Here is a 144,179-nt window from a genome sequence, read left to right on the forward strand (position 1 = left end):
CAGAGGGAGAAGCAGGCTCCCTGCCGAGCAAGGAGCCCGATGTGGGACTCGATCCCAGGACGCTGGGATCATGACCCGAGCCGAAGGCAGCTGCTTAACCAACTGAGCCACCCAGGCGTCCCTGTGTCTTAATTTTAATTAGTGCCATTCATCATGTATTTTTAGCTCTCTTTCTAGCACAATCATTACATTAAACCACACAACTTCTTTAGCCAATGAATTGTGAGAAGGATGTCATTTCCAAGTGGTAACTTTTAAGAGACTCTATCATGCTTTCCCTTTCTGTCTGCCACAGCAAACAGATTGTGAGGCACCAGATAGTGGGGTCCAAGAGTGATGGCAAGGCAGAGCTATAGTCTCCTCCCTCCTCCACAGGCATTAGTAAGAATTAAAATTTCATTGTTTAGGGACGCCTGGGTGGCTTGGTTGGTTTAACATCTGCCTTTGGCTCAGGCCATAATCCCAGAGTCTTGGGATCAAGTCCTGCACAGGGCTCCTTGCTCAGGGGGGAGCCTGCTTCTCCCTCTGCTTGCCTTTCCCCTTGCTTGTGCATACACTCTCTCTCTCTGACAAATTAATGAAAAAAATCTTAAAAAAAAAAAAAGCAGCAAAAAACCAAAATAAATAAAAATTTCATTGTTTAAAGCTACTGATATCTTTCAGGGTTACTTGTTACCATGGCAAAATCTAACCTGATTGATACTGATACTGGTTTAACATAATAGCATATGCTAATGTGAAAATGAAAAGGAAATCCCATTTAGAATGGAGTCAGGAGATTCCCAGTGGGAGCTCTCATACCCTAACACTGTTGTCAATTACAGATCCAACAGGAAGAGATGGACCTTGCACTTAGGCACTATTTTGCTGTCCCAGTTGGAAGAAAAGCTTTCCTCCTTTCCCAGACAACAGCTCAGCCAATGAAAAGTCACTATACTTCAAACTGCCACTTAAACACAATGGAATTTTTGTTTATATCAGACTTCCTAATGTCCCCCTTTCCTCTTTAAGTGTTCCTCTGCTTTTGTTTTGTGGATTTGCCTACAGTCTGCTGTAACTTGCTTGTTCCAGATTGCAATTCTCTGGTATTCCCAAATAAACCCAGCTTTTGCTAGTAAAACAACTGGTAGTTTTATTTTTTAAGGTTAACTCTGGTTTCCTCTGGAATTTCCAATAATTGAGAACAAATAAATCAGAGATCATAAACAAAGATTAACAAATTCATAAGAAGTGTAAAGTGTAAACATTGCAAGCCTGAGACTGATACCCTTAAAAAGATTTGCTTGGAAGTTTGCCTTTGGCCAGAGTCTAGGAACTCAAATTTGTGGAGGGTTCTCAGCATTTCCTAAATGGAGTGTTTTCCAGTGCCTGAACTGTGAGGTACAAACAACGTAGTTTTAGATAAAAACCACTTCCCTTTTGGGAGCCTAAAATTTGAGTACATGTTAGAGTGAGTACATGACCAGCCCTCCAAAACACCTAGAGTGGCAAGTCTTTAATAAGCTTCTGTGGTAGACAACATTTTGTAAGTATTGTTACAACTTCTGGCTAGGAAATTTAGTGCATCCTTTGTGAGTCACTGGAAAAGGATGCTTGGAATCTCGTGGCTTGTTTCCTATAGACTTTGCTTCATGCATCTTTATCTCTTTGCTGATTTTGCTTTACATCCTTTCACTAGTAATAAATCATCACCATGAGTATAACTGAATCCTCTGAATTTCCCAAGAAATCATCAAACTTGGCGGGTGGTCTTAGAGACCTCCAACACGGTAAGAAATCAATGGCAGAGTCAGAAAACAAAAACGAAGTACTAGAATTGCAAATATGAAATATAAAATTGTTCCATGTAAAATGACCAAAGAAATAAATGATAGAATCACACATTTGAAGAGGAAGAAAATACCCCCCCCCCAAGGAAGAATAGGCAGGTTTGAAAAACAACCAAATGAAATTACTATATAATGATAATAATAATCTGTGGGATTATAATAGGATAAAACTAAAATACGCCATAGGTGTCAGACAAGTTGTGGTAATATAGTTAAAATACATTAAAATCTTTCCAGTTTGGTTGAGTTACTTATTTAACTTGATTCTTTGTCAAGCTAAATAACTTGGTAAAATTTAAGACTAATTACTAAAAACAAACCCAAAAACCTCCAAGACTCTATTTCTACCTATTACCTATTTCTAAATTAAAGAAAATCCCTATGAAATGGTAAATGGTAAACTTGATACTTAACCATGAAGATAAAAAAAAATTCTAAGTTTGCACCCACCTAGTGAAACAACCTTAAAATACATAAGGCAAAAATAAACATAATTTAGCAAGCAAAAAGTGATATTTTAAACATATTTATATATTGTCATATTAACTTGATAGCTTGCCCCTTACCTAAGAGTGTTTTTATTGTTTTAGGAAACATGAAATACATTGTAATTTTTCCATTTAACATAACAGAAAATAGGTTTCTGGTTAGGAGTTATTTTTGCACAAAATATTGGATTTTTAAAAACAGACTAAATACAAGACACCAACATTTTGTTCAAAAACACATATACAGGGCGCCTGGGTGGCTCAGTGGGTTGAGCCTCTGCCTTCGGCTCGGGTCGTGATCTGAGTCCTGGGATCGAGTCCCGCATCGGGCTCTCTGCTCAGTGGAGAGCCTGCTTCCCTCTCTCTCTGCCTGCCTCTCCATCTACTTGTGATTTCTCTCTGTCAAATAAATAAATAAAATCTTTAAAAAAAAAACAAACCAAACAAAAAAAACACATATACACACATGATAAAATTATTTTTATCATATGAACAAAGGAAAGATAACTTAGATCAACCCTCCCAAGGATAAACTTTAAAAAAATAGGAAAAAAATCATCATAAAAAGAGCTAACATTTAGTGGTAGGGAGCCTCAAAGAGAACCCGTTATGATTTCTGCCTTCTGGTAGTCATACCCTTAAGAGAAATTAAAAAGTACTTTGAATAAATAAAAAGGAAAACACAACTTAATTAAATTTGTGGGATGCAGCAAAAGCAGTACATGGAGAAAAATGTACTAAATGCATATATTAGCAAAGAAGTTCTGTAACCAATTATTATCAATTATCTAAGTTTTGTACTTTAGGAACTAAAAAAAGAAGAGCAAACTAAATCCAAAGTAAGAAGAAAGAAATAACAAAATTAGAGAAGTCAAGCAGAGAGGGACAATTATCACACGGTTTCACTTACTTGTGGAGCATAAGGAATAACACGGAGGACATTGGGAGAAGGAGAGGAGAAGTGAGTTGGGGGAAATCGAATGGAGGAGACAAGCCATGATAGACTGTGGACTCTGAGAAACAAATAGGGTTTTGGAGGGGAGGTGTGTAGAGGGGTTGGGTGAGCCTAGTGGTGGGTATTAAAGGGGGTATGTATCCCATGGAGCACTGGGTGTGGTGCATAAACAATGAATTCTGGATCACTGAAAAAAAATTTTTTTAAGTAAGTAGTAAACATGGGGAAAAAAAAGAATTAGAGCAGAAATAGAAGAAATTGAAAACAGTTAATCAATAGAGAAAAATCATGGAACCCAAAACTGACTCTTTGAAAAGATAAAATCAATAAGCCTCTAGTCAGACTAAGGGAAAAAAGAGAGGACACAAATTACTATAGTAGAAAAAAAAAGAAAGGACTAACTATAGATTCTATAGACATTAAAAGGATACTAAAGAACTACTGTGAACTACTGTGAACATGTCTATGCTCATGAATTTGATAAACTAGGTGAAATGGGCCAATTTCTTAAAAAACACAATTTGCCAAAACTCACACAAGAATAAACAGGGTGCCTGGGTGGGTCAGCCGGTTAAGCATCTGCCTTCAGCTCAGATCACGATCCTAGGGTCCTGGGCTGGAGCCCCAGCTTGGGCTCCCTGCTCAGTGGGGAGTTTGCTTCTCCCTCTGCCCTCCCCAGCTGTCAAGCTTTCTCTCTCTCTCTCTCCCTCTCTCAAAGTAAAACCTTAAAAATAAATAAATAAATAAACAACCTGAATAGGTTTTTGTCTATTAAAGAAATTGAATCAATAATTCATTACCTTCCAAATGGGTTCCCAGGCCCACAGGGGTTCACTGGTGAATTCTATCAAATATTTACGGAAGAAATTATATAAATTCTCTACAAGCTCTTTCAGAGGAGAGAAGCAGAGGGAATACTTCCTAACTCATGCTATGAGGCCAGCATTACCTAATATCAAAACCAAAGATATTTCAGGAAAACAAATATCTCTCATGAATATAGATGTGAAAATCTTCAGTAAAATAATAGCAAATCAAATTCAACAATGTATTAAAGGAATTGTACACCACCACTAAGTGAGCTTTATCATAAGTAGTCAAGGCTGGTGTAACATTAATCACATCAACAATGTAACCAATCACATCAACAGGCTACAAAAGAAAATTCACATGACCATTATTAATAGATCCAGAGAAAGCAACTGACAAAATCTAACATCTATTCATGATAAAAACTTCAGGAAACTAAGAATAAAGGGGAACTTCCTCAACTTAGAGTATCTATAAAAAACATACAGCAAGTCACGTGGGTGGCAGAGTAGGTTGAGATGAAAAACTTCTGCACTATGAAAGACAGTATCAAGAAAATGAGAAGACAAGACACAGACTGAGAAAAAAATATTTGCAAAAGACATCTGATAAAGGACTGCTATCCAAAATATATGAAGAATTCTTAAAACTAACAACTTTAAGAAAACAAACAACCCAATTTAAAAACTAAGCCAAAGACATCTCATCAAAGATGGTATCAGCTCACAAATAAGCATATGAAAAGATATTACACATCATGTTTCGTCACGGAAATGTAAACAAAAAGAACAATTACATACTACTCCATACCTATTAGAATGGCCAAAATCTCGAACACTGACAACTCCAAACTCTGGTAAGGAAGCGGAACAACAGAACTTTTGTTTACTGCTGAAAGGAATGCAAAATGGTATAACCACTTTGGAAGACAGTTTGGCAGTTTCTTACAAAGCTCAATATACTCTTAAACCATCAATACATCAAACTTGCTCCTTGGGGAGTTGAAAACCTCTACACAGATTAGAGCAGCTTTATTCGTAATTGCCAAAATCTGGAAGCAATCAAGATGACCTACAGTAGGTAATGGATAAACTGTGGTACTTCCATACAATAGAATATTACTAGGCACTGAAAAGAACTGGAGGAATTTTTCTAAGTGAAAGAAACTAATCTGAAAAGCCTAACTATTTTATAACTCCAACTATATAATGTTCTGGAACAAGCAAAACTATTGAGACTATTAGAAGATCAGCAAGACCCAGTGATTATAGGGTAGGGGACAGGTGAATAGGAGGAGTACACAAGATTTTTAGGGCAATGAAAATACTGATAGTATTATGATGGATACTTGTCATCATACATTTGTCCAAACGTATAGAATGTATACTACCAAGACTGAACTGTATGTAAACTACAGACTTTGGGTGATTATTATGGTCTGTCATTGTAGGTTCATTATTTTTAACAAATGTACCAGTCTAGTGGGGGATGCTGATAATGAGGGAGACTGTACATGTATGGGGGCGAGAGCTATATAGGAAATTTCTACACATTCCCCTCAATTTTGCTGTGAACCTAAACCAGATCTAAAAGGCTTAATTTTTAAATAGGCCAATTGAAATCTAAAAAAAGAAAAGAAAAGGGGTTGGGAGCAAAGTCTACTAGACTCAGTCCTGAAGACTCTAAGACTACATCTGTAATTACCAAGCAAGTCACATAGTGAGGGCATGTCCTATATAACTTATACCACAGAAGCCAGCACGAGAGGGCTGCCTGGGTGGCTCACTTGTAAAGCGTCTGCCTTTGGCTCAGGTCATGATCCCAGGGTCCTGGGGTCAAGCCCCACATCAGGCTCCTTTCTCTTTGGGAAGCCTCTCTTTCCCTCTCCCACTCCCCCTGCTTGCGTTCCCTCCCTCACTGTGTCTCTGTGAAATAAGTAAATAAAATCTTTAAAAATAAATAAATAAAATTAAAGAAATAAAAAGCCAGTATGATACTCTAAACACTAAGCAATAGATATCATGAAGAATCAGAGAGAATTAAAAGAATCATCAAAGTACAGCCCTAAAACTCTGGACTATATCAGTACCATAAAGCAATTAGGAAATCTATTTTAGAATTCAAACCCTTTGGAATTTTCTTCTTGAAGTTCATTTACTAAATTCTACTCTTGTGTCTTCCCTTAATTCAATTTTTTATTAAGAATTATGCTGCCACACCACCAGTACATTTGCTTAAAGAAAATAATTATACAATTTTTACATTTTAGTGTCATTTTATGCTACAAAGCTTTATTTACATAGTTCTTCAGAATATATTTCAGTTGTTCACCCACTATTCTAAATGTGAAATGGTATCAAATAGAGTAGATTTACAGGAAAGAATAAGAGAAAACAACTTAATATATACAGTATCATTAGTGGTTATTATTTTTACAGTTTTCTTTTGAAGTTAATGCACTGAATTTTTCTGCCATTGACATCTTAGGGTGAAGTCGTCTTTAAAAGCAGATTTCCACAGAGAATCAAGAGTACAATAGTCCGTATATTTTATAGGTGATATCTGACAACTTATGAGTAGCTGCCAATCATTTTTTCTCCCATTTTTTTTCAAAAGTCTTGGATGAAGAGGAATCATGACTTTCAGCACTACTATAGCGGTCATATAAAGTCTGAAATGAAAAACACACACCTGTTTTGTAACTTCTAAAATTCAATGTATTATCAGATGAGTAAAGATAACTACATATATTCTAATATGTAGTGAATTTCTCTTATTCTTAAAATTAGAAAATTATTTTATAAATGATTGAAGATAATTAAGAACAGTAAACACCTAGCTTGACCTAAGAATCCACTATCATGAGATACAGCTCCATCGTTCTATGAAAGAAATGTAACATAGTCATTGATAAGCATATATATACATCTTAAAGGCCTTACTCTCCCATATTTTTTCTTAAATAAATCCAGTCTTAGATAAATTGCTACACTTTAAAATACACTCATCAGATGTGTATCAGATATTTCAACTAATAAACAGTTGACCTTAAAAATATAGATATAAATAAACAGAATTAGTTAATTTAAAATCTACATATTTTAAAAGATTTAAGACTAAGCCAACCTTTATAAAGATAACACGCATCTCTACCCTTAAGGAACACATAACATAACCTTAGTAGTAAAGATAATTCATTTCAATTTTATTTATAAAAGGCCCTAAATAATACACTGGTAAGAAATTTAAAACATGGAGATATGAAATAGAGTAAAATTATAAAACAAATTTTGTCCAACTTGAATTGGTAAAGACACTGATTTAACCACAAGCACATAAGAAAATTTTAAGAAAAAATTTATCTTAATGCCATGAATGCAAATATAATAGTGAATGCATAATAAATTCCTCCAGAATGTATCAAAGTTTTTGATACTAAGAGGGTTTTTAATGTACCATAATTTTATAGTAACACTATAATGGAAATAAATAATTAGTAATTGCTTGGTAACTAAACCAGTTGGTCAATAAGCATATATAGGGTTCTAGGGGTGTGATGGCAATGAGATTAAAAAATGGTGGTATACGCCACGGTCTTTGCATGGCCGTCGGGAGGGGGCTGCCCAGTGGCCCCGTCGGGCCGTGTGTGTGCGTGTGCCCCGTGTCCCTCAGTGGGTGTGGGGGGAGTAGGTGGGAACCCCCTGGGTGCCTGTGGGGTTGTATAAAAATTTTTAAAAAAAGAAAAAAAATGGTGGTATAGATAGAAATAAACACTGGGAGGCTGAATGGAAGGTTTGAGACATTTGCTTTGAGAAATGTTCGTACTGCTGTATACAGCTTTAAGCCATTACATATAACAAACACAGAGATTCTCAAGATGCCTTCTAGAAAAAAAAAAAAAGACTAGAAGAAATTAATTCAAAAGCTGTGTTAAGAATGTTGTTGATTTAAATGACAAATTCCTTATGAAATTTATTCCAGTTGAGATCTGACAGCAATTTTAGGAATGTACCTAATACGACAAAATACTTTCAATTATGCTGTCTGCAGAATAAGAATGTGAATCAACCAGGTCTACATTTGTCAAAAAGCACACATTAAGTATTTAAATGTAGAAATATGCTTCATAGTTGATGTAATGATTAGACCAACTTTTCTTTGGATTACCTAAGTGTCTTACTCACTAAACTATACAGAACATTTAAAAGTAATGTAGAAAGAGAATAGACATTCTTACTTTAGCAGCTTTCAAAATGGAGTTAGGAGAATTCAGACCAACGAGTTGGCCCAGAACATATTTCATTTCTTCAGTGGTGCCCTTAGCCATCTGGTTACCTGCCAAAACATAAAATCAGTAACATGCCCATACCAATATAAAATATAAAATCATAAATGTCAGATACAAATACATTCTGATTAACAGCACAATTAACTGACTTCTAATCATAGCACTTACTTAGGATAAGTAAATATGAATGCCAGCAAGTAAAAAAAAAGGAATTTCATTTATTTTAGTATTTTAGCATAAAAGGAACTTCCTTATGGAAGGAGGCAGGCTCGGATGAGAAGCCATTTCATATTCTGTTTTTTTGTTATAGCTAGACATCTCTTTGTATTAGTAGTTACTAATAAACTGATTTTCAAAGAAGTACCTGGGTGAGTTTGAATTTGAACATATGGATGTGTCAGAAGCTCAGGAATGGATATCCTCTGCTTAGGGTCCCTTATTAGACAACACTATAAAAATAAGAATTAAAACACAATCAAGTTTTCTTATGTAATACTGATATAAAGTGTTATTCAAGATTGTATCATACTACAGAAGTTGCTTTCTAGATAGCCTTCTCAGAAGTAACAAGATTATTTCACAAGTCATTTTTGCAAAATCCCCAAGTATTCGCAAGTTTTAAAACACCTTCAAAGTGAGCTTATCATGACTTAAAAAGTAATTCATTCAGGAATTCCTTTCAATAGACCAGATGTATTTATCAAAGCCAGTTACATAATTCCAGTGAGTTCAACTATTTCTTCTAGGCAAATAATTTGAGTATATGTAATATTGTTCTTCTATATTCATATACTATTAATGTTACCTTTAACACATCTTGAAGATCTTTCTCTGGAATATCAGGAAATTCGATTTCATGATTAGGGTCGATTATGGCATGTAATTTAGAAATCTGATTAATTATATGCTGAAATGGTGTCTTCCCATAAGTCATATAGTACAAAATGCAACCTAAGGACCAAACATCACTTTTGGGGCTTATCTAGTTAGGAGGAAAAAAAAAAAAAAGAATACTAAGTTGCTATAATCTTAACATAAAATTATATGTAAGAATATTTTATACACACATGTACACATAAAATCCCTAACATTTAAAATCATAACTAAACCTCAATGAATGGACAAGTACTAGATTAGATTTACATGAAAAAATATCTTTTTCTAGTTTTATATAGTTGTTATATTTGGTTAGTATATATATCTAGTTGTTATATTTGGTTATTTTATTAAGAGATGAGCTTTCCTTTACATCTCTTAACAAACTCATAATTAAAATATTTCAAATGAAACATATTATGTTCTTGTCAGCTTGTGAAAATATTAAAAACTAAAGAACTGCAAGTCTTAAATTTACTTGTTTTCTCCAAAATTACTGGATTACAATAAATAATTTTTAATATTTTATTTATTAGAGAGAGATCAAAAAGGTGAGAGCAGGGGAAGGAGCAGAGGCAGAGAGAGAGAGAGAGAGACAATCCCAAGGAGACTCTGTGCTAAGCACAAGGCAGGGCTTGATCTCACCACTGAGGGAGATCATGACTTGAATCAAAATCAAAAGTCAGACGCTTACCTGATTAAGCCACCCACATGACCCAGGATTAGGATAAATTTTTATATAAATGCATAACATATAAGTATGCATAGATTTTTTTGTTTTGTTTTGTTTTTTGATTTTTTTTTTTTTTTAAAAGGTTAAGTTGAGCTATCCTAAACCCAAGAATACATGTAGAGCCAGGCTGGGCTAGATTTGATTCCTGGCCTTATTACTGGCTAGTAATTCTATGTAGATCCATTTCCTCAGCTCTAAAATAGAAATAATAAAAGTATATTGTCATAGGTATTAAATGAATGATATAACCATGAGATACATATAACCATAGAGAGTAATTTCTGAGTATAGTAGGTAATCAAGGAATGTTATTTCCTATTAAGTGTTCTTTGCATTAAATACTCTCATTAGAAATAATGCAATATTAAAAAAATCATCATTTTGACTTTAAAAAGAACAAGAATAAGATAAAACATAGAAGTGGGCATGATAAGTGAGAAGGGTTTAAATTCCTTTTAAAAGGTAGATACTCAAACATACATTAAAACAAAACAAATATGCTGTCAAAAAAAATTCATCTAAACCAAATGAGGAAAAAAGAAAAAAATATGGACACATAACCAAATGCAAAAAGGGGGGGGGGCAGAATAGGAATATTAATATTAGAAAAAGAGAATAGGAACATAGCAGTATACTTCTAAAAGCAGAAAAGCCATTTTAAAATGCCAAATTTAAAATTTAAAATGACCAACGAAGAGGAGAGGATAGTCACAAACATCTATCTATGCATTGAAACTACATTTAATAGAACTATATTAAGTAAAAACTGTATTAAATTCTCTTGGGGGGAATGGTAGAGAAATTTTCACATGCCTTTCAGAAAATGGCAGATAAAACAGATTCCACTATCTGAACACAAAGAAAACTAAAAATGAATTAATAATAATTAAAAACCCTCTTCCAACTTAACCATCTGGAAATTAAATCTATTTCTAAATAAATCATGGACTTAAAAAAGGATTTCAAATTATGGAAAAATGGCAGTGGCTGTGGCAATAGTTGTTCTTATTTATTTCTTTAATTGATGTATGGTTGACAGACGTTACATTAGTTTCAGGTGTACAACATAGTGGTTTGACAACTCAACATACTATGCTCACCTTAAGTGTGGCTGCCACCTGTCAACACACAACTGTTAAAATACCACTGACTCTATTCTCTGTGTTGTGCCTTTCATCCCCTGACTTACTCATTCTGTAAATGGAGTCCAGTACCTCCCACTCCTTTTCACCCATTTTGCACAATCTCTTAGCCTCCTCCCCTCTGGCAACCATCACTGTTCTCTATATATGAGTCTGTTCTTTTAGTTTATTTGTTTTACTTTTTAGATCACAGCATCACTTTTCAATCTGTCCAAATCCCAAAATAGAGAAGTCTGTTAGCAAAACCATATACATACAGAAAATATTTACAACAAAACGAAGTGAAAAACTACTCATGAACCCCAGAATATGAATGGAAACAAACTACCAACAGCCACAAAAACTGAATAGTAGAGGTAGCTGAAACAGAAAGCAGAGGGAAATAGTGAATGTGCCTGATAGATCTCAGAACAGAAACTCCAAGCAGCCAACAGATATTCAGTAGAAAGTAATTTGAGAACAGCTGAGCTCTTTACCAGGAGGGATTACCTCATATGTTGAGATAAAAAAATTTGTCTTCTATTCAGAATCACTAAGGCCATTGGATAGCAGGTGTTTCAAATCACCGGAGATTTATTATATTATTTATTATTTATTATATTATTTATTATTTATATAATATTAAAGCACTGAGTTGACAACTGAAAAATCTGAACTCTACATGCAATTCAAAATAAATTTTACTTAAAAAAAAATCTTATTCCATAGTATTTTAAAACTAAAATCGCACATTTTAGAAGTTAATGAAAATAACAAATACTACAAAAGATGTCTAGGTAGAATTTAAAGTAAAACTCCAAGTAAAAATTAGTTTTAATTAAAAAGATTACAAAAATTAAATTAGCAATTATTTAAGTCCAGAAACTAGAGGGGCACCTGGTGGCCCAGTAGGTTAAGAGTCTACCTTTGGCTCAGGTCATGATCCCAGTGTTCTGGGATCTAGCCCCACAATGGCTCTTTGCTCAGTAGTGAGCCTGCTTCTCTTCTCCCTCTTTCTCTGACTGCCACTCCCCTGCTTATTGCGCACACTCGCGCTTGCTCTCTTGTGCTCTCTCGTGCTCTCTCTCTGTCAAATAAATAAATTCTTTAAAAAAAAATCCCAGAAACTAGAAAAAAAAGAAAGAAACCTGAAGGAAATAAAAATAATAAAAATAAAAGCAGAAACTAATTAGAGAACAAGTGAAAACAGAATAAAGACTTTGTTTTTTAAGATTAACAAAACCTTAGTAAGTCTAACCAAGAAGAAAAAAGACAACAAATCTAAGTATTAAAAGGGTAAGCTAAAAAGATATTAAAAAAAATTTTATGAGAGACTCTGACATAATATTATATCAGTTATTTGAGAAAATATTTATTTATTTAAAGATTTTATTTTTTTTTTCACAGAGACACAGCGAGAGAGGGAACACAAGCAGGAGTGGGAGAGGGAGAAGCAGGCCTCCCACTGAGCAGGGAACCCCATGCGGGGCTTGATCCCAGAACCCTGGGGTCATGACCTAAGCCTAAGGTAGATGCTAATGACTGAGCCACCCAGGCGCCCCTGAGAAGATATTTAGAAGCCACAACTTTCTAGGACAGAAAATACAATTAGTAATTACATTCATTAAGCAATTATTTTGAACTAGATAATGTATTGATTTATATTCTTTCTTATTTAATCTTCAATTACTGTTTATTTTTATTTATTTTTTAAAAGATTTATTTATTCTGAGAGAAAGAGAAAGCACGCATACACGTGTGCGAGCAGAAGGGGCAGAGGGAGAGGGAAAGAGAGATGCAAATGCAGAGCCTGACCGGGGTATGGAGGGGGTGCGCGCTCAATCTCAGGACCCTGCTGATACCCTGACCTGAGCCAAAATCAAGAGTCTGACGCTTAACCGACTGAGCCACCTAGGTGCCCCTCAATTAGTTTTTAATGGTATTGTTTGTAAACTTAATTTATAGATGAAGAAAGTAGGCAAGTTAAGTCACAAAGATATTTGTTAATGAAGAGGTTGATCTATTGCTTGAATGCAGGTCCCTGCCTTAAAAGTGTGCTTGCACATACAGTGTGACATTGCTCCAGAGGAAGAAGGATTAGTTTGGAAGCCAGAGGCATCCTGGCAGACAAAAGAAGTCCAACAAGGGACACTAATGAGACTAACACAAAGCTCACTGAGGTGATGAAATAAGGTAAGTAGGAAAGTAGCCTGTGGCAAGCTGGGAAAAAAATTACAGATGAGATTTATACTTGGTAATGCAGAATTCACAAATAAATAAATAGTAAGAGATAAAAATGTAAGAACCAAAGAAGAAACCAAAGACTTCAAACATCAATTCAATACCTTTTAAGGTGTCCAAATCAGAGCTAATTTAATCTTAATTTCTACTTTTAATTTTAAAACCTCTAAATATCCTGGTAACATTTCTTATTGGAGCACACTGTTGAGACATCATAGAAGCACAATAGTAAAAGAACAGTCTCAAATCAATAAATGACAGTGAAATTAAATCCCATGAGAATTTGCTTAAGAAAGCAAGGTCTCCATATGGCCTAAAAAGTTTTAGAATTTAAGCAACTTTGAGTTAGCTGTTAAGTTTAATCAGAGTATAGCCCATTCCCTATTGATGTCCAATAAATGGGATGTAAACAACCTTCATGGTACCTTTGACTTGGATTTCCCATTCTCTCTTGAGGAAGACATATCTTTGATTGCTTCTGGTGGCATATAATTAACTGTACCAACCTGTATGCCAAATCATAGAAAACACAAATCAATGAAAATACTTTATTTTGCCTTTGATTTTTTAAAACACAGATGTTAGACTCTTGGAAACGTGAATGATTACAAATATTGCAGTAAGTTTCTAAAAACTCAAGTAACTGACAAGAATATTAGGACATAAATTTCTTCACAACTCCAGCAAATTAGATTCATAATCAGAAAAGTTATTCCTTTCAGAATGCTGAGCTTTTTCTGTGATGATGAAGAGTAACTACCATAAAAACTATTGATGCTAAAATTATATTAAAAGTCATAAACTTTGAAGGAATTAATATCACTCATTTCTGTGCTGGAATAGACCCAAAATGCTTTTCTTAAAAAAAAAAAAAAAAAATCAACCAACCAACTTATCAAAATTCTAGATATGTCTCCAAGTATTCCCCAGACCCATGTCTAGAGTGAGATGGGGCAGGTATATAAATCATGCAAGAGCTTCCACAGTCAGATTATGCCAACCTTATGAGGCATTTATTTTATTCTAAAACAAATGATTCTGTTTTCAAACAAAGAATACCTGTATTTAGAACCTTGCCATAGAGGATATCTTCAAGCTGATTTACAACTAAATGTTCAGCCGTACATTTTTTAAAGATTTACTTATGTTAGAGAGCGAGAGCATGCTTGCATGCATGTGAGGACATGAGCAGGGGGAGGGGCAGGAGACCAAGAGCAGCAGATTCCCCATTGAGCAGGGAGCCTGACCTAGGGCTCCATCCCATGACCCTGAGATTACAATGTGAGCTGAAATCAAGAGTCGGACACTTAGCTAACTAAGCCACCCAGGAGCTCTAATGTTCAGCCACATTGACAATATAAAGAGAAGTCACTGTCAAATAGAATTTTTTCAAGGGCATACTGTCCATCTATTCCTCCTAAAAAAAGGTCTAGTTTTACTTCTAGGATTATGGCAGATCCACATCAAAAACCTGCATATGCGGAACACATCATATTGGCTCTAAGCAGGATTATATTTAGTTATTTTTTAGTGTCATCACCTTAGTTTTTATGGGGACAAATGTATTAAGTTTATGACTGCATATCCTATTAGAAAAATGCAGTTGGGTACAGTACTCATTATGGTGTTTCCACTATGAAGGCCCACTTGAGAAATTTTTTTCAGGGGAGCGTGAGTGGCTCAGTCAGTTAAGTGGCCATCTCTAGATTTCTGCTCGTGTCATGATCTCAGGGCCCTGGGATCGAGCTTCCCACTCATCAGGGAATTTGCTTAAGGATTTTTTCTCTCTTTCTCCTGCTGCCTCTCCCCTCACTTGCACTTGCTGCTTGCTCGCTCTCTCTCTGAAATAAAAAAAATAAATCTTAAAAAAGTTACTAAAAGAAAAAAAAGGATTTTTTCAAATGCAAGTGATAGGAAAAGCTTTACTTCTCCAGAAGAATGAAATAATCTTACCTCAGAGACAAAGAAAAATATGTAACTGAAATTTCCTCTTTGGTTGTTACCAGGTATTTCTGAGACGGTTTTAGGTGAACTCAAGATCATGACCAAGATGATTTCCAAGATAGGTATTACTGCTTCTCTACCTCAACTATAGGAAAATCATTCAAAATTGCTCAATTTACTTCTACCTAATATTGGCTTCCTATACTGAAGTGTATTAAATATGGTTTTGATTCTTCTTTTTTTAAAGATTTTATTTATTTATTTGTCAGAGAGAGATTGGGAGAGAGAGTGAGCACAGGCAGACAGAATGGCAGGCAGAGGCAGAGGGAGAAACAGGCTCCCCACCGAGCAAGAAGCCCGATGTGGGACTCGATCCCAGGATGCTGGGATCATGACCTGAGCCGAAGGCAGCTGCTTAACCAACTGAGTCATCCAGGCATCCCTGGTTTTGATTCTTAAAGTATTTATTCTTATACAAAGGTTTTAAGTCCTTTAAAGAATGAGGAGGGAAAAAATAAAATCCCTGTTAGCAAAATGCTTTACGGGTAAAAAGGATTTGAACTGTAGTGTGTGGTAACCAACCATTCACTTACCTGAGAGTCTTTAACAATACTTGTTGTATCTGGTTGCATTTGGTTTGCAATCCCAAAGTCAATTAACTTTAGCATTCCATCAACTATCAGAAAGTTAGCAGGTTTCAGATCACTGTGAACGATGCCTTTAGAATAAAAATCCATTGTAATATTAAACAATGTAAAACACTGTAAGTACCAAAAATTTTCACAATCTACTGGCCAAGTTGATTCCTTTAGTCAATCAAATTAAATGTTCATTTTTAATATTTTCTAAAAAGAAACAGCACCTGCTATGTGCCAGATACTCCTCTAAGTTTGCTGCTTAGATTGAATCACTTAATTTTCATACCAGCGCTGGGTAATTACTGTACTATTATTATCACCACTTTTTAAGAGAGGAAGCTAAGACAAAGAGCTTGAGTAATTTGTTCAAGATCATATAGCCTTAAGTGACAGGGCCAGACTTGACTCAGGCAGTCTGGCTTCAGAGTTAATAATCTTAAAACCACTGTGATTCACCAACTACTATATAACATTGTAAATTATACTGCCAGGTGTTAAGACCCTAATCCCTACAACCCTGACCTTAATCACTGATGAATTATCTTTTAATTTACAGGAGACATGAGGGGAAAAAAAATTACAATTATCTAAGTTAAATGTTATTTTTTAAAAAAGGATACAGTAAAGGCAGAGAAGTCCTAAAAAGAACCTAGTCCAAGTAAAGTAAAAAAAAAAAACCAAAAACAAAAACAAAAAAAAAAACTTAGGGCTAACAATTGAAAAAGAATGAAACTAACTCCCATACAGGGTACACAATACAAAATGACCAAGAGAACGAGAGAAATAAACATCTCAGATTTTTGAGATGCCCAAACCCCAAAGTCTCAAATCTGCTATCACGAACTACTTGGAGACGCAGTTAATGGACTATGTTAATACTAATAAAGATATGGGGGGTGGGGCCTGGGTGGCTCAGTGGGTTAAGGGGAGGGGATATATTGGGCAGAGGCTTCTGCCTTTGGCTCAGGTCATGATTTCAGGGTCCTGGCATCGAGCCCGGCATCAGACTCTCTGCTCAGCGGGGAGCCTGCTTCCCCTTCTCTCTGCCTGCCTCTCTGCCTACTTGTGATCTCTCTCTGCGTCAAAAAAATAAACAAAATCTTAAAAAAAAAAAAAAAAAAGATATGGGTATATTTTGCATTATGGATACATTATGGCTATGGGGACTTGAGTTCATGCACTATATCCTTTGGTAAAAAATGCTTTAAAGAAATGGTTTTTTGGGGCACCTGGGTGGCTCAACGGGTTAAAGCCTCTGCCTTCAGCTCAGGTCATGATCTCAAGGTCCTGGGATCGAGCCCCACATCAGGCTCTCTGCTTGGCGGGGAGCCTGCTTCCTCCACTCTCTCTGCCTGCCTGTCTGCCTACTTGTGATCTCTGTCAAATAAATAAAATCTTAAAAAAAAAAAAAAAAGAAAAAAAGAAATGGTGTTTTGTCCCTTCATCTTTAAATGAGCTTCCAAATATTTATCTTGTCTAAAGGTGCCAATAACAAATACCTAAAAATTAATAGCGTATTTCTCTAAGATGACAATATTAATGATTATTATAACTCTGCGTAAGAAGAGATTTTAAAATACCATGTTGATGAATTGTGTAAACTGCCTCCAACATATTTTTCCAGTAACTTTTGCGTTCCCATGGATTGATGGATTTTTTCTTTTTAAGCCAACTATTTAGGTCTATATTTCCACACTCCATTACCATGTAAATGTACTGGTCCGTGATTTCACTGCCATTAAAAACAAATTAAAAATCCAAAACAATACATGGTTAGGTTATACTATTAAGATTCACTAATTCTAAAGAATTATACCAAAAATAATTTTCTTTTCAAATTAAAAAAATTCTTACTAATCATAAAGTCGGATGATCTTATCACTGTGTTGTTGTAGTTTATTTAAGTAAGCAATTTCATTCCGGTAACTCTCAATTGTTTGATTATCTGCTTCTTCTAAGTTCACATATTTTATGGCATGTATCTGTTTCTTTTCATTCAATACCTGGAATACCTATATAGTAGAACAGAAGAAAAAGTTTAGAATGCACTACATTTACATTATTGTAATACTTCTCTATTTATTAGAATTTTAGGTTAAGGAATACTGATATGAATAATCAAACATATCTGGGCTTATTTTGAGTATTGAAGGGAAAAAAATCTTAGAAGAGTTAAAAGACCATTCTCAGCTACCTATGACAAAGGGCATTCTAAGATTTTATTTATTTATTTGATAGACAGAGATCACAAGTAGGCAGAGAGGCAGGCAGAGAGACAGGAGGAAGCAGGCTCCCCGCTAAGCAGAGATCTGGATGCAGGGATCGATCCCAGGACCCTGGGATCATGACCTGAGCCGAAGGCAGAGACTTTAACCCACTGATCCACCCAGGCACCCCAACAATGGGCATTCTATAATGCAAAGGTGTAAACCTAAAAAGTTTTTATATTAACATATAAAAAAGATAATTGCAATTTCATATACATTTGTAACTCTATCAGATGCCTTAACCAGGAAAATAACCTAAAGAAGAAGACATTCAAAAATGTTAAGAACATCTAAGGGCTGTCATAAAGAGTCAATTCATTTCACAGATGGTGTTTTTTCCATTGTGCCTGGAACTGACATTTCATTCATGTGGTAGAGAGTATTTTAAAATCTGTAGTAATTGTAATCTATCTGTATATTCAGTTGTGAAAAGTGGATTAGGTCCAATTTTCAAAGTCAAGTTGATAGGAACAAGATGTTCCTATAAGCCCACTGTCAGGATCTCTGAGGTCCAGATCGAACTGCTCTGGCTATAATGATATTAACTTTTAACCAATGTTGTTGGGGCAGGTAATACATTTTGAAAAATAGAAAACCCTGTTAATGTGTCTAACTTTCAACAAATATGCAATAGGGTTGAGGCTTCTGAAATGCATGAATATAAATACAAATGCCAGAGCCAGCAAGAAAAATTACATTCATTTATCCCTTTGGACACAATGAAATAAAATATCATTTACTCAAAAGCCATTTAACCTTGACTACTCAGCAGGTTGGGGAAAGGAATATGAAAGGAAGTGTTATGAGAATCATGCATTGTAACTGCACTAACAAGCCTAGTCACTTTAAAATTTTAAATACAAAACTCTAACAAAGTATTACCAGTTTTACTTGCACACATAGCAAATTAGACAGGGACAGGCATTAAAACAGTGATAGGGAAAGAGACAGCAGAAAATAACAAGGGAAGAGATAAAAAGAATTTTAAAATATATAAAGGCACTTTGTAAAAGGTAAACAGCCTTACTAACCTCAGAGAATTGAAAGTATTTACTACTCTAATACAATTAAAATGTTATTACTAGTATCTACCACACAGATTTGGAAGGATGACCGAGATGATATATTTGGAGTGCAGCAATGTTACCTACTATCTTTAGGGCCTATTAGGACAGAATAAAGTGTACATTTTAGAACCTATTAAAGTTGTTGGGTTTAACAGAAAGAGGATTTGCAGGATATTAAAACAACATAATAAGATCTCCAAGTTTTAGAGGAAATGAAAACTTTTAAATCAACTTTTTCATGTATGTGCTTTCAGCCCCCTATTGCCCCTGCTCTGGCAAAACTCTTACAATAACTAATGATTAGGTAGACCTTATTTCCATTTCATAGAGATAGTACCAGTTATCATTTTCAGTTTCATGGAAAGTTAAAGAAATAGAAATAGTTAAAGAAATGGCCAGTGTCATGACCATCCCTAATTGCCCCCATGACCTTTCTAAATGCTCTTCATACAGTATATGTTGGTCACTGTCTAAACTCTAGAATAGAACATACACTGTTTCATAAAGCGTGTTGCTCTCTTTCTCTGAGGCATGGTGATTTTTTCAGCTCCACTATAACAATTAAAGGTAATCATATTAAAAAAAAATATGGGCCAGTCAAGCCTTCATCACCTGGCTCTTAATTTAAGCTAGCATTGTCATTATGCTCCAAGGAAAAAAATGTTTAAAACATCAGCAAGATCATTTTATATCCTCTGAAAACATGCCACTAATATCACACCTTGACACTCTTCAAATATAACTAAAGAATAATAAATATTAACCAAAGAATTCCTATTAAAACAACTAAATCAGATAATTCTAACATTGATAAAAGTCAACTGTATTGTCCCTTTGTTCTCATGCCTGAAATTTGAGGCAATGGAAAGAAGAAAATGTGTACAAAAAAGAAACTAATATTATTGAACAATTGTTACACATCGTAATATACCTACCTTATTTATAATAAGGTAACACGGCAGTCTTAAAACAGATCTAGTTATTGTTGGCTGGCTTAGAAAATACATAAAACTTAAACCCAATGGGTTATGCTTCATAGATCATCCTTAACAATTTAAAACAGCAAGAGTTGAGTAAGGACATTCATCCACAAATTACTTTAATCTGTTACATTCTAGGCACTATTTCAGGTTACAGAGCAACCACTGTTGAGGAAATCAGATAAACAACCCTACCTTGATGCAACTCACATTGAAATGCAGGAAGACACAAACAACAAACCAAATAAGGAAATTACAGAGCACACTAGAAGATGAGCTACAGAGCAAAATAAAGAAGGAAATGGAGCTCACCAGCAATTGGATGGTGGGAGGTGTGGTCAAGGAAGGCCTAATTGAGAAGACATTTGAGCAAAGAGATGAGGATGTCCAGAGGAAAACTGACTCTTATGAGAAAATACACCAGGAGAATCAGGCTCAGACTCATGAAGAGAAAACCATTCTGGGCTCCGTTTTCTGAATTAACAAGTTGCAGAAAATCGTCTATAAAAGGTCTAAGATATAAAAATCAATCTTAAAAGAAAAAAAAGAAAATATACCAGGAGAGCAAGGATTGAATCAATGAGACTAAGAAAGCTATTATAACAAACCAGGTGAAAATATGGCAGCTGATTTGACCAAAATGTTAACAGTAGAGATGGTGAGAAATGGTCACATGCTGGATATCCTCTGAGGTAAAACCAACAAGATTTGCTGATTGGCTGGATGTATGTGAGAGAGAAAGTGAAGTCAATGATTCCAGAGTTTTTGGCCTAACTAGTGGAAGAACAAAGCCACCATTTACTGAACTGGGAAAGACTGGAGCCAGAGTAATGTTCAGGACATATTAAGTTTTAAATACCTGGTAGATACCCAAGAAGAGATAGAGAGCAGTCATACTGGATATACAAGTCTGGAATTCAAGGGAGAGGTCTGAGTTAGAAATATGTTTGGGAATTATCAGCATATGCAGGATACTTAAATTCAGGAGACTGGACAACACCAAAGGAGTGAAGTGAGTTTAGGAAGAGAAGAGATCAAGGGCTGAGGCCTGGGGGCATTGTGTCATTAAGATAAGAGACAGGAAGAAGACTGGAAAGGAAAGGCCCCTTGAAGAAGAGGAAAACTGAGAGAGGCCAAATGGGGCAAAAAAAGTTTCAACAAGGCAAGAACAATCAACTGCCCCAAATGCTGAGTAACCCACAATTAAAGCTAAGAATTAGATTTGGCAAAAAATATGGAGATCATTGGTGATCCTGATAACTGTTTTGGTGAGGGATGAAGATAAAAATCAGACTTAAGTAGATTTGAGAACAGAGTAAGAACTAAAGATGGTACAAGTATAGATAACTCTTTTGAGGTGCTTTCCACCCAAAGAATTAGAACTGTATTAATTTAGAACTCAGATAAATTTAGCAAATGATCTATTCCAATTCCAGAAATTTCACATTATTAAACTGTTTTTGAAAAGAAAAACGCAAAAAACTCAAAAAATTAATCAAATATCTTGCCGAATTAGCCCAAAATGTTATTCAAAATATTATTCACACAAGACAGTTTGTGATATAGCTTCATTTGCCATCCTGAAGTCAATACTAATGTCATTTAGAGAAGAAATTTGGAAGCACAAGACATCAGAGGGAAGAACAGAGAACTGAAATTAAGAGATAGGCCTAAAGAGATATGTCACTTGGAGAGGAAATGGGAGCAGGGGATGAGAAGGGTTTTTTGGCTCAAAAGCAATACAGGCCCCTAGGTGCTATGAAAAAAGAGCCCTAAAAGGTAAAAAGACAAAGAAAGGAAGTTTAAAACATTTTTCTCTCTTAAACATTTAAGATACTTACCTTACTTGAGCCTCCACTTCCTATTTGCTTCAATATAGAATACATTCTTCCTTTAACTGAAATGCATTCATTTGTTGAAGAGGATGCTGAGATCTAAATAATTAAAAAATGTAAAGATTCAAATGTGCAAAGACTATGCCTGAGAAATTAGCTTGCATTTAGTACATTGAAATGCTTCCAATTTTGAAATTATCTTAAATATTAAGTAATTAGGTATCAGTCACAATTTTTTTTTTTAAAGATTTTATTTATTTATTTGACAGACAGAGATCACAAGTAGGCAGAGAGGCAGGCAGAGAGAGAGGAAGGGAAGCAGGCTTCCTGAGCAGAGAGCCCGATGCGGGGCCTGATCCCAGGACCCTGGGATCATGACCTGAGCCGAAGGCAGAGGCTTATTAACCCACTGAGCCACCCCGGTGCCCCCAGTCACAATATTTTAAGGAGGAAATTTACTTTATTTTAGTCAAAGAAATAAATTTATTAATGTGTAAACTTCCTAGCTGTCCCCCTCTAACTTGCTTTTGCTTTTTAATTAATTTATTTATTTTAAAAGATTTTATTTATTTACTTGATAGAGAGAGTGCCTGCAGAGGCAGGGGGAGCTGCAGAGGGAGAGGAAGAAACGGGCTTCCCACTGAGTAGGGAGACTGACTCAGGACTTGATCCCAGGACGGGATGTTCAACTGCCACCCAGATGCCCCACTTCTTTTTTTAAAAAATTGTTTTAAATTTAAGTGCAGTTGGCATACAATGTTATATTAGTTCACCTGTACGTTTTAGAAACGTAAAAAGATTTAAGATCTCTTCCAATATACAAACTCACAAGCTATTACTTTTCACCTTATTCTTTTTTCTTTTTTTTTAAATTTATTTGACAGCCAGATCACAAGTAGGCAGAGAGGCAGGCAGAGAGAAAGGAGGAAGCAGGCTCCCCGGCGAGCAAAGAGCCTGATTCGGGGCTTGATCCCAGGACCCTGGGATCATGACCTGAGCTGAAGGCAGAGGCTTTAACTCACTCTGCCACCCAGGCACCCATTTTCCTTTTTCTTATAAAAACCTCTTTACTTACATAAAAAAACAATTATATCTATATTCTTTCTCTTCATTTAGCATTACAGTGTAAAGAAAGCATTATACTAAGGTGCTTAAAGCTCCAGAGTCAATCAGACAAATGCAAATTTCAGCAATGCCCTTTTTCTGCTGGGTGACCTTCAACATGTAAGTTAATCCGAACTTCAGCATCCACTTCAGCAAACTTCTTGCTCCTGCCCTAGTGCAACATTCCCCTTCTTTCCTTCCTGTACACTAGAGCTCTCTGCAGACCTATAAATGCTTTGCACCAATGGAATACAATGGAAGGATTCCTTCCAAGCTGACAAGGAAGCTGAAGACACAAGAGCACATTACTAGCTGATTAAGTTGAAACAAGTTCTGAAAAAAACCTCAATTTAACCAAGTCCTGCTTTAGATCCCCAAATGTTAGAATTCCCCTGTAATCTTCTACATAATATAAAAGATAAGGATATTAATTTCTTTAACCTCTAGGGTTAAAAAACATTGTTGAGTCATGAAGTATGTTTTCTTTTCCCTTTTTCTCTTTTTTTAAAAAAAAGATTTATTTACTTGTCAGAGAGAAAGAGAAAGAGCACAAGCAAGGGCAGTAGCTGGCAGAAGGAGAAGCAGGAGCAAGGAGCCTGATGTGGAACTCGATTCCAGGACCTTGGGATCATGACCTGGGTGAAGGTACATGTTTAGCTGACTGAGCCACCCAGGCATCCCTGAAATATGTTTTCTATAAGAAGGTGTTAGGCTTTGAAATATGTACCTGTTATTTTCCATTAAGTTACAATTTTACCAAGGTTTTTCACTACTTTCTCCTGCCCCTCATCCTTTTTGGAAAATCCTCTCATATCTAAACTAAGAATTTCTGAGAGGGAAAAAGGCAGTTCAGTGTTTCTTCCCCCTAACTGCTGAAACTGCTGACAGTTTTTAAAGTAAAGTAATTCTGTCTTATTTGATTCAATACATGTGGAGCTCAGTTTCCTACATAGGTCATTCCACATCTCCCTTAGTCCATCCTCCTCACTGTGGCCAGAGTAATTTTTTCAAAATGCAGATAAAATCACTTCACTTACCTGCTACTTACTATTGCACAGCTTCATATCCCTCTCAGAGTAAAATTTAAAGAGCCCAGCAGAGGAGTATCTGGGTGGCTCAGTCGATTAAGCATCAGACTCTTGATCTCAGGGTTGAAAGTTTGAGCCCCAGGTTGGGCTCCACACTGGGCGAAGAGCTTGCGTACTTACATACTACACACATAAATAAATAAAAATAAAGGTCCCAGCAGAACCCTAAGGATCACCTCAGGTGCTCAGCCTGAGCTCTAGCCACACTCTAGCCCCTTTTCAGTTTCCTCCTGACACTGGCCTTTTCTAAAAGGCTCTTGGCAACTTCACTTGACCATAATTTGACTTGTAGGTATCAACTCAAACAGGATCTGACATGAGTAATAGCTCAATATATGTATTTTGAATCAATGTATATAGGCAAACCTGATCATCTTTCTTTCTTTGTAATTTATATTTTTCTTCAATCCCCAGAAAACTATTCCTCTTGGGGCACCTGGGTGGCTCAGTCAGTTAAGTCAATTTAACCGACTGAGCCACCCAAGTGCCCCTCCCTTAAAAAAAAAAAGATTTATTTAATTATTTATTTGATAGAGAGATAGAGAGAGAGACGGTAAGAGAAGGAACAGGAGCAGGGAGAGTGGGAGAGCGAAAAGCAGGTTTCCTGCTGAGCACAGAGCCAGGATCTTGGGTTCATAACCTGAGCTGAAGGCCAGATGCATTTAACAACTGAGCCATGGAAGTGCCCCCCATTTTTGTTCTGTTTAAATTGTAAAATATACGTAACAAAGAATTTGTATCTTAACCATTTCTAACATACAACTCAGTATCATTAAGATTAAGTATATGCACAGTGTTGTGCAAACATTACCATCATCCATCATCTCATACTGGAACTTTATACCCATTAAACAGTAACTCCCCATTCCTGCCTCTTTCTAGACACTGGTAACCACTGTTCTTCTTTCTGTCAGCTAAATTTTTTATCTCTTAATTTGAAATAGCTAATTACCTGTGTGGTTTTTTGGTTGTTGTTCTTTTTGGCTGTTTATTTAAATAACAATTGCTACTAACTTTTATTATTCACTAAGTAGCAGATGCTTTTGTAAGTTACATATATATTAATTAATTCAATCTTCAAAATTATCCTATAGGGGGGGCACCTGGGTGGCTCAGTGGGTTAAAGCCTCTGCCTTCGGCTCAGGTCATGATCTCAGGGTCCTGGGATCGAGCCCCACATCGGGTTCTCTGCTCAGCAGGGAGCCTGCTTCCTCCTCTCTCTCTGCCTGCCTCTCTGCCTACTTGTGATCTCTCTCTGCCAAATAAATAAATAAAATCTTTAAAAAAAAAAATTATCCTATAGGGTAGGCGGTTTTGTAATTCCCACTTTATATATGATGAAATGGCCACAGAAAATTTAAGTAACTTACAAAAGTTTACACAGCTGGTAAGTAGTGAGACCAAGATTCAAGGTCAGAAAGTCTCCCTTCAGAGTTCAAGCTTTCTACCAGTATTAAGCCACCTCTCAGTTATTAGAAATTAATTTTAGTATTGATATAAGGAGTGTTTTTTCTTTAGATGGCAGTACAACTGCTTCAGTAACAAAAAATTTCCTTTTTTTTGAATAATTACTTTATATTTTAGTAGCATCTTATATTGCTATTTTGATATTCTTGAAAACTTACCTATACATGAATCAGCCAATGATAAGGCTGTTCAGTAATAGCAGACTGAAATAGTGAAATGGAATAAAAAGCAACCTCAAATACAAGAGAAATTTTATCTAGCTCTTCACCTGGATTTTTGGCCTAGTTAATGAAAAAAACTTCATTTGTTTCTTTAATAACTAACCATTAAGTCACAAGGCATCCTTAGGAGGATATTAGAAAAGAGTTCTACCTCATAGAACTAAGAATGGAAAAGTTCTTAAAGCTATTCCTAACAACTAGTTACTGGGAAAATACAATCTTTGGAATTGATCATACATTAATCATATACCATCATAAATAAAGCTTATCAAACCTGTAAAGTTTGAAGTGGAGTAACAGGTATTTGTTGCTGTTGCTGCTGGAAATAGGCAAGTTGGCTATAAGGTGTTGACAACTGACAAGCAGGTGGAAAATCATTCTTTACAACTGGAGTTCTAAAACTAGGAAAGATACAGTTTTAGTTTAAAACATTCAAATTGTAAAAACAAGATTCTGATTCAGTTTTTGCATGATTTCAAAGATACACATGAACAAGTGTATTAATCAAACAGAATCCAGGTCAGTTTTCATAATATAGTTAAATTAATTATTCTAGGTACACCATCACTAGAAATTTTATTTGGGGGCAATTCTTTCTGAAAGTAATTTTTTACCCCTAGACAAGAAATTCTTACTAGTAAAATTAGTCAGATGATATTTAAAATATGGAGTTGGGGTTACTTAATAAGAATTTAGCCAAGGCATACATTAGCCTATGAATAGTCATAGTTTATGAGTACATTTTAATAATCATGTTCTATTAACAGCTTCCTAGAAATATCTAAAAAGCCAATAACAACAGAGGAGTTTGGTTTTTGAGCTTAAAGCTGTTGAGTCCACATTTGTGCTCACTACTCACTGCCACATCCTCAACACCTAGAATGGTGCTTGGCATGATGGAATTCTACAAAAATTTGTAGACAATAAATAACCTAACTTCACAAAAAATAACTACATCAAGATTCTAGTTAGCAACTATTTATAAAATATTCCAAACTATAATAAAACAAGGTAATAAATAGCAAAACTGTATTAAATCCGTAAGACACCAAGCTATAAAACCTCATTTATAAGGCAAGTTCTAATTAAGATCAAAGAGTACATTGTGAAAATGAAAAGCAAAAGGCATCATGGACTTAAGTTATTCTCTAAGACATTAAAAATATATTAAAAATATGCCCACAAGCTGAGTGATATGATGTGCCACATTCCATTATTTCCTTTCTTTGAAATATCATTAACTTGCTTTTGTGATATCCTTATTTCCTGTCAATCACCACTGACCATCCAATTTCTTCACACATTCCTCATTCCCATCTGCCCACGTCTTTTACTTTAGAACACCCTCAGTACTCAGTGAACTACATAACCAACCTCTTTCAGAAACTATCACATACCAATGAACATCTCCTTTGCTATAAAATGTACCTATCCTTTATCCAGTCTAAGAATGCTAATCTTCAAAATATCTCTCTCAGTAATAGACAGCTATCCATGTAGCAATGCAAATTATCAAGAAGTTTTAAATATTTAGAGTATTTATAGACTGTAGGAACAGATTATAACAGACTTTCAGAACAATCCTTAAAAATGTATTGTAGTCATCTTCCCCTCCCCTTTTACAGATGAAAAAACTGATGCTCAGAAAAATAACAGAAGTTTGGAAACTCTTTAACAGAGCAGGATTCAATTATAGATTTGGCCCTGAAGCCCATGTTACTTCTATTGTGCCAAACCAAGCATCAAAGGCATTACCAGCTCATGTAATCATCCAACGCACTGCTACTGGGTGTTTTACAAACAGATTTTGGATCAATCCATTTAGGTGCTGATATTGGTGGTGACTGCTTTGAAACTGAAAATGCAGGTTGCTCAAAAGTTGTTTGTTTCTGCTAAACCAAAATAAAAGAACATCACAACTTAGAGTTTTTAGTCACCTGTTGAATTGTTTTACAAACAATATAACTTCTAAAGGAAAAATAAAAATACGAAATATACAAGGTTGCTAAAATAAGTAAAACAAATGTATTCCAGAATTCCAGTAACTTTTCAGTATAGCTCTCTTACTCTAAATTCCAAAGCCTATTATATTTTCCGCAAAGGGATTACAAGTAGAGGAATGGCACACAGTATTGTTTAACAAAACAGGATCTAATATCCTTTGCCATCAGGGCTACTGTAACCGTTACTGAACTTTTATCATCTAAATAAGTACTCTGTACTTCTGAAAACTGGTCTTTCTGTAACTAATAAAACCACAGTGTATGGGAATGGGTAGCTGAGGTGAAATTAAAGAAATGGTCATGAGAGAGGACAGAGTTATGAATTTGAAGTAAAGGAAGTGATCCAGAGGCTAATATCTTCAAGGAATGATGGGGAGTCACTAGGATGTTCAGAGATGATAGCAATGAGCAAGGAACAGATTGGTATATCCAAAAAGCAGAAACAGTCTGGACATAGCTACAGGGAGTTTCTAGCTATAAGGTCAGGTGTGAGACAAAAACACTCTACTTGAGAGGGCTTCTGGAGAAGCAGGGACCTCAGGAAACCACCTAGTTTCTTTTGCTTCTTTTCCTAAGCTTGCTTTTCATTGGTTTTCAATATGTATACAAGAGTATACAATCATTAGCACTATTTAATTACAGAACATTTTCATCCTTCTAAGAAATTCTGTATCCATTAGTGGTCACCCTCCATTCCTCACTCTTCCCAGTCTCTGGCAAATACTAATCTACTTTCTGCCTCTAAGGATTTGCCTATTCTGGACATTTCTTATAAATGGGATCACTGAATAGGTGGTCTTTTGTGATAGGGTTTCTTTCACTTAGTGTGCTTTTGAAGTTCATCCATGCTATAGCATTTATTAGTACTTCATTATCTTTCATTGTTGAATAATAAATTGAAGTAATTAACTTAGAGTACCACATTTTATTTATTCACTCACCAGTTGATGGATATTCAGAGTTATTTTCAACTTGGGTAATTATGAATAATGCTGCTATGAATACTCATGTACAAGTTTTTGTGTGGATCTAGATTTTTCAGTTTTCTTGAGTATATACTTAGAAGTAGAATTGCGAGATCATATGGCAACTCTATGTTTAAACTTTTGAGAAACTTCCATACCATTTTCCAAGTTATTGCACTAGTTTACATTCTCACCAGCAATGTATGAAGGTTCTAATTTATCTACTTCCTCAGCAACATTTGTTATTGTCTCTTTTTAATTATAGCCATCTTTGTGGGTATGAAGTGGTACCTCACTGTGGTTTTGATTTGCATTTCCCTAACGACAAATAAATGGTTTTGAGTCTTTTTACCATGCTATTGACTTTCAAATTTCAAAAAGAAAGGTGTTATTTCAGATGATCCGTGATTTAAACTGTCACAATTTTTCCCATTTAATATCATCTATTTCAGTACTTAGATCTTTAATAAAGTAAGATAAAGATGGTGTTGGGAAAACTGGACAGCAACAAGCAAAAGAATTAAACAACCACTTTTTTGCACCATATAAAAAAAATTTAACTCAAAATGGATTGAACACTTGAATGTAAGACCTGAAACCATAATACTTCCATAAGAAAACACAGGCAGTAAGCTCCTTGATGCCAGTCATGGCAAGGATTTTTTTGGATCTAACACCAAAAGCAAAGGCAAAAAACCCAAAAATAAGTAAGTGGGACTATATCAAACTAAAAAGCTTCTGCATAGTGAAGGGAATCATTAACAAAATGAAAGGCAAATCATCAGAATGGGATAAAATATATGTAAATCACATATCTGATAAGGGGTTAATATCTAAGATATATAACGAACCCCTATAATTCAAAAGCAAAAAAAGAAAACAGTCCAATTAAAAATGGGCAAAAGATGTAAACAGATATATAGACATATTTTTCCAAAGCCATATAGATAGCCAATAAGTAAGTAAAAAGATGATTAACACCACTAACCATCAGGGAAATACAAATCAAACTACCTCACACCTGTTAGAATGACAATTATCAAAAAGACAAGAAATAACGAGTATTTGCAAAGATGTGGAGAAAAGAGAATTCTTGTGCACTATTTGTAGGAATGTAAATCAGTGTAGTCACTATGGAAAACAGTAGAGAGGTTCCTCAAAAAATTAAAAATAGAACTATCTTACACCCAGTAATTCCACTTCTGGGTATTTATCCAAAGAAAATGAGACACTAACTTGAAAAGATACATGCCTCCCTATGTTCACTGTAGCATTATTACTAGCCATGATATGGGAACAACCTAAGTAGTCCTCAATGGGTGAATGGATAAAGAAAATGTCTCTCTGTCTCACACACACACACAGAGGAGTATTATTAGCCACTCAAGAGTGAAATTTTGCCATTTGTGACAACACGGATGGCTACTGATGGAATTATGTTAAGTGAAATAAGCCAGACAGAGATAGACAAATACTGTATAGTAACACTTATACATGAAATCTAAAACAAATAAACAAACAAAGAAACAAAAACCAACCTCATAGATAGAGAGCAAATTAATGGTTGCCAGAAGTGGGAGTGGGTGGCAGATGAAATAGGTGAATGGGGTCAAAAGATACAAAGGTATCTCCAGTTACAAAATAAATGTTATTAAAATATTAGGTATAGCATGTTGACTATGGTTATTAGTACTATATGCATCCTTGAAAATTGCTAAGAAAGTAAATCTTGTAAGTTTTCACAAGAAAAAAACTGTATAGCTGTATGGCTACAGATATTAACTAAACTTATGGGGATCACTTCATAATACATATCATTAGGTTGTATACCTGAAACAAATGTTATATATGTCAATTATATCTCAATGAAAGAAAATATAAAAATACTTATTTTTCATAAAAGTATATCTATAGTCACATGTGATGGATTTATTATTATTTTTAATAAGTTAATAAATATTTTAAAAATGTCTGTTTTATTTTCTAATACAGTAAAAACAGATAAATATAACCTACACAAACAAAAGTTCTTTAAGGGCCTTGTATAAAGAGGACCCCAAGACCAAAACATGTTTGAGAAACACCGAGTTGGAATATAACTGAAAATAAAGAGAAGTATAGCCATGGACTATATATAGGTATGGCTCTCTAGTAACCTACCAGATCATTCTTTCTGAAATGACCTCTGGCCTTTGGGAATGATCATTCAACCTGTTATAAATTCACATACATATATTTTCCTATTTTATCCCTGGGGATCACAATAGGAAATTGTCAAATACTTTGGCACAGCATTGCAAGAGTTCAGGGATCAGCATACTGTGTTCTTTAAAGCACAAGAAAGTAAACATTTGAGGCTTTCTGAGACAGATGGCTTCTGATACAATGACTCAACTCAGTTTTTATGGTTTAAAAGCAGCCATAGATAGTAATAAATGGCATGGCTGTGTTCCAATAAAAGTTTTTTTATAGACAGGCAGGAACCAGATTTGACCCATAGGCTGTAGTTTGCTGACCCTTTGCACCAGTTTACCAGAAATCTAGAAACACCACTGAAAATAAGACTTTAGCTTGCTATACACTTTTACTGCATCTGTGACTGTGAATCATCATTGTTTTGTGAATAATAATAAGAAAATCCTCTAAATTATTTCACTAACTATGGTACATAAGGATTTAATAAAATAAGAAAACATTTCACATGATCATCCACATTATAAATAACAGCAATGCTATACTTGAGAGGAAAAGAATTACCTCTGTATCAACTTTTCGGGCTATCTCCTGAATCTGCCACTGATTTGAAGATGCAGCAGCATTGTGGTTTACACATTCTGGCTTTCTCATAGACTGCCACTGTTTTTGGTTACTCTCTGGAACCTTTGGTTCATGATGTTCCTTAGTTTCTGAAATTGCATTTGCGGTTATTATCAATAAAAGGAAAGGGTTTCTGATAATAACAAGATTAAATCTGAGCTACAAAAGAACATGTTACAAACTGTATTAGCACTTTGTTCTTAATAACAAGGAGAGAAACTAAAAACTTAAAACTAGCTGCTGACAATTTGCCTTTAATAAATCAATTTTATTAAGTGCCACACAACCATCTTCCTAAGCTGCTATCTAGAGCTTTAACAGAAACGATTCTGAATTTAAATACTTCTGGTCTTCACCAGAAAACACCAAATAAATAAGTAAAAATTTAAAAACACATATACATCATAAGGTCTCACTAATAAAGAGAAGCCAACCCACTACTTTAAAGACCTCCAGTTGTTTTTTTTGTTTTTGTTTTTTTTAATTTTAGGGGCGCCTGGGTGGCTCAGTCGTTAAGAGTTTGCCTTTGGCTCAGGTCATGATCCCAGGGTCCTGGGATCGAGCCCCACATAGGGCTCCCTGCTCAGCGGGAAGCCTGCTTCTCCCTCTCCCATTCCCTGTGCTTGTGTTCCCTCTCTCGCGGTCTCTATCTCTGTCAAAAAAAAAAAAAAAAAAAAAAACCTTAATTAAAAATTTTACCTTAAACTAGCCTGTTATCTTATTTTCTTAATGGTCTCCAAACAATAGAGCCTCAACAATATATTTAGTATTCTATGATTATCAATATTCATTCCTACCATGATAATAAATGCAAAAATTCTAAATAAATATTTGCAACAGATATACAATAGGGATAATGAATTATGACCAAGTTATGTTTATTCCTAAATGTAAAGTTTGCATAACACTTTAAATCAATTTAATTTGCCATAATAACAGGACTAAGAAGAAAAATACATGATCAAATCAAATGCAGAAAAAGTATTCGATAAAATTCAACACTCAGTCACAAAAAACTAATGATAATCTAAATAAAAAGCAAAATTCACTGTTTTGATATTTGATAAAGTACAAAAATCTACAGCAATTATCATGAAAGTAAAATATTGAAAGCTGCCCTCTAAAATAAGAAATGAGTTAAGATAGCCACTAACATCCTTCCTATTCATTGTTATGGTGTTAAGTGCAATACAGCACACACACACACACAAAATATGTTAAAAGAATTAGAAGGAAAAAATGTTATATTATTTTCAAACAGCATGAAAGGATCCATAGAAAAATATTGGAATTATTCTGTAAATTTAGCAAACATTGTATCTAAAATCAATAACTAAAACCAGTTACATTTTTATATAACAGCAACAATGAAGTAGAGGATAAAAAATTTTTAAAAAGATCTTATCCATCAACACAGCATCAAAAAAATGTCAGCTATCTAGCAATAACTCTAACATAAGATAAGAAAAATCTCCACGCAGAAAATGATTCTCGATATTTTAAACACTACTTGAATGAATGAAGGAATATGTCATGTTAATAGATGAGAAAACTTATCTGTTAAGATGTCAACCTGTCCTATTAGGGTCTTCGTCAAAATCCCCTTTTTTACAAAATGGCATCTGTTAGATTCTAACATTATTATACGGAAATCTAAAAGGCCTAAATAGTTGATACAGCCTCAAAGATGAACGAAGTTGGAAGAATTTACAACTGACAGATATACTTATTGCAGTAATTAAGAGAACACTGGCACAAAAATAGATAAAAAGAACTATGAAACAAAGAAGACTCCAAAGCCAAATATCACACACAGGATCACCTAATTTATAATTCTCTGAGGGAAAAGAGGGTCTTTTCAATAAATGATGCTGGACCGACAGGATATTCACATGGGAAAAAATACAACAGAATCCTGATACTTCCTCTTACACATACACAAATATTAAGTTCAGGTAGAACATAAAATTTCTATATAAATAGAAATATGTGAAAAGAAAAATGATAAACAGATGATATTTAAATGATAAATATATGAATTTAAATGATGAAAAATGATAATTCGTAAAATATATGGAAATATTACTACGATTTTAGAGTAGAAACAAATTTGTTTAAAGACAGGAAACACCACATAGGAAAAGATTGATAAATTAAAATGCATGATATTTAAGAATTCCTTTTCTTAAAAAGTCTTCACTACATAATGGGAGAAGTTACTTGTAACACATCCATCCAACAAAGGATATGTGTCTAGATGATATAAATATCTCTTAGAAATCAATGAGAAAAAGAAAGAAAACCCCAAAAGAAAGATTGGCAAGAGATTCAAACAAGAACTTCACAAGAGGATATCCAAATGGCCAATAAACATAGAAAAACATGTTCAACATCGTAAGTCATCAGAGAAGTACAAATTAAAACCACAATAAGCTACCACCCAGCGGCATACAAATGCCTAAAATTAAAAACGAATAATAAAACAATATGGAGTTAGAGTAAAATAGCTGCTGGTCAAAGGCACAACCATTCTTGAATATGGTTTGGCACTATCTGCCACAGGTGGAACGTATGCACATCCTGTGATCCTACAACCCCACTCTTTGAATACACTCATAAGAAATATATAGGAATGAAATGCTATTTCACCGGGGCACAATTTTGTGACTATAAGTTTTACTATATAATAAAGTACTACTGGCACTGTGTAGGTAGGTACTCAACAAGCTTTTTTTTTTTTTTTTTTTTAAAGATTTTATTTATTTATTTGACAGAGAGAGATGACAAGCAGGCAGAGAGAGGGGCGAAGCAGGCTCCCAGCTGAGCAGAGAGCCCGATGCGGAGCTCGATCCCAGGACCCTGAGATCATGACCTGAGCCGAAGGCAGCAGCTTAACCCACTGAGCCACTCAGGTGCCCCTACTCCACAAGCTTTTATTGAAAAACATTAAATTAGGTGTCTGATTGGTACTATTAAGCATATTTGGGAAAAATGATTTTTCAGTGATACTAGTTTATAATAGATGTCATGAAAATTTCTTCCAAATATTAGAAATAGGAATCCCTTCTGAGTCAAAATAACGGCAAAAGAGACTATTCTAGGGTGATTAATAGTCCCGGTTTGTTAGGGACTGAGGGTTAATCTGATTTATGAAATTTCCAGGGCTTAACACCAGGAAAGTCTCAGTCTGGAAACCAAAGAGTCTCAGCAAGCCTAATTTGTCCCAGTTTTCCTCCTCAGTCCAATTAAAAACATTCAAGTCAGGGGCGCCTGGGTGGCTCAGTGGGTTAAGCCGCTGCCTTTGGCTCAGGTCATGGTCTCAGGGTCCTGGGATCGAGTCCCGCGTCGGGCTCTCTGCTCAGCAGGGAGCCTGCTTCCTTCTCTCTCTCTGCCTGCCTCTCAGTGTACTTGTAATTTCTCTCTGTCAAATAAATAAATAAAATCTTAAAAAAAAAAACAAAAAACATTCAAGTCAATCTGTCAGCTTTTGTTTGGACAAGAACCATCCAATTTGTGATCTTGTTCAAAAATCTTTGTCAGTACTCTGATATCTAAAAAAAAAAAAAAATTAAAAACAAAAACAAAAACAACACTTTAAGCCTGGTGTTCACTCTTATCTTATCTTATCTTATCTCCCACTTCTATATGACCTGTTACAGTTTTTCACACAACTAGACTGTTTTTGATTCTTAAAATATTTTATTCTTTTGCTTTTGCTATTCCTTCCATCTGAAATATTCTATCACTGCTATTTCTTCCTATTTAAGCCCAAAGACTTCTTCATGTTTCTTTTCCCCCACAAAACATTTTCTTATTTATCCTAAACCAATTGGTCCTCCAGGTTTTTCCCTCTTCTGAATTCTCATAATATTTATTTATGTGGTTCTCATGACACTCTCTAAACTCTACACAGCATATTTATCAGTCTCTCTTCCATGCTGGATGGCAATCTCCTTGGGACCCTGTCTAATTCATTTATATACCCTTAGAACATTTATCATAGTACTCACATAGCGGAAAATCAAATGTTTGATAAAAAAGAGAGAACTGTCCTATAGATAATACAGCTTCTCTGTTTTTTCCAGAAAGTATTTGTCAAGCCAGCTGAGAAAACTAACTCAGCCCAATTGTACTTTCCCTCCATTCTTCTTTCTATCCACCTTTTAGGCAAATAAACTTATGTTGCTACAGAATTTAATACTTTTTCATACATTTATATAACTCAACTGGCATCAAGATAAAGGGATTTAGATATAGTCTTACAATGCAATTCTTAGATGGCTGGTCAACTTTCCCAAGCAACAAAGTGGTGCTCTTCTTTTATTTTTTTTTCCCCCTTTTTAAAGATGTTATTTATTTGTCAGAGAGAGAGAGAGAGGGAGAGTATACAAGACGGAAGAAGGGGAAGCAGGCTCCTTGAAGACCAGGAAGCTCGATGCAGGACTCAATCCCAGGACCCTGGGATCATGACCTAAGCTGAAGACAGACACTTAACTGAGTGAGCCAGCCAGGTGCCCCTAAAGTGGTTTTCTCAAGGAAGCTTAGTTTGTTTCTCTTACCTCCTAATTTTGTTAGAAGACTTGATTCAGTTTTATTCTTCAGGGTTACTGAATCAGTAATAAGTTCAGAACTCTTCTCATCTGACATCACAGTTTCCTTGGAATGGATATTTTGAATAGACTACATGAAAAGAATAAGATATCAAAAAAATAAAGTCATAAACAACAATACCACTAATTTGCCTTAGTTTCAAAATACTGAAGTCTCATCTATGTGAAAAGGTTGCTAACTAAATTATCTACTATCATCAGATGTAGACTCACTCACCGAGAAAAGATTAATTTCTTTCATTATTGACTAGAGCATCAGGAATGGCCATAACCATAAATCTGGGTAATGTGTTTTCAATGGACATAATCAATTGTTAAAATACTCTCACTTAAAAAAGAGAGATTGAAATTTTGAATCTAACATAAAACATGCCTTATTATTTTGTTACTATGATTGTAATTTATCCCAAAAATGTTAATGAAAATTAAAATTTGTATAAGTCCAAGACTCTAAATCCAAAAAGTAAACTTAGGTAAAATAAGCATAGATCATGAAATAGAGGAATCACAAAAAATACAAATTGAAAAGACCTACACTGAGGTCAAGTAAAGTAAGAATAGTATAACCCCTAAAAATCAGTGCACCAGAGACTCAAGTTGTATCTTTGAATATACAAAGATACACCACATTTATTCTCATTGCTGTATGAGATGCCTTGTCAGATTATATGATTAAAGACACCAAGAAACAAAAGTTGGGGGGAATGACTCCCCCAGCTCTTCCCAAACCAGGCCAACTAACCTGCTTAAACATACACATAATAACTGTTACTTCAAAGTTACCCCAAGAGATCACTGATCATTTTGCTACCACCTCAGTTTTGGAAGAACAGTTTAGGACTTCTGTATCATTTCCCATTAGTAGTCCTATATCTCTTGGGCCTGCAGGAACACTGTTGGACCCTTTCCCCAGAAAAACTCCATGGATCCTGGATCAGTAACCCTTGCTCCATGTGAAGATCTTAAAATTAAAATACCTTTAAGTTTCTCAATTCACTGGAATCATTTCCACTTGATTTAGATCCAGGCACAATCATATCTCGGCGTTCTGATCCAGAGGTCTGTCTACTACACACAACAAAACAGTTTTAATACTTAACACGAAATTAATCTTTCCAGTGTTGTTTTATTTTTCAATTTTGAAGTTGACTTTTTAACAATATGTACACTTCCTAAATGGAAAGATCTCTTGAAAAAAAAAATTTTTTTTAAATAGTATGATTATAATACAAATATAATGAAATTAGGTGCTGGGTAACGACACAAGGGATAAAAGTAAGTAGTACATCATTATGTGTTAAGTAACAGTTATAGCTAAGTATGCCTGTGGTAAAGGAGAATGGGATAGCAGTATGTGGGTCAAACTACACTCACATTGCAAATAGCCGAAGGACTCGAGTATAAGCCTTCCCACAGGCTTCCACAGTGCCTAGCCTTTAGTCTAACATAACAAACATGAAGAAAATGACTGGTTTGTTTTTGTTCTTATTTTTCTATAGTGAGAGAAATTCTCCTTTATTCTTTAGCTAGCTGTTTGAAACGGAGATGACAAAAATCATCACCTAAGATTTTAGACAACCAAAATGCTCTCTTAATATCAATCCTTAGTCAAGCCCTAAGCATGACAGGATTTTAATTAAAGAGGATGCCAACTAAAAATAAGAGTTGTTCTTCTGAAGTTTATTTGCAAAATGGTTCTTTGGAATCCAAGGAGACTTTTCTAGCAGAAATAAGAAATCAAGAATGATTAGTCAAGAACAGACCAGAAAAGTTTCCTTAGCTAAGGTGGGTTACTAGATTCCCACTTCTTTTTAGGAGATAAACACTCAATTTGAAGGAAGGAGAACACATGGAATGGAATGAACAATATTTCATCATTACCCGCCCTTCTTCACCTCTTGATACCCTGGGCTCCGAAACAAATGAGTGAATCTGTCATCTTTCCCACTGATAGCAGCCTTTCTCCTTGAACTAGCTAGCAAAGAAATTGTTCTCGCCCTTGCTAAGACTTTCATACACATGAAGAAGAGATTCTTACCAGAGAGGCTATCCATAAGCAAATGTCCAATCATCAGGAATTTTTACCCAAGGGACATCTGCATAAACTTTTAAGCTTAATATTGACTTAATATTTTTTCTTCTGTGTTTCCTAATTTGTTAATCATTTCTTTAATTTTTTTTTCTTAGATTTCATTTTAAAGTAATCTCTATACTCAACATGGGGCTCATACGACCCTAAGATCAAGAGTCACATGCTCCACCGACTGAGTCAGCCAGGCACTCCCATTCTTTTAATTTTTAATGAGTGAAAAAGCAAAATAAAGTCATTCCTTTGTCCCTAGTAGCATTTAGAGACTTGGTAACCTTTAATACTAAATAAAAATTAAATCATAATTACTATTAGGCCATAAAAGACTTTGCATCTATTCGGTCATCAATCTTTTAAGTATTGAAAACAAACTACAATATTAAAATTCAAACATACCTTTTTGTAAAACTTGGTACAACTGAGCCATCGGTCTTCCCATAATCTGGGCTATTTAGAAGGTTAACTGGGACTCTTCCAAATGGGCATGACTAAAAATGTTTTGAAAGATTAAGTAACCAAGTAGGAAATAAACATATACCTTACTACTTAAGGCAAATTAAAAATTAACTTACCCTTTTAACTTTGTTTGTTTGTTTCAAGGGATTTCGATGACCTATCTCTGCATCTTGAGGGGGCAGGTTCTCTCTATAAAGAAAATACCCCAATTTTTATTTTTTATTTTTTTTAATTTTATTTATTTATTTGACAGAGAGAAATCACAAGTAGATGGAGAGGCAGGCAGAGAGAGAGAGAGGGAAGCAGGCTCCCTGCTGAGCAGAGAGCCCGATGCGGGACTCGATCCCAGGACCCTGAGATCATGACCTGAGCCGAAGGCAGCGGCTTATCCCACTGAGCCACCCAGGCGCCCGAAAATACCCCAATTTTTAAAAGAATAATATTAACATAGGTATTTCTATTAATTGCTAATGTTACCACTGTAACATTAAAATATATATGCAGGTATATAAATAACGTAAATATATGGTGAGTATTTAAAAAACAGATTCAGTTTCCTTACCCATACAAAAACCTGGCTTTTGTAGGCTGTGCTCTGGAATCACAACTGACGTTCCTATTCTGTAAATGTCCAAGTGAACTGGGGAATGATTCTTGAGCAGTCAATACTGTAGATGCTGTAAAAAATATTAAATTATAATTAAATTCATAAAGATATAAGGAATACACAAAAAAGTAATCTCACAAATAAGAATATTTAAAAGGACAATTCATGGTAAACATCTGTCCTCAAGTAAGATATGCACACATGAAGATGTTATGAAGATAATTCTCTATATTTTGCAACTGATTTTTTTTTTTTTTTTAAAAGATTTTATTTATTTATATGACAGAGAGAGACACAGTGAAAGAGGGAACACAAGCATCGGGAGAGGGAGAGAGAGTAGCAGAACCGCCCTCCCCAACCCCAGGAGGAAGCCCGAGGCAGGGCCCAATCCCAGGACCCCGGGATCATGACCCAAAGTCAAAGGCAGACATTCAACCATCTGAGCCACCCAGGCACTCCACTTTGCAACTGATTCTTAATGACATACCTGTTTCCCAGAATAAAGGCACATTCCCTATTTCTAAAAATAGTCATTCTCTTGCTTAGATTGAATTGTTTTTAATGTATTACTAATGAGTTTGATTAGGGGGAAAAAAATTCCAAAAGGGTTAATATTTTGTTACTTCTAAAAGTCCTACCTCCTTTACATCTAAAATTTAATCTTAGATTTTGATCATTCAAAAATACCAAATACAGGGGTGCCTGGGTGGCTCAGTGGTTTAAAAATACCAAATACAAAGATGGCATTTTTAAAAACATATTATCCTGGGGACACTTGGGTGGCTCAGTCGGTGAAGCATCTGCCCTCAGCTCAGGTCATGATCCTGGGGTTCTGGGGCGGAGCCCTGCATTAGGCTCCCTGCTCCCTCGGGAGTCTGTTTCTCCCTCTCCCTCTGCTCCCCCTCTTCCCCACCCCACTTGTATGTGCACTTTTTCTCAAGTAAATAAAAAAAATCTTTAAAAATAAAGATTTTAAAAATAAAAAAAGATTTTAAAAATAAAACACTATCCTGTATTCTTTTTGCAGACAATCTACCACAGAAAAGTAATAGCACACATTAACACATTTACCTGATAAACTCTTCTTTTCCTCCTCTGAAAGCAGCTGCTTCTTTTGAAGGTTTAAATTTCGAATGGCAATTTCCAGCATTTCCAGTGGTACTGCTCCACATTCTACAGCTTTATGAAGAAGTTGTTTACTTTTTTTGAAATTACCTAACAAAGTAAAAAATAATTGTCATTTTAATGCAGCAATCTTTATTCCCCAAGTACTTATTCATCAGGACCTATCGAAAAATTTAAAAGGCCTAAGCAAAAATATTTATTCCAAGATTCATGTACCTTATTTCATAAGCAAATAATAGCAATTTCTCTTTTGATAATAATTCCTGTCAAATAGTTTACTTATAGAATATGTAATTAACATAATTATGCATTAGCTTTACCATCATTTTCCACTTTCAAAAGTAAAGAAATATAACAAAGCAGTATAAAGTGGGGGCAGCAAAAACCAAATAAAACAGAAACTTAAGGAACTTACTAAAAGGGAAAACTTTTAAAAGTTTTTAAAGTCTAAGTCATAGATATTACTATAGTCCCAAGAACACCAATCTATTCCAGTAGAGTATAATAATTATGATTCATCACAACCTTTAGTTATTAAGGTCGACATCTTTTGCTAAAGGGAATCCTCTATCAAAAGGATTCACATTTTAAAAATAGCAAAGATTAGTCTTTAAGCTACCAGACTTAGCTATACCAACCCCAAAATGCAAAATAATTGAGACTACTATAATCATCTGACTACAAACAAATCAACAAATTTCCTTTCAATTGCAAACTTACTCAATATATTTTGTCTAGAATTTGATTTATAAATATCAAATGTATACATCATGGATCATATGGAATGTGTTATCAGAACTTATGAGAGCCACTCAGCTATGCTACACACCTGGCACTTTGGATATAAAAATGATTAAGAGATGGCCTATAGTTTCTTAGAGTTTACAAATTTTAAGACTATAAATATATCTGATAGTGGCTAAGTATACATTTATTCAGAGTTGTGGTATTTCAGGATTTGAACATTTTAGGGCAGCAAAAGAAGAAAGGCAGGCTAGGTAAGAACTAGTAATTAGGGAGCTTAATAAGGTCATAGACCCCTTTGAGAGTTTGGTGGAATGTCCTCCAACACTACAAAAATATACATACACACCAAACTACACATAGGTTTTCAGAGATGTGCTTATTTCCTGAAAGCCTATTCATAACCTTGTTCAAAATAATCACAATTTTGACCATGAGGCCACTACTACATTGCAATGATAAAGTTTCCTTTTTACAGATAAATTGAGATTTTCAATATTTATGTATCTAAAGATATAAAATTTATAGTTGCTGTTGATAGGCCATAATACTTCAACAAATGTTTTAAGTAAAATGAAGAAAAGAAAGACAGTATTAAAGGTCTGGCCAAACTACTCTAATAAGCAAGAATTAATCAATTTTCCTAGGCAAAAAGGGAATGATTGTTTTTTAAAAGTCACCTGACAATACACAGGATGGATTAGAGATAATTCAGACAACTAGGACTCAGAAATACTGTAAATAAGTAAAAGTTCCGGGTTTCAAACGATTTCCTGAGGTTTTTTTTGGTTTTGTTTTATTTCCTGAGTTTTTATAAGGCTTTTCTCTAATCTCAATCCTAGGAAATACACTCCAGTGACTGAGCCCTGCTTTGAGCACCATGATGGGGATTCTGGCTGAGTCAGAAACACATTAACTAATAGTGATGTGTGTATTACAGGTAGTAAATGGGATCAGGATTGGAGCAGAGGGAAAATTAGGAATATGTGGCTAGAGGGCTGGCTGAGCCTGGATCCAAATGCCCCAGAAAATGAGAAAAAGAAAAAAGAATAGGTAGGCTAAAAATGTCTGAAGAAGAAATTGCCATGGTTCTATCCATAAGTCCAAGACTATGCAAGAATCAAATGAACAAGAAACAAAAGCTTCTACAGCAGTTTGCTTTTCTTTTTAATTAAAAAGGGAAAGTACCAATTAATGCTACAGTTTTATTTTGCTATATATTTTGGTAGTATGAAACCATAGCATAAGCAAAGTTTATCTAAGTGCTAACTTAAATATCTGATATCCTTTTATCACACAAGTATTCAGTGAAAAAGTCACTTTCTTTTGGACATTTCCTGAATCTAATTAATTGCACAAATACGATGTTCATACTTATTTCCCTGGATTATGCCTTACAAGTAGAAAAGCTAGTATAACAAATATTCTCTGCATTTACACTTTGGTGGCATTCTTCCCCCAGATCTCATCTGACCAACTTCAATGCCTTTTGTCTCAAATTTCCCACTTTATATGTATGATTTAACATTACAATGTGAGTTACAGCAGGAAGTTATCTATTACTTAAAATTTGGACTTGGTGTTTTCAAATTACCTTGTGATAGTTCAAATTGTGCAAAAGATACATGCACAAAAGCAAATTTCTTGCAGTTTGCTTTGGCCATCTGAAAGTAGTCACGGGCATCATCCGGCTCCTGAACACTATAATAAAGATTTTAGAGTCAAATATTAAGAAAAAGGATAGAGCTACTTAAGTTTGATATTCCTCATTCAATTTTCCAAGGACATGGGATATTGTTTTTTTCTGTGTGTAAAATTAAATACTAATAAGTTAGTTTTTATAATCTTTTTAGGCAGAGACCAGAATATTTAACTTTTGTGGGAATATGTACATAGTAAATAGTTTACAATACTCACTTGTTAATTACAAACAAAAGCATTTGGTTAAAAAATACTAATTTTCTTACAATTGATACTGACATATTTCTTTTATAATGTAGTTACGTGCTATGTAATTTAGTTAGTTAAATGTAGTTTAAAAAGTGAATACTTACGCTTTTAATTCAGCAAATCTTACTTGAATTTGAGCAAAACTCTCATTTTGGCCATATTTATCTGGAGGAAGTGCTTCAATTGCCTGACTGTAACGACCAATCAATTTATTTAAAAGAGCATCATTTAGGGGGACACTGTTTTTCTCTAGTTTCAGCAACAAATTCAACCAGTCCTCTGGGTTGTTGGCCATCATCATAATTTGGTTAACAGTTCCTGAGTTATCTGAGTAAAAGGAACAAAATATACCACAACAAATTGCACTTTCCTTTCTTTCTTTCTTTCTTTTTTTTTTTTTTAAAGATTTTATTTATTTATTTGACAGACAGAGATCACAAGTAGGCCGAGAGGCAGGCAGAGAGAGTAGGGGGAAGCAGGCTCCCTGCACTTTCCTTTCAAATGAGTTAACAATTTACATTCTCAGTATTAATGTACATAAGCTCCTTAAAACACTTTAAAACTTTAACAATTCATATAAATATAAGCAACTTATTTACTGAATGTATGTCGTTATAAGAGTTTATTTTACTACTAAAGTTACATGTTTTGAAGGAAAGAGAAACTTTGGAAATAAGCTTTTTTATAAGTATATTTTAAAAGACTGTATGTAGTCCAAGAAATTTTTATGGTCTAGCAGCATAATTCTATTTCAGCCCCCTAACTATCCAAAGAAAACCTAAGCCTCTCCTACTACCACCTGTAACAACTTTGTTAGAAAATTCTTCATCAGTGACTTCATTAAAAATTTTAAAAACTTATTGCCCCATTCCTAACATAATCTTCCTTACAATCTCATCCATCCAACATTATCTCCATATACCTCAAACTTACCTTTAACCCAAATAAACCCAATTAAAATTTTAAAATTAAAACCAATTTATAAAAGTTAAGTAACTGGTATGGTTATTTTCTTCTCCAAGTTACCCATCTTTCTCCATTATTTTCGTTGTAATTATTATTTTTTTTTCCTTTCTTTACTGTCAATTTTTTTTAAAGACTTTTATTTATTTGACAGAGAGCACAAGTAGGCAGAGAGGCAGGCAGAGAGAGAGAAAAGCAGGCTCCCTGCTAAGCAGAGAGCCCGATGTGGGGCTCAATCCCAGAACCCCAGGATCATGACCTGAGCTGAAGGCAGAGGCTTAACCCACTGAGCCACCCAGGTGCCCCATGTCAATTGTTTTAAAAAGACAAACTGAATTAATGTCAATCTCTTGTTCAGGATATTTTAATCATTACTAAACATTATTAAATTCAGATTTCCCAAAGAAACAATCCTTCTTTCTATAAGTTTCAGTTGCCTTCCATAAGGGCAAAATCTTTGCTTTTACAAACAAAATTAGTGTTTCTGCTTTTTACTAAAACATAACATACTCATTACTTTGCTTTATTTTCAATTTAATCTGGCCTGATATTAATTTCCTTTTCCTTTTTTTTTTTTAACCTCACTTCCATTGAGCTCCTAACAAATTTGCCTGCAAGAGGTCTAAAAAAACCACTCTGTGTTGGAACCAGAAAAAAGACTGAATAGCCAAAGGAATGTTAAAAAAGAAAACCAAAGCTGGTGACATCACAATTCTGGACGTCAAGCTCTTTCACAAAGTTGTAATCATCAAGACAGTATGGTACTGGCACAAAAACAGACACAGAGATCAATGGAAAATAGAGAACCCAGAAATGGAACCCTCAATTCTATGGTTAACTAATCCTACTCAACAAAGTAGGAACGAATATACAAGAAAAAATTCTCTTCAACAAATAGTGTTGGGAAAATTGAACATGCAAAAAGTGAATGGTTTCTTACACCATACATAAAAATAGACTCAAAAAAAAAAAAAAAAAAAAAAAAAAGACCCAAAAGTGGATGAGAGACCTAAATGTGAGAAAGAAATCCCATCAAAATCCTAGAGAACACAGGCACCAACCTCTGTGCCCTCGGCCATGGCAACTTCTTGCTAGACTGGTCTCCAAAGCCAAGGGACAAAGGCAAAAAGGAACTACAGGAACTTCATGAAGATAAAAAGCTTTTGCATAGCAAAGGATGAGGTCAACAAAACCAAAAGACAAAGGGCAGACTGGAAGAAGGTATTTGCAAATGTCTTACCAGATAAAGGGCTAGTCTCCAAAATTTATAAATAATTTATCAAACTCAAAACCCAAAGATCAAATAATCCAATCAAGAAATGCACAGATGACACAAACAGACATGTCTTCAAAGAAGACATACAAATGGCCAACAGACCCAAGAAAAAATGCCCACATCCCTCGGCATCAGGGAAATACAAATCAAAACCATGATAAGACACCACCCCACACCTGTCAGAATGGCTAAAATGCACAAGTCAGGAAACAACATATGTTGGCGCGGATGCAGAGAAAGGGAAACTCTCTTACACAGTTGGTGGGAACGCAAGCTGGCGCAGCCACTCTGGAAAACAGTGTGGAGGTTTCTCAAACAGTTGAAAATAGAGCTAACCTATGACCCAGCAATTGCCCTACTGGGTATTTACCCCAAAGATAAAAATGTGATCCAAAGGGGCACCTGCACCCCAATGTTTATAGCAGCAATGTCCACAATAGCCAAACTATGGAAAGAAGCTAGATGTCCATCAACACACGAATGGATAAAGAAGATATGGTATAGATATACAATAGAATATTACTCAACCATCAAAAAATGGAAATCTTGCCATTTGCAACAATGTGGATGAAACTAGAGGGTATTAATGCTAAGCAAAATAAGTCAATCAGACAAAGACAATCTCACCCATATGTGGAATTTTAAGAAAGAATACAGGATCATAGGGGAAGAGAGGAAAAAATAAAACAAAAAGAATCAGAAGAGACAAACTATAAGAGACGCTTAATCATAGGAAGGGAAGCAGGCTCCCTGCCGAGCAGGGAGCCCGATGCAGGGCTCCATCCCAGGACACTGGGATCATGACCTGAGCTGAGGGCAGAGGCTTTAACCCACTGAGCCACCCAGTGCCCCTGTGTTAGTATTTATTTGATGCCAAACATATTTTACAGTGAAGTGTAGTGATTATATGAATTCTTGTCACCTAGAAACCATCTTTGGATTTCCCTCAATACTTACAATAATGTTTTATATCCCAGTTATCAATATATGATAAGTATTTACAGTCTTGAGTGAGCAAAGAAATTTATTTATTTATTTTTTAAGATTTTTATTTACTTACTTGAAAGAGAAAGCATAAGAGAAAACACAAGCAGGGGAGCAACAGAGGAGGGAGAAGCAGGCTCCCTGCTTGGGGTTTGATCCCAGGACCCTGGGATCATGACCTGAGCCCAAGGCAGACGTTTAACCAACTGAGGCACCCAGGTGTCCTGAGCTAAGAATTTTAAATAAGGACCCATCTTGGTGCGTAAGATTTAATAGTATTTAAGTACACATAATAAAATATGGTAATATTCTACTAAGATTTTGCTTAACACCAAAATGATCATTTTCTAGGTTGTTTCAGTTGAATATGATCTACCATCATGACTAGATTTCAGGTTCTTCCACTTATTGTCAATCCCTCATTCATTTATCATTCACTTAATAGTACAGATACAACAAATTTATCCAAAGGTCACTTCTCAAACAACCTCAGTAATTTGAAATATAGAGAGAATTACACTCGGAGCTAACTGCTCATAAAGCTAGGATATCAAACTTTGGGCAGTTTTGCTCATTCATCATCCAATAAAAATTTAAGTATCCATGACATCCCAGGCACCATTCCAAGCCCTGTAGATATAACAAAACATTAAAAATCATGGCTTCATGAAGCTCACATTCTAGTGGAGGAGACAGACAACAAATTCATGAGTAAATTAGATGCAAGGTGATTAATGCAATGGAGAAAAATAATACAGGGAAAGGATACACATGCTCACATCAGCGGGTTGCTATTTTAAATAAGTGAGTTAGGAAAAGCCTCACTAAGAGGACCTGTGAACAGACCTGGAAAAACTAAGAGTAGGTAGAGATCTCAGGAGTGGTGTTCAAAGCAGAGAGCAAAAACCAAGGAATTGGGATAGAAGCTGGTCTAGCGTATAGTACGAGAGATAGCAGGGAAGCTACTGTCGCTGGAACAGAGTAATAAGCAAAGAAGAACACAATTAAAAGGGAAGTAATAAGAAGATTCTCCACTATCAAAAATCGAGTGTTTGACTTTAAGTTTATACCATAATTTCATTAAGACTCATAACATTTGCTCAGTTTGCAGCAAAAAAAGAATGGAAAAAAACGGCATATCTACTGATGGTGGGGTATCAACAGAAATAACAGCTAACAAACGAAGAGTTAAGAGCACACTATAAGTTTCCGTTTTTAAGAAAGCAGAAAATTGTGGCAACATTTCCACATGAAGGGGTAAAATATAAAGTATTTGTAGTCTAATCAGCAAGCAACAATTACTGAGAAAAATTACATTTATGAAATACAAGTGGTTACCACTTCATTCCTTTACCTTAGCAGGCACTCAAAGAAAAGGAACTCACCTGTAGTATCAGCAGAGACTTTATTCAAGCTTAGCTCATCAGTAAGGTCTTCATTCTTAAATTTATTTTTAATATCTCTCACTTTGTTCATTATTGAATCAATTGTCAATTCTCTGCCACTTAAATCCTCAGCCTCCATTTCTAAGGCCAAAAAAACCACAAACAAACAAACAAAAAAACTGAACTGGTCATCATTCCTTTCTACTAGCATTAAAGAAAAAAAAAAAAAGTGTTTCAAGTAGCCTTTTAGAACCCAGAACACGAAATCTTCAGTTATGCAAACTCATCTAAAAGCAGATATTATGAGTAGCATTTGTGAAACTGTTCGTGACAACAACAGCACATCCTTGTAATTTGTCCAGCAAGGTTTCCAATAGATCCGATACACCTTTTCTTCCCAACGGAATTTCAATGAAGCCATTGCACAGCACAGAAATTGCTGTCTCTCCTTGCTTTCAAACTTTCCATTTTTCCCCCACGCTTTCCTTTCACTTTTTTCCAGATTTATTTCCTCTGGGCCATCTGCAAATTCAAATTCAGTCTTTTTTTTTTTTTTTTTTAATGTGAGGGAATGCTTGCTTGGATTCTGGTAGTGGCACAGCGCCATAAAGAATATTTTTGATAATGAAAACCATTCCTTTATTCACCTACTGTATGTAAGCCTCCGCATTGCAAGTGCTTTCAAAGCGGAAAATATACACATTATTGCCTTTTATTGATACATGGAATACCAGAAGGCTTGTTCTTATGCCTATCTGGCAGAATTTCGATTTGCTATCTTAATCATTTTAAAACCAAAAACCTACTGTATTCTTACAGCACCGAGCACTTGCTCATCTGCACGGTGGTGATGTTGCTAAGGGTCTGCAGTCATTCTTCCTGTCAATCTCAGGTTTGTGACTCGCAGACATTAACCCATTAGCCCAGGGTAACTGATATCAAAGCCGCCCCTGACCTCGAGTTTGACAATGAAAAGGGGCGATGAAGTGGGCACCTAGATACCGCTACTTGAAGTCAGGTTCAAAATGTAACCGTCAGAACGGCGTCACTGTCTCCTCTCCGAGGGCGTGTCTTTTGCGAGACTTCATGTCCCCCAGTTTCTCCCCAGGTGCCCGCTAGGCCCTCTCTTCAGCGAGGTACACACCCACCTCTTGTTTCCTGGGTCCTCAACAAAATCCCCCTCACCGCCCTCTGGACTGGCGGAAGCAGCGAGACCTCCCCTCTCCCTTCAGTTCGTTTAGCCGCGCCCTACGTCTTCTACCAGGCTCGGACTCCTCTCCGCCTCGCCCTAACCACTCACCGACCCTCGCGGCTAAAGAGCCCACACACGGGCTGCCGCCGTTCCTCGGTGTCCCCGCGAGGGAGAACTCACCGCCAGAAAGCGGAGTTGGGAAGAAAAGATGGAATCCAGACTCCTCGCCCCAAACACGTTTGAATCTCCCCGCCGCTATCGTCGCGCCTGCCTATTGGTCAGTTCTAGTCACGTGGAAGCGTCTGCCGTAATAGGCTCGTGCGCGTCGGCCCCGCCCCGCCCCCTGCGGTCCGCCAGCTACGCCGTAGAGGTTCCTGCGCTAGGATTCCACCCGGGCGGGGCGGGCGGTACCTGGGTGCCTGTATTTGGTGGGCGTTCCTGGGCGTGTCCCGGGGCGTTCCCAGGCCGGTTTTCCGGCACATTTCCGTTTAACCAGACGAAACTTTTGCCGGGGAGGGAGCCAGCCCTAGACGGAGCTACCTCGTGAGAGGAAAGTAGTGATGGGCACCGTTGCTCCCTGCATCAGGACCTAAAAGATGCCGTGTGAGTCGGCCCCTCCCGCCGCACCACCACCGGATTCCGTCCTTCGCCCTCCCCACTGCCCGCTTTAGAGAAGATATGGCAAGAAAGGTTCGTTCGCAGAGCCACCTTCAACTCTGCGACCTGCGCAAGAATCTCAGACCATTTTGTCCTTGAGCTGCCACTTGCGCCTTTCCGCTATCCTGAAATAAATAACTCCGCGCTTCGTCTCCCAAGCCACGGCCCTCCCCTTTGTCAGAATTTTGTGCAGACTTCACAAGCCAGTCTGGATTGCAGCGGGCCTGATCAGCCCCCTCCCTCGGAATTCGTCCTATTCTGGAGCTCACGGAAAGGGTACCTCCCTAGTAATCCACCCTTGCTGGGCCTCTGCTGTTAGAGTGGCTTTGTGGTTCAAGGCAACACTTTTTCTTCTCTGCCAATCGAAGTCTTTGTTGTACCAGCATTAGGTCATATGCTGTATGGTCCAACAGGCTGGTTGGTTTTGTGTTTGTGTAGGAAAGGAGCTACAGCTGTCACTCGTTTACTCCAAAGCTGTCCCTAGAGTCCTCGCACTTCCAGCTCAGGCTGGCCACTTAGCCAGCAAGAAAGCCTTTCCCCGCTTACTGCATCTTTCTATATCCACTGGCTATGAATTTTTATCTCAGCCGAACAGAATCGTCTTGTAGCATAGTTGGGTGATCGCCACCTTTACACGGTTTTGTCTAACACTGCTTTTACTTTGGAAGGAATTGACTATTCCCCCAATTCTGTCTTGGAGCCTGATTTCAAAACTTGCATTTTCCTAAAAAGACATTCACTGAATAACCTCACCCTAACATTTCTTTCTATATACTCATTCCTTTGGTGATCTCCAGTCTTAATTTTTAAATATCAACTATATGCTAATGACCCAAATTTATATGTCCAGCTGAGCTCTCTCCCCCGAACTCCAGAATCATATATTCATTGCCTACTTAACATCTCCACTTCCTGTCTCAGGCACCTAAAAACTGAAAGTGTCCAAAACTGAGTTTTCTCCCTTAACCCCCAAACGTGTTTCTTACAAAATCTTCTCTGTAAGTGACAGTTTCATTTTAGGCGAAAAGCTTTGGTGTCATTGATGACACCACATCCAATCTATAAGCAGATTGTGTTAGGTCCATCAAGGTATTCGTGGAATCCTACTTCTCCGCACCTTCACTGCTACCAACCTAGTTCTTCGTCACTTAGATTATTAGTACCGTAGCCTCCTGGCTGGTCTCCTTGCTGCCACCTTTGCCTCACTTCAATTTATTTTCCAGCACAGCAGAGTATTCTTCAATCACATCACCTCACTCCTTTGCCCAAAACCATTCAGAGCTCCCTGTCTCACCCAGAATAAAAGCCAAAAGTCCTTACAATGGTCTAGAGCTTCTGTTCAATACAGTAACTACTAACTACATAGGCTATTGAGCATTTAAAATGTGGCTAGTGCAACAGAGGAACTGGATTTTTAAATTAATGAGGTTCACTAAAACCTGATATTTTAGGCAATTATTAGAAAAGTTTTAAGTATGTTTAGAACCTGAATATGTGAAGCTACTTTTCCAAGTGTAAATCTTGTGAAATCTAAATGCAGATTAAGCACTTTCTGTGCAAGTGCTTATATGTTGTGTATAAATACACACTGGATTTTGAAGACCTAATATGAAAAGATAATGTAAAATATATTATGGATAGTGTAAATATTGATCACAGTTTGAAATATTTTTATATATTGTATTAAATAAGATATATTATTAAAATTAATATCCTCTGTCAAATAACCATGTAAGCTTCCTGTAAGTGCTTGAAGAACCATTGTGTCCTGCACAATTCTCAGCACTATTTATTGACAGATTATCATTACAAGCTATTCAGAAACAAAAGTAGGTACAATTTCTGGCTAAATGCTTTATTGATTGTTTTCATGGGAGATATGTAACAATGTGCCTTATTGGGATGAATAGTTCCATTGCAGTGTGTAGACATCTACATAGGAGGGTGTCCACGGCTCTTCTGCTTTACCCAGAATCAACGCTTCTGGCTTACCTATCCAAATTGATTTTTATCCTTAACTGTTGTTCAATCAGAAATTTAGCTTCACCACATTTAGAAACTGTTGGCAGTTTCTAAAAGATCATGATAAACAAGAGCAATGATGGAAAATCAGAAATGGAAAAATGGCAGGGAGCCTGCTTCTCCCTCCCCAACTCCCCCTGCTTGTGTTCCTTCTCTCGCTGTGTCTCACTCTGTCAAATAAATAAATAAATAAATCCATCCATCTTAAAAAAAAAAAAAAAGAAAAAAAGAAAAAGCCATATAGAATAAACCAAACTCCCATTGTGACAGTTTCTAAATTTAGGGAAGGCAATAAACATAGAATAACTTCATTTTTGCAAAGAAAGTGATGAAGAGGGGCACCTGGGTGGCTCAGTGGGTTAAAGCCTCTGCCTTCTGCTCAGGTCGTGATCGTGGGGTCCTGGGATCAAGTCCCGCATGGGGCTCCCAGCTTCACGGGGAGTCTGCTTCTCCCTCTGACCTCCTCCTCGCTCATGCTCTCTCTCACCTCCTCTCTCTCAAATAAATAAATAAAATCTTTAAAAAAAAAAATCTTAAAAAAAAAAAAAAAAAAGGAAAGTGATGAAGACTCCCTTACTGTTTTTGTGGATAGGAGATGTGTATGTAAGCTCCATGCAAATTAATGTGAGATGATCCTGCAACTCTATGGGCCATTATTCTCAAAGAACCCTGCCTAATGGTTTGAGGAGAACTTCAGTCTGGTCCCTAGTAGAAGGCCTCAGACCTCTATCACTGGTCTTACTCTAAACTACATATTTTACCCATGTGGCAAACATATAGAAATAATGTTTATTCATTTTTCACATACTAATTAAAACAAAAAATGCAAAATATCAGAAGATAATTAAAAAGGATAAAATTAAAATATGAAATTTATAGGGATAGATGTAATTAAGGTTTATAAAAATGAAGTTCTTAAATACATAGAGCCCAGCCAAGATGGAGAAACACAGTCCAGATTTATTCTCTGGAAACAACAAAAGCTGCACAAAGTAAATGAAACAAGCATTTTCAAGCATTAGATACCAGACAGCATAGGACAGTGATCCCTGAGGTTGTGCAAGGAAACAAACAAATGGGCCCTGAGATTGTCTGTACATTAGTACCTGGAGAGAGTTTCCAAGACGCAGTATAGGGAGGGGGGAAAGCCAGGCATTGCCTGGCATTTCCCAAAAGTTTAAGGAGAAGGAGTTTGGGATGGTCAAGGCAGCTGAAGTTCACAGGGCAGAGTACCAGAAAAAAAAGTGAGCCAGGACAGAGAGAATTCTGGAAATCTACAGAAAGGCCTCTTGAGGCTCTGGCTGACTACCAATGAGTGCATGTATCTTATTTTCCCCCAAGGCCAGGGGAAAATAATAGCTGAAAGGATCAGAGGGAATAATCTCTAGAGTCATAAAAAACATGTTCACAGAACATCAAACAAAGGACTTAAATATTGCCTCAGTACTGGAGCAAACTAGCCCTAAACTAAAGACTGCACTGATCCAGGCTGACAAAACTTAGGAGCAAGCCTTAAAAGGATGAAGTTGTTTCCACATGATTTAACTGTATCCCAAAACAAAGCTTAAGGATGTGTGTAGAAATACAAGAAAATCCATTCAGATCAAATTTACAATGTCTGGCATATAACTGAAAACATTACCCATTATTCAAAGAAGCAGGAAAATGAGTGGATTAAACAATAGAAATTTATTTCCCCACAGTTCTGGAGGCTGGAAGTCCAAGATCAAGGTTCTAGCAGGGTCGGTGTCCATTGAATCCTTCTTTCTCAGCTTGGAGATAGCCACCTTCTCAGCATGTCTCTCAAATGGCCTTCCTCTGTGTACAGACTGAGAGAGAGAGAGGAGAGCCTCTTCTAAGAACACATTCCATTGGGGGTGTCCTAATGTTATGACCATATTCATTTTGGATTTTAATATATGAATTTTAGGGGGACACACATTTAGCCCATATATAATATATATATCAGCATATATAGTGACTAATATAGTTAAAACTATATACATAAATGTAATTATACAATCATAGGTATGTGTGTATATATGTATATATACATACAACATACACACACAAACACATACATTTCTTTAATGATGGGTGAATGGATGAAAGAAAATAAATGAAAAAAATCCCATCAGGAAGCCCAAATATTTTCAAAATGTTTAGAAAATATTTTGAAGATGGAGCTGTGTTCCATATTTTAGCCCATTGGTGATTCCATTTTTCCTACCTGCTATCAGCTTTCTGTTTCTTTGAACAATCCACATTCCTCCACTACTTCTGAGACTCTCTTGGGTTTTGTACATTTGTTTATATACAAGAGCCAGGGTGCCTTGGTGGCTCAGTCAGTTAAGTGTCTGCCTTTGACTCAGGTCATGGTCTGGGGTCCTGGGATTGAACCCCATGTCAGGCTCCCTCCTCAGTGGGGAGTCTGCTTCTCCCTCTCCATTTCTATCTGCCCCACCTCCCCCTGCTCATGGTCGGTCTCTCTCTCTCTCTCTCTCTCAAATAAATAAATAAATAAAATCTTAAAAGCAAAAACAAAAAACAGGGAGCCACTACATAGTATTTGAATTGTCTTCGTTTGTCTTCACTCTTCTCAGGGTCCTAGCAGGTCTGCAGGACATCTCTGCCATCTTCCCTGTGATGTTACTATTATTAAGACTTTTAGGTCACAAATTTTATGTGTATGTTGCCAAATTCCTCAACATAGGTCTGTTATTTTGTGGGTTTTGTTCTGTTTTTTGTTTTGTTTTGTTTTGTTTTGTCTTAATTTTTAGTGGACTCCATGCTGAGGCTCAAACTCACAACCATGAGATCAAGACTTGAGCTGATATCAAGAGTTGAATACTTAACTGAAAGAGCCACCCAGGCAACCCCCAACACAGGGCTGTTCTAAAGTGAAAGGTTGGCCTATAAAAGTTTTACTGCCATGAACCTCCTGGGAGGAGCAGTTGCTAGATAGTCTTGGTGTGGAAATCCTCCAGTGAAGAGGAGAAAACCGAAGCCACCCTGATGCTCCATTTTATATCCCCCAAGGGATTAAGCAGAAGTTCAGATATTTGAATCAGTGTAGAGACACCATACATTAGTGTGAAAAATGAGCTTGGTGGTAAGTCCCTGAATAGTGCCAGCTGACATTTTCTCAGGACGCACATAAGAATGTAATTTTCTTGAGAATTGAGGGAGAGTACTGTTAGAAAATGGAAATGAAAAATCTCAGCACCTGTTACTCTAATTTCTAAGATTATGACTGTCCCTTGCTTATAATATCCATAGCCTTCTTAGTAACCAAAGCAAGAAGCCAGTCTCCTGACCAAAGTCTAAGGCCCCATATTATTTGGCCCTTTCTGATTCTCTAAGCTCATCTCATCACACTTTCTCCTCTCTCACTAAGTTCTAGCTCATTGGCTTCCTCTCAGTTCCTTGAACACACTGAATTTTCTCTCACCTAAGGGGCTGCCTCTTACTGTTGTTTTTACTTAGAACACTCATCTGCAGATCTCTGGTGTCTGGCTCTTTTTCCATATTTTAAAGATTTTTATTTATTTATTTGACAGAGAGAGCGATCACAAGTAGGCAGAGAGGCAGGCAGAGGGGGAAGCAGGCTCCCCACTGAGCAGAGAGCCCGATGCAGAACTCGATCCCAGGACCCTGAGATCATGACCTGAGCCAAAGGCAGAGAATTTAACCCACTGAGCCACCTAGGCACCTCTCTTTTCCTTCTTTTAGATTCCTGTTCAAATGCTACCTCTTCAGCAAGGCCTTTCAGTTGTTTGTCTTTATATCACTATGCTTATTTCCTCCCCTCTACTTAGCCCTATCTGTAGTTACTTCTCTTTTATTGATCTTTGTATTGTTATAACTTATTATCCTCGCGTTTATTATCTTCTCCTACTAAGTATTTTGAAACTAAAATCCTTCCTAGCTTACTTGTTCATTATTATGCCCAAACATTGAATGATACCTAGCATATTGTAGGTAGTCAATAAAAATTGTTCAATGAATAAATAAATGAATCTGTGTTGCCCACCAGGCTACGAGGTCTGTAAATATGTTTTGCACACTATGTACTCTATCCCCCTGCACAAAGGATATACTTAATATGTGTTGAATAAAAATGAAAGAAAAATAATAAGTCAAGGGGAACTGTGAAATATCTAAAAAGCCAAGACACTTTGACTATATAGTAGTTATATATACTAGTTATATATACTATATATAACATATATAGTGTATATATATACATATACTAGTTATATATACTATATAGTAGCTGCATCTTCCATCTGTGGTTATTGCAAGCTTGCATCTAGCTTTGAAGGGACCTCGCCAGCCTGTAGGTGCATTTAGGCTTAAGTTTGATTTTCAACCCCTAAGATGCTCCCTTTAGCATTTCTGAGAGTCATAGGGGATGCTTTACTTGTGATCAGAAAGACAGATATCTTACTAGATACCACATTTCTCCTCCAGTGGTCACCACGCCTTCCCCAGATCCTAGTCGCCTAAGCATCTCATTCTTCACCCTGCTGTTACTCTACTGAGTGCAAAGGATGTCACCACACGCTGCCGTTCTTAAACGTTCGCAGAACCAAAACTTGGTGATCTGTGGCAAATTGGGGTTATCTGTCTCTGGCCAATCTGAGGGGTCCAAAACAATGCAATGTATCTGTGTGTATGCCTTCATGTTTTATGAAGTGTTCAGTGAATGTTCTTCTAATTTTTACTTACCGTCCTCATTTGACCTAGGACCCAGACAAGAATGTATGGGACGGGGCTAAGAACAGATGTGATGGGTCTCAAAGTTATATTCAGAATCTCTTTTCTTCTCTGATGACTAAGGGTTTGATACTGGGTAGTTCATTAGGTCTCCCTTCTTCTACCCTTAGGATGAATTCTTTTCCAGGAGACTCTGTAAAGCCCCCTCTCAATTTGATTTCTGTCAGAATACCTCATAATTTTCCCCAAATGCCTTGTAGTCAAGCAGGAGACAAAACTCAAGCGTTTTCCATAGGCTGGCCCTTCCCAGGAAAATAGGCTGTTCACAAATTTCCCAGACATGTTCGGACAGGTATGAGCCTACAGGAGCTGCACCTCGGGGTTGTTATCCTGATGGACAAGAAAATCTTCAACTAAACTCAGCTGTGACAAGCTTTCAAATCACATAAAGCCATCCCACACCCTGGGTAAGAAAGCAGCCAGCAACAACGGAAGCCATGAGGTGGCAGCAAGAGCAATTTAAAGGCCACCAAAAGGAACACACAAGTCAATCACACCAAGGATATTCTATTAAGGTCTGGAAGGAATTTGGGCTTTCAATAATTCTGCTGGAAATCCTCCATGGTACTCCTCAGATTGGAGACATGGGTTACTTGTCAATATATATTGACTGGAAGGATATATGCAGATAAAATAGTTGCTTTATTTGGATGATGGAATCGTGGTGCTTTTTCAACATAATTTTAGTTTTTATACTTTGTTATGCTGTTTTCAAATTGAAGGGCCAAGGAGTAAGTGAAGATGTCTGTTATATACCTGTGAGCCTAAATACTATTCTACAATCATCAGCTCAACAATAACATCTCGTTCAAACAAAGAATTATTAATTAATTAAAATCAATTACTAATTCATTAATAATTAGTTCTCTCTAATCCATTGTCCAGTTTGTGAATGTGTATGTTAAAAGCCATAATGTAATTTAAATTCACAAATTCAAAAGTGCAAGAACTACCATATTTGTTTATAACCTATAAATCACTTGAAATGAAAGCTAACTCCATGCCCCATTCTTATTGGCTGGTGGGAAATTCAGTGAAAACTGGGGCTCCACCCACCCAGGGCTCTACCTGTTCCTGTGTTTGATTAAAACTTTGGGGGTGTCCAGTCATCAATCTGTGTTACACAACTTTGTAACACTCAGCTGTGAGGATAAACATAATAAACAGTGTTTGAAATTCTAAAATAATTTTTGCAAATTAAATATAAGACACAGAGTGGGTAAAGTCTTTTCTTATTTATTTATTTATTTAGAATTATTTTCTAATTGTGTTGCCTGGGAGGGGTTTGAATTAACTTATTATCTTAATATATAAAGTAACTCAGTGCCTTTCCTCAGTTAGGAAAAGAATTTAATACATTATTTTATCCTAATACTTAGGCACCTGAAGTTTTCTTCTTGCATAATTAAATGTGCAACTTTTAGTGATGGGAGCAATGTCTTAATGTTTTCACATTGTTCTCTTTTATTTCAAATCCTAAGAAAGGATTTCACTGACTCAGCACACAGATGTGGCAAGGCATTTACCTGGGGCGAGGAAAAAGTCACCCACCCATAGTCTCTTGCTCAACCACGTGTGTACACAGTCTGATTATGTGCCACTTGCGCCATGGACATCCCGGATAGTGACAGCAGCACCTGTCAGAGGCTCACTCCCTGATTTATCTGATAAGGCAAGGTTGCACAGGGAGTGTCCATTAGCCCAACTAGTCCTGTCGAGTGGAACCCACAGATGGCTTTGGGGATGAAGAAAGGAGCAACAAGGGTCCCTTTCTGTAAAAACTATCAAGATGAGAAAATTAAGAGACACCTTCTCTATAAACTGTAGATGAGTGCAGGAAGGAGAGACAGAAGAAAAGCAGACATTGGCAGATGATAATTTTTTGACAGTATAAGTATCTTATAGAAGATAAGTCATCTGATTTTTTTAAATGAAAGGAGAGGGAAAGAGACATAGAAATTCAGGGGGGAAATATAATACTCTTAGTGAGTGAAACTGAGGTCTAAAAAAAGTAAGTTTCTCTGGAATAGTACTTTAATAAAGTTTGGATATTTAATAACTGGTGATTTAGAGTTCTGAATTGGGAAAGAAATACATTTGGGAAAGAAATACATCTCACAATATAATCACATCAAACAAACCCATATTAATTTGTTGTGGTAATAGCAATTATAGGAAATTGGTTATAAGTTTCTGAAGGAAATATCAAGAGTGCAACAAAAAATTGTAATGTTTTCTATTTGTAAGTAACCTATTTATTTTTTAGATTTTTTTTTTAAGATTTTATTTATTTGACAGATAGCGATCACAAGTAGGCAGAGAGGCAGGCAGAGAGAGGAGGAAGCAGGCTCCCTGCTGAGCAGAGAGCCTGATGTGGGGTTTGATCCCAGGACCCTAGGATCATGACCTGAGCCGAAGGCAGAGGCTTTAACCCACTGAGCCGCCCAGGAGCTTCAGTAACCTTCTAATTTTCAGAAGTGCTTTACTTTGATCCTCATATCAATTTATGAAATAGGCTTGACATTTTTTTTTAAATCATTTTGCAGGTAGGAGATTGAAGGCTACACCAGTTTACTGACTTGCCCCGGGTTATATGTCTGGAAAATAGCAAAACTAGGATGAGAACTCTGGGCTTCTGCTTCCAATCCATTTTTATTTCTGACATAATGATCATTCATAATTCTATAGTTCTAGTCTGTGAAAAGAGCCATTAATTTTCAGAGTGGAGTAAACAGTCTCATTAACGGTTTAAGCAATATGTGAATCAACTTAATAAACCACTCTGCTCACAACTTTCCCTTGGGTTCTTCAAGAGCCTTCCTCCTCTATCAGCTTAGTTGACAGATGGCTGAGTATACCATTCGAAGAGCATCACTTCCTACCTACTCCACCCTTTGACCCAGTTTCTACTAAAAGCTGGCACCACAGCTGTGATATTGCATATAGTTCAGAAATTTTGAATTGGCTTTAAACCTGTCTCTGCAATTGCCAGCGGGGCTATTTAACTTAGTCTGGAAAGGGCAAAAGTCGGAAAACACATATGCAGTGAGATTGTTAGGTTCATTCTCTTGCTCACCAATTTCTTAGATCCACTCCTTTTCATCCATAGTGTGGTGTAAATGTGCAGATGAGTTAGGGTGGACCCTTGAGTTGGGTCACAAAGAACTTGAGAGGGCCATACAAATGTTGTCAGCTCTGAGAGCTCCCCAGAAACCATGGAAGCTCCATATGATGTGGTTCCATGGAGGATAGCCCATTTCACTTAGAAAGTTTGGGTCACCCTGGTTGCCTTTATGATCAGAAAAGGTCCGTTCCTAACATTTGTTTTTTTTTTTTTTTTTTTTAAATAATAATTTTTTTAAGATTTATTTATTTATTTATTTGACAGAGAGAGAGATCACAAGTAGGCAGAGAGGCAGGCAGAGAGAGAGAGGGAAGCAGGCTCCCTGCTGAGCAGAGAGCCCGATGCGGGACTCGATCCCAGGACCCCGAGATCATGACCTGAGCCGAAGGCAGCGGCTTAACCCACTGAGCCACCCAGGTGCCCCCGTTCCTAACATTTGTGAGCTCCACAGCAAGAGTACAAATAGGGGTCCATATACCATATATCTAAACATTTAAATGTTACAGTTCAGGCTAACAAGCTGTAAAATGAAGTATGTTCTCTCCTTTTACTAAAACAATAGTACATTCATAATAACAAAAGTAAAATATGTGTTTAAAGCTATGGCTGGTTTTTACTGTTAGTTGGCAAAACATAAAAGACGTTTGAATTTAATTATTACTCTACATTTTAGGGATCTTTTTGTTGATGGGCCAGAGATGTTTATATTAATAATAACATAAAACTCTATAACTTATAAATAATTTCTAATTTGACTCATTCCACAAATTTATTTTTCTTACTTTCATTAGAAAAAGATCACTCATTGTATTATTCCAGTAAAGATTTTTACATTATTTGTATTCTATTGATAGTAAAAAGCCAAAAGATTAAAAATTAATTGCAACTATGTTAAGAGTACAAAATTTGAATGTATTTTTGCAAAATTAAACATATTTTACATATATTTTTCTGAAGTCATTTTCTTCTAAAATATTCAAATTATATGTACATTAAGATTAAGTCAAAATACAAATTCTAATCAATGCATATAAAACAAAATTTTAAAAGATTTTATTTAATTATTTGTTTGACAGAGAGAGAGAGTACAAGCAGGGGGAGCAGCAGGCAGAGGGGGAAGCAGGCTCTCCGCTAAGCAGGGAGGCCAGTGTGGGACTCAATCCCAGGACCCTGGGATCATGATGTGAGCTGAAGGCAGCTGCTTTACCAACTGAGCCACCCAGGTGCCCGCATATGAAAAATTTTAATCAAAGTTATTAAATAAAGTTGATTTTCTAAATCATTTTTAAATATTTAATTAAATCTTAGTAGACCTTTTTATAAAAATAAAAATATTCACCCATGGACCTTGAGGGCATCATGATAAATGAAAAAGATCAGACAAAAATAAATACTGTATGATCTCACTTATATGTGAAATGTTAAAATAAAGCAAAACAAAAACCCCAAACTCACAGATGCAGAGAACAGACTCCTGGTTGCCAGAGACGGGGGGTGAGGGCTGAAAAAAAATAGGAAAAGGTGGTCAAAAGGTAAAAATTTTCAATTAAAAAATAGATAAGCTCCAGGGATGCAATGTACCACATAGTGACTCCAGTTAATTATACTGTATTATATACTTAAAAGTTGCTAAGAGAGTAGATCTTAAAAGTTCTCATCATAAGGAAAAAAGTGTGTAATTATGTGTGGTGACAGATGTTAACTAGACTTATTCTGGTGATCATTTCATAATACATACAAATATTAAATCATTATGTTGTCCACCTGAAAGTAATATATGTCAGTTTTATCTCAATTAAAAAAAACTCTTCACAATTCTAGCATTGCATGTCCATGTAATTGTTAATAATCAGTATCATACTTTATAAAAATTATGTCTAGATCAGCACTGTCCAATAGAAATGTAGTGCAAGCCATATGCATGACTTTTAATTTTTTTACATTAAATGTTTTCCTGTTAGAACTAAAAAGTAAACATTTAAAATAATTGAAATTAATTTTAATAATATATTTTATTTAATGCAAAGTATTAAAATGTTGTTCCAATATGTAATCTATATAACAATAATTAATGAGGTCTTTCACATTCTTTTTTCACACTGCGTGTGAAAAATTCGATGTCTCAGTTACACTTGTAGCACTTCTCTGCCAGACTACCTACATTTCAGGTGCCTCAACAACCACATGCGGTTAAGGCTACCATACTAGACAGCCATGTAAACTGTTACAAACACCATTAACTGGTAAAGGCCTTCAGACCCATATATTGAAACACAAAGAGAAGCAAGGAAATGGATGTTCCACACTACTGGGAATGATGTTAAGAGGGACAATTTGACAAGTTAATTAGTCTTTTTCTTACCTAAGCACTTCTACCACTAATGGCTCTGAAGCAGTGTCCATCTCCACTGTTGGGAGTGCTACAACCAAAAAACCTTCATGGGGGCAGGTGCCTCTTGTTTCAAAAGTCCTAGGACAAAAGGTTTGGAGAAGCATTTCCTTGGAGCTTGAATGGGGTTAGGACAAGGGTGGGTGTTTAGGATTACAAATCACACTGTGTAATGATGAGCAATGGATGAATAACAAAGAATGAACATGTTTGTTAATAAAAGTATTTGTTGGTATATATGTGAAACTTGGGGCTCAGGTGAGGGGCTCTTGCCCTGGTATGAGGGAGGTACTGGATCAGGCATACCTAGAGCTAGCTGGGCTTTATGGGGGTACAGCAGACTAGGAGGGAGGGAGACAGGCCAGGCTTCTGAGGACTGGGCTACACAGGGACTGTGAATCCACAGTCACATGAGTTTCTCAGTGTTGAGTTATTGAAATGTTCAGTATAAGGATGTTCACTGTATATATTTTTCTCTCTGCTGTGTTTTTTGATGCATTGGCCCCAATATCAAGGTTAAATTTGAAAAAAGCAAGGACAGAAGAGAGAGATACCTTTTGTGAGATACATAATAATGACTGATCCAACCTCCCACACCAATCTCCCATCTCTCAAACACACAGATACATCCCTTACCATTTACACACACAAATATGCACAACTCCAGAAATAAAGTATTGTAGTGTATTACTCTTATGACTTTTTTTAAAAGATGTGTGTGATAAAATACATGAGAGGACACAGAATCTCCCAGAAATACTTGCTGCCAATACATTTTGCTGAAACTGACTTCCAAAACTTTCACCTGTATTTCATTTTACAACTGAACCTGACAGTTTCCCTGAAAGTCTTGTAAAGAGGAGCTTCACAGGAGCTTTCTGCCTGCCCTTTTAGAGAAATGATATAATGTAGTATTACATACTTGGTAGCCTTTGCAGGGCTTCACCTCAGAAGCCGATTTTCCATTGTAAAACTTTCTTCTCCCCTTTGTAATTAATGGGATCTGTGTGAAGTGATGTTTCAGATTATGTGACTATCCTGTTCCTTAACAATCCTTCCACCAATAATTTTAACATCTATTAATGGTTCTAGCCATAATCAACTATTACTATAGCTGTTGGAAAATCATGGCTTTTCTACTTTTTATCTGTCCTTCTGTATTTATTGGAGAGTATATGTGTGAAAAGACACAAAGACATCACTCATTTTTGTCACTTTTAGGGAAGTTGTGGGAATTTCACTTTGCTACCTCTAATATAAGCTACTTCCTTTCATATCTTATTTATTAATATTTTAATCAAAAGCCTATGGAACAGGAAGTGCTATGCTGGAAATACCAAAATAGTAACTAAGGTAGCTTTAGCTTCTTTTTTACTACTTAACAGCAGTGTTATAAGATACACTCATTTTTGCTGCATGATATCAAAGGGAACAGATGCTGTAAAATCATATTCAGTCTGGGCATAAAAAGGATATTTTAGAATGTGTACCTTACAAGAAATCATTGCTTAGTTCCAGCTGTTTTATTGTCACAATGTTTGGGGGTTTTTGCCTTCTTACTCTTTTTGACTTTCTTTTTATTAAACTTTACTCTTTTGCCCCACATTCCTACTCAGAAGAAATCTCTGCTTGTTTACATCTACAATGCTCCAAAATTCTGAATAAAATGCTTGAATATCAATTATAGTGACTAGAGGTTTTTACAACTATTCATCACACACTATAATTGACTATTTCCTAGCTAGCAAATCAGTAAAGCTTAGTGCATTATAATAACAATTTTCATTGTACTTTGGTCTTATTTATTTTTGCCAAATGGTAATTAGAGTAGAGACTGGCTCCAGTAATTAAACAAAGAGATAGAATGCCTGGTGTGTGCATGTGTGTACATGGTTGTTATTCCCACCCCTACCTTCAATCCCGCCTCGTCAACAAGACTGAAAGAGATTGTGATACAATCCTTTAGTCTATATTTTCTAGATAAGTCTATTATATCTACTTATCTATCCATTATCTATTCATCCATCCACTCAACATTCAATGGCATCTATATTGAACATCTTCTCACTGTCAGGCACTGTTCACAGCATTATAGACATAGAGATGAATAGGATACAGTCCCTACTCTTAAATAACTTCTGTTACTGTACAGGAATCAATCCATCTCTAAGACCTTCTCTCTTTTCTCGGTTATTTTTTGCAAAATGTGAGTACCTGCTGTTTCCCTCCTCAATGCTCCTGCAGGTCAAGGATACTTCTGAGGACTGTTACCCACATCTGCTTCTTCTAGGAAGCTAAAAATCACTGTGCAGCACCTCTTGGGCTGTTGGACTACTTGTTAGAGGAACTGTGTATTTCTCTCACCTCCGATGAAATGACTGAAAAGAAAACATGATATAGGGAGAAGGGATATAAGTATTGGTCATGAGGGGACAGAGAAAAATTTTAAGGAATTCTTAAGTTCTCCTTTTTCAATATATCCATCAATAACTTTATGAGAGAGAAAATAATATCTAATCAAAGACTAGAGAATATAGCTCATGTTATTCTTTTTCAGAACAATCAAAACAATTAACAATTCCAAGTTAGGGCGCTTGGATGTTTCAGTTGGTTAAGCATCTGCATTCGACTCAGGTCATGATCCCAGAGTCCTGGGATTGAGCCCCATGTCGGACTCCCTGCTCAATGGGAAGCCTGCTTCTCCCCCTCCCACTCCCCCTGCTTGTTTTCTCTCTCTCTCTCTCTCTATTTCTGTCAAATAATAAATTAAAAAAAAAATAACCAGAACTGAGATCTCCCTGATTCTTGGTCCAGGATGCTTTCCATTATAACATACTATCTTCCTAGTTCTCTTAATATCTATTATCTGTTGCAGACAAAGTAGGAAAATAAGGAGCCTACTAGTTAGCCTCTAATAAAATGTGCTCAAAATGTGTTGCCTTTCTTCAGTCTTATCTTTCTTTACCCTACATCAGAAAAGAATGAATGCATGCTACCAGAAATTTACCAAGAGACTTGTTATTTTGCAATTGTGTTAAGTTTGCACTAATTCACAGGTCATCCTTTACTTGGATATTTTTTGTATTATTCTAGACCAAAATCTGACTAGTAATATAAGAAATGTTGCTCAACCTAATTTGTCTATGGCAATTATAATTTAAGATTTTGCTGATCAGTTAGTTAGCTCTACCAGATAAGCCTTAGTACTTACAGACTTGATTTAGTTTCCTGGTTTAATAACTCATAGTATTCTTTTATTTTCCACTTTGACTTTAGAAATGGGGAGAAGTTTATGATTATTTAGGTCCTACTCACTGACAAACCCATGCAATTTAATTCTATATATATCCTGACCAGGATAACACTTTCTAATTCTCAAGAGAATTTTTTCCCAAAGAATGCCTATTGGCCCCAGATATGATAATGGTTGATTTCAACTATTTTAAAGAAAAAAGTACAAGTTACAGAAGGCAGTAATGTTGTGGGGAAGTCACTTTTGATTTCTCAAAACAATGGAATAGTGCCTGATAATACATAGTAATACCTCAGTGAATGTTTGTTGAATGAACACATGAATTAGCTAACACTTATTTACATGACTCTACTTAGCTATTTATAGTTTCTAGAAAGCCACTGACATCTCTAGTCTAAGTTAGAGATCTTCCTGTTTCCACTGCACTCCATCATACTTCTGTCTTAGATTTGCCATTAATGTTGTTGAGGTTAATGCCATTATTACTACTATATTTACTGGGTTCCAGAAACCGAGGCAGTAGATAAGCTCATTTATTTATCTTTCTATTGCATTATCAGTTCTTTTGAGGATTGTGCCTGAGTCAAATCAGCTTTGAATAATAACAAAAATAGTAGCAAAGAATATTTATTGAGTGCCCATACTACTGTATATGGCTGACCTCATTTAAGTTTCACAACATGCTTATGCTCTGGGTACTACTGTAAAACCTACTTTACTACAGGATACATAGTAGTTATTTCTTTAAAGATATATTCCTAGAACTGGGGGCACCTGGGTGGCTCTGTGGGTTAAGGCCTCTGCCTTCGGCTCTGGTCCTGATCCCGGGATCCTGGGATGGAGGCCCGCATCGGGCTCTCTGCTCAACGGGGAGCCTGCTTCCTCCTCTCTCTCTCTGCCTACTTGTGTTCTCCATCTGTTAAATAAATATATAAAATCTAAAAAAAAAAAGATAATATTCCTACAACTGAAATTACTGCAAAAGGTTATAACTATTTTTTCTATGCTTTATTTATGTTTATTTTTGCTTTATTTATATTTTATTTATGATTTTAAAAAGTATTTTTAGACAACTTAGGTTTAAATAAAAACTGAAAAAGAGTCCCATATACCCTACAGTCAGTTTCCCTTATTAATAAAATCTTACATTAGTGTGTACATGTGTCTCAGTTACTGAACCAATGCTGAGTTAGTATTTTACTCAGATTTCCTTAGTTTTTGCTTAATGTTGTTTTTCTATGCCAGGATCCCATCCAGGATAATACATTACTTTTACTTTTCATGTCCCCTTAGGCTCCTCTTGGCTAGACTGTTTCTCAAACTTTCTTTGTCTTTGATGACCTTGACAATTTTTAAAGAGTATTAGTTATTTTATATAATGTCCCTCAATTGGAACTCATTTGACGTTCTCCACATGATTCTACTTGGGTTATGTGTTTGGGGTATAAAGACCACACAGGTAAAGCACCATTTTCATTACATCAGAGCAAGGGTTATACATAGATATCATTGTTGATGTTGAACCTGATCACCTGGCTGAGGTAGTGTTTATTAGATTTATCCATTGTAAAGTTCCTCTTTTCCTTCCCTTTCCATATTGTACTCTTTGGAAAGAAGTCACTATGTGTAGCCCTTACTTAAGAAATGGGGTGTTATACTCCACCTCCTTTTTTTGAGATTTTATTTATTTATTTGACAGAGAGAGAGAGTGAGAGGAAGCACAAGCAGGGGGAGCTGCAGGCAGAGGGAGAAGCAGGCTGCCCACTGAGCAAGGAGCCTGATGCAGGACTCCCTCCCAGGACTCTGAGATCATAACCTGAGCAGAAGGCGGACACTTAACCAACTGAACCACCCAGGCATCCTTATGCTCCATCTCCTTGAATGTGGAGTATCTACATTATTATTTGGAGTTCTTGTGCAAGATATATTTCTCTTTTCTTCCCCATCCATCCAATCATTTGTTTATACCAGCATGTATGCATAAGTATTAATTTTACACTTTGGGTTACAATACAATACTACTTTATTTTGTTGCTCAAACTGTTCCAACTTTGGGCATTGGGAGCTCTTCCAGTTGTCTCTTGTGTTCTATTGCCATAGCTACACCAATTGCTTTTCCCCTTTTAATTTCTTTTAATTTCTAGTACTAAAAGATTTTCTGAAATTTTCATATACTTTTCCTGCCCTAGTGTTAGAATCAGTATTTTTCTAAGGATCCCTGGTTATTTCAACTGGAGAATAGTATTACAGACCAAAATCTGGGTACTAAGTGTGCTTATTACTAATCGGGTATCAAAACGTTGAAGCCCCTCTCAGCTGATAAAGCATATACTAACCTGTGTATGTATACAACCATATCAATAAATACATCTATATGTAACCATCTGCATCTATATCAAGCTAAACATGAGTTTACAGTGGTGTCTCCCAACTCTAATCTATTACTACATGGATCATTTTAGCTTCCTCTCGTAGCTTACCTACCAACTTCCACTCCAACAATGAGAAACCCAACTCAAATAATTTACCATGCATTTGCTTAATTGTTCAACTCTAGTATACACATATAACATTATCAGAATTGTTGACCTGTTATCCTGTGGGAATCCATTTTATCAACTAGAGTACATTGACTATCAGCAGTTCCTTTTGCCCTTAGTCTTACAGACTCTACTCATTTCCAAATTTACTTACAACTGTAAATTTTACCCTGATCCCTTTTCAGTGAGGTCATACTATACATTTTGTAATATAATTAGATTCTTTTGTCACAGTCTGTATTCCATCTTGGGATTCCCCAACCTCCTAAATGATTAAGAAAAATTCTGAAAAATTCTATGGATTATGAGAAATGCATAGTGTTATTTATCTACCCTTACAGTATCATATAGAATAGTTTCATTGTTCTACAAAATGTCCTGTACTAGACATATTCAACCTCCTTCTATCTCCCTGAGCCCATGGAAACCACAGGTCTTTTTATTGTTTTTATAGTTTTTTTTTTCAGAAATGTCAAACAATTGGAATCATATAATATATAGCCTTTTCAGATTAGTTTCTTTCAACTAGCAATATACATTGAAGTTTCTTCTATGTCTCCCATGGCTTGATAGCTTATTTACTTTCATTGATGAATAATATTTCACCGTATGAATGTACCACAACATGTGTATCCATTCATCTGTTAAAGTGCAGCTTGGTTGCTTTCAGTGATTGTGAATAAAGCTATTATACACATCAATGTGCGACTTTTTTTGGATATAAGTTTTCAAATTATTTGGGCAAATACCCAGGAGCACAATTTCTGGATTATATGGTAAAACTATATTTAGAACCTGCCAAACTGTCTTTCAAAATGGCTGTACTATTTTTTTTTTCTTTTGCATTCATGCTATCAGTGAATGAGAGAGTTCCTGTTGCTCTGTAACCTTACCAGCAACTGGTATTTGTTAGGCTTCTTTGAAACTTAGCCATTCTAATAGGCATATAGTACACCACTGCTGTTTCAATTTGCAGTTCTCTAATAGCAAATTGAACATCTCGTGTGTTTATCTGCCATCTGTATATTTTCTTTGGTGAGGTATCCAGATCTCTTGCTTTTTTTTTTTTTTTTAAATTGAGTTGTTTGTTTTATTACTGTTGAGTTTTAAGAATACTTTGTATATTTTGGATACAAGTCCTTTGTCAGAGAAGTGTTCTGTGAATATTTTCTCCAAATCTGTGGCTTTTTTCATTCTCTAAACCATCTTTCACAGAGCAGAAGTTTCTATTTTAATGACATTATTTTTTTCTTTCATGGATTATGCTTTTATGCTGTATCTAAAAACTCAATTCCAAAACCAGTCACCTAGATTTTTATCCCACCTTTCCCAAAATCCAGAAGTTCCATTATTTTACATTTTACATTTAGGTCTATGCCAATTTTAGATAATCTTGATAAAAGATGGCCTCTAATTTTTTGTTGTGTTTTCTTTTGCTTTGCATATGGATATAAAATTTTTCCAGCACCATTTGTTGAAAAGATTATCCTTTTTCCATTGAATTGGCTTTGTTCCTTTGTCAAAGATGAGTCAATTATATGTGTGTGGGTCTATTTCTGGACTTCATATTTTTTTCATTATTCTCTGCATCCATTTTTTCAATACCACACTACCTTGATTACTGTGGCTTGATAGCAAGTCTTCACATTAAGTAGTGTAAACTCTCTGATTATGTCCTTCAGTTATTGTGTTTGCTAATCTTTTGCATTTCTTAAAAACTTTACAATCAGTCTGTTAATAGTTACAAAATAGTTTTCTGGAGTTTTGATTGGTATTGCATTGAATGTGTAGATCAGATTGGGAAAAATTGACATCTGAACAACATTCAGCCTTCTAATCATTTCTCTCCAATTGTATAATTTCTCTCCATTTACTTACCTATTTTTAAAATTTATTTCATTAGGGTTTTGCATTTTCTGTATATAGAGCTTGTATATAATTTACATTATATACCTAAATTAGATTTATACCAAAATATTTAATTTTCATAGATACCACTATAAATGATACTATTTTTAAATTTCAAATTCTTGTTCATTATTGGTAAAGCGATTGACTGCTGTATATTATCCCTGTATCCTATGAACTTCCTATATTTACTTATTAGTGCCCCAAATTTTTTTGTTGTTGATTCTTTAGGATTTTCCACATAGATAATCAATGTTATATCTTGTTTTCCAATCTGTATACACTTACTTCCTTTTCTTTTTTATTGCACTGGCTATGACTTCCAGTACAATGTTGAACAGGAGTAGTGAGAGAAGATATCCTTGTCTTATTCACTATTTTAAATATTTTATTTATTTTCTTATTTGTCAGAGAGAGAGAGAGAGTACAAGTAGGGGAGCGGTAGGCAGAGGGAGAAGCAGGCTCCTCACTGAGCAAGGAGCTCACTGTGGGACTTGATGTGGGAGTTGATCCCAGGACTCTGGGATAATGACCTGAGCCAAAGGCAGACACTTAGCCAATTGAGCCACATAGGCAATCCATCCTGTTCATTATTTTAAAGAGAAAGTATTCATTTTCTCATTTTAAATAGGATGTTAGCTATAGATTGTAGAGATTCTTTACCAAGTTGAGGAAATTCCTTGTATTTCCAGTTTGCTGAGAGTTTTAATTGTGAATAGATGTTGGATTTTGTCAAATACTTTTTCTGTATTAGTTGATAAGACCAATAAGAATTTCTCCTTTGGCTTGTTGATATGAAAGATTACATTGATTTTTGAACATTGAACCAGCCTTGCATAACTAGAATAAGTTCCACGTGATCTTGGTGTCTAATTATTTTTATACACTGTTAGATTTAATTTGGTAATATTTTCTTGAGGATTTTTCATCTGTGTTTATGAGAGATCTTGGTCTCTATTTTTTTCCTTTATTGTAATGTCTTTATCTGGTTTTTTGGTATGGGGGTAATTTTGGCCTCATAGAATGAGTTAGAAAGTATTCTCTCTGGCTCTATTTTCTGGAAGAGATTGTAGAGAATTTGGTATCATTTTCTCCTTAAATGTTTGGTGGAATTTATCAGGGAAACCATTTGGGCCTGCATACTTTTTTGGAAGGTTATGAATTATTAATTACATTTTAAAAATAGATATAATTCTATTTACATTTTCTATTTCTCCTTTTATAAATTTTGGCAGTATCCTTTAAGAAATTGGTCTGTTTCATCTAAGTTAACAAATTTGTAGACATAGATTTGCTCAGTCTTCGTTTATTATCCTTTTAGTCTTCATGAAACCAGTAGCCATGACCACTTTTTCATTTCTGTTAATAATTGTGTCTTCTTTCCTTTTTTCTTAAAGTTGGTTTGGTTAGAGGCTTATCAATTTTAAACCTTTATCTGGCTTCCTTAGGCCTTTATCAATTTATTTTGTTTTCAAAGATGTAGTATTTAGTTTTGTTGATTTTTCTATGTTGTTTTTGTTTTCAATTTCATTAATTTCTCTTCTAATTTTTCTTTTCTTCTGCTTGCTTTAAATTTACATTGCTCTTCTCTTTCTAGCTTCCTAAGGTAAAAGTTTAATGATTTAAGATCTTTTTCTAATATATTCATTTAATGCTGTAAAAAATTTCTAAGTACTGCTTTTGCAGCATCATACAAGTTTTAATGTTATATTTTCATTTTTTTTCAAAGATTTTATTTATTTGACAGAGAGAGATCATAAGTAGAGAGAGAGAGAGGAAGGAGCAGGCTCCCTGCCTAGCAGAGAGCCTGATGCGGGACTCGATCCCAGGACCCTGAGATCATGACCAGAGCTGAAGGCACAGGCTTACCCCACTGAGCCACCCAGGAAGCCCTATCTTTTCATTTTAATTCAGAATGTCTTAAAATTTTTCTTGAAACTTCTTTGACTCATGTGTTATTTAGAAATATGTTGTTTAATTTACAAATATTTGAGGTTTTTCAAGTTATTTTTGTTACTGATTTCTAGTTTGAATGTATGATGGTCTGAAGACGTACTTTGTATGACTTCCACTTTTTTCAATTTGTTACATGTGTTTATGGCCTAGAATATAATCTACCTTGGTGAATGTTCCATATTAGCTTGAGAAGAAAGCATATGGGGATGCCTGGGTGACTCAGTGGGTTAAAGCCCCTGCCTTCAGCTCAGATCATGATCTCAGGGTTCTGGGATGGAGCCCCGCATCAGGCTCTCTGCTCAGCAGGGAGCCTGCTTCCCCCTCCCTCTCTGCCTGCCTCTGCCTACTTGTGATCTCTGTCAAATAAATAAATAAAATCTTAAAAAAAAAAAAAGAAGAAGAAGAAGGCATATGCTACTGTTGTTAAGAGTACTTTGCATCAGATCAGGTTGATTGATAGTATTGTTTAGGTCAATTGTATACTTACTAATATTTTGTTTGCTTCACCCAACAACTACTCAAAAAGGGGTGTTGAGGTCTCCAGTTATAATAATGGAGCTTTCAACTTCTCTTGGAATTCTATTAGTGTTTGCCTCATGTATTTTACCATGCTGTTATTTGGTGCATACCCATTAGGGTGTATGGTCCTCTTTATATTTTGTTGAATACGCTTTGATAAATTTTTTTTTTAATGTTTGAGTTCTCTTTATTTTTTTTTGAAAGATTTTATTTATTTATTTGACAGACAGAGATCACAAGTAGGCAGAGAGGCAGGCAGAGAGAGAGAGAGAGTGTAGACGGGAAGCAGGTTCCCTGTTGAGCAGAGAGCCCAATGTGGGGCTCAATCCCAGTGCGGAGCTCAATCCCAGGACCCTAAGATCCTGACCTGAGCTGGGCAGAGGCTTTAACCCACTGAGCCACCCAGGCACCCCTGTTTTGATAAATTTCAAAAGGATTTTTACATCTATGTTCATGAGGATGTTAGACTGTACTTTACATTTCTTGACAAGTCCTTGTTCGATTTTGAAAAAAGAGCTATGTTGACATCATAAAATAAGTTAGGAAGAGTTACCTTCTCCTCCATATTCTAAAAAAAAAAAAAAAATGTGTAAGATTGGCATTATTTCTTCCTTAAATGTTTCATAGAATTTGGCAATGATGCTACCTAGGCCTGGAATTTTTAAATTACAAACTTAATTTCTCTCATAGTTTACAGCTATTCAGATTTCACATTTCTTCTTGCTTTGGTTTTGTAAGTTACACTTTCTGAGGAGCTAGTCCATTTTATCCAATTTATCAAATCTTGAAGCATAAAGTTGTTCATAATATTATCTTATTATCCTTTTTTTTTTAAAAAAGATTTTATTTGTTTACCTGACAGAGAGAGACAGAGAGATCACAAGTAGGCAGAGGCAGGCAGAGAGAGAGGGAGAAGCAGGCTCCCCGCCAAGGAGAGAGCCCGATGTGGGGCTCGATCCCAGGACCCCGGGACCATGACCTGGGCCAAAGGCAGAGGCCCAACCCACTGAGCCACCCAGGCACCCCCTTATTATCCTTTTTATGCCTGCAGTTTCTGTGATAATATCTTTCTTTCATTCTCTTTTTTATCTTAGCTCAGAGTTTATCAATTTTCTTAACATTTTCAAAGGTTGACTCACATACTGTTGTTGGCCATGCTGATTTTTTCAGATGGCTATTTTCTATTTTCTTCTCTTTATTCTTTTATTTCTTTTACTTATTTTGATTTTACTTTTCTCCCCAGCTATTTAAGTTAGAAGCTTAGAGCATTGATTGTAAATCTTTCCTCTTGTCTAATAAAAGTGTTTTAAGTTATTTCTTTTCTTCTCACAGCTGCTTTAGGTACATACCACATGTTTCAGTATGTTGTGTTATAACTATTATTCAGTTTGGGGTTCTTTCTAATTTCTAACTGGAATTCTTTTTTGCCCCATGTGTTAAGATTATGTTGCTTAGTATATAAATAATTAGCAATGTTATTAGTGTTTTATTGTTATTGATTTCTAATTTAATCCCCTTGTGGTCAGAGAAATAGAGTATATTATTTCAATACTTTGAAACTTATTGATAATTGAGGACCCAGAAAATCCTAGACCTTTGTGAATGTTCTGTGTGTACTAAAATGAATGTGTATTCTTATTTAACTGGATTTAGTATCCCATAAGCTTCAGCAAGCTCAAGTGATTTATTTTGTGATACAAATCTATTTTTTTGGTCCATTTATTCAAATGTAGGAGATGGGTATTAAAGTCCCTGACAATGATTTTGAACTTGTCTAGTTCTTAACCTTAGTCTAAAAATTACTTAATGTTTTGTTTTTGTTTTTGTTTTTACTTAACGTATTTTGAAGTTGTTATAAGATGCTTACTTTTTACTGACCCTTTTCTCTTTACTAGCTTTGGTCAGCCTAAGTCATAAAAAGAAACTTCCAGTAAGTTGTAAAAAGAAAAGCTTCCATCATGTTTTAAGCACTCTTATTTGCAGTTACTCTGTCATATATACATACATAATACTAAATGATATAAATAGTATGATAAAAAAAAAAAAGGAAAAGATACCATGAAGGCATATAAAGCCTAGTCATGGAAATCAGGAAAAGTTTCTTCTTCTTCTTCTTCTTCTTTTTTTTTTTAAGATTTTATTTATTTATTTGAGATAGAAACCACAAGCTGCAGGGAGGAGCAGAGGGAGAGGAAGAAGCAGGCTCCCCACTGAGCAGAGAGCCCAATGTAGGGCTTGATCCCAGAACTTCGAGGTCACAACTGAGCAGAAGGCAGATGCTTAAATGACTGAACCACCCAGGTGCCCCAGAAAGAGCTTCCTTTTTCCTTTTTTAAAAAGTTTTTATTTATTTATTTGACAGACAGAGATCACAAGTAGGCAGAGAGGTAGGCAGAGAGAGAGGAGGAAGCAGGCTCCCTGCTGAGCAGAGATTCCTGATGTGGGGCTCAATCCCAGGACCCTGAGATCATGACCTGAGCCAAAGGCAGAGGCTTTAACCTACTGAGCCACCCAGGCACCCCCCAGGAAGAGTTTCTTGATGGAAGTGATATGTTAACAGTAAAGTGGAAGTTAGTTTTAATAGAGGAGGTTATGAAAGGAGCATTCCCAGAAAGGAAAAACCTGTGTGCACAAGCCTTGAGGCAAGGAGGAGCTTGGCTTTTTGAAGAAACTGAAAGAAGTCAAGAATAGTTTCATCATAGGATGAGGGCAGAAGGGGCAGGGGAATATGTGGAGGCTTGGAAGGAAGCTTCCTGAGAGCAGTGGGAGCATTAAGAAGTTTTAAGTCAAAGAAGCACCATAGCCTGGTGTGCAATTTTTTAAAAAAAGGACTTAAACTGTTGTGAGAATAAATTGTCAAAGGCAAGAAATGGATGCAGAGAGTTCAGTTAAGAGGTGATTGAGGTGATTAGGTGCAGGAGATAATGGAGGCTTACAATAAAGTGTATGTAGTAGAGCTGAGGTGGATGGAAGAAGTCAAAGACAAATTTTGCATGTAGAACTGAGAGCTGGTCATGGATTGGTAAGAGAGAATAAAGTGTCAGTAATGACTTTTGGCATATATGGAAATATAGAGAAATATGAAATGTGGCGGGGGACAGGTTCTAGTACACTGAATTTTAGACGTCTAAGGCACATCGAAGAGAAGGTGTCATGTAAGATATGAGCTTGAAAGAAGGATCTAGGGTGGGGATATGTATTTTTGGAGTTATAAACTGGTGGCAACTAATGCCATGAGAATGGATCAAATAATTTAGGTAGGAAGTGTGATTATAAGAAAAAGAGAAGACAATTAAAGCAGCTAGAAAGAACTCTAACATTCAAAGGTCAGAAAGAAGAGAAGGAGCTGGTGAGAAAGAAAAAACAAACAAACAAACAAACAGAAAAAGGGACCAGATATATAAGTGATGGCACAAAAGTCAAGATTAAAAAAGAAAAAAAAAAGTCAATACTTTCCCTCTACTGATATTTTTTTGGTTTTGTGTATGGATTCATCAGAGCAGAAGTTGTTTCTACAAAGTCTGAAGGACATTATTCATTTTTGTATAGTTATTCATCCTGTGTGCATGTCCCACTGCACATTAGCTAATTACTAGAAAATTTCTTTAAATTCATTTACATATAGTCATTTTCCTTAAGGCACTCCCAGAATTTCAGGATGTCTCATGAAAGATGGCTTCTGGAACTTGCTAAACACTGGCCTGGAGCCAAGGGTCAGATTTTTATACTAAGTTCTTGAAATATAGCCAATTTCTTTCCTCTATAACGAGGACTTAATTTCCCCTCAGGAGCCCGTCTATCTTTTCCTATAATAAAACCAGACTCAGTTTTAGTAATGGGAAGACAAGAGCAGGGTGAAGAAGCATTCTCCTCAACATTTTCCATTTATTATTGATTTCTTGGTCAAGGTTTATATCACTGGTAAAGATGGATATGTTACAGGATGTAGTAAATGAAGGAACTGGAAACCCAGACAACATTCAATTGAGAGTGAGAGAACTTTTCTTGGTGTAACCAAGCCAGGAAAAACTGGCAGAAATACCATGGTTTGGCAGATTTATCTCTCTGTTCTGTAACACATGAGTAGAAGTCTGGCTAAATGGCCTTAAAGGATGGCTATGTGAAGGAGGACTGGACACTGGCATTGACCATAACAGAGAGACTATACACTAGGTGTACATAGTGGATGACCCCAAAATGATGATTACCCAATGCAGGCTATTTATTTGAAGTTAACATACGTGGAAAGCTCAGGGGGAAAACAAAAAAGATTCTTGGAAATCTCCTTGGAAAGGGAGTAGCATATGCTTCTAGAAATGTCAATTGGAAATTCCAGGGGTTCTACAGTTTGAGAATGATCACAAGACATTTTGATACATAATTATTTTGGAGACGGTGGTAGGTGAGTCTAACTTATTTCCAGCCTCCAATATGCCCAGTTGAAAAGTATTATAACAAATCCAGTAAGAGACAAATAAACTGGGAAAATATACTTGCAACATATATAGCAGACAAACTTATTAACTTTATTACACAAAATCTCTTACAAATCAATAAGAAAATTAGACACAACTAATGGTGTGCAAAGAATGTAAAAAGGCAGTTCTCTAAAGAAGCTAAAATGCCAATAAATATGATAAACCACAAAGTAACAATGAAATAATATTTGCCTATCAAATTGGTAATGATTACAAAGCATAATTAAATTCAGTGAGGAGAATGGAGTGTGGGCATATGAGCACACTTTCATAGATCTTGGTGGCATTGTGAATTGATACAACATTTCTAGAGAGTAATCATGTATCAAACATTTTAAACTAAAGCTCGCTAAAAATCAACAAATAAATAAAGCTCTCTGACTCGGAAATTTTCCTTGTAAAAAGTTATGCTAAGAAATTAATTAGACAAGTTAACAAAATTGTGTATATAGGGGTATCATTAAATATTACTCACCTTATGTCTATGTAGACTCTCCAACTCTGTCCAAGCCCCACATACCTTGCTTTAGACAATGAATATTTAAGGAGTGATGATGATGATGACATAAAACAACTCACAGTTCTTGCTGCAGTTATGAGATTTTTACACAAAGATATACATACATACACAACAGATAAGTTTGTTATTCGTTAAGTGCAAGTGGATTATCACAAAGGTCTTCGTCCTCAACATCTTCACACTGAGTAGGCTGAGGAGGAGAGAAAGGTCTTTGCTTTGGTCTTTGCTGTCTCAAGAGGAAGAAGAGGTGAAGGAGGTGGAAGGGGAGGCAGGAGAGGCAAACACACTAGGTGTCCCAGTGTAGCTTTACAGAAATACACTGAAATTTCTATCTGAATTTTTTGCCTTTTCTTTTCTCTAAAATATTTTTGTATGGTACCAATCTTTCTTCCACTGTTAATTATAAAGCAAATGTGTCATAGAAGTTTCTGTCATAAAAGAACTCAAAAGCAGTCTTGAATAATCCGAACACTTCTGTCAGATTGTCTAATGTTAATTCATTTTCTGGCACTGCTTCTTTTATGTCTTCTTCCTCATCATCCCGCACTGGTTCAAAAGCACTCATCTTCCATCTCCATCAAGTTGTCTTCTGTTAATTCTTGTCGTGTGGTGTCTATTAGCTCTCGAATTTTACCCCCCACTTTTTTTTTTGGCCATATCTACAATCTCTCTTGTGATTTCCTTGATCGGCTCTGTCATAAATCCTATGAAGTCATGCAGAAGATCTGGACAAGGTTTTCAGCAGGAACTTATTGCTTTGGGCTTGACATTTTTCACATCTTTTTCTGTAACAGTAACCCATCTTCAATGGTGTAGTCCTTCCTCACTTTCATGATGTTCTCCCTATCAGGGTTCTTTTCCATAGGATTAACCATCTTTTCCACAGAGTATCATGTGTAACGAGCCTTAAAAGTCCTTATGACCCCCTGATCTAGAGGCTGAATTAGAGATACTGTGTTTGGGGGCAAGGAGACCACTTCAACAACTTTGCTATTGAACTCATGGGGTTCTGGGTGGCCGGAGGCATTGTCCAGTATCAAAACAATGCTAAAAGGCAATCTCCAGGGTGCCTGGGTGGTTAAGTGGCTGGCTCAGGTCATGATCTCAGGGTCCTGGGATTGAGCCTCCTGTCAGGATCCGTGATCAGTGGGGAGTCTGCTTTGGGGTTCTCTATCTCCCTCTACCCTTGCTTGCTCGCTCTCTCTCTCTAAAATAAAGGGATAGGATGGCTGGTTGATGAACACTGGGGAAGGTATGTGCCTTGGTGAGTGCTGTGAATTGTGTAAGACCGATGAATCACAAACCTGTATCCCTGAACAAATAATACATTATATGTTAATTTTTTAAAGAGGCAATCCCTTATGGACAAGGTCTTTCTTGATTTCAGGGACAAAGCATTAATGGGACTGATCCAGAAAAAAGGGTTATTGTTGTTCAGGTCTTCTTTTTGTACAACCAAAAGACTGGCAGCTGGTATTTATCTTTTCCGTTCAAGGCTCAGGGGTTAGTAGTTTTGTAGATAAGAACAGTCTTGATCATAAACCTCTGCGTTTGCATAAAACAGTACAGTTAGCCTATCCCTTCCTCCTTTAAATCCTGGTACTCACGTCTCTTTCTTACTAATAAATGTCTTTTGTGGCATTTTATTCCAGAATAGGGCACTTGTGTCTGCATTAAAAACCTGTTTAAACAGATATCCTTTCTCCTTAATGATTCCTCCCTCCCTTTCTTTCTTTCTTTCTTTCTTTCTTTCTTTCTTTCTTTATTTCCTTCTTTTTCTTAATTCCTTAATGGTGTCTGCAAACCCATCTACCTCTTCTTGGTTGGCAGAAGCTGCTTCTCCTGTATCTTGACATTTTTAAAGCCAAATTTCTTTTTAAAATTATCAAACCATCCTTTGCTGGCATTAAATTCTACAATACAACATCACATACTGCAGCTTCCTTTTGTTTTAAGTTGTCATACAATAGCTGCTTTTTTTCAAATCACATTAGAATCTATAGCTATGCCCTTCTTACATCAATCCCGAACCCACATAAAAGCTGCATTTTTAGTACAAGATAAAAGGGGTTTTGCAAAAAACTCAAGGTTTCTGCACCTGCTGGCAGAGCTGCACAAACAGCTTCATGACTTCCCTTCTCTCTTGCTTTTTTTTTTTTGTAAACAACAGTCCTTACACTGGATTCGTTTGTCTTGAAATGACAAGCAACTGCAGCTGCAGACCTCAATCTATGCTACATATAGCAAGCAATTCACCTTTTTCTTAAAATATCATGACTTTTCTTTGCTTCTTGGGAGAACTTCTAGCATCACTAGTGACACTTTGTATCAGTCCCATGTTTATCACCTTGTTATTCAAGGTTTACATGAATAAACATCTTGCTAAACATGATGAAAAATATGTGAGAACCTTAAGGGATCACTTTTTACTGTGGTTTGCAATTTACTGGAAAGGCAAACTATTCACACAGAGATGAATAGTATCATACAGTGTTTTAAGCAGACACTGGCAACACTTGAGCTCACCACAGTAGCAACAGGAAGGGGCTATGAAATTATTATAGTGTTACAGTATGTACTAGTTAATTTGATGCAGTTATGATGTAATAGTACCTTTGTTTACATTTCTCTCAACTGTGAATGGTGCCATGTATGGTCTTTAAATGTTTGTGTGGGTAAGTTTTGATAAGTTTTAACTTTTGTTAAGAGATCTTCATATATTTTATGGTAACAAATGACAAAATAGATTAGTATCTATCTATATTTTTTGCAATCATGACATACCTTTTAATTTTTCTGGTATTTCTAGACTATGTGGTTCATCTTTGAATCCTTTCAAATTGTTAAAAAGCTCCAAAAATTTATTCAATATATTTATTGGGAAAAATCCACATAAGTGGACCCATTCAATTCAAACCTGTGTTGTTCAAATGTATTACCAATGATTTTCTCCTAAGTATTAGCTATAATTTACTTCTGTAAGATTTAAGGTCTTTCTACAATTCTTCATCAAGCTACCTGCTTTCACTCTGGCTCAACAGATTCTTAAGTTCACTTTCCTTTGAAAGCACAGGTTGCTGATATTATTGACAACGTGGAAAGGCAGAAATACTAGAGAAACAATGGTTAGCTTGATTTATGTTAATTCTGTATGGGCTGTAAGAAATGTTAAAATACTTTGCTATTTTAGATAAAATCAATTTTTACTATAATCATATCCTCTCTCAGTTTTTGTAGATAACTTTATCTTACTTGTATTTAACCCATAACAAAAACTCTAGTCCTAAAAATTTTGCAGATACTATGAATGCTTATATTTGGTTTTGTTCTGTCATGATGCCACCAAGATCTTGGTTAAATGGCTGCCACTCTAGGTGAGTAAATGTGCAGGTCTCTTTCCCTCTGCACAGATTGGGTAGACTTTGGTTTGGTCAGCCTTTAGTATTTGTAAACCACTTGTGAATTGAGTATGTACTGGACTGTCAGTCTCTATGCTGGGTAATAGAGCTCCTGAGTGAGTAAGTTCTAGGGTTCTTGTTCTTGGTGTATATTTAATAGCTCATAAATGCAAATAAACCTACTACTCTTCCAGGTAGTGCGGAGGAAATGTTAAGTGCCACCCCTAACTTAGATTTGTCATTACTTGCCTAGGAGTTTCTTATATGTGACAGGCGCCCCCTAGTGAATAAAGGGACTTAAGTTGGCCTCTACTACAAAGAGGCTAGAAAAATGTCTGAAGATGTTTTAACAAGTTCACACTGTATTAAACAAGTAAAAGAGACAGTGAAGCAACCCATAATAGACTCTTAACTACAGAGAATAGAGGGGGTACTTGTGATGAGCACTGGATGTTATATGTAAGCGATGAATCACTAAATTCTACACCTGAAACCAATTCTACCATACATGCTAACTAATCAGAATTTAAATAAAAAAACTTGGGAAAAAAAGATGCTAATGTTTTGTGCGTGTGAATGCAGGTGAGGGTGGGGATCTGTTCTCCATAAAAAGCATCCAGGATTTCACAATATAAAAGTAGTAATCAATTTTCTAGAAGCAGGCCAAACTAAACTGAACTATGCTAGGTCATCAAAGTACATGAGTAGAGCCCTGATCTTTATCTACTCTCCAGGTATTATGACTTGACTGGATTTTTAAAAAATGTATGTATATATAGAGAGATATTTACATATCTATATATCTATACCTATATATATCTGTTAGAATCAGTATGATACACAAAACTTGGGGTTGAGACTTGAGAAACCATAATTCAATCCAAAAACTTTAATCTGGTAAATATATTTGATAAATTACATTTTATTTGGTTAATTTCAGCAACAGAGCATTAAAGAAGATTGTGGTTGCTTGAGACAATAAATCAATTACATTTAATTACCTTTTCTCTTCCTAAAGCTCTTCTCACTTATAACAGTTTTCAAGTTCTGAAATAAGCATGTTATAAATTTGACATCATCATAAATATCATTATTTATAGCACTGGGTCAAGTCCTCAACAAAGAACCGAAAATAATTCTTATTCTCTAGGATGTTCCCAATATAAAATAAAGTCAAAGGATATACAACCAAATCAACTGGAAAACAACTAAATGTGATAAAAAACAGTATTCACATTATTTTAACAGTGTCAAAGAGCAGACGCAATCACACACCTGACTCCGTGGCCTCTAAATGGAGCATCCTAAACCAACAATTGGACAAAAGGTTAAACAGAGAGTAGGTCAAGTATTTAAGCAAGAAGTAGGTGAGAAGTTTACCAAACTATTTTCCTAGGTCTTGTTGGATGTCAAAAACTATCAAATTAAGAACTGTATGTAGTGTATATTTGCTCTTTTTCAGGGGGTTCACTTTTCAGGGGTAGGTTATCGTGTTGACTCCCACCTTACCATCTAAACATTTTTTTAAATAAAAAAATATTTTTTCCACTTTCACCTAGATTGTCCTTTGTCTCCTAAGCAATGATCCTTTTACATTCATCTCAGATCCTTCAGGTCCAAGAGGACTTCTGTAATCCTAAATCCCCTCTCGGTGCTACTACCTCTCTGAAACTGTAGCGACATTATTTAATACAACTATATATCAACAACTTTGATTATTCCATGTATATTAAAAGAGTTGACAAAACACAAGCAATCATTCAGTCCAACTATTTGTAAACTGGTTAATGAGTAGACCCCACAGTCCATCATTCTACACCACGGCTGCTTGGAAGACAAATATCACTTGGCTAACTTAGAGGGATAACTTGTGCATTTCTCTTGTCATGACAGGCATGTGCTGGTGGGGGTGAAAAAAAAAAAAGGAACTCAAAGAAGATAGAAGTGAATGACAGGTAAGGACCAAAGCACCTCGCCTACCTCATCCTTGCCCACAAAACGCCCATTCTTCCCCGTCCTGTTTCCTAAGATGTATCAGGGGCAGATGCGAGGTCACCCGTGGGAAGGCGGCATACCCCTCCGCAGGGGCGGCGTACCCTCCTCTTGCGGGCGGAGAAGGAGAGGGCTGGGGAGACGCGGTCGTAGGTAAGCAAGAGGGGCCCAAGTGCCTTGCTCCGGCGCGACCGGGGAAAGGGTGAGAGACGCGAGGTGTGGGACGGCGCGCGCCTGCGCGGACCTGACTCTCGCGGTCCCACGACAGCCGCATCCCTGCGCAAGAGACCTAGCGCGCGGGCGGGAGGAGGGGCACTAGCCCCTCCGCCTCGCGCGCGGCCACGTGACTCGGGCCGAGGAGATTGGAGCGGCGGCCGCGCGAGGCGACAGACTGGTGCAGCGCCTGGCGCTCACGGCGGGATCTCCTCCTCCTCCGCTTTCTCCTAGGAGCCTGGACGGTGCCTTCTACTCCGCCCGGCTAGTCGACGCGGCCGCCGCATCCCTGTCGCCGCGGCGCCCCGAGGAAGAGGAGGAGGAGACGCAACCGGGCCGCCGCCGTTAGAGGGGTCCCCGGCTGCCGCGCACTCGGCCGGCCGTCGCCTCCGAGGTCAGCCCTCCCACGGTGTCTCCGCTTTCTCCTCCCGCTGCCGCCGGCGCCCGCTTACCGCCGAGATGGGGCTCCTGGACTCGGAGCCGGGCAGTGTCCTCAACGTGGTGTCCACGGCGCTAAACGACACCGTGGAGTTCTACCGCTGGACCTGGTCCATCGCAGGTAAAGCGGCTGCCTTCCCTGTCTTCGTCCGGCCCTGCGGGGAGACCCCCGTCCCGGGCCCTGCAGTCCCCCGCTCCCTGCGGCTGTTGGGATGCTGCGGATCAGAGGAGATGCCGGGGCGCGGGGCCCGGGATCGGGCACTGGTTAATCTGATCCGAACGTTAAGGCCTCCCCCTCCCCCCGCGACGTTTGCACGGTTTTCCTCTGAGCTTGCATCTCTTCAGCTTCTCGGATGCTGGAGCTGACATATCAGATGGAGTCTGTGCTGCTGAGAGCTCGTCGCAGGAACCACTCCGCCCTACTCCCACATCTCCCAGTCTCTTCTGACAGTTTTAACTTAGGCCCAGGATGGATTTTTAACATTTAGTAATAGTCCATTTAGCGAGATGGCCGGGGGGGGGGGCGGGGGAGGGGGGCTTTGGGGGAAGGAGGAGGGCTTTAGTGGTCGCTGTGTTTTTGCTTCTTCGGCCTCCTGGTTGCTTTGACACAACCTGCTAACCGGCTGGTATTTTGTCTAGCTCATCCATCTATAGTGTAATTTGGAGTAAAAAGTAAAAAGCCATGGCTTCTTGAACCTTGAAGAATGTCAGTTTCTGAGGCTTTTTCAACAGCTAATATGTTTGAAGTGATTGTAATGGCTTTGCGCAGTGCAGTGCAGTTAGGGGGAGGGGGAGGCTAAAATAGAGGGGAAGAAATAAGTCTTTAGGAAGGGGGTCTCTATAGCAGCACCTAGAGGTTGTCCAGCAGCTTACATATATATAGTTTTCTTATATTAGCAAACTTTTCCCTTTAGCGGCTGGAGTTTGATAGGGATCCTCAGTTGGTTGATTCTTCTAGTGGAAGTAGTTGTGCTATTATGTTATTTTTACACTTTACCATTTATTTTCTTAATTTGCTTCAATTGCTTTTAGTTTTAAAGCATCTAAAGGCTTTTGAAATAAAAAATTAGCCCAACAGGATTTTAGAAATGATCCTTATGATTTAAAATTACCTAGTCCTTTTGCAGTATTGCACTACCTCCCAGTAGCCGAAGAGACTAATGTTACATGTTGTGACTCTGCCTCCCTTCCCTAGAAATGAAAATATATTCTTGTAGTTTTGTATTTGTTGTTAGTGTAAATGGAGCAGTGGTTACAGCATGATTACAATACGTGAGATTTGTATTGTGGAGAAAATGTGTGCTGGAATTATTTCTGTATGTGACAAAATTTGTTCTTTGACATTGATGTGGCTTTAACTTCTTTAGTAGGAATCTCAAGTTTGGCACTGAGAAATAAGCTACTTAATTAGACATGGCGATTGAAAGTGGTTAAAAGGCAGTTTTTAATGGAATCTTTCCTCAATCTTTCTTCTGTGTGCTGTTACACTGAAGTTATGCTGCACCTACAAAACCTGGGTAGGATATACCCTTCCCTTCATCTCTGTGATTTTGGTTATTTAGGCATTGCATCAGGGTTTCCCATTACACAACTGTGCGGAGCTGAACATCAGCTTTGGCAGATAATTGCACTTCGCATACTTCAGAGTTCAGACATTGTCAAAGTTCTCCAATCTCCATACAGTCAGAGCCACACCCAAAAGTTCCTGTCTATCATTCCCTTCCTATCTCAGAGCTTTTCTACCTCTTGTGTCTCAGAAAGACAAACTTAGCACAAAGGTAGAACACACCTGTGTTGGTTAATTCCTTCCTAATGGTGCTGGTGTAAGAAATATCACAAATGAAATAGGAAATTTTATGTAGTTGCTTCATGTGAAAACTTGCTATTACCCTGGGAAGGGCATATAAAATAATAACTATAGGCTAAGCCTGAGAAATGAGAGTAGCCGCTGGAACACAAGTGACCTCTCACTAGTTAGACACAGGGAAGGAGGTATTCACCCATACTCTGGCTATCCACTTACGAAACCTGAGACTGCTTCCATGCTTTCTGTAATGAGCTGCCTAGTGTAGGCAGATGGTATTTCTTTAACCAACTTAGAGGCTTAATGGGATATAGTTTGTTCTGCCTTGCTACTGTGAAAAAGTGAAAAGAGGAATATTTTTTAGATTCAGGCAGAAGGGACCTGTACCCTGTGGTTTCCCATTTCCTTTCATCCCTATTCCATGCTCTCCATGTTCCCTTTCTTTGACTTATTCACAATGCTCTGATTCCACAAGCATCTCCTCTTGCTGTAATTTCACAAAAATCTGAGTGAATGAATTTCGAAGCCTTATTACATGAGGCTGAATAAAAAGTTGATGAGTCAGATGTTTGGAAAGAGGGGGAAATAAAGATGGGTGGAGAGAAAGATGGTCTTGAGAAATCTTAGTGTGGCGAAAGGATACAAATTATTCAGAAAACAAGATATGAACTAGGCTCTGTGCCCTTGAGTGCTTTCATGCCTAGACTGTAGTTCCATGCTTCTGCCTTTGTTTTATTTGTTCCTTAACTATGTCTCTTCACTGAAGTTTCTACCTAAGTGTAAAGGAGTATATATCTACTTTGGACTGTCATGATAAGAATAGTTATACATTTTGTAGAATATATATTTTATATATATATATATGTATTTTGTAGAATATATACATAGATTTTGTAGAGTATATATAGAGTATATTCCAGAGATTTATGCCCTAGGGCAAACAGTTTCTGGGAAAATACCATTTTGTGCTACCATAATCAAATGGTGCTAATAAAACACAAAACAATGTTCAAAGCAAAGTATAAAAAAGTGGGCTTTTCAAAGGTGCATATCTAGCAAATATACAATATGACCCATAGAGTATTAACACAGAAAATGTTACTTTTACTGTAATTGTTAATACTTTATACAGTGATACTAAAACTCTGAAAAAGCTGTACTTTTAGAAGAACAAGAAAAATAATTTTCTACTTCCGTATATTATATTTTTAGATATTTTGAACAAGTAAGTTAATCTCAGTTTATATTAATAGGAAAGTATAGACTGATGTAGAACTTTATACCTGCTAGTGGCATGGGAGTAGGAACTCTGATCTCAATTGTATTATATTCTTCTATTCCTTTACTTTATGAGTACATTAAAATTATTAGGACTGGGATCGTAAACTCTCTTTCTATATATATGTATATATATATATGTATATATTCAAAATTATATGTAAATTTTTAAAACTGGTGAATCTTAATATTCTCCAATTTATAAATACCCGTTATCTACATTATCCATTGTATTTATTTTAATAAATGCTTATTAGTAGCCTTTTGTGTAACTGAAATTAGGAAAGAAGCATCCTGCAAAGTTAATAGCCAGCCTGCCTACAATAAGGCCAGATATCTCCTGAGCTGCCATATTTCTTTTTGACCACATGTTTTTAAATAGCCATTGTTTAATTGACAATGTATTGACCACAAAGACATGGTCATCCTTTTAAAATTGAACTTGTTAGATTTTTTTCTCAAGTCACACGATAATGTCATTAGTGAGTGATTTAATATTATTAACCTAATGAAGTATTTACACACATATGCGTGTGTGTATGTATGTGTGTGTGTGTGTATGGGGTGGTGCTTGGCATTACTCTCTGTTCACAGATATAGTAGCTCATATTTTGATGCAAAATTTGTGTCTACTTGGGATTTGAACTTAGAGCATAGAAGGCCAACTAAGCTGGCCTTAAATTCACTTTGGAGGGGCAGAAGGGGTTGAGTAGTATAGGAAGGAGGAGGACTGCTGTAGGATGATGATGAAATTTGGAAGCAAGGCTTATGTAATAATTTATTCTTTCCTCATCACTTACTATGTGTGGAATAGCTGTGGGCTCTGGGGAGAGAATGAGCACACTTGGTCACTGCCACCCATGCACTTATGAAGTCATGGCTGTTCCACCTTGCTTGGTATCATGGTCTGAAGGCATGATCTATGATCTGTCAGAATCAGGCCTTGCTGGCACATAGAGAAGACATAAGAGTCCTTCTTTACTATTCTTATCCTCACTTTTACCTGCACCACAGTCTTGAGTTGTAAGATTCTATTAGAATATTTTAACTGTCACCATGTGGAGTTGATGTGTATATTTTCAGAGAGTATTTGGATAGATGGACTAAGGAGAAGGGCATCAAAGACAAAAAATTCATGGAAACTGGGAATGTTTTTAACAGTCAGTGAGTCACCCTGGCTTGGTGAAACTGGGGGCTTGTGGGAAGGGACATTTAACTCAGCTCAAATAAGCTGGGGTAAAAGGTCTGTCCCAGGGAATTCTAGGTTCCAGAGGAACATGTGTCTTACAGTATATTTATATTTGTATTATTATTTGTCACAGTCAATGTATAGTCTTTAATCTGTTATTGTGTAAATTATGTTTTGTTTGTTTGTTTAGCCTAGCCTGGAAACCTAGTTACGATTTTTAATGTTTCTTTGAGAAAAGAAATTCTAAATTCTAGGCAGCTAATTCAAGAGAAATATGTGGAACATCAGCTCCTAACCTGGGATCTCCCTTTACCCATGTTTTCAATGAGGTCCTAGAGTTATCCTTCTCTCTCATTACCTCCCTGAAACCTCTAGGAGGTCCATACCATTTTAAGACTTTTTGTTTGTTTGTTTGGTTCTTATTTTTGATGGCAGACTCTTAGACTTTAATATCTGATACTCTTGTCTGTTCCTCAGCAGCCTCATCATAGAACATCCAATCACAGATGAAATTACAGAAGGGTAAAACAATGCAAAATCTAAAACTGGTGCCAGGACACAGTTTTATACAGTTAGATTTTTTGGCTTAGGAAGACAGGGTTTTAAGAATTACATATGTGATTATATCGGACCATGCCTTTCTGAGCCACAAAGACATGGTCATCCTTTTAAAATTGAACTTGTTAGATTTTTTTCTCAAGTCACACGATAATGTCATTAGTAAGTGATTTAATATTATTAACCTAAGTATTATTTTAGGATTAACTGAGTCATTTTTTATTTCAAATTAGACATATAAGAACATAGAGAAGTGTTGTGTGTCAGAACCTGTCTTTTCTCACTGTAGATGGTTCTTTTTTTTTTTTTTTCTTTTTTGTGATCAGGACATTTCTCCTTTTAAAAATCAAGATGCTATTGTTTTATTTTCCCTTGGAATGAGAATGAATGCAAATACATTTTAAAACTCATTAGGGTTTTGAATTTTAAAAAAGACAAGGGAGGAAACACATGGCCTTTCAAACCAAGTTTACAAATTCCTTCTTAACGGGGTCAGCCAGCGTATCCTTGCCCATTGACCTGCAGCTCTAGGTAACTTGGATCCCTCCCCACTGAGTAAAACATGCACATGTCTATCTTTGTTTTTCTTGTCACACTGTTCCCTTTGCCTTCACTGCCCTTTCTCCTCTCCATCTTTCCAGGAACCCTCCTTCACAAATCCTTTCTTGGCCATGGTGCCCTAGAGCAGTTCATTTCTTCATTGGATCTTTTTCCCTTCAGCAACTACAAGTACACTTCCTTGTGCCATTTTTTCTGTAACTCTATCGTCTTGAACTATTTTAACTTTTTTTTTTATTATTTGCCCTTTAGCTTTGTATTTTTTTCCCCAATACTAGGGAGTTCTCTTGTATTTGTTGATTTAATATGTATCAAGAGATAACACCCATAATCTAGCAAAATTTCAAATAGTGATATATTCTGGTTGCTAAACACTAACAAGGTTTGGTGTCACACTAAGTTGTGAGGAGGTTTTTTTTTTTCTTTTAAAGATCTTTGTCATAAGTTAGCAATAAATTCAGCTGATGTTGACATATTTAATGAAGGAATCAAACTATTAAATCATTTATTAGCACAAAATAGTTACTTTCAAGAGATATAAAATTAGATGTAATTCTGTCTTCCTTGTCTATGCAGAAATATTGTGATGGGTGTGGAAGTGAGGAGGGCGGCATGAAATAAAGAATGGAAAGAAAACTGGACTGGAATTTAGATGTCCTAGGCTTTAGTCTTAGGCTTTAGTCTCACTAATTAGCTCTGAGAGTTTGGACAGGTCCTTTTGTTTTTCCAAACTCAATTTTTTTCATCTATAAATTGAGAGAGTTGAATTAGGTAATCTCTAAGGTCTCAGCTGGCTCTTAAATTCTGGGTATATGTGAAATTTAAAAAAATTTACGTAGGTCAAGCATTTTCAAATAAATGTATTGATTAGTGATTTTAAAACCTCACTCTGTGCAATAATTCCAATCTTTTCTAACAAACCTGTTATTAATTTGCTAAGATAGAACAAATAACAGATTCATACTTAATCCTTTTTACTTTCTTATCTGCTCTATAAGAAATAGGTAAAGGAATAGAAAAACAAGGGATACAGATATTTAAGTATCTACTTTGACATAGCACTGTTTGTTGCCATAATACTGTATCTATTTAATTATCGAGATATTTCTTGAAAAACCAAGCATTATCTATTTTGTAAAAAATAATAGCAATAACTTTAAATAATTAGGTTAATATATATTATTTATGTAACATATATAATTATACATTATATTGATTATGTAACATACCACTTCTAAGGATGGCTTGTTATGTGGTTTGGGGCAAGTTGTTCTTGATCCTTTGGGTTTCATATCGCTACCTGTCCCCTGAGGTAGTTGAAACTATATCATGTCTTATGGCCACTTTATTGAGTCCTCATAACGTCTCCTATAGTGTCTCCTTAATCTTACTTTATGTTTTTTTCTACAAGAAATGCAAAATTTTGTCATATGTTATTACAAAAGATTTTCAGTTATAGGCACTTGAGCATTTCTTATATTTGGAAGTGTGGCTTAAAATTCTTGTAAAATTGCTGCAAATATATAGGTTGTAGCATATGGGGAGACAAAAGAAATTAAATAATTTTGGTATAAGTATGTTCCTTAACCAAATGTTAATTTTAAAAATCCTGTTTTTGTCATATGTTTTTCTTTATGGAATATTGTTATTCTTAAATAGCTCTCAATATATTTTGTGACTGCATTCTACTTATAAGTCTTGGAATTTGAAAGGCAAATGCATTAGTCCACTGAAGGAATCATCTACTCCCTGTTAGATGTACTCAGAAAGGCATATGTGATTTTTGAACTAGAGTATTCAAAGGAGTAAACTTTGTTTTCATTTTTATTTATCAAGTGAAAACGTAAGCACAGATAGATATTGTTAAAGAGTTTCATGTAGTTTTGCACACCAGTGTTCATAGAAGCATTCACAGTAGCCAAGAGGTAGAAAATATCCGTTGGTGAATGACTGGATAAGCAAAATGTAGCATATACAGATGATGGAATGTTATTTAGCCTTAAAATGGAAGGAAATTCTGACACATGTCACAATATGGGTGAACCTTGATGATACCACTTATATAAGGTCTCTAAAGTAGTGTAATTCACAGAAACAGAAAGCAGAGTATTGATTGCCAGGGTTTGTAGGAAGGAGGAGATGGGGAGTTGTTCAGTGGGTATAGAGTTTCAGTTTTACCAGATGAGAAAGTTCTGGAAATTGGTTGTACAACAATGTGATAAACTTAATGTCATTGAACTGTACACTTAAAAATGGTTAAGTACATTTTACATTATGTCTTTTTTACCATAATTTTTAAAAACACTTCATATAAAATTAATATAGTACCTCTAGACATGATCTTTCTTCAGTGTTCAGTTGTAAAACCGTTGATTCTATGAAAATGAGTAAAGGAAAAGCCATTCAGAGTGGAATTGGGAGACACCTGGCTGGCTCAGTCAGAAAAGCATGCAACTCTTGATCTTGGGATTGTGGGTTTGAGCTCCATGTTGGGTGCAGAGATTATTAAAAATAAAGCAACAAATAACACTTTTAAAAATGGAGTTGGGAAGTTCTGGAGGGGGAACTCTCAGGCATGTACCACTTGTCACGGCCTACTTTACATACTCTAACCCACAGAAAGAGGCTTACTTTAACTCCTCAGCAAGAGGAAGATTTTCCTCTTGCCCAGTAACAACCCAGCCCATGAGAGGTTGCCACAATCCTGAACTCTCACCTTCTTCCAATGGATCATTCTAACCAACCCCTCCCAACTTGTTTTTCCCTCTATTAAAAGGATGCTCTCCTCCTTTGTTCTCAGGGCTTGCCGATGTTTCACCATGGTTGGCATGTCCAAAATTGTAATTTCTCTGCTGTCCTCACATAAACTCATTTTGCTGATAAACTGGCTAGTTTATTTTTGTTGACAATCTTTTATTGTTTTTTCAGCTTACAGTAAAATGGCTTTATAAAGAGAATGTATAACTGTTGCCTAAAAAAAAAGTACCCAATGGCTAAAAAGTAGCAAATAACATTTGTTATTTTTTTGCTGGACAATTTTACCAAGAACTTCACAACCCTGGAAGATAGGCCTGGAAGGCATTGTTATTTTTATATTTTTAGAAGTCTGAGAATCACAGAGATTAAGTCACTTGTGGATGAACACTGTAGTGGAAATGGGCTTAACAAGTTGTTTTGTCTCTTAGCCCGGTGCTCTTGTCTCCCCATCACACTAGCCAAGCAGGAAAGCAATAGTCAATCCTCTGACCTATATATTTTCTCTTGCTTTACCTTGTCTTGTGGTGCTATCTTATCTATATAGTATCACTACTTAGAATACTAAATCTGAACAATTACCACCAGACGTAAACTAAAGAAAAACATCTGAAATACTCAAAGGTACTGTAAGGGCTGTTGTATTCAATTAAACTAAAAAGTGAAACTTATTTATTTATTTGAATCATATATATGGATATACATATATAAAGTATAAAAAATGGTATTTAGCCTGAGATGAAGTTGACTTCTGTATTATGGATTGGCTAGGACAAGGAAAGCATATCCAAAGAGAGTTATGGAGATATTTGCTAAATTTCACAGGGTAAGAACCTGAAACTATTGGTAATTAGTGAAAAGGAATAAATTCAGGTAAAATAATATTTTACCTGTTGAATATTCAGCCTATAGAACTGTAAGCAAGAGAAGACTATGGCTACAGTTCCCATATATATACGTATACACACACTCCAATGGTAGCTTCAGTCTTTTTCATTATTTATTTATTTATTGCTAAAAGGAAACACCATTTCAGTTTTCTTTTCTTTTCTTTCTTTCTTTCTTTTTTGTTTTTTTTTTTTAAAGATTTTATTTATTTATTTGACAGACAGACAAGTAGACAGAGAGAGGCAGGCAGAGAGAGAGGAGGAAGCAGGCTCCCAGCTGAGCAGAGAGCCCGATGTGGGCTGGATCCCAGGACTCTGGGACCATGACCTGAGCCGAAGGCAGAGGCCTTAACCCACTGAGCCACCCAGGCACCTCCCATTTCAGTTTTCTTAAATCTGTAAGGTCATTAGTGGCACTAAGGGGAATGTTTGGATTTTGAACTCCCAGATTAGCAAAGGGAGGAAGTTTTATGACTGCTTTTTCTGAGAAGTCAAACAAAATATGAAAGTGGGGTGAGAAGGAAACCACTTATCTGCATTTTTATCTTGGCTTCCAGGATGTGAGGCATCATTTTTTTATATTAAACACACATATGTATATATGATATATTCATAAAATCCCATTCATAGGGAAAAGGAAAACAGTTCCAAAAGGCAGGGGAATCTGGGGCAATAATAGGTCTGAGGAAAAAATATACAATTGATTCTTGAATAATGCAGGAGTTAAGGGATGCTGATCCCCTGCATCGTCAAAAATCCATGTGAAAACAAACTGAGGGTTGCTGGGGGGAGGGGGGAAGGGAGAAGGGGGGTGGGGTTATGGACATTGGGGAGGGTGTGCTTTGGTGAGTGCTGTGAAGTGTGTAAACCTGGCAATTCACAGACCTGTACCCCTGGGGATAAAAAAATTAAAAATTAAAAAAAAAAATCCATGTGAAACCTTTGACTTCCTCAGAATTTAACTACTAATAGCCTACTGTTGACCAGAAACTTTACCATAACAGTTGATTAACATACATTCTTATAGTATTATATGCTGTATTCTTAATGATAAAATGAGCTAGAGAAAAGAAATGTTATTAAGAAAAACATAAAATACATTTATAGTATTGTATTTATTGAAAAAAATTCAGGTATTTAAGTGCCTCCCTGCGGTTTAAACCCATGTTGTTCAAGGGTCCAAAATATGTATATATAGAACCCTTATATATATATATTTTTTTTAACAGTAGATTTAGATATCTTCTGCACATGGGGAAACTCACTGCTATTTATTGAGCTTCTAGTATGGGACCCTTATGGACTATGACATGCTGTAGTGTGCATTTTATACACTTTATTTAATGTTCATAGCATGTTCATAACATCCTTAAAGCAGGAAATAACACACTTATTCTGGAAACTAAGCAGGCTGAGGTAGAGGATATTTACAAAGGAAGATGACTGGAGCCTTATGTGTAGAGCAGACCTGGGAGAGTCTTACAAGCTATGCTGAAGAGGTTAGAATCTGTCTGGTAGCTAACAGGGAGATGCTTAATTGCTTAAAAATAGGGGATCACATTTAGCTTTTGAAAGATAATAGCAGAAGCAATGGGAGATGGACTAAAAGAGAAGAGGAGACATCACAGGGTGGGGAAACCAGGTGGATCAGTGGTTCTTCTGGATCTGTGCTTTAGTTCTAGCAGATATCTCAGGTCGTTACATGTCCATTGTACCCAGTTGTATGAAGACCCTTACTCCTCTACTTCTGCCTTCTTTCCCTCACTGATACCTAGGATCTTACTGGGGTGGAGAATTATGCATCACATTTTAGACTAGAACCTAGAAGAAGCTACTTACTATCTCTAGTTCATTGTTAGGCATGTGTTTTTCTTTTGTTTATGGCAGGTTAAATAGATGTAGATATTGTTTAAAAAAAAATAAGTGACTGATTCATTCAGGTAGACTCTAGGAACAAATAAATAAAACAAATATATAAAATAGGCCCACATTTATGAGTAGACTAGAGTGGTTCTTCTTAGATTTTAATGTGTAAATCTCCTGGGAATCTTACTAAAACAGAGATTCTGGCTTAGGTCTGGAGTGAGGCCTGAGATTCTGCATTTCTAGTAGACATACTTTGCTGGGCTACCACACTTTGAATAGGAATGGAATAGAGAATTCTTAATTTCTTTGATAATCTACTACTATGTACAAATATGGAAAAAGAAGAATTAAAAATGTTCTTAAGCTATACATTTAAAAATATATTTAAGAAAACTGAAAAATGGGATACCTTTCTATAGAGCATTTAGTTTTTGTTTTTTGTTTTTTACCCCCAGAGGAACTTTGTGTATCTTTTAGAACCATATTGATCAATAACTCTTGCTAATTTTACCTAAATCAAAAGGACAGTTGAGAAATGTATCCAGTATGTATTCTCACAGTGGTAGTTGCTAAAATATTTATTTTCTAGATCCTTTGTTGCCTTCATTTGGTCTGCTAGTCCTCAGCAATTTGCTGGGTACATCCAGTATTGCAAGCCTTTGTGGCTATAGAAATAACAATAAGACCCCAGTGCAGCCTGTGTGGGACACACTCAAACAGACTAAAAGGGCAGCTGCATGATATGATAGAGGTAATCACAGTGTGCTTTCACGGTTACAAAGGAAATACATATTCAGTACTTTCAAATGCAAAAAAGAGTTTATGTTGGAGGGGCTTCTTACGGAGGGCTATCAATTTGAACCTCAAAGCAACACTGTGGTTGGAATAATATTATTACCCCCATTTTACATAGCAGAATTTGTGGTTCCAAGAGTTTCAGGTCCAAGTTGTGGGACTAGCACATGATGGATAGACCTGGAATCCTGTTGTTCTTCACTTGATCTTAGCCAAAAGGCCGAGAAGCGATGGAATCCAGTTCTTAATTTAAGTCCTATCCCTTGCCCCTCTACGACACTCCCTTTGTTCTGTGTGTCTTAAGTCATCACTGACTAGATTTACTTCCTACTCTTGTGCTTACTCTTGTTAATTCTAAGAATTTGGATGTCCTAAAAATTAAAAATTTTACTGATTTTTCTTTTGGGAAATGATAACTAGCTTAGACTACTTAGAGGATAAAGTTCATTCTGACTGGCAGATACCCTGAATTTTAAAAAGCTTTAAGAAAATCAGCCTTTCCAAAACAAAAAGGAGCCCTATTACAGATTTTTTTTTATTTGAGATAGACAAAGAGAGCATAAGTTGGGGGAGGGGCAGAGGAAGAGGGAGAGAGAAACCTCAAGCAGACTCCCTGCTGACCACAGAGCCCTATGCAGGGCTCCATCCCAGGACCCCAAGATCATGATCTGAACCAAAATCAGTAGTTGGACCCTCAACTGATGGAGCCACCAAGGCACCCCAATCTATTAGAGATTTTTAAGGAAGTTCTTTTAATATACATAGGGATAATTTGTTGTAAGAATTAATTACAGTTGTTTGTATATAAGTATGTGTTTCTAAAAGACTTGAATTACTTCAAAACTACTGGAGTACAAATATTATTAAAATTTGGTTTACATTTTCTTAAAAAAGAGCTTTTTAAAAACAGCCTCTAATTCAAAATTCAGATTTAGACTTGTTATGTATTGTTCTCCTGCATAAATTACAGGATTTGCTGTCTTCTCAGTATATAAGTTATAAAATGTTCTGTTTTCTCAGTTTAAACTCTTATAATTATGGATGGTACTTTCTCTTTAATTTGGTTAAACTCTTCTCTTGGAAAAGAGGATTTAGTGATTTGATTATTATCAATGATAATACCAGTGCCAACATTTACTGAGCTCTTATTCTGTGTCAGGCACCATACATTTAGCAATATCTTATTCCTTCCAACAACCCTGTTATCATCCATAAAGCCAAAGAGAGTTAATGTAATTCACTCAGTGTATTTACCTAGTAAAAGAAAGCTAGGATTCTAATGTTGGTAGACTGACTTGAGAGTCAATATTTGGAATCTAGATAACTTCTCTAGATCAGGAAGAAAAGGCCTAGAAGACATAAGGACTTGACTTTTAATGGAAGGGGCTCATATTCCTGACCTGTGTGAAAGGTCACACCTGTGTGAAAATGGGGTATGGATAGGGGATGGGTTACAGCAGAAGGAACAACTCTGCGGCATTCATGTGTGCTAGAACTTTTACATTTAATCATCACACATCAACCTTGTGAAGTAGCTGTTATTTCTTCACCGAAAAGAAAAGAGCAGGTGAGTCTCCATTTATAATCATCAATTGCCTACCCCATCATTTTGAAAACATCGTACTCTCTTGCTCTCCATGTTATTTTCTCTTTTCCTTTTTCTCTACTTGCTTCACTGCCATTTCTCCCACTCTTCCCTTAAGTGTTCCCCAGGGTACAATCCTTGTTCATTTTTCTGTCATTCCATTTGCTCTTTCCCTTGTGACCTCATACCTGATGTGATTTTCATTGCCAATGAGTCCTCCATGTGTCTGCAGTGCTGGTAGAGCCTACTGGATATTTCCACCCAGCAGGTGTCCATAAGTACTTCAGCCACAGGATGTTTAAAAATTCACCCAATCATCTCCTTCCAGATCTGTTCCTCTTTATGCTTTGTCCTGGATCCTGTCTTCTCTATCTCCACCACCAACCATGCCAGAATCTAGGAGTAATCCTGGAACTCTTACATCCATATCAGTCACCACGTCTAGATTTTACTTTCATATCTGCCTGTCTTGATCATCACCAGTGCAGCCCTCTAAATTCAGGTTTCCAGAACTTCTGCATTATAGTGGTGCCCAACCTGGCTGCCCACCAGAATCACCAGAGGAACTTTGAGATCACAGTCCTGGGTCCTATCCACAGAGATTTTGATTTAGTAGATCTGGGGTGGGGCCCAACAATCTTCACTTTTAACAAGCAGACGGTTCTTATGTGGGTGGCCCAGCAACATAGAGGTGTTTGAGAACCACTGATCCAACTGGTTTCCCCACCCTGTGATATCTCATATTCCCCTTTAGTCCATCTCCCATGGCTTCTGCTATTATCTTTCAAAAGCTAAATGTGATCCCCTATTTTTAAGCAATTAAGCATCTCCCTGTTAGCTACCAGACAGATTCTAACCTCTTCAGCATAGCTTGTAAGACTCTCCCAGGTCTGCTCTACACATAAGGCTCCAGTCATCTTCCTTTGTAAATATCCTCTACCTCAGGCCTGCTTAGTTTCCAGAATAAGTGTGTTATTTCCTGCTTTGGGGCTATTTATATATATGGCTCTATCTTCAAGAAACAATTCAAATGTCTGTTTTTGAAGTACATCTTGTCCCTTCTCACCTGCCCTTCCATTATTCTTAAGACTGATCCCTTGTTGTTGTTGTTGTTATTTTTTTTTTTAAGATTTTACTTATTTATTTAACAGGCAGAGATCACAAGTAGGCAGAGAGGCAGGCAGAGAGAGAGGGGGAAGCAGACTCCCTGCTGAGCAGAGAGCCCAATGCAGGGCTTGATCCCAGGACCCTGAGATCATGACCTGAGCTGAAGGCAGAGGCTTTAACTCACTGAGCCACCCAGACGCCCCTGATCCCTTGTTCTTAAGACATACACTTACCATCCTGTAAAGCAGTAGATTTTCTGTGTCTCTCTCCTTTTATGTCTGTCAAAACCTATGAGTTTTGAGAGGTCAAGAACCAAACAACCTGCCCCAAATCACCTAGCTTAGAAGGGGTGGAGAGTTTGACCTGAAAGTCTGTTCTATCCATCCATCACGCTGTGTGATTTTAAGATGCAGATCAGGTTAAAAATAAAAACCTGTTGGTGGAGGGTATTTGAAGGAAGCCCCACGTCAGATATACCATTTTTCCTCCCACTTGTATAAAGGTATAATTTACACATAATAAAACTAAATCTTTTTTAGTTAACAAGTTTGTGAGTTTTGACAAACACCACTGTATGTTGTAACCATGTAACCATTACATGACCATTACATACAGTTGTGTAAGCATTATATGACCTTTATCATATGGGATAAAATAGTTTGATTTGTGACCTAACTAATGTTCACAAGTAAATCAATCCTATTTGGCATGAACTTTATGAAATAATCAAAATGTTCTAAATGGAATACCCCTTAAGAATCCAGAAGGCTTAAGGTAATGTGTCTTAGTAATTCTTATTATTAAAAATATAGTTTTTTGCTCCTGAACTTGTTTTCTATAAAACTTAGCTTGAGGTTTGTTTAAATTTAATTTATAACTAAGATAAGGAATTCATTGCCAAAGAAGACAGCTCTTTCTACATACAGAAAGGCCCACTGCTTATAAATTTTTCTGAATTTAGGTATAATTCAGCTTCCTAGAACAACTTCTCATTGTTTCTAATTCTACACTCTAAATAGAGAATAAATCTGAGCTCTCTTTAGATCTTTTAGCAATTGATGAGGCCTCTTTCTTTTCTCCAGGCTAGAGATCGTTAGTTTTTTCCCAAGTTTCTTTGTGGCATGGCCTCCAAAGCATTCATGATCCTAGACCAGCTCTGTCAGATGCAGCACCTAAGGAAGTGTGAGTATCTCTTATCCTTCTTTCTCCTAAGGGAAGTTTTGTAGGTCTCTCTTTTTGTCTTTCCCTTGAAGAAACATGATTGGTAGTCATAGTTCTATCTTAAAATATCATTTATACCAATGATTGAGAAAGAAACTGATGGAAATTATCTCCCTTAAAATTAAAGACTGAGTGGTACTGGAATAGCTGGTGGGATGCATGAGGCTCTTGACTTCTCTGAATCTCATTGTTAAGATAAAGAGATCATATCTAAATCTAAAATTCTGCAGCCCCAGGTGAGGTAAAGGCTTAAAATTGTTAATAAGCTCAAAATAATGGCAAAATCACTAACACATGAAGGCATAAGCATGTTAATAAACATATTAATAGTTATAAAATATAGGACAATTTGACAAATCAACTAGAGTCAATTTATATTTGTGCCACATATTGTTCCCTTCTCCATCCACCCAAAGCTTTACAAATAGAGAACTCCTAAGAATGTTATATAAAACCTATTTGAATCTTGGTATTTCTTGATGCCAGAGTTTGACTTCAGTGGTGGTAGGAAGAATAGCGTTTCAATTGAATTGTTTTCTCTCTCTTTTTTCCCCGTAATAAATGGAATCTTATTCATAAATGCATAGAGGGCGCTTGGGTGACTCAGTCGATTAAACATCTGCCTTTGGCTCAGGTCATGATCCCAGGGTCTTGGGATCTAATCCCACATCGTCAGGCCCCCTGCTCAGCGGGGAATCTCTTTCTCCCTCTGCCCCTCCCCACCACTTGTGTGTACTCTCTCTTGCTCTCTCAAAAATAAATAAATTAAAAAATCTTTAAAAAATAACTGTGTAGAGTTCGGATAGTGACAGTACTGGAAATATGTCTTTTTTTTTTTTTTTTAAGATTTATTTATTTATTTGACAGACAGAGATCACAAGTAGCCAGAGAGGCAGGCAGAGAGAGAGAGAGGGAAGGAAGCAGGCCCCCTGCCGAGCCCCATGCGGGGCTCCATCCCAGAACCCTGGGATCATGACCTGAGCTGAAGATGGAGGCTTTAACCCACTGAGCCACCCAGGTGCCCCTGTAAATATGTCTTCTTTTTACTCTAATGTGCGTAATCTATATTTGGATTCAGTTTAACTGAAATGAATAGAAAATTTACCATTGAAATATGTTATTTGAAATAAACAGACAAAACTCATAGAAAAAGAGATCAGATTTGCTTTACTAGATATGGAAGGGAGAGGATAGTGTTGGAGGAAGGTGGTCAAAAGGTACAAACGTCCCATTATGAACTAAAGAAGCACTAGGAATGTACTGTACAACATGATGACTACAGCACTGCTGGATGGCACACAGGAAGGTTGTTGAGAGTAAGTCCCAAGAGTTCTCATTACAAGGAAAACATTTTTTTCTGTATTTTTTTTCTTCTTTCTTTTCTTTCTCTTGTAACTATATGAGAAGATAGATGTTAGCTGAGCCTATTGTGGTCATCATTCACAATATGTGTAAATCAGACTATCGTGCTGCATGCCTTACACTCACACAGTAAAGTTTGTCAATTATGTCTCAATAAAACTGGGGAGAGGGAATCTAAGCAAATTCATCTTGCAGAAAGGCAACATATAAAAATATGTTACTGAATCATTTGAGTTCATCAAAGGCTGGATAATTCATTATTTTAAGGTTATATAAAATACATAAAGCTTCAGTACTCATGATATTCCTTTACTGTTCTAATTCCTCAGTCTTTTTCTCTTTTTCTTTTTTTTTTGGTTCAAGACTTGTGGTGTATCTGTTATTAATGGTAAATTTTCATATCATTGTATGGCACTACAGTGACTCACTCAAGTCCTTTTAAGTGGAAAAGGGAACAAGTAAAAAGAAGCATGGATATTTGAATTTTGTCAGAAGTACTAAAGAAAAAATTGTGCAAATTTAGAAGGACACACATAACAGCAAAGACATGGAGAAATACCATTTTCTGTGAATATTCTCGTGGGATGGGACTGTGATGCTGTGTCCAGGTAGCTGGCAGTCACTGCAGTGTCCATAGTGTTCACTGGAGGTGGAATTTTTTTGTTGTTGTTTTTAAAGATTTTATTTATCTATTTGACAGACAGAGATCACAAGTAGGCAGAGAGGCAGGCAGAGAGAGAGAGAGAGAGAGAGAGAAGCAGGCTTCCTGCGGAGCAGGGAGCCTGATGCGGGGCTCGATCCCAGGACCCTGAGATCATGACCCGAGAGCAGGGAGCCTGATGCGGGGCTCGATCCCAGGACCCTGAGATCATGACCCGAGCCGAAGGCAGCAGCCCAAACCACTGAGCCACCCAGTCGCCCCTGGAGGTGGAATTTTTAAGATCCTTCTGACCCTGGTGAACTGGAAGGGCTAATCTGAGAAAGGGATGGTGTGAACCAGGCCTTTTATAGGCTGGAGATAAGGTTTTGTTAAGTAGTTGCTGACTGAATGCATGACTTGGACTGTTGGGGGTGGTGCAAAAATAATGAATGCTGTTACGCTGAAAAAAAAAAAAAAAAAGGGAGCTTTGCTTTTTTCCCTGGAGAAAGCAATGAAGTAAACACACTGTGCCTGTACCCCTTAATACTGGACTGAGGTGTTGGTGACAGCAGGTTCAAGTTGTATGCCAGCATAAAGGAGGATCTGGGAAGAGCTGTAGGAAAAGGTTGCTGCACGAAGAAACCTGGAATATCAATAAATGTACTGTTGGATTTTATTTGAAGGGATAGAGAAGAAAGGACTAATATGAAAAAAATTACCCAAATCATCATTTATTCATCAAATACGTTGTTTAGGCACCCTGCTAAGCCTTGCAGTACATGACCAAGAGACCCTGCCCCTGCTTTCAGGGAGGTTACGTGTTCAAGTATATAATGTGTGATGAGTGCTGTAGTGGAACAGAAATGTGCAGGAACTTGTGAGCACAATGGGCCCCTTGCCCAGTGAAAATTACCCATTTTTTGGATCCAGTTTTCCTCATCTTCAATTCCATTCTTCCTCCTAATTATCATGTTTAAAAGTAATGATTTTCAGAAGTTAAAAAAAATCCTAAAGGATTATCTAGTTTCTTGCTACTTAGAGGGTGGTCCATGGAATATTGACATAGCATCAGTTGGAGCTTCCTAGAAAATGCAGAATCTTCCTAAAAATGGGCTTCACCCCAGATCTACGGAGTCAGAACCTGCATTTTGACTATACCCCTCTCCCCTGTGATTCTTTTTCTCATGCAAGTTGGAGAAACACTAACTTGTTCCCCTTCTCTTGAGCAGGTTTTACAGGTAAAGGGATCTAAGACAGATTGTGCCCTTCAAGCCCTATGTGCAATAGCAGAGCTGATAGTAAAACTCAGGCCATCTGTTTACTGATGGAGTCTAGAATGCCTTTTCTAATATCTCTGTTATTTCTTATCTACTTCCCTCTATTTATTCTTCTGTTGGCCTCTGTTAGTGTTTCACATTGTCAGATCTTCAGCTTCTTACTCATGTCTCTTCATCTCACTGTCTTTCTTAGTTCTCTCTCTAAACTTCTCCGTTGAAGGAGAGAATGGCATGGATTAACCACACTATACATCAAAAAGAATGAGCATTTTTATTTATTCTTGATTTTGGGAAAATTTTTGGACCTGTTTCTCTCAATTTTTTTCTACTTTTCGTTCAGAACTTACTTTGAAGTCAGCAGGAATCCTGTGTGTGATTAAGAGTGATAGAATTGGGGCGCCTGGGTGGGCAGCCCAGTGGGTTGAGCAGTCAACTCTTAATTTTGGCTCAGGTCATGATCACAAGGTCCTGGGATTGAGCCCCTCGTTGGGCTCTGTGCTCAGTGGGGCTTCTGCTTGAGGATTCTCTCTCTGCCTCTTCCCCCACTCATGCACGTGCTCTCTCCTTTCTCTCTAAAATAAATAGATTTTTAAAAAAGATTTTATTTTTTTATTTGACAAAGAGAGACAAAGTAAGAGAGGGAACACAAGCAGGGGGAGTGGGAGAGGAAGAAGCAGGCTTCCTGCTATGCAGGAAGCCTGATGCCAGGCTCAATCCCAGGACTCTGGGATCATGACCCGAGCCAAAGGCAGAGGCTTAATGACTAAGCCACCCAGGTGCCCCTAAATAAATCTTTCCTTTTAAAAAAAGTGTGATCTAATCCTTGATATTAGAAATTAGAATCTCCTTACTGTTAAATTTATATTCTTTTCTTTGTTACATGGGATTATCTTATAACAGATTCCTTTGCTCCTTGTATTCAGAGAGCATGGAAAAAACAGTGTCTACCCTCTAGTTTCTGGATAGGAATAGGAAGCCACAGCTACTCCTTCTCTAGTTCCTAAAGTAAGTAGAGCAGGCCTTTAAGATTTAGGAGTTTGTCTTAAGTACTTCTCCTATAGAAAATAAATATGTAAGTAGATAAATACTCCATGTTTTAAGGGATGCTTTGTCATAGAGAGGTACATAACAGGATAATATGATAATGAAGAAAAGCAAACAATCAGTAGTAAGACCATAGTGATACAATGCTTTCAATAGAAGTCAGCCACTCATCTTTTAAGCCATACCCTCTCATAAGAGGATTATTCTCTCTTGTCTTGCGTTTTCATTTATTTTATTTTATTTTTTCAAGATTTTATTTATTTATTTGACAGACAGAGATCACAAGTAGGCCTAGAGGCAGGCAGAGAGAGAGGAGGAAAGCAGGCTCCCTGCTGAGCAGAGAGCCCGATGTGGGGCTTGATCCCAGGGCCCTGGGACCATGACTCGAGCTGAAGGCAGAGGCTTTAACCACTGAGCCACCCAGGCACCCCTTCATTTATTTTTAATTCTGGAATATGTTTTGATTTGAGTAACAGAACCATAATTTCCATAAATATAGATAGTAAGCCTCCCCTGTAAACTCTGAAATAAAATTAGTTTTTGTTTTTCTTGTTTTCATATGTGTTTTTCTTTCAAGTCACTAGCGCATCTTTCTAACAACTCATTTCATAGAAACCATAGTTATGTCACTTCTTGTTTCCTTCCACATTGTTCCATTTGTTTCCTTCCCTTTATTTTATTTTCTATCAGTAGTATATAGAAACAGACTAATTTTAAGTAAGATATTTTGAAACCTGGTTATCTAATCCAGAGCTATTTTGCATATATAGTTTTAGTAAAACTGACAGTTTAGATGGTGAGACATTGTAATGAGCAATTTCATTTAATTCATTTAGGCTAGCTAGGTCTTAGGAACTAACTGAAAGGCAGGATCTTTTGTTGTTGCTGTTTTAAAAATACATTCTTTTCCTCAGCATAGAACATAGAAATGTTTTTGTATTACTAAGAATAAACTAGATACTAGATTTACAACCTATAAAATGCTGTTTAGGTTTTAGAAATATAAATTTTAGTATCTTTTTATAATGTATTAGAAAATAAATTTTTGTTAGCTGTATATTTCATTACCACTCTTTTCTTAGAAATGTTATTTGTGGCAGAACTCTAATTATAAAATTTATTCAGGGTTGCATATTTGAATACTAGGGACAGTTGATTCGTTTTAAATGAAATATGTACACATATGTAATGTAAATACTTATAACTTTAAAGAAAAGCACATAAGTTGGTTATATTCATAGCAAAATAGGCTCATGCTGTCAAAGAAAAAGGCAAATGTCTTGAATATGGTGATTTCCTTGTAAAGAAATCATAGAATTGTAACCCCCCTAATTTTTTCCCCCAAATACAACTCTACTCTTGTCCTCAGTATCCAAAAAATATTCCAGGGAATAGCTTCCATTGCTCTATCTCTTCAGTTTTCTATTCTTTTCCTGCTTTTGGGAGGGGGTCACAGCTTCCAAATTGTACTGATAAATTTCACGTGTTTAATATGAAAGACAAGTTTCTCCTTAAAATATTTATTTTATGTCTGTGAAGTCTTTGATCAACTTTTCATGCCCAGCTTGTCCTATATTTCGAGCAGGTTTTATTTCAGGGTTTTGTTTTCTAGGTCTCTATAAAACTTAATATGTGCTATATGTAATAAAACATTATTTTCAAAAGCTACTCACAAGAATTTGGTCTCACTTCTTTAGTTTTAATGCCATGTATTTTTGTTGTGACTAAAGGAAAACTGACCTGCATTTGGTCAAATTAGGAAAAAAGCTAAGTTGAAATATTCTAATTCCTAACAAGTTCATTCCAAACACATTTATTGTTTAATGAATTTAATGTTATTTTGTTCTCTCTAGATAAACGTGTGGAGAATTGGCCTCTGATGCAGTCTCCATTGCCTACACTTTGTATAAGTACTCTTTATCTCCTGTTCGTTTGGCTGGGTCCAAAATGGATGAAGGACCGAGAACCTTTCCAGATGCGTTTAGTGCTCATTATCTATAATTTTGGAATGGTTTTGCTTAACTTTTTTATCTTCAGAGAGGTAGGTTTACTAAAATCACCTTATTATTCCTCAGGGTTATTGAAAAGAAATTAGAATATGTAAAGCCATCATTGTATATTGTATCCCAACATAACTGTTGGCTACTCTGAAAGTAAATTTCACTTTATTGAAATTTTTCATGTTTGATAACAAAAATATGAAGCATATGGAAAGTATAGGACAGTTGTTTAAAATGGAATGTTGAAGCAGACACACTAGATTCCAAAATAACCATTATTAACTGACAGTAGAAGTTACTTAACTTTTCTGAGACTTATTTTCCCCATCTGTAAACTGGGGATAAATACCTGCCTTCTAGATCAGAGATAAGTGATTTTTTTCATAGTGTTTGGCACTTATTAAGTAGCTGGTAAATAGTTGTATCTCTTTTTCATAATTCTTATTCAACAGTTTCAGCTTTGGTAACTGATCAAAATTTGCAGAGGTAAAATACTGATTTTGAGTTAAATCCTACTACATAATGTCATTGTATTTTAACAAAAATGATTTCACTGTTATACACTGTTGCTGCTAATCATCTTTTTCTTTTCTGGACTCCAGAAAATTCTCTATGACATTCTGAAAAGAAAACCTAAAGATTAGATTGACATAGACATTTTTTAAGTTGGAAGAGTGGAAGGAATTTGTTTCCCAAGAGATTCCTCATTAAAATTCTGTATGAACCCAGAGAACTGGACTGGTGATGCTGTGAAGATAAACACTGCTCTCCTTTAAAGAAATCTGTAATTGACAACTTAGTCTATAGAAAAAACTTTAATTTATTTGGATACTTTGACCTTGTTTGTTAGATGCAAACCACTCTGGATCAAGAATAGAAATCAATGCAAGTGTTAGATCTGAGTCATGGTTAATCAAAATTTCTCTTAATATTATAAAGTAGATAAGAGTTGAAGTCTCAGTCCAAGAGTTACATGTGATTTTTAATTTAGATTTCAACTTTGGAATAAATTGACACAGAACAAATTTTAGACACTCCAACACATTAAATGTTTAATGCATTTCAATTTTTTTAGACAAGATTGCTCATTAAAATAATTTGAAAGGTTGCATATTATATTTAGTGTTTTAAATTCCATATCTACTAAAACTTTATTTTAAATATTATTCCCCTTTTTTCCAGTTATTCATGGGATCATATAATGCAGGATACAGCTATATTTGCCAGAGTGTGGATTATTCTGATAATGTTAATGAAGTTAGGGTAAGTACATTCAAGATACCATTAATTAATAGAAATGGGTTTAATTTTATAATCCCTAGTCTGAAAAACATGCTTCTGTAAAATGGTGTAAAAGTGTGTAGGATTGTGTTGAGTCAGGAAAACTATGCTTTTCTTTAAAAGTACGTAATTAAAAATGTTTTCATAGCTGTAGTGTCCTATATGATTGTGTGAGAGTGAGTATGTGTCGGATTACTAGAATGCAGTACTTTAAAAAGTTCCATGTTTAGTGTAAAGATGATATTTTTGATTTTTGTGTTTTGGGTCAAGAATAGAAACTCATAAAGAGAGTCTAATTCACTTATTAAGAGTCTGAGGATAAACAAATGTTCTATAAACTATGTAATGTGTAGTAAGTTAAGCACAGCACTATATGTACAGGTATAAACTCAGTTCTTATTATGTTTTCAGAAAAATAAACCAGGTAATGTTGTATTTTACTTTCTAGTCACCCTTGACATACAAAGATTTATAAATAGATTTCAGTTATATACTGTCTTCTTTGTTGTTTGTACATAGAACATACATCATAAAAGTACTTAACATAAAAAATGTTGAGTTTAGGTTACTTTTATAAGGGTTCTTATAAAATATTTTAAAACATTTATAGAGGTCACCTCTCACTGGATCCTTGGATCCTTAATCTCTCAGCATTGTAACATAATCTTTCTGTACCATCTGGTGTCTTAATTAGAGCCCAGGAAAAGAAAAGACTTATTCATGTAAGTAGGATTATATTTATGACCTAGGAAATATTTGTTATTTTGTTTTTCCCCCCCATGAATAGATGCCTAGGTTTCACATTTACTTAGGCAAAAATGATTCTGTGCCTTCTACATTTTGTGCAATAAAGACTGCTTAGACTAACTTAACAGTAAATAGAAAACCATACGATAGTGTCACTCTGCTGTTTATAAAATGCTTTTCCTTTCTTTTTACAGATAGCTGCTGCTCTGTGGTGGTACTTTGTATCTAAAGGGGTTGAGTATTTGGACACGGTGTTTTTTATCCTGAGGAAGAAAAACAATCAAGTCTCTTTCCTTCATGTATACCATCACTGTACAATGTTCACATTGTGGTGGATTGGAATTAAGTGGGTCGCAGGGGGACAAGGTGAGCATTTTGGGACATATTTGCATACATTAAATTATGTATATATGTTGGGTGGAAAAGTAATGAGAAGCTGGAAATTTGACTTGGTCTTTAACTTGCTTTCATGATTAATTGTTTCTGCGTTAATTTCATTTTTTTCTTTTTTGTTTGTTTATTTGTTTGATGAGAAGTAATTTATTTAAAGCTATATAGTAATCCAGTGGCAAATCTGGAAATGTGTCCTCTAGATACCAGACAATTTAGAATTTTCTTCTGAAGGAAAATAATCTCAAAAAAGATCATTAGGATCACTAAATAAGTATGGTCACAATTAATTCTGTCTGATTATTGCATAGATGCAACAAGAATGTGCATTTAACACAGAATTTTCTATCGTTCTGCCTAAAATTTTATAAGAAATCTGACTAAATTTTTTAAAATTTTATTTTTTTTCTAGCTTTTTTAAAGAAATGTATTTTTAAAATTTCCTTTTAGTGTACCAGAATTCATTGTTTATGCACCACACCCAGTGCTCCATGCAATACGTGCCCTCCATAATACCCACCACTAGGCTCACCCAGCCTCCCATCCTCCTCCCCTCCAAAACCCTCAGATTGTTTCTCAGAGTCCACAGTCTCTCATGGTTCGTCTCCCCCTCCAATTTTCCCCAGCTCACTTCTCCTCTCCATCTCCATGTTATTCCATGTTATTCCTAATGCTCCACAAATAAACAAAACCATATAATAACTGACTCTCTTTGCTTGACTTATTTCACTCAGCATAATCTCTTCCAGTCCCGTCCATGTTGATACAAAAGCTGGGTATTTATCCTTTCTGATGGAGGCATAATACTCCATAGTGTATATGGACCACATCTTCCTTATCCATTCGTCCATTGAAGGGTATCTTGGTTCTTTCCACAGTTTGGCGACTGTGGCTATTGCTGCTATGAACATTGGGGTTAATTTCATTTTAAAGAAATATGAAGAATAAAAAGGAATTTGAAGAAAGTAAAGTTTTGGCTTTTTATCTTTGGGTACTTAAATACCAAAAGATTTTCCTCAGAGATAAGCATAAACTAAGCTTAAATGTAGCAATTAATATTTTGATGGGGAGCAGTTATAGTAGTTTTGAGTCAAAGGATACTGAGCTAGGGGCACCTGGGTGACTCAGTCTGTTAAGCATCTGACTCTTGGTCTTAGCTCAGGTGTTGATCTTAGGGTCATGAGTTCAGGTCCTACATTGCATTCCAAACTGGGTGTGGAGTCTACTTAAAAAAAAAAAAAAAAGGGTGACAAACGATACTAAACTTTAACTTCGCAGTTTGAAGCCTCCATCACCCGTCCAAGCCCAGAGCCCACTCTTGCTCTAAAATGGGCCTTAAATGAACCTCTTGGTTCTTACTCAAAGGAAACTGTAAATAGCTTTGTGAAAGAGGATCTGAATTCACAGTTTGGTCAAGATAAATCTGCAGCTTTTCAAGTGCCTGAATTGAAGATGATTTATGTCATTAAGCTGAAAACAGATTATTTCTCTATTGTGGACCCAGGGTACAGGTCATTATAGTAGTACAGTTTACCTTCTACTCTTAGAAGTTTAAAACTGTTTAGAAATCTAAGAAATAAATAATATTTTGTTGTTGATATGTTTATGTTGATAAGTTGGTATGCCCTCTGAAGGCAATAATGAGGCTTTAAAAATCCATTTTTTTAAATGGTCCTTTTCACTTTATTATTATTTTTGTAAGTAATCTCTTTATCCCATGTGGGGCTTGAATTTATGACCCACACCAACATCAAGAGTCCCATGCTCTTCCAACTGAGCCAGCCCATTGCCCTATTAAATATCTATTTAAACAATTATATGTACTATGATTTTTTTCCCCAAGAATAATAGCATGAAAAACAATACAGACAATAGTTCTATGTTATGGCATGCTTAAATCACTGGGGTACTCGATTTGGAAACTTGCCACTGTGAAAGTCCTTTGCATTTGAAGAACACTCGTTTTTAGTTATATGCTAAAAGCCTGAGTCTAAACTGTAAAAATACCTAACTTGATCTGAGGAGAAGTCTTTTCCATTATTCCTACTTTACAATTTTTTTTTTAAAGAATTTATTTACTTATTTGACAGAGAGAAATCACAAGTAGGCAGAGAGGCAGGCAGAGAGAGGAGGGAAGCAGGACCCTGAGATCACGATCTGAGCTGAAGGCAGAGGCTTTAACCCACTGAGCCACCCAGGCGCCCTCTACTTTACAATTTTTATCCCTAATCTGTACTCAAGATTAAAAGTTAGAAAATAATGTGGATTCATTTATTTTATGTCCAGATGGTTTATTGACTATTAAATGTTTCTGTATCTTCTAACTCTGTTTTTCTGAAGCATTTTTTGGAGCACAGCTGAATTCCTTTATCCACGTGATTATGTACTCATACTATGGGCTAACTGCATTTGGCCCATGGATTCAGAAGTATCTTTGGTGGAAAAGATATTTGACCATGTTGCAGCTGGTGAGTTAAATGCTTCTAAAGTTTCTTCTGGTGAAACACTGCATATATTTGAATTTGCTTATTTTAAAGGGCTAAGTTATCCTTGACAATTTTCTGTTACAAAGTTGACTTTCTCTGTGTTCCTGCTGTGGAAGTTGAGGCTTCTTGGCTCTGAGCTTCTTGTTCATAGACCTAGTTGTCATTGCCATTAATTTTTTTTTTTTAATGTTTTTAAAAGACTAAACACAACTCTTGTCTAAAAGAAATGTTGTTTAAAAATATCTGTGAAATGGATGAGTCAAGATCTAAGTACATCATAAAGTACATAGACTCATATATGATGAAAAAAATAATATAAGTTCTCTCTCAGCCGATTTTTTAAGACTTAAAATGTTATTATTACCTCTCTTCATCCTGCTTTTGCTTGAATGTTGTTTTCTATTCTGTTTTAGTCCCTGTTAACAGATCCCGTACATTCAGGATATAAAAGTTGAAGAGAAGCCAGACAACCCAGGAAGGGGTGGGGCAAAGGAAAGGAACAGAGACAAGAGAATTCCTCTTAATTCTCTAACACATAGTCCTTAGAGAACAGAGTTAGATATTTTTAAATGCTAACCTTTAGAGCAGATAATTTTCAGCATATACCCCTAGTGGGACTTCTTGTAGCATCTGGGTACCTCGGTGAAATATTCAAGCAAGGTACTGGCCCAGTCATCAAACTGGAAATCCCAAACCAACCTGGTAGCTATTCTTCAGGCCTTGGAATTTATTATAATTTGCTATAATCATAGCATGTGCACAATTTATCAGTGGAATCACATTTGGAAATATTATTCATCTCTGCTTTAAGTTGCTAAACAGCTGGCTGGCCAAACAGGAAACACAACTTTTGGGGAATGCTGGGTGGGAAAGATTCATTTGTAACTAAAATGCTACAGGAAGCTTCCTCCAGTTTTTGTGTAAGCTGTTTATATAGTTTGTGTAATTCACTTCTCTCAGTAATTAGAAAATGGGCACAAGAAAATGAAGAGATGACAGAAATCATCTGAACTCTTTGTATCTACTTTGTTGAAGTCCTCACTTGAGTCTCCTTGAGTGAGGCCATTCTTTTTCACATCTATATACACAATCCTTTTGGTGATTTAGGTTCTAAGAACCATTGTGAAAGCAGAAGTTCTTAAAATCTGGATTTTGCCGTGGAGAATTTAAAGTTTTTTAGTCTGATCTAAATTTCGGGCTTACATAGAATAAATTATTTTAATCATATTTAATATATTAGTTAATATGGACAATGCTATATTCCAAAGAGAAAACACAGTTGCCCATTCCAGATAGGATGTTAGTTTCATGAAGAGTAGAATATTTCCAAGCCAGAAGTTCTCACAATGTTGAACTTTGCACAGTGTGGCAAGATTCAGGCCTATCTTAGCTGGATAGAAGATTCTGATTTGTTAAAAGTTACTCACTATTCCTACATTGTTGTTTTGTTTTTCAGGTTCAGTTCCATGTGACCATCGGCCACACAGCGCTATCTCTTTACACGGATTGTCCCTTCCCCAAATGGATGCACTGGGCCCTCATCGCTTACGCGATCAGCTTCATATTTCTCTTTCTTAACTTCTATGTTCGGACATACAAAGAGCCTAAGAAAGCAAAAACTGGAAAAACAGCTGTGAATGGTATTTCAGCAAATGGTGTGAGCAAATCAGAGAAACAACTAGTGATAGAAAACGGAAAAAAGCTGAAAAACGGAAAAGCAAAAGGAGAGTAAATTGAACTGGGCCTTAACTGTTGTTGACAGTGAGGAAGCTCCCATTTCATACGAAATTTCAGGGAAAACAAGCAAATGAGGGTTTGGGGTGGGGAGAAAAGGCAAATGTGCTCTCTGTCTTAGGAATCTTTAGATAGAGTGAAGTGTTAAATGCAATGCCCGGATGTTTTATTTATGAGGTTTTATTTTAAACATTTTTTTTTTATTAGCCTTGATGTTGTCCAGACCAAAGCAATCATTATGTGACTTTGGAGGCTCTCCCTCTGTTCACATCCCTTTGTCTAATGCACGAGATTTTTTTCATGGGTCTTATATACAGTCATTCTTTAGTCTGATGATCACAGAAACACAGTATGAATTTTTTGGCTAAATTACTATTACCTACTGATTACAATCAGTTACCTTACATTTTCTGGTCCAAAGCTGAAACTGTAGATACTTAAAATTTGCACATTTGAATTCATTTGCTGACTGGAATGGTCGAATCTCTCCACCTCTAGTCTGAATATACCCTTTTGGTTGTAATTAAATTTTAAAAAATCTGATGATCTCTGTAGATTCCTAGAGGCTTGATGATGATGGTGTTGGTGAAAATAAGAAAGAATTACAGTAAAATCCTGTTTAGCGACCCAAAGGTCACCATGACTTGTGGCACAAATCACTGTAGGAAACAATTTTTATGATGAAAAGGCAGCCTTTCAATACTCCTATTACTATCATAAATATATTATGAAAATTAAGATTGTCTGATTGGAACATGAAACAACTCATGTCTTTATTAGTAACATCATAAAAGAGTTACATTTATGTGCTGTTAGAAGAGAGTATGTTGATTTTTATCAGGCTTTCCTTGTTTTGATTTGTGGCTGTTACCGATTTTTCATATGTGGAAATATACCTACCTCTTCTGTTGGAAAGAACATTGAAAATTAAATAAATTTTAATTAAAAAATCAAGGAGTCCTTTAATGTAAATTTTAATATTAACTTTCAAATCCACTAGTATTTTTTTGCTTTTTTTTTTACAAATAGCATACACCCAACTTTTCTGTGAAACTATCCTCCTCTTCCAGTGTGTTTAATTTTGAAGTGTTATTTTCCTTATGACAAAGTTCAAGATCTTATTTATTAACTAGACATGAAGTGTAAACCCATTTTGGTGCAATATTCTTGACTCCTTGGTGCTAAAGATCATTAAATTTAGTGTGTGATTGTTACAAGGTGTTAATTGTTAAGATGCAAAGTGAATAAAAGTGAGAGTAGTCAGAACCAGAAAATGAAGTTTATTACTATTTACAAATGAAGTGTTTCATGTAATATAAATGAACAACTGGAAATATACTAGCAAAGAGAACTTGTACATTGTCTTATTGCATAGGTTAAATTGTTAAGAGATGTTGACCAGGGATCAACCAGAAAGAGAACATGTGACGACAAAAAAAAAAAAAAAAAAAAAAAAAAAAAAAAAAAAAAGCATGACTATTTCTAAGTATCTCAACATGTCAAAACTGCATGTGCAGGATGTATGCTGTTTGTGCAGACAAACTATTTTAGGATATTTAACTATAAAATATTTATTGTGCATTAAAATTACACACTTTTTCCCCTGAAGGCATGCAGTCATGAGAAATACAGAATATTTGCAACACTTATAATGGTTTGACCTGAAAGGATTCAACCCCTTTGTCTTTGCTGCTCGGTGTGTAATGACTAGAGATCTGTAAATCTTTGTGAACATTCTGTACTGGTTCCCCAGACCTATTCATTCCCTGCTACCTGATTTCAGCACAATAAATATACAACTGCTGTGGGAAAAATGATTTTTTTTTGTTAATCAGTTTATTACATAAATCATTTGCTAGATGTTTATTTGATTCAGTTAATATTCAAATATCTTTTCTGCTGCTAATTTCTACTGTAGAAAAGAAGTATAACTAGAAGTTTCCTGGAGAAAACCTTTTTTTTTTTTTTTTTTTTTATGGTGGCATATTTTTACTTTAAAAATTAGTTGCCTTTGGAAGATCTTTTGGATCCAGACATAAAACATACAATTTTCTTCTAAACTACTCTTACATTTGTCATTTCAAATGTAAGCTTTAACACTTTTTAATGCTATGGGGTTTTCTTGTTCAAAAATAAGGTGGAGGAGGTCTTATGTTCTTACATTAGCTCATTCAGCTCTTACTACAGTTTTTTAGGTTCTTTATCTAAGATGACTCTAAGTTGTGATATGCAACGTGTTCTGGTAGCTTTCATAATTTCTCAGGCATCACTCTGAGTTGCATGCCTCATACCTAAAAATCAGTGGAAGAGGACTGCATCCTTCCTTTTGGTAAAACTTTGTCACTAACTAAAGAAATGTTTTCTTACACAGAAAATGGAATTTACTAAATATTTTCAATGCTAGAAATACCTTAGGCATGTACAGTGCATTTTCCAGTAGAATCATCAACGACTGTATCTTCTTGACTTTGTTTTGCTGATGGATACTGAATGATGACTTGTTTCAGTTTTAGCATTATTAATTCAGTCATTCTTTTTTTTCTCTCTTTCTGTATACTTCTGGGTATTCAAAAATATTTTCATATGGACTTTTATATTCACATTTTAGAACATAGAATCTAGTGTTTTGTAGTTTATTAGGAATATTTTAATTTACAGATGTGTTTCAGATATGCAGCTCAGTTATCCTATAAATAATGAGAACATAGAGGTGGAAGTGATTTTTGCTGCCCTGTCCATCTGATAATATGGCAATCCAGGCATTACATTCATACTGATGATTGGGACCTTTGTGAGAATGTGACATCATGCTGAGCTGTCCTCTCTCAGCTCATGTCTTGTTGTAGCCTAAAGCTCAGCCAGCTGAATGCTTAACACCATCCTTCTCGAGAAAAAGATGGCCACAGATTGTGTAGGAGCTCAAGTGGAGTGCTAGGTACAGACCTGGGTGAGGTGAACTTGGTATTCTGCTAGATGGTAGATAAGGCTGCAGGGCTGAGGTGCTAAGCTACACACACAGGAACATAACACCTGCTTCCTGATCTGGTCACCTGCCCCCTCAGCATGCAAGCGATTTTGACAAGTCACCTTGGAAATCAAGTCCTTAATAGTATATTTTAGAATCCATGCTTAACCTTAGGTATTTTAGGCAGATGCCATCTGAACCAGAAAAGCAGTTATGAAGAGGCAGAGAATTATAAACAGATTTCATTGTTTCAAAACACAACAAAATCATAGAAGTATTAGAAGTTGGTTTTCCTAGTTCTCTCCCGAATTTCCTAATTTCCTTCTTAAACTACAGAGGGAAGACCCAGCTGTAAATTGGAAGGCATACATTTTTTTTAAGTTTTAAAAATAGGAGGATGTAACATGATTCTGCATATCTGAAGGAGATTCAGGGGTATAAGTTAAGAATTATAATTGACATATAGAACCACTCAGATAAAGACTGAGATTCTAGAATATTTCGTTAAAAGAGTGTGTGAGTTACGAAGAAGGTGGTCAATAGCTGTCTTTATATAATGATTAATTAATGGGAATTTTAGGTTTGGAGGGGATGATCTGAGATAAATACATCTTAGTGTTCACTTAACGGACTGAACCACCCTGAGGTCCCTAAACTTTTTTCTATCTGTTAAGAAAAAAAAGACCTAGAACTTAGGTCTCCTTTTCTCTTTGTCTTCTTCATTTTACCAGATGAAGGCATGTTTACATGTCCACATGTGAACAGATTTCCTTCATACTTTCACTCCTTGGAAATCCATCCTGTCTTAAATAGAAATTCAACAGAATGTTTTCTCTTTTTCTCACTCTCATAGATGAGGTTCTCCCGGGGCTTGTGTCCTTAAAGTAGTATCTCCTTTGAGAATAAATACATGCTGAAACACACCACTTGATATCTATCTACCTAATTATAATAATCTACTGCAGCTACCAGAAGGTCACATTGTAATTGAACATCTACACAGAGAATATGTCCAAATTAAAGCCATTCAAAAACTAAATTATCTTGGAAGGTTTAAATAATATAGCCATTTCTAAAAAGGGTGTGGAAATTATTGGGTATTTCCCAATTTAAATATAAGACTGAGTTGTAAAGAGAATTTGTCAGTCCACATGCATAGTCCATATATTCTGTCTCTCTCCAGGAATCCCTAGATACCTTCTCTGCAATTTGAAAGAAGCTAGTTAGGTTGCTCTTTTTCTCAGTTTTAAAGTTTTTCTTTGAATTTGCCTTTGGGAGAGAGGAAAGCGCCCAGTTGAAATTCCTTCCTTGTCATCCCTGATGCATCATATTTAAACTGAGTTTCTCCTCCCTGTGAGGAAGCTATCCTAAGAACCAGTCTTTCAGGAATACTGATTACCTAGCTATTTGGTAATGAGAGGGTGGTAGATTATGTGTCTCACACAGGAGGTAGCATTATGTTAGTGACACTCACACCTCACCTTTGAAAGTGGCTTGTGTTCTAATTTAGTTATTCTGGGAATCAAATACAATGTTTACATTTTTATAAGTATGTTATATAGTTGGGGTTTATTGGCTGTACAAATACAGTTGGATTTTAAATAAAAAAATTTTTTTTCAGTTGGATTTTAAATATGTTTTTAGTTCAGCCTTCATAGTGAAAATTTAATAAAGATGTTACATGATCACAAAAGAACAAATAGCTACTCTTAAAAGCTGTATTTATTCACGAACATATAAGTGTTTTCATTACGCTTGAATTATTACTGTCGGCCCATGTAAATGTGGCGTCTGGTCTTTTTTCCAGAAAGTAAAAGATTATGGGAGGCTGTGAGGCAAAAAGAAAAGACAGAAGAATTTGGGGAACACATTTCTAATTTATAATGAGAGTAGAGATTTGGAGTTTACATACTAGCGTCTACCCTACATACTAACTACTTCAGAAAGCCAGCACCACGTTAGTTTGCTAGATGTTAATTGGTTTTATGAATCCATCCCTATTCCCCTCAATATGTCTCCCTTCTTCCCTCCCCCAGTGTTACAGAGTCTAAAGAAATAAAAATTACATTTCTCAGATTCCCTCACAGATATAGGTTATGTCAACAAGAGGCACTCATGAAATTTTTGGAAGGCATAAAGGAGGTGGATGCCATCCTTCTGTAGTAATGCAATTATATAAATGGGCTCCTTACAGACATAGGTGTTGGCAGCAGCTGAATTACGTGATCCACTGTCTTGACACCACTTTTATAAATCAGGCGGTGGTAATGTGACAGTGATCATGGCAGATGTGGTCATACTAATTTGAAGTCAAAGACTAAGGGTGGCCTTCTGACTCACTCCTCCACGTCACCAATAATGTAATCCTTTGAATTAAAGTATTCTCTGCTTGAAATACCTGAGGGTTATCTGTTTCACACAGTGACCCTTATCTAATTAAGTAGTCAGTGCCAGAATTTGATCAGGAAAGAGATTGTTGAAGATACTATAAAATTGGTTATTGACCTATTTGAGTTTACAGACAGTGATAACTTAATGACCACTGGGAAATGAGATACTGTTTTCCACATAGCAAATACCTGATTTTCACCTTATAGAATGAAATCATTATTGCAGGGATGCCTGGGTGGCTCAGGTCATAATCCCAGCGTCCTGGGATTGGGTCCTGCACCAGGCTCCTTGCTCAGTGGGGAGCCTGCTTCTCCCCCTGCCTGCAGTTCCCCCTGCTTGTAGTCTGTCTCTCTCTCTCTGGAAGTAAATATATAAAATCTTAAAAAAAAAAAAATCATTATTGCAAGCACGGCCTTTGGCCAAACAAGTGACTGCTGCATTGTAGTATTGTGATGGAAATGAGGAATATAGAGATTTGAGTGAGACAGTTGATTCTGATTGCCCTGCAGCGCTTACAGAAAAAAAAAAAAAAATTAGCTTGTGTCTTAAATTCTTGGCTGCCCTACAAGGCCCTGTTGTATCTTGTAGGTACAGTTCTGAAACATCTTAAGACAAGATCCAAAGGGTGATGATCCAAAGTGAGCTTGCAGAATTATAACTTAAGTTCACAGCCTCAATAGTTTCCTATGCGAAAGTTGAGGCACTAATTGGGAAGGGTTGGGGGAGTGGGTACCTGAAGAATTGGAATGGGGACACTTAGAGAGACTGAGATGAATCTGAGAACCTGAATCTCTAAATCCCATTAAATACCCATGGCCAAGAAAAGCAGCCCATCCTCCCTTGTCAGATAACCTCAGTTCTTTATTGCTTGAGATCCTGTAATGGCTTCAACTAAAGTATACCAAGGTATACCAAAGGGATACTGATCTTCCTTATGCCTGCCTTCTACTCTTTCAGTGCCACCAGATCTGTAAAGATAATTAGAACATAGCATGCCTCAGGGAGACAAGTACAAAATCTACCTTGGGAGGAGATGGTTTAAACTGATAGGATTTGGCTAGTTTTCATCTGCAGAAATGCATAGGAATAGATTCAAAGAGTGCTAAACAAAGAAGAAAGAAACATACCTTTTGATTGGACTGAAATTATTAATATAGGTACATTTACCAGAAATTCTTAATTTGAGGATATAGCTGAAGTAGCTGTAATGGCTTGGCAGTTTTTAACAGAAATTTGAAATCCTTGGCAACCTATATTAAAATGAAATATATGCTAGAGATTCATTGGACTAATGTGAAGCTTAGGGAGTAAGGATTGTTGGAGATGGTTTATTCTGTGCAACACACTTGACCACTCCCTCCCTATGAGAATTACATAGGCAAATGTACGTTGGTAATAGGTGCTTGAAAAATTCTCTAGTGGCTATTTCCTGTAGGCTGGAGACTATAAGGAGGAAAACGCTTCCCCCACAATCTTAGGTTAGTGACTGAGACTTGTGAATTCAACTGACAAAAGACAATAGGAGGAAAAATTTATCACTTTTGTTGATACTAATATTTTTAATTTTATGTGTATGGGGGCTTCATGGAAAAAAAGTGAAAAACTCAAAGAAGTTGTTAGCCTTATGGACTTATAGACCATTGTAACAAAAGGCAATCCATTGTGGAAAGGGAGTCTGATAAATTGTGGGAAAGTGGTGAGGGAACGTGGTGGGAACTAATGGTAGATAAGGGTTATTTCATAAGCTTCTGTTTGGGCAGACTCGCCTCAGTGCCATCATTGTTTCCAGAGGTAAGGCTTATTGTCTTTTTCTTGATATAGTAGAGGGGGACAGCTTCACAAATTTATGGCCTACTGTTAAGCAGATAGAGGGAGGGCAAAGAGCTCTTCTTGTGTCTGCTTTTTCTCAATTGCCTTCAGCTCAAAATAATCTTTTTGTCAAAGCAGCATATTTTAGGGTGACATATTCTGATCACCTTCAGGATGATGAGGGAGGGAGGGTGCTGTCTCTAAAATGGGCTCTTTGGCTTCAGTAGCGATGATAGTATTACAGAAGACTAGAGGCCAACTGGCAGTACTTAGATGCCAGAGACGAAAGGGATATGGTTACAGTAATGGGCAGCTGAGTCAGAGTGGTTGTTAGAATGGCTTAGTATATGAGTAGCTCTGATGGGGGCTAATTTATTAGGATGTTCCTAGGACTGAAATAGATGGTCATTAATCATACACCCAATAACTCTTCTGCTTGACTTGAACAGAAATTGGAGAGTCTTGGAGAATAACAGTGGATTATCATTAAGTTAACCACGTAATTCCAAGTTCAGTAGCTGTTCCTGATGTATTCCATTAACTGAAACAAATCAACATGATTTTGACACCTGATACTCAGTGACCAATCTGTTAAATGCTTTCTTCTCCTTTCCAATTAAGAGATTACAGAAGTTTCTTTCACCTGTATTCCTTCATGGTTTTGTCTCAGGACAGTATCAATTCAGTATTCTTTAATAATCTAGGAACCTCTTTTGTCTCATCATGGGGTAAGACACTGCTCTGGTCCATCATGCTGACTGCATCTGGTGAGTAGGAGGTAGCAAGTATCATAGCTTCCCTGGTAAGGAACATGTATGCCAGAGGGTGGGAAGGGAAAATATGAATTCAGGGGCCATGACATCAAAGTTTTTGGTAGTCTTGTGATCTATAGGAGATTGAGACTTTTCTTCCTCAGTGAAAGATGATTGCTATACCCATCACTGTTAAAGAGGTGAATTTCTTAGACTAGTAAATCTCATTGGACTTTTGAAACAACATATATACATTTCAGGGTACTGCTGTGACTCACTTGTCAAGTAACCCCATAGGGCTGCCACTTCTGCATCGGGCCACAGTATGAGAAGGCTTCATTACTGCTGTGGACTGCAGTGCAAGTTGTCCTTCATTTGAGCCTTATGATCCAGTAGATCAAATGGTGCTTGAAGTGTCTGGCAGAAAGCAATCCTTTAGGGAAAAGAAAGTCTTGATTTAGAATTACACTGTAGAGCAAAGCTGTGACCTATTCTGCAGATAACGATTCTTTTAAGAAACAGATCCTAGGTTGATTCTGGACCATGGTAGAAATTTGTGTTTCTGACCACAGAATATCATATGATCATGTAAGCTGAGCTGCATGTCGTGGACTGGGTGTTATCTGATCCACCATGTAATAAACTAGGGCATACACAACAGCACTCTTTCATCAAGTGGAAGGTTATGAAGGCACAGGTAAGTGGCAGGATCAGTGCCTAAGTACCATTGCATCACTCCTGATACTTTGTCACTTCTCAACCCACATGTTTGACCTCTTGAAAGTTGCTATGAAATGTTGGCTGGTTGTGTGTGCACACCTCCTCTGATTCATTTTGCCCTTGTTTTGTGTCCTAAGATAGTGACCCATATGGACACTGCATCACCTTGTCTTTTTTGCCATCTGGTTTCCAGTTGGGTGAAATCTATAGAAGACCAATAGGTAGATGGATAGAGTAGGTAGGACATTTCTTCTATGCTGTCTCCCTACTTCCGTGTTTTATCTCTGACTCTAGGTATTTCCCTCCACAAACATAGTCCCTGCCGTAGTTTTAATTCTCATTGAGCTCCAGGATCACATTTCTTCTCTTGTTTCTACAGTTCTAGAAATGATAATAACATCACTCTTGATGGCATTTGGGTACCTCACCATCCTTTGATCCTTTGACCTTGCCTATACCTGCAGAAGCAATTCTTCATTGAAAGCTCATTTAAACCACAGAAGATAAATTTTAATTTATGCTGTAACCCTGATTGAGAAACTGGAAAAGAAAATAATTGATCCCGGTTTACTAACTATTCCACATAGTATACAAGTACAAGCTGGAAATGGACTGTGGTAGCATTTCGGCTGTAGTTAGGAGTGACCCTGAAAGATAAGTGGAAGGAAAATGCTCCCAATGAAAGGACTTTGAGCAGTATATCTTGTTGCCCACTTTTCCAGAAGGAAGAATTACCAGAGTTATAAATATACATTGGCTTTTGGATAGTTGACAATGGTCTGGCCAGAGGTTCAAGGGCTTAGAAGAGATAAAATTGAGGATTGGTAGTAAGAAGTTCTGAGAAGCTCTGAATGTAACATTATTTGTTTCTCATGTAAATGCTTACCAAAGGCACCCACTACAGAAGAGGTTCTCAACAAACAGAGGGACAGAGAGACTGACTCTATGGATATCAGTTAGCCTATTTTCCGAGCCACCCCATGTTTGCTCAGTGGGTTCATGAACAAAATAAGCCAGGTGGAATGTAATGGGCTGAATGGTGGCCCCAAAGATTTCAAGGCCTATTCCTAAAACCTAAAAAGTTTACCCTGTTTAGATAAAAAAAAAAGGGGGGGTCTTTATAGATGTGATTAAGTCAGGAACTTGAGGTGAGACAATAACCCTAGATTATCTAGGTGGGCCCTAAATGCATTGTAATTGTTCCTCTAATAGAGAGATGACACAAGTTGGAGGGGTAATGTGAAGATGGAGGCAGAATTTAGAGTGATACAGGTCAAGAAGTGGAAGAGATAAGGAACAGATGCTCCTCTAGAGCCTCTAGAAGAAATGTGGCCCTGCTGACACCTTGATTTCAGACTTCTGTCCTCTAAAACTGTGAGAAAATAAATTTCTGTTGTTTAAGCTAACAGTAGTGTGGGAACTTGTTAAGTGGCCACAGGAAACTAATAGATATAGGGAGGGAAGTTATATTGGGACTCAAACAGTGTGGACTTCCCAGCAAGGCTGATGTATCTAGGACTACTGAGTGTCCAACCTGCCAACAGCAGAGACCAGCACAGTCCTTGTGGTATAAACCATGGCTGGACTAGCCATCTACTTGGTGGCTCCACTATGGCGAGGGCATCCATTAATTCTGACTAGAATAACACTTATTCTAAAGTGTATTTTCCAGGAAACACCATCCAGCTGCAGACTTACTGAGTGTTTTATTCAACACAATGGTATGCCACAATACATTGCTTCTCATCTGGAAAATTATTATATAATAGAAGAACTGGTGAAATGGGCTTGCACCTCTGGGGTTTCAATTATACTTCCATTTATTCTTCAGGATAGGCAACTACTCAAACACACACACCCAAATGAAAGGATAATAAATACAATACATTGATAATTTTAAAAATTCTATTTCGCATGCACTCCACAAGCCAGAAGAAATCATCAGGGCAGGGCAGTAGAGGTGGAAGGCTCTGACTCCATGCAATTGTTCAGGGACCCCAAGTCTCCTTCCTTCAACTAGCCTTCTGCATTCAGTCACAGAAATGCGATTAGACAGATTGTTCAGAAGATTTTATGGGAGGAGTGGCCTGTAATTGGAACTAGTTTGGAGGTGACAGTCATCAAATACAACTCATACTCCATTGGTAAGAACTCATTCAATTACAGCACTTAAGAGCAAGGGACACCAAGAAGTGTAATCTAAATATGTTTCTAGGAGGAGCTGTGTTTGTGAGCTTCTAGCCATTATCTGCAACATCCCATATACTCATACTCTGTTCCTTGAAGCATGTGACCTTTAAAACAGTTAAAGTTTCTCTTGAAGACTATAACAGCTATAGATGAAGACAATAGTTCGAGAAGCTTCGGTGCTTTCCTACTCAATGCAGTAAATGCTCTGAGCCAGTCTCAAATGTATGGCACTATTCCTCCCTTAGCCAGAATATTTGGGTTTGGGAACCAAGGCATAGGTTTGTAAGTGGATCTTTTCATGATTACACCTACATGCAACACTGAGAATTTTTTTTACCTTTGCAACTTTGTGCTGTATTGGTTTAGATAGCTGAGTTTCCATATAAGGAGCATCTGTACTGAGGGATATAGTTATTATTTCAGTGAACTTGAAGTTGAAACTGCTACCTGAAATTTAGGGATTCTTATAGCATTAAGCAAGCAGGCAAAAAAGGGAACATAGCACCGGCTGGGTTAATTGCTGTTGCAAAAGGGAGAAAAGAGGATTATATCTGTAACCAACTCTCTTTGTTGGATCCAAGTATTCACGTGGCCAGTGGCAAAATTTAATGGATTCCTTTAGCAATCCCAAGGGACATGGCTATCAAGTGCTCCAAACTTTCAGCAATAAAGGTTCAGGTTATCTTACCATGAGAAGAGCCTGTACAACTTAAGTTATGGCCCAGACAAAAAACAACTGGAAGGAGCAGTGGAAAAATTAAGTTAACCATACTGTTTATGGTTTTATGACCAGTTCTTGCAGGAATAAGGTCTGAGATCGTGTTGCATATTTTTTTCTTGCTTGATGTATATATTTGTATATCCTAACCAAAAATTTCCTGCTCTCTTTCACTTCTCCTTGAAATAAGGCATATTAATGGTGGTAAAATGTATAATTTTTTCTTTATTATAAAGGATATCAAGGTGGGATTATAACGGACCAAGAAGAGAAATGAATATTACATTGTCGAGTACAATGAACAGACTTTAGATCTTCTCTTTTGGGAGACAGTGAGAACATTTTTGTTTATATGCAGGCTACTTGTATTATGCAAGATTGAGAACATGTTGGTTTTGCTCTGGTGTTTGGGAGTTAAACATGGGCAGAAGATTATGGATGCTGGGTGGACTGTGCCCAATATTGCCAGGTGATACATGGCATCCATTTCTACCCCTTCATCCTCCCCTTCCCCTCATCACGTATGGCAAGGGCTGGAGTGCTAAAAGCCACGTTTCCAGACTTCTCTGAAGTTAGAGTCCTGGAACTGGTTTATATTATGCCAATGAAATGCCTTTTAATGACTGTGATTTTTGGAGGGACAAGGCAGTCCAAACCTTAACACTGACAGCAGCTGGATCCCGTGTCCATTCATTCATCATCAGCTTCGTTACTGTGGAGCCGCTGTGATGTCATCATTGGTGGGAGCAATGGCAGAAGCAGTTTCCTGACCCTGAGTCCCAGTCACAGGAGTGGGTCCTTGGATTACGAAATAGAGTGGTGGCTTCTTAACTTCTCTCCTTCCAGACTTCCACCATTTTGTGAGCACCTGCTTTCCTCTATTAAAACACTTTCTGCTTGAAAACACAAGTTTCTGTTTCCTGCACAGAACCCTAAATAGTACAAATGAGTACTGAGAAATTTCACAAGTACTTAAATTTTAAGTACAGTATGATACGAACCACTCAAAGGAGGCAGCAGCAATACAATTTCATACGGCTCTAGCATCTAAAATGGTCATTCTTATCTTCGACATGACCTTTTCTTTTGCTGCGTCCAGGCGTGCTGGAAAATAAGTACTGAACTGTTTCTCTATATTTGAAGGGGTGCCAAATAACTGGCCTAACTTGGGCATCTCTGTGTTTCAGCAGTCTTGATTCCTAGACCTCTTGCTTTTTTTTTTTTTTTTGCAGTTGGGTGGAGGTTACTGAAAAGCCTAAGACAAGGTCTTAGATACAGATAATTTGAGAGTTGATTCCAAGAAGCTTGAGTGAGCGTGTAAAGAAAGTAAGATAGGCACAGAGGAAAAACCAATAAAGGCTCCAAATAGGTTAGTTAGCATGGCGGGTGACTGGAATACAGTTCTGCTGGGAATTCTCTGACAAACCATAAAGAAATCTTAGAATTTTTTTATCTGGAGAATGGGAGGCCCAGGCATCTATCTGTCCATTTCTGTCTCTCACTGATTACACTGGAGAGTGTTCTGTGTGACTGTCCCCTCCCCCTGACTTCTGCAACATGTCTGTTCTCAGTGTAATCGCCCTGAGGCAGAAACAAAGAAAAGCAACCAAAATGAGCTTGAAGTGGGACACTGCTTGTTTTTAAGGAACTGTCCCTTCTGGAACTGAAATGAGAGAGAGATTGAGGGAATGTGGTTCTAGCAACAAATGCTTCTTCTATATCTGACTTGACTCTGAAGAAGGCTGCCTTTAAAAAAAAAAAAAAGAGTTTACTCTCACTCGCTTATAGTGTAGTTTTTAGTCTGTGCAGTTGCTTCTAAAGTCATTGTGTAGTTTGTAGTGCTTTTTAAGGGTCATTACAGGTGCTGTGATACAAACTGCTTCGAGAATTTGTATAACTCTCATTCATTGCTTGTCACAAGTAGTCATCTGATAGGACTGACTACTTAAAAATTTCTAAGATATAAATTTTATGTATATAACAGTAAGTATACAGAATCTTGTAATTTTAAATTAATAGTCCCTCACTTCCTCTCCCGCCTCATTTCTGTTACAGAAGCAACACTTTTTGACTTTCTGTTTGATTTCTTCTGTGGTCTTTTATTTGTGTTTCTTTTTTCTTTCCTTCCTTCCTTCCTTCCTTCCTTCCTTCCTTCCTTTCCTTCTTTCTCTCTCTCTCTCTCTCTCTCTTTCTTTCTTTCGTTTTTTAGACTTATTTATTTGAGGGACGCCTGGGTAGCTCAGTCAGATAAGCCTCTGCCTTCGGTCAGGTCATAATTCCAGGCTCCTGGGATTGGGTCCACATCGGGCTTCCTGCTCAGTGGGGAGCCTGCTTCTCCCTCTACCTGCTGCTCCCCCTGCTTGTGCTCTCTCGCTCTCTGAGAAATAGATATATAAAATCTTAAAAAAAAAAAAAAAGATTTATTTGAGAGAGAGAGAAAAAAAACCATGCACGAGCTGGGGAGAGGCTCAGGGGGAGAGAGAATCTTGAGCAGACTCCCACGAAGCACAGAGTCCAACCTAGGCTGGATCCCACTCACAACTCTGAGATCATGACCTGAGCTGAGACCAAGCCACCCAGACACCCCTTATTTGTGTTTCTGAAGATCTCCTATCTTCTGGTGATCTAATATTTATATTTCTAAATAATAAATACGGTTTTCCAAAATTTGCCAGCTAGAGGGGATTATATACCGAGTTCCACTCACATAGATGAGGATTGAGCTGCGTTATATCACACCCACCTTGTTTAAGTCCAAATGATATACTTGTGCCTCTACTTCTCTTTACGTGAGCTGTAGAAAGTGTCTGTGATCTCACATTTTGTAAGATGTGAGTATAAATGCCCCTCCATTTCCTTTCTCTCGGTTCCTCCCCAGTTTGTATTCTGTGTCTGTATTTTTTGGCCTCTATTGTCAATGGTGATACTGTTTACATTCTGTTCTGTTATTGTAATTAGGTCTCCTACCAGCTGGCCGGTTAGCTCAGTTGGTTAGAGCGTCGTGCTAATAATTAGGTCTCTTATGTTTTGTCTTCAAGATTATTCTAAAAGTTGAGAAATCAATAAAATCCATTTGCATTATTTAGAGTATGTAAATCCAGTGGTCTTTAAAACCAAGCACTATGTCCTGATCACACTTCCTTTTCTATATAGCTTTGTGTTATTCTTAGACTTTCAGATTGCCTTTCTGTTTTCTTGAATTTCCTCTTTGTTTTCCAGTGTCTCAAGGGTACTACAAATCTACAGAAGCTCTTTTGTCCCTAGCTATCTCACACCTTTTTATTTGCAGAATATGTCCTCCCTTGGCCTTTTATACAGCTGTCATTCTAGTAATTCCCTTCATGGTTCCCAGGGGTTAAAACTGCTGCTTCTTACATCAATGTCTTCCCTTCCCTGGTTCAATCTCTCATTTTTCTGGACCATGTCCTTTCCTAAGACAAGTTATGTGGGTGGTATATTTTCTGAGTGCTTATATCTCTCAAATTGTCTATTCATGTGCTTAATAATTCAGCCAAGTGCAGAATTCTAAGTTGAATATCAGTATTTTTTCCTCGGGAATTTGGGAAGAAAACACTCATTGTCTTCATGTGACTAATGTTGTTTAGGAAAAATCAAATGCCAGTTTGAATTTTGTTCCTTTGTTAGTGACATGTTTTCCCTTGTCTGAAAGCATTTCTTTACACTTTGGTTTCTGATATTCCACAGTAATTTGTCTTGGTGTGGTTATTTATTTTTTTTATGTATTCTGTTACACACCTAGAAGTCTCTTTTAATTTGACAAATACGTTTCTTTTCAGTAAATGAATATTCTCTACCATTTCTCCAATTTCTTCCCCTTTCATATTTTTTCTGGTCTTTCTGAAAAACTATTATTTGGACTTTAGAGCACCTGAACTGATCCTCTGAAACCCTTATGTTTTAACTAATGTATATTTTTTTGCCTTTTATTTCTTCTTCATTCCTTAATTGCATATTCCCTTCTTTCTATTGTTTCATCAATCTAAGAACATTTAAAATTTCTAAGAACATTTATATTCTCTGATTATTTATTTTCCCCGCGGCATGTATTTTTGTTTTATAGGTGCAACACATTCTGGAATCTTTCTAACATTCTTAAAGCATTTTTCAAAATTATTCTTGTTCCCTGAGTTACTCATTTCCTCTCGGGTCAAATTTTCAGTGTATCTCTCTTGGTCTTACTATGTCAGAGCTATATAATCTGTGCTGTCATTCATATCTGAGCATGACCCCAGACCAAGGCTCATGTGGAGTTGTGTGCTCATGGCAGGGTGTGTTGTCTGGTAAGCTCTACTTCACTGTGAGTGGGCAAGGACAGGGCTGTCACCCCAGGGGGCAGGTCTTATTGCCAGAATGAGGGTGACTGTAATTTAAAGTGCCAATACTTATCTAGCTGCCTCAGTTCTCACCATAATTTCTTTTTTTTTTGTCCAAAACAAGAACTTTGCTTTTTTCAGGGAGGGCATAAGAAGTAAAGGTTGGTGTGGTAGTGCTATAAATTTTTTGGATGAAAGTGCTAGAAAGGAATGTGTGCTTTCATTGTGCCGTACACAGGCTGTCTCTTCAACTCAAATTCTCATGCCCAATGTCTATCGGGGTGGCATTTTCCAGGCCTTATGAGGGAATGTTGGGTCCCTTCTTCACGATAGCCAACCCTGCACGTGACTCAGGAACAGCTTCCTCTATCTTACCTCGTGCATCAATAATTTAACTACATGCTTTCCATCTTCCAGAAAATTATCAAAATCTCTCTCCTGTGATGGCCCCTTCATATTCTCCCTGTTGTAGGCTTAGACATTTTATTACTCTTTTAATATTTTTATTTATTTTTTAAAAATATTTTATTTATTTGACAGAGATCACAAGTAGGCAGAGAAGCAGGCAGAGAGAGAGAGAGAGGAGATAGCAGGCTCCCCGCCGAGCAGAGAGCCCGATGTGGGACTCTATCCTAGGATCCTGAGATCACGACCCGAGCTAAAGGCAGAGGCCCAACCCACTGAGCCACCCAGGTACCCTACTATCTTTTAAATAGAGCCTCAATATGGATAAATGGTAGGTAATAATTATAAAACAGGTACACAGGTTAAAAAAATAGATAGAATAAATAGGTGAGCTCACTCTGTTGTCTTGAGTCAGAGGGCTTTTTAATGTTTCTGAAGAAGAAAACATTCTTGAAGACATTCTAAGAGCAAATGGGGACTTCAAATCCAAGGTTTGTTACTGATGTAACCTTGAACGAGTTCTTTAATTTTGGGGGGTCTGTTTGTTCATCTGTAAAGCAGAGATAACAATATCTAACTCAGATAGTTAATATATAAGAACTAAATATAAAAATGTATGTAAAGTATTTAGTACAGTACATTGCTCATAGAAATTGCTTCATGTGAATTCCTCACATTTTTCTTGGCATCTCCTTGAAAGTTCATTCATTCTCAGATCTGGAAGAATTGTTTTATTTCTTAACTTACTTTGTGGCAGTAATGGGGAGAATTTAACCATTTTCAAGACTGTTATTCTTTCCACAGTTATAAAAGGAAAAAGACTACTACCCTAGGCTTTCTTTAATTGGAAGTAATCCGCAATCTGTTTTTATATTTACCTCCAAAAAAGATTATTTCTCCCCTCAAAGAGACAAACTAGTCATTATTTATTTAAGATAATTTATGATTTTCTTCTTGTTTTCTATTTATAGCTTAAAACCTACTTAAAACCTGGCTTTGCTGTATTTAGAAAATTGCAGAGCCTTTCTTATGAATTGATTGTATTAAACCTTTTTAAGATAACATTAGACACTGTGTGTATTAACTGCTTAGTAAAGGATTCAGTGCATTGTTATTTGCATAGCATAGCTAGTTATTATGATTTATTATAAACCAGTTACAGTGATGCTTTGAATTTGGGGCCCCCTAGGAAAATGTTTATAATGAGATGCAAATAATAAAATCTCTAGTGCAGAGGGAGACCTTCCAATTAAAGAGTTATTGGGGTTTTAATTGTACCTCAGCTGTCCTGACATTGTTGATAGTGAATTAGTATACTATAATTTGAATTCAGGCAAAGAAAATCATTAAAGGAAATAGCATGATTTATTAATCAAATACAGAAGCATTTTGAAGTTTATTTAGTAGTGTAATAAACTTAAATTTCTATATTAGCTCTTATTGTTTTATATTGGGAATTAATTTGCGCTTGTTATAAGACAGTGCTGCAATAGCTATGGTTAGAATAACAGGAGAGATAATCAGATTACGGTCTCATGGTTGGGCACTGTGACAATAATAGAAATTAATGACTTTAAATCCAGAGGGGCCTGCCATGGATCCCTGGATTACGAACCATTACTAATACCATGCCCGTCCCTGTATACATCTATAAGTCTCCTACAGTTTGAGTGCAAGTATAATTATGAATAAGGCTCCTATAAAATCCATAGGTAGGGTTTGTGTGGAGGTAAGTTTCCAAGTCCTTGGTAAATACCCAGAAGAAAACTGCTTGATCGTGTGGTAGAAATAGATTCTCTTTTGTAAGTAATCACCAAACCGTCTTCCAAAGAGGCTGTTCTATTTCATACTCCCATAGCCAAGAATGAGAGCTCCTCGCAGCATTTGGTGTTGTCAGGCGCCGGGCAAATAGGTGTGTAGTGGTATTTCCCTGTTGTTTTAGTTTGCAATTTCCTAATGACAGATGATGTGGATTATTTTTTGATATCCTTATTTTCTATCTGTACGTTTTCTTGGGGGAGGTGACTGTTCAGGTCTTTTGCCCATTTAAAAAAAACGGGTTGTTTATTTTCTTCTTGTGGAGTTCTGCTTTGTATATTTTGGACAACAGTTTTTTATCCAATGTGTCTTTTGCAATTTTTTTCTCTCAGTCTGTGACTTGTCTGCCTTCAGTCTTGATAAGTTCTATTTTTTTGGATTCAGTAAGGTATCATTTTTAAAGGGACAGGGCCTGGAACAAATATATTCCAAAATTGTGTCATTCTTGCTTAGTAGAGACAAGTTGTGATTTTATAAATATATTGTCATAATAACCATAAACTATTACTAAGCAATACCACTTGCTTCTCTGAGTAAACAGTCACAGACATTTAAAGTTTTATGTTCCTCATTTACTCATTTAGTTTTATGTAGATATTATTGATTGAATCATGATTTTTGTGTGTGTGTGCCATCAGTGTGTTATAGACTGGATAGGGAAAGGGGACAGAGGAATTCTTTTTTCCAATGAGAAATTGAGTCTACCTCATATTTCATTTCTGTATTAAAAATTCATGTTGGGGGCGCCTGGGTGGCTCAGTGGGTTAAGCCTCTGCCTTCGGCTCAGGTCATGATCTCAGGGTCCTGGGATCGAGCCCCACATCAGGCTCTCTGCTCGGCAGGGAGCCTGCTTCCTTCTCTCTCTCTGCCTGCCTCTCTGCCTACTTTTGATCTCTCTCTCTGTCAAATAAATAAATAAAATGTTAAAAAAAATTCATGTTGGTTTTTCTACTTCTCTATCATAACTGAGTGGCCCCCTTTTTTTTTTTCTCCCAAAGATTGTATTTATTTGTTGGACAGACAGAGATCACAAGTAGGCAGAGAGGCAGGCAGAGAGAGAGGAAGGGAAGTAGGCTCCCTGCTGAGCAGAAATCCCGATGCAGGGCTCAATCCCAGGACCCTGGGATCATGACCTGAGCCAAAGGCAGCGGCTCAACCAACTAAGCCACCCAGGCACCCCATGAGTGGCTCTGGTTTTGATGAGGATTCATGAGATGTTTGAAAAGCATTTAGCTTAGGGCTTGGCACATATGAAATGCTCAAAAAATAGTCAATTTTATCATATGGTTTCCGTAATATTGTTATCATAGTAATCCTTATGATTAGTGTCATATAATTATAAACCCAATTAATAACTATTTTGACTTATAACTTATTTCATTTTGATTTATATTTATCAATATAACTATACTTGGGACAAACATAAATAAATATCAACATAAATCACCTTGGGCAGCAGTGCTCATCTGCTGTAATGTTCACAGCCCCATATGACCAGCTCAGTTCAGGAAAGGGATTGCCTTCAACATACCCTAGATTGGGAGCCTATTTAAGGCAGTAGCCTCAAGGATGACTAATAAGCATATCATATACAACTGGAGGAAAGTTTGATCTTTCTATTCATGGAAGAAGTCCCTAATGGGACGTCTTACCATTGCAGGTGTACAATATTAACTATTTTATAATAAGGGGAAAGGGGCAATAGTAACATGGGGAAGAGTATAAAAAGCAAAGCAGATATGCATGTCATTTAATATTTTTCTCATAGATTTGTTAAATATTTAGTATAAAGCAATATATTGTTTTAGTTTTTTGAAGTTTATTTATATATAACATTTTAATCTGGAAGTGTCACATATATGTGTGTGATATATATATATATATATACCATAATATATATATATATATATATATATATATATATATATTATGGTATTAAGTGCTTCTTAAGACAACTAGGTGTGGCTATGGAATTCTATTACCACCTGAAATTAACCATCTTTCAAAGACTTAATTTTTAACATCTTCAGAGATTATTAAAATTACAACTTAAGGGATGCCTGGGTGGCTCAGTCATTAAGTGTCTGCCTTTGGCTCAGGTCGTGATCCCAGGGTCCTGGGATCAAGTCCCACATTGGGCTCCCTGCTCAGTGGGGAGACTGCATTCCTTCTGCCTGCTCTGCCTGCTGCTCTCCGTTTATGCTCTCTAACAAATAAATAAATATAATCTTTTAAACAAATTACAACTTAAAAAGGTTGTAAAGGTTGTTTAAAGGTTAAAATTGCAACAATTTATGCAAATTTTACCCTTTCATATTCAGATTTAAGTCAGAGATTTCCAAATTATAACCATAATTTATATAAGCATTTGGGGCAGAGACAACAATGTAATTCTGGAAACATTTCCTTGTCAAGAAGTAGTGTGGTTATGTCAGAACCTGTAATATATATATATAAAGAGAACTTCGACTATCATTTCTATGGTAATTTCACTTTATACACTAACATTATTGTTGCATATATTCATTTCACAAATACTTAACAAATTCATTCCTTTTTTAAACAAATTTTATGTACCAATTATTGTACTAGGCGGAGGCAGATAATAATATACACCCCACGCTTATGAAGAAGCCACTGTGGAAAAGATGGGCAAAGAAACAATTATATTATAAAACGTGCTAAGATAGAGGTCTGGACAAAGATGAGAGTTTTAACCACTTCAGGAAAGCTTGTTTCCAATTTGTGAAGAGCTTTTGGGAATAATATTTTCATACCTTAGACACGAAGAGATTTGCATTTAACATTTAGCATAGCCATTGAAGTCTCATATGTGACAGATAGAATGGAAGCTGTTGATGCAACATTAATGAAACACGCTACTTTTCTATAAATTAATTGAAGAATTCATTGACTGAAACTTGTTAATGGAAACATGAATCTGGGAAGACATTTAATTTTTAAGAATCACTTTATTTTGACTATGTTAAAAAAAAATACAGTACAAATGAGAAAAATTTGACCAAGCTCTTTAGCCAGACAGAATCTCAGAATCCTCTTTCCTGATCTGTACTGTCACCTTAAATAATTAGATTAGAGGTCATTACTACATGGGAAAGAGGTGAATAAAATCAGCTCAAAGAAGCAGGTAATTTGTCAGCTTGTTTCATACCTACTGGAAATAAGATTATGGTTTAATATAAGAACATGGTACAATTTAAAAAAGAACCTCTAGGGTATTAAGGAAGGCATGTATTGCATGGAGCACTGGGTGTGGTGCATAAACAATAAATTTTGGAACACTGAAAAAAATAAAATTAAATTAAAAAAAAATAAAAAAGAACCTCTAAAACCAGTACAGTGGATTTTTACTATTAGTTACAAATTTCTAGAGTTAATGTTGCAGAAATAAGATTGTTAATATGGTGCTGGAAATGCACTCTATTTTAATCCATTCCTTTAATATGTAGTTGTGGAAAATGGCCAAGTGCTAACATATTGCTAGAAGAGTATACGTAATAAGTGCTTGTGAACGTTAAGAAAAATTTTAAACATGTTAAAATAAGAGTTAGTCGAGACCAAGTTGATCCAGGTCATTTTGTAATTATTAATTTATGCAATAGTAACTAACCAGGTGTTTATTATCCATAAAGGATGATGACAGAGTTTGCCTTGCTAAGCAAGTTTGGATTCATTGTTACTAGTTTAAGTTGGTACTATGGGAATGTTCTCTGGGCATGCTGATATTACACAATCCACCAAACATCTGTATCAGTAGTTTCCCAGTTATTGTTGAGTTGTGTTTCAAAAAATGTATTAATTATTCATTTGTTTGGCACTCCAGCTAAAAGGGTCATATGTAGTTATCAAACCTCAGGCTTACCCACAGGGACTACTGAATTCAGAGTTAATCTGGAATAAAAAGTTGTACTTGAAACTTAACCATCAAGTAACTCAACAGTATTTATCTAGGAAACAGGTTTCAGAGCTCTAACTTGAGGTGCCCATTCCATCGCTGACGTCCCCACCACACTGGAAGCAAGAATCCATGGAGCCACACAGCATTTCTGACAGCTCTATCCCACCCAGTTATAAGCCTCTTATCAGATGGTGAGTTCTCTGAGGGCTGAGCAATATCTTATTTGTCTTTGAATAGATGTGTCAGGCCTTAGGGTTTGGCAAAAGCAGGTGTGTCAAAGTACCTGCTGTGATTAGTCTTAACAGTGGCTAAAGTCATTAATATAGAATTGACCTCAGGACTAAACTGATAACTTGGACTACATCCATGAACAAAAAGAAGATGGGTATCCCAACTGATAACTTGGACTACATCCATGAACAAAAAGAAGATGGGTATCCCATTTTTAGAAGCTTTGGAAATAAAGTCAACATTCCCTGAAACATAATCAATAGTAAGCATCACCATTAATACTTCTATTGATTGAATACTTGCTATGGCCCTTTCAACACTGCTTCTCGAGTCTGTCTACCCCAGAAATTTCAAATTATTCCCATAACTTAACATTTTATTTTATAAATATCCTCAATTAAATACAAATTTCTTTCAGATCAATAAAAATTTATTGTGCATCTCCTTGGTATAAGATGTTGTCCTAGGGAATAGGTATGTTCAGCCAATGAGACTCAAAACTACTGATTTAGCCAGGAGTATTGACTTCAAATAATTTTTATCCCCTTTTTTCTACTGGTTCCAAATTTAAGATGTTGATATTTTGTTTGTGATGCATCTTTTCCATTGATTTTGATTTATAAAAATATTGCGTTCTAATATTATCTGGATTATTGATTTTTTTATATTCTCTTAAACTTTATGCCTAAAGCAAAGGCCTCATTTGCTTTATTCCAGTCTTGTCCCTGCCTATTCCAATTCCTGCAGCAATCCTTGTCCAACCCATTTATACTGATCAGTTTTGGAATGTATCCCTTGAATTACTTTTAAGTTTTCTGAGCTTCAGATGAGGGAAGATATTTCAGAAACAAAAAACCGAATAAATTGGAGTTTGTGTTTTCAGCTATTGGAAATGAGAGTAGAAGGATGCAGCCTGTACGTTGTTACATGCTGACATGCCATGAGACGTAGCTCCGTGGGATAGGGGACGGGGTACGAACAGCAGGGCTCCTGTCCTGGACTCACCCTTTAGAGTCCATGAGCCACTGAGCATGTCGCAGATCCTCTGCTGGTCTGTTTTTTTGCCTCCCGAAATGAAGGTAATACAAACTGCTTTGCCTATTCCCCAGAATGGCTATACAGATCTAAGGAGATCAGCTGTGTAAAAGGCTTTTTAAATTGTAAAAGTAAGAAGGAGCTTTGCAAACTCTAAAGTACGTATTGAGGAGGTCAGCTGGGGACAGTGTAGAGAAGAACCAGAATCACAGAATTTTGGCCAGAATCCATGCCAGCCCTCTCATCCTGCCGGTGAGGAAAGTGAGGGCTAGGGGAGCTTGTGCCTCTCAGACACCTCAGACGGATAAACAACGCAGAGGTGGAGCTAGACACAGGCCTCCTGAGAGGACACCACATCCCGGACTCTTTCTCTTAATTATGATCTCAAAGCATCGGACTCAGGATAGAAGCAGCACAGGTCCTTCTAGAAAAGGAGCGGCAGATTCATGTCCTTGGAGGAAATTAAGTGGTGCATAAGGAGAGAGGGACGAGATGGGAAATGGAGAGGACCAGTTTCTGAGGTGTGGAACATTTTTGACTGGGACGAGCAAAACTGGCATTTCCAGGCTCCTATCGCGAGGTGTGGCCACCCGGGCAAACCACAGTGAGTTATAGTTACCAGGTTTTTCAGTTCTGGTTGGTTTTGCCTCTGGTGCACAGACACAAGCTTAACAAAGAGGCAAGGATGAAAACAGGAAAACCATGATGTAAGAGTCATTTATGTTTGCAAATAAACTGTCTTTGAAAAGACATTTCCATCAAAATGCTATGGCTCTTATATAATAGCAATCTACCTTTGAACCTAAAGAAAAGCATCTTGAAAAAAATTTTTTTGGTAATAAAATTTCTCCTCATGAAATTCAAAATTTTGCTAAGCTCCACCCAATTCTTCATTGCTACATCTGACTCATCAACCTAATCCTTAGCTTTTACCTTGTACAACATGTGCTCTCACGACATAGAGGGTGAGACAGTTTTTATTGTCCTTAGTCTCAAATGGGAAAAAAAATTATGAAAGGTAAGAGCAAGAGAATCTAAATTTGGTTTAATTATCATGACACACAGCACACAAATAACTGGCTCAAAAATTTAAGGTAAATGGCATCCTGACTCTATTGTGAGCAATGATCTTGAGGGGAACAAAATGATCTGCATCTTCTCCAAGTCATTTCTAAAATCTTATTGTTCCTTTAAAGTATTTACAACATGCTGAAAAGTGCTCAAACTGTTTTTTTGGTTAGTGTAAACACTTCATGTTTCTGCTGGACTCCGCCCAAAAGGCAAATTCTGGTGACCTGTTTGAAATAATTATGCTAAGCCTCCAGCAAAATTACTACATCCCATGAGCAACGCCAAGTTTCCTAAAGCCTGGCTACTCCTTGTGAAAAGATTAGGAATCCTACGTGGATTGTTTTGTCACAGATTAGCAGCAACTACTCTTCATTCCCGGGAAGGGTGGGTCTGTCCCCTTTGAAGGGAAGTGTTAGTTAGGATCTATCCCCCTGTGCCGAGTGGTTCACAGTCTCTCCAAACTTTAAAAGAGATGTGTGCTTCTTCTTCAGTCTTATGATGGGTATTTTTTAAGGTGATAATATTGCAGGAAATGCACATGAGACAACTGTAGTATCTGCGTTCTAGGCAAGTGAATTCACATGGTTGCGATGGTGCAATACAGCATATGGATAGAGGACCCCCAGTGTAACAGATGGCCGCCTACTTTTCCTGAGAACTGGGACTCTGATGCAAGAAAATTGCCGCTCCTTGGAAGAAATACTTAAGCCACAGTACAATGCTGTTGATGATAGTTATCTTTAGACGCCAGAGTGAGAAGAAGGAAAGGTGCAACTGAGAGATAATCTCCCAAGATTCTTTTTGTTGCCTGCTTATCCAGCCCAATGCTGGGCTTAAATTTGGTTTAAAACAATTGTTTAGCTTCTCTATTCGTATGGAGTAGGAAGTATAAAGTGTTATCTCTTAGTAAAAATATGTAATCACCCCTCCTCCTCAGCCTCCCCACCTCTCGCTTCGCCGTTCCTTACACTTAACACTCAAACCCCACACAACCTGTTGCTTATCTGAAGAGAACGTTGGCTCAGTAAGGGAAACCCAGCCTGGGTAGGTACTCGACAAAGCAGGATTCCAAAGCGAGGTTCTAAAGTTTAGAGCAGTGGTTCTCAAATGTCAGCATGTGTAAGAATGATCTGGAGAGATAGTTGAGTCCATGTTGGGCTCTACCTCCAGAGTCAGTCAGTAGGTCTGGGTGAAGTCTGTGAATTTGCATTTTTGACAAGTTTCCTGACCATGTTGATGCTTCCAGTCAGGATAACGCACTTTAAGTAGTAGGTGTTTGGAAAGTCACCCCCATGGCCAGGGAACTTTCCTAGAGCATATACGGATTTGGCCATTTTTCGTTTTGTCGTTTTCCCTGGCCATCCTTCCACGATTTACCTCTCTAATCTTTTAGAGGGAATCAGGTCTGACTGAGAGGATCAACTATCCAGAAGGGGGTGCGATGTTGCTACCGAGGATGGAAATCAAAAGGAGGAAAAAGGTCAGTAGGCCAGATTGAGTTTGATCAGGTATTTTGTAGGCCAGATTGAGTTTGATCAGGTATTTTGTATAAAAGAATTAGAGGAAAGCTGATTTAATTATTATGGCTTTCTAATGTTTAATGTCATAAAATGTAGATCCCTCTTGCTATAAAAAAATATATTGGCTCCTCTTTGCTCATTTAGCATGTAATCTCACAAATTTCAGTACTCAGTGTTTTTCATTATATCCGTTGTTCCAAACAAGGTTCAATTATAGTGGCAATCTCTACTTCGATCCCAATTTATTTGTGTAACTTTAGATCTATATGAATGTTTTTCTATTATTATTAAATATTTTGTTAATTTCTGACTATAATCAGAGAATGTAGTATGAACAACTTGCACTGGTATTTTTTGTAAAATTGTAATGCTGTTTCAAAATGATGTATTTTCTCTAGTGTATAAAATTGTGTATTTATTAACTATACTATTCAAAATTTACAGATCCTTATCACTTTCTACCTCCTAAGATCCTATTTAGTGTTTATAGTTGTTGAATCCTGTTTTATTTCCTACTGGTGTTGCTACCTCTTCCTTTCTTTTTCCCGTCTTGGTTTTTCTTTACGCATCCTATAATGTTTAAGCATTGTATTTATTTTAAGAATGTCTTAAAGACATGACATTTACTTAGATTTGATATTCTGATCTAATCTGAAAGCCTTTCATTTATTTTTTATTTTTTTAAAGATTTTATGTATTTATTTGAGAGAGAGAGCAAGCAAGGAAGAGAGCATGAGCAGGGCGAGGGCAAGAGGTAAATTTAGGAGAATGTCAGTTGACACCGAAACAATATTGAATCATCTGATCCATGTTCTATACCTCTCCATACTCAATCATTAAATGTTTTTAAGTTCAAGCACCAAACTTTTCTGATTTCAGATTGGTTTTTTTTTGAAGACTGTTCACCTTAATTTCATAGACACAATTTTATTTCAAATTCATGTACTAAAATTGTCCCCCCCCACACACAATAAATCTACCTAGGAGAAAGGCATTTCAGGGCCTCTGGGTGGCTCCGTCAGTTAAGTGTCTCTTGATTTCAGCTCAGATCATGATCTCAAGGTTGTGGGATCGAGCCCTATGACAGGTTCCACACTCAGCACAGTCTGCTTGTCCCTCTCCCTCTGCTTCTCCCACTGCTCATGTTCTCTCTGTCAATCTCTCATAAATAAATAAACATATACATAAATAAATAAATAAAATCTTTTAAAAAGGCATTTCAACTTTATTCAAAGGCATTCTCTTCTTTAATAAAGCTAGCAGTTTTTCTCTACTTTCTCATTCAGAGAAAAAGGCCAATTCCGATGGTTTTCTGCTGTTTATAGCCACATGCTCTAGGAGAGGAAGGGGGGAGGCTCTTCCTTGGTGTTGATTCTTGTTTGTTGTGGTCATCTGCTCCAGAAGGAGGCCTAACACATCAGATTTTTGGTTTTCTCACTGCTTGCCCTTATACCCTTCAGTCTGAAACAAAAATATCTGTGATTGGAATAACATGGTATCTTGTGCCCGTCTTGCACTAATCCAGTGTGTGTGGGGGAGAGTGGGTGGAGGTATAGACAAAACAAAGTTGATAGCGTTGACAGGGTTCAAGATGGGTGCTGGGTCCCTGGGTCCCTTTCTCTCTATCTTTGCATGTTCCAAATTTTCTGTACTTTAAAGTTTAAAAAGAATTATCCTGTGTTAGAAACAACAAAAAGAGTTAGGTGTCGGCTTTCCTCCTATTAGTGAGCTTGTTTTATGTTCATGTTCTAACCATGTGTGCACGAAGAGGGAACTTCCTTCTGCATGGACTACATCACCACCTCCCAGACATCAGGATTTTGGATTTATTGTCCTGAGGCTCTTCCTAAAATGACTGAAAGTGAATTCTCATCTTGCTTGACCTTCCAGAGCATTTGATATCAGTGACTACCCACTTTCTCCTTTCTTTCCTATTAAATTACAAAAACACTGATTTCTCCCATCAGCCTCTCTGATTCCCTCTGTTTTTGCTGGTTGTAGTTCCTGTCTTAGACCTTGGTCTTCTTCTTTTTCCTTACACACCTTTCATTGTTGGTCTTCCTAATTCTGTTATTTCAACTGTCATTTTATTTATTCCCTTGCTATCTTGTCCTACTCTGGCCATCTGACATGGAATCTACTTGATTAGATTTGCAGAGTATTAAACTGTTCATTTGTTTTCAAAACAATTTAAAAGCTTCTACCATGTACCAGACACATAGTTGAACACAGACGATAAAGAGCTGAGGAAGACATTATTTTTGAAGAAGATGTATTTTTCTCAAAACAGTCACAATAATATGCTAAAGACTCCCCAGTTTATTTCTTAAGCTCTGATCACTTTTCTAAGACAAGATAGATGAAATCGCCAACTGGGTGGTTTGTTAGCTTCAAAACTAGCCCATCAAAAGAAGAGTGTCGGGGTGCCTGGGTGGCTCAGTGGGTTAAGCCTCTACCTTCGGCTCAGGTCATGATCTCAGGGTCCTGGGATTGAGCCCCGCATTGGGCTTTCTGCTCAGCGGGGAGCCTGCTTCCTCCTCTCTCTCTGCCTGCCTCTCTGCCTGCTTGTGATCTCTCTCTGTCAAATAAATAAATAAAATCTTAAAAAAAAAAAAAAAAAAGAAGAGTGCCACTCTGTCCCTCTGCGATTCTGACTTTTTTCCCAACATTTCTGTTGATGACCTCAGCATGCCAGCACTGACTTATCTTCCTTCTTTTCTCCACCTTCCCGGGGTTCATTCCTACTCATCTCCAACACTAACCCTAAGTTTTTGTCAATGGCTATGTCCTAAACATACCTCAACCTCCTCCCAGCCATCTAGTATCAAAAGTCTTCTTACTCTTAAGAAATGCTTCCTGGCATTTATCCTGGTAAAAGTTAGGATGCACACTGTAACAAGATTAACTTTTATTTGGTACCTTCCATTTCTCCCTTACATGAACTTTCATAATGATTCTACTATTTTTGGCTATCTGAGGAGGATGTGTTATCATTTCGTTTGATATGTGGACACATCAAGTAACTTGCTCAAGATGACACTACAGGTAAGGGTTAAGGCCAGAAAAATAATTGGCCTGTTCCCCGAGTATACATCTTTTTCATTGCTTGATGATCGTGTGGTCAATTTGCTCCAGCTTCTTTTAGCTGCATTTCCCAAAGGATGTTTCTTGAGATGTTAATTGGTGCTATTAAAAAAAAAATTCTCGGGGCGCCTGGGTGGCTCAGTGGGTTAAGCCTCTGCCTTCGGCTCAGGTCATGATCTCAGGGTCCTGGGATCGAGCCCCACATCAGGATCTCTGCACAGAGGGGAGTCTGCTTCCCCATCTCTCTCTCTCTCTCTCTGCCTGTCCCTCTGCCTGCTTGTGATCCCTCTCTGTCAAATAAATGAATAAAATCTTTTAAACAAAATTTCTCTACAGATATGAATATGGCTTCTGAAGATGATAGAAAGTTTAAATATTTTGTTGCTGCTAGAATGTGGATCGTGAATATGCTACTATGCACTGTGACTATGCAAGGCACAAAATATGTGATATTTCATTTTCCAAAGGTTTTTGGCTGGAGAACAATTGCTTCACACCTTCTCTCAGGACCTATTTTCTCCAGAATGAGTCTGAGGATATGTCATGCTGGAGAGAGGGAACTCTAGATCACAGCTCTAGTTCTTACTCTCTTAATTTCACTTGCCAGGAGAAATCTTCACTTGAGCATTCCCCTGGCTGACTCCTCAGCCACAGGCTGGTTATGGAATGAGTCACACATCATATTCAGCCTTTGCTGAAATTTTTTCTTAAGCTTAGCCCAGCTGATGGCTCAAGGAGACCCCTGCCTTCTGGCAGAAAACCAGCTGGGTTTGTGTACACATACCAGGGAAAATTATATTATTAAGTGATAAGAGCTTGCACTTTTTGAACACTTGCTCAATGTAAGGCACTGGTGCAAATACTTTTATAAGAACTGTCTCTTTGAATCCTCATACTCACCCTGGAGGAAAAGGTAACAATGGGATCTCTGTTTTAGAAATGGGAATCCGAAGGCTCAGGGGTGCCCTCCTGTCCTTGAACATGCAGGTGGCCATGACGAGTGTCCGTTTCATACTCAGGTCTGATACAACCCATGCTCTCAACCCATACTCGTACATTCTGACTCATTACCAAAATATTCAAAGGTAGGTGAATCTGATTCAATGAACAGAAGAATCCAGCAGCAGAGACTAGTGTCTGGGTCCACTGGACGGTGTTTCTGGCTGATGCCCAGCTCCTCGCACAGGGTCTAGCATGTAGAAGAGGCTTAAGGACGCTTTGGTGAAGAGAGATTGAACTGATGGTGAAGAGCCTTTGAGGGAAGTCTAGAAACAATGGAGCAAACTTGAAGAAAAGCATCAATTAAAGAACATAGTCTCTTCACTGCAAGCACGGGAAGAAACATCCCATCAGTCCTTGGAATTTCCAGAATGATTTTGGGAGCTATTTGGTTTACCGAGCTGTAATTTCCCTGTTGGCTTATGGAGTTAAAGAACCAGTCGCCTTGACAGGCTTGTCATCATTCGCTCTCTGTTGTCGTGCTCTTAGTACACACGAGCTGCAGATGCATGAATCAGGCGAACTTACACAATCTCGAGTGTCCTAAAGGAGAAGTGCCTGTTAGTCATGTGTTAACTACTTGCCTGCCTGACCAGTAGATTTCATCTTAGGCATCTGAGCAGGTGACAAATCAGTAATAGAGACAGAGCTTTTATAAAGAGAAAAATAGAAATAATATATAGAAATCATTTTTAGGTAACTTATTCAATTATAAGAGAGACAAATTATTAACGTTATGATACCATCTTCAAAGGGAAGTGCGTAGGTGTAATTAGATGAGTTTCTTACACCGAGATAAGATAATGGTAATGAAATGTATGGACTGTGGGTGATGACTAAAGAAGGAAATAGTGATTATCTAGGAGTATGAACAGTGCAAATAGCCATGGAGGGACAGAACTGAGGGGCCCAAGAATTAAGTTATCGGAAAAAGCCAGAAAGAGGGAACGAGGGAACATTTAGTTAAAAGACTTAAAACTATTCATTTTTGGTTTAATGGTAAGCTTAGCTGGGTGACTCTGCAATTCAACAAAGTGGGTTTCAAAAATTACTTCAAGTTGAGGTTTTAACAGCTTCCTCCTGTCCTTTCAAGGAAATTTGGACTTCTCATAACTGATGATAGTCAAAGAGCGTGCTGCAGACACCATTCGCGGCCACGTGCCCATCAGCCTAAGTGTGCGCGGTGATACCGTCTGTCATGAGAACATTTTGGAATCTGATTCATTTTGACTGCCTGACTTTATTTTACCCTCACTCTTTACGAACAAGATTTGAGGAGGTGTGATACACACTTAGGTTAGTGAAACCAAGCAACTCTTCATCCTAGTCACAGTTCCTAGCGTCGTAAGCACTTTAAAAAGTACGTGTTCAAGGAATAAACAGAGGATCAAAACATCTAAAAGAAAGTCTGGCTAAAACAGTCATGAGTATATTTTCTTTCCCAAATTGTTCTTTTTGTGATTAGCTGCTCCTTGGAAGGTCTGCACGTTCTACCCCACGTAACTTTTTATAATCTAATATCAAGTGGAATTACTAAGTTTAAGGAGCTTACATCTCTCCTGAGGTTGTACGACAAATTGTCACATGCCGGGGAAATGACATAGAAAACACTGTGAGAAACTTCCACCTAGCATAGCAGTCTTGCCCTCTAGAAGTACACCAGGTCAATCATGATGTGCCTCAACTTCTCTTTTCCTAAAATAATTATATATAAAAAATAATTAAAATCTCCTAGAAAGTTCTCTTAAGAAAGTAGCCTCAGCGGTTGATTTACAGATTTAGAGGAGGAACAAACATTAGAACACATCAGATCCTCTGAGTTTCAAATCTACCATGCTTCCTATCAATGCAGATTCCTGGGCCCCTCTTTAGACCTACTAGATCAGAATACTCAGGAGGCGCAGCCTGCGAATTTAAAAACTAAGAATCATTTCCGAAACCACAGTACTGTCCTTTGTTATCTAAAGAACCTTAGGTCTAGAGGGATTAGCTGATGAGACCCAGGTGGCAGAGCAGAATTCCAGCAGAAGAATGACAGGGCCCTTGTCTGCCTCCCACTCACGGCTCCACCCTCCCCTCACGGTTTCCCTTGCTGCTTGCTTTTTGACTTTCAGCGTACATTCTCCAATTGTTTGATCCTTCTTCTTAGCATACAAATGGCTTCCTCACGTATACTCAAGTACCATTCTGGTAAGTTGCAGAGATCAGGCAGAAGTGGGTTTGTACCTTGGCACCCTCTACATGACCCTGGCCGAGTTACTTCCCTCCTTTAACCTGCCATTTCCACATCGGTAGAGGTGTGGACAGTAATGACAACCTCAATGTGTTAGTCTGTATTAAGGACTGAATGT

The 144,179-nt window shown here is 36.8% G+C and overlaps 2 protein-coding genes across 10 annotated transcripts; one reads left to right on the forward strand and one right to left on the reverse strand.

Annotated features, from left to right (window-relative positions):
- Positions 1-6,356: 6,356 nt before the first annotated feature.
- On the reverse strand, positions 6,357-82,867 carry TTK (TTK protein kinase). Of its 9 annotated transcripts, XM_004752806.3 has the most exons (25): positions 82,642-82,867; positions 64,304-64,467; positions 62,063-62,170; positions 61,156-61,201; positions 47,927-48,067; positions 43,423-43,645; positions 42,963-43,069; positions 40,571-40,714; positions 39,455-39,569; positions 39,009-39,081; positions 38,833-38,924; positions 37,325-37,415; positions 36,297-36,417; positions 31,678-31,826; positions 27,708-27,844; positions 26,227-26,353; positions 22,079-22,171; positions 17,778-17,935; positions 17,504-17,655; positions 15,879-16,003; positions 13,767-13,847; positions 9,176-9,352; positions 8,735-8,819; positions 8,320-8,417; positions 6,357-6,753 (listed from the first exon to the last, which is right to left on the reverse strand). In XM_004752806.3, the coding sequence occupies exons 5-25, from the start codon at positions 48,063-48,065 to the stop codon at positions 6,670-6,672; spliced, it is 2,571 nt and encodes an 856-aa protein (XP_004752863.1). In that variant the 5' UTR covers positions 48,066-48,067; positions 61,156-61,201; positions 62,063-62,170; positions 64,304-64,467; positions 82,642-82,867; the 3' UTR covers positions 6,357-6,669. The 9 variants fall into 9 exon arrangements, with proteins under 9 accessions (XP_004752863.1, XP_012911738.1, XP_004752865.1 ...); XM_013056284.2 differs by lacking the exon at positions 62,063-62,170; XM_004752808.3 differs by lacking the exons at positions 61,156-61,201; positions 62,063-62,170; positions 64,304-64,467; positions 82,642-82,867 and adding an exon at positions 49,299-49,378.
- A 114-nt stretch (positions 82,868-82,981) lies between these two features.
- ELOVL4 (ELOVL fatty acid elongase 4) lies at positions 82,982-113,684 on the forward strand. Its single transcript, XM_004752814.3, has 6 exons — positions 82,982-83,425; positions 105,083-105,270; positions 106,412-106,492; positions 107,452-107,623; positions 109,988-110,115; positions 111,590-113,684. Exons 1-6 carry the CDS (start codon positions 83,326-83,328, stop codon positions 111,863-111,865), a joined length of 945 nt encoding a protein of 314 aa, XP_004752871.1. The 5' UTR covers positions 82,982-83,325; the 3' UTR covers positions 111,866-113,684.
- Positions 113,685-144,179: the final 30,495 nt, after the last annotated feature.

The sequence above is a fragment of the Mustela putorius genome, unplaced genomic scaffold, assembly GCF_011764305.1.
Source record: "Mustela putorius furo isolate JIRA1106 unplaced genomic scaffold, ASM1176430v1.1 tig00003863_pilon_pilon_pilon, whole genome shotgun sequence".
Lineage (NCBI taxonomy): Eukaryota > Metazoa > Chordata > Mammalia > Carnivora > Mustelidae > Mustela > Mustela putorius.

Excerpts from the sequence above, each read along its gene's own strand:
- TTK (XM_013056284.2), bottom strand. The coding sequence starts at position 48,065 with ATGGAGGCTGAGGATTTAAGTGGCAGAGAATTGACAATTGATTCAATA. Across the intron at positions 39,570-40,570 it reads GGAAAAGAAGAGTTTATCAG|CATCTACAGTATTGACTGCT; the intron begins GTAAATGTGTTA and ends TATTTTTTACAG. Across the intron at positions 31,827-36,296 it reads TCTTCTAACAAAATTAGGAG|AAACTAAGGAACATCATGAA; the intron begins GTAAGAGAAACA and ends ATGCAATTTCAG.
- ELOVL4 (XM_004752814.3), top strand. The coding sequence starts at position 83,326 with ATGGGGCTCCTGGACTCGGAGCCGGGCAGTGTCCTCAACGTGGTGTCC. Across the intron at positions 106,493-107,451 it reads ATAATGTTAATGAAGTTAGG|ATAGCTGCTGCTCTGTGGTG; the intron begins GTAAGTACATTC and ends TTCTTTTTACAG. Across the intron at positions 110,116-111,589 it reads ATTTGACCATGTTGCAGCTG|GTTCAGTTCCATGTGACCAT; the intron begins GTGAGTTAAATG and ends TTTGTTTTTCAG.